Source organism: Pelobates fuscus, chromosome 5 (assembly GCF_036172605.1).
Source record: "Pelobates fuscus isolate aPelFus1 chromosome 5, aPelFus1.pri, whole genome shotgun sequence".
NCBI classification, from domain to species: domain Eukaryota; kingdom Metazoa; phylum Chordata; class Amphibia; order Anura; family Pelobatidae; genus Pelobates; species Pelobates fuscus.
Window position 1 is genome coordinate 37,654,866 of NC_086321.1, and position 144,179 is coordinate 37,799,044.

Below are 144,179 nucleotides of genomic sequence, written 5' to 3' on the forward strand. Positions count from 1 at the left end.
TAGCTTTAAACGCTACTGGATTTTAGACAAGTTATAGCTTTTTATTTCATAGGTTTTTTTTCTACAGTTTATAAGGGGAGACATAAAAAATAATGGCCAAGTGGGTATTATGAATTTTTAAAAAACAGAGACAGAAAATGGTTGGAGTAATCTTTAAATATATTAAATATAGATTTGTGTTTATATTCCTCCTCTTTTTTACTCTCTGTTATTCACTTGTTTTTTTCTCATCAATCATCTCTTTTTTTGGCCCCATGGGTGGAACTGTGAATCACGAATCAAACGAACATGTTCGTTCATTGAGCGAATAGTCTTCTTTGTGATTAGTCCATATAGTTGTTTGAAAATCAGAAATTCGGCTGATTACCCGGTCAACCCAAATCTGCACGAATTGAAGATTTTGCTAGCTTTAATGTACTAATAATCTTAATTTAAATAATAACCGGAGGCGAGTGTTTAGCTTAATCTTTGTTTACTAACTCCATATAGCAGCAAAGAAAAGTAATGAAAACTGAGAACCAATCAAACACAAGCAATTTATATAAGAGGCGTGTATAACTGAATCACTTCCTCTTTAACAGCAACATCACAAGTCCATGAATCCACTTGAAACTGTAGATGTATGATGTGCTTTTAATCCAAACGATGAACATCAGGACCAGTATTCCACTAGTGGAATTGTCGGAGATCACCTGCAGTGTCCAATTAAGCTGAAAGAAAGTATAAACAGTTTTAGTTCACTGAATGTGTTGCATGAAACATACGTCCTGACTGTCCTGCACTGGGAATTAACATTATACCCAATAGTAATCCACCCCCAAATAACATAACTAGCTGGATATAAATGAGTCCCACTACAATTAAAATCAAACTTGAATGAACAAGACAATCAAAGCATAATATCTGAACAAATTGTAAACGTACCAACATAAGAAGGTAAACAGAACATAGGTAAAGTACAGGGAGAGAGATAGAGAAGAAATGAGAGAACGTGATGGGGGGGAAGGGGGAATACTCGCCTACTGTCATTACTAAAATTAAGATTATTAGTACACTAAAGCTAGAATAATCTTTAATTTTACCACATGACAGTAGGCAAACGAGTGGGTCTTGACCCATGGGAATTCCCTGTACAGGAATGTGAGCCACTGAAATGGCTGAATGCACAAGGTTGATCAAGCGATATGACTTCCCTGACGAGAAAAGGGAACAAAGGAAATTTAGGATAGCGGAAACAGGGGCAGTAACGGGATCGAAGTCCTGTTCCATGCACCAATTGTACCAAGATCGCCAGGCCAAGAGGTAGCATCTACTTGAACCCGGTGCCCAGGAGTCCCATGAAAGGTCCTTTGCATCTTGTGATAGGTCTCCGACATGCCAGGAACCCTGGAAAGTGGCCAAGCCACCAGAGGGAGGTGGCCTTCCATGAGACGTGGATGCAGTTGGTATAACTGGTTCCTGTGGTGCTGTCCATGTCTGGTAGCCAACTGAAGAAGTCTTGAGTCTTTCGTTTGTTGCGGGAAGCGAACAGGTCGAAGTGAAACAGGCTCCTCTGATAATCCAGTGCAGCAACTATCCTCGGGTCTAGCTGCCAGTCGCTGCCGTCCCTCCAGTGGTGTGAGAACCTATCCGCCGTGAGATTCGGGTCCCCCGGCAGGTGCTCTGCCATAAAAGTGATCTTGCTGGGCAGGCAAAAGTCGAAGATCTCCTTCGTTAGTTCCACCAGCATATTTGAGCATGTGCCTCCAAGATGGTTGATATACCAAACTGCTGAGACGTTGTCCATCCGAAGCAGGATGCAGCAGTTGGAGTTCCTTTTGTTTGGCTTCCCTTTTGTGGCGACTTCGTCATCCGTAGCCCCCCAGCCTATCCAGCTGGCGTACGATTCCATAATAAAGTCTGATTAATTTCCAAATATGGCTTGACCGTTCCAGGCATGCATGCAGTTCAGCCACCACTGTAGTTCCGCCTGAACCTCGTCTGACATAGGGACAGGTTGGTCGTATGTCGGGTTTCGTGTCTTGAGGCGCTGCATAGCGCAGTAGTGAAGGGGGCCCGGGAATATTTGCTGGATGGAGGAGGATAGAAGGACTACTATCCTTGTGAGCAGGCGGAGAGGTAAGATCGGCATGTGGAGTACCTTGCGAATGGATGCCACTTTTGCAGCTGGGAAACGTAGTGTACAGGATGGGGATTTCGAATCCCAGGACTTGGACCATCTGTGAGGGGTCTAGTGCAGATTTGACGTGGTTGACCATGAATCCCAATGATTCCAGTAGTTGGACCGTGTAGGCATTGTGTCTCCGTAGCGTCCTTTTGTCTCCTTCAAAGATAAGGATATCGTCCAGGTATATGATACAGCATATGCCACGGGCTCGAAGGTGTGCCACCAATAGTTTCAGTATTTCTGTGAAGCACCAGGGTGTCGAGCTGAGTCTGAAGGGAAGACAGGTAAATTGCCATGTGGTCCCAAGCCAGAGGAAACTTAAGTAAGGGCGACTTTGATCGTGAATTGTGATCGTAAGGTTTTTCAAGTCCAGACGGGTAAACCAGTCGCCATTCCGAAGCAAATCTCAAAGGAGGTGAATGCTTTCCATCTTATAATGTCTGTATATGTCGTGGTTGTTCAGCTGTCGTAGATTTGGACCGTAGATTGCACAATTCTGAGTTGATCAGATGCCGTCCTCGTCCGCCACCTGTAGCCGGGGAGGTGGTTGTAGTTGAACCGGGGCGTCCCTGAATTTTATGCGGTAGCATCGCACCATCTGCAGGATCCAGGTGTCAATAGAAAGGTCCGCCCAGCTGTGGAATAAATTTGAAATACAGCCTCCGATTTGACCAGGATAGAGCAAGGTAGTAAAATGGGAACTTACCAGAGGTGAATCTTGCCCTGGAGTATCCCCTGCCTTCATGGCCACGGTCTGATCCTCGAGAGTAGTGGAATCAAGTAGTTGGTGGTGTCCTGTCTCTGGGTCACTTGTTTATCCAAAGGTTTTCGGAGCCAGAAATGCATGAATTTTGCAAGATGGTCCTAAGAGCAAGGGTGCCGGATGTTCCTAGAATCAAACATTTGGAGACCAGAGGCATCTAGAAAAACTTTGGAGTCATCTTGCGCAGCAGGAGTCTTGCCCGTCAAATTTGTTTTGCTCTGGGGCTCACCCAGATATGTGCCCTTGGAAAAAACAGTTCAGATTTTGATTCCGAGTCCCAAGCATCATCATCTGCTTCGGACGCTTCAGCTTGACACTCATCCAGCACCATGAGTGCATGAGGACGGTCTTGCTTCTCATCCGAGCAGGAGAGTTGTGATGGCCTGGTGAGCGTTTGTTTAGGGGGTTTCCTGCGCCTGACGGGCGGCTTGCCTTTGAACCTTTTCGCCTTAGAGCTTTCACCCTTCCAGTGGCGTTTAGGGGGCGAGAGTGTGGCCCTCTTGGAAGTGGGCCTGGTTCCATGTTCAGTAGCGAACGTTTGAGAGAATGCCTTCTCCATAGAAGCCGCAACAGTGGCGGCAATCATGGCCTGCAAGTCAGTTGAGGCTTGCGATTCTTCCATGGTCATGAATGGGCTCAGTATGGGGCAGCACAGAAAAAGAGGAGCTTACCCCAGCCAGGATAAGGGTTAAATCCACTGGATTAACTGTCCCCCAAATGCAGATCACTAACCTGATGCCTGGTCAATATGAGCAGTAAAGCAGTAGCAGCAGGAGCCCAGAAACTGGTCCACAGTAGCAGAATACAGTATGAACTGCAGAATCCCAAAATGGCCACTGTGATGCCCGCCCACAGCAAAATGCGGGAATCAGAGGACCTCCCAGACCGATCGGGAGGTGTTCGTGCAGAGAATCGCACAAACTGATACGAAGAAATAGTCGAACTAAAGCGTTTGAATGCTCGCCCGCTAATGCTTGTGTCTCAAGCATATGTGCAAGTGAAAATTTTTGGGGAGCGTACGCAGGAAACTACAGAACGCTCCACGTTCGAGCTGCATATGCGACTGTTCGCTAGAAAGAACATTGGCATTTTTCGGTGGACAAAAAACCCCAAACAAGATCCAGACGCCCGCTCGCACACAGGCTGAATCCCACCGGGCAACAGCGGTTTGAGGTAAAACAGAATGGGAAAAAAGCCTGGGGACCCCAAACAAGGAAGAATGGCCAAGTAGGCAAGGAAAACCCCAAGGAAGGTCAGAAGTATGAGCACGCAGAATAACAATCCCCAAGTAGAGAACACTAAATGAAAGTAACTGACATAAACTAAAACCACCCTAAAGTGGAACAGATAAATATTACAAAACAAATAAAGGATTAAATAGAAGTAATAGTAGAAAAAATGAATGACGAAAGGAGAGAGGAGAACTAAAATCTTTGTCCTTAACAAGGTAACAAAACAAGAATCAGGGTTAGGTAATAATACCAAATGAATATTCCCTCAACCACCAATAAGCCTACTAAAAATGGAAAGAATATGGTATAACAACAAATCTACCCATAAAAGCCCTACCACCAAAGCTCCGTGACCAGATAAGTCAGGAATGTCTAGAAGAATATGTAGCTGAGATGGAAGAAGCCATCCATTGGACAAATATAAACCAAAAGTTTGACTTCACGGATGTGTGATGACAAGATAGCGGAGTTTTCCTAGAAGCTTGTGAGAGACACAGAGATAAAGGTTCTCTGGGCTAATAAGACCAAATTTAATAACATTAGTACAATGGGGTGTTTTTAAGGGATCTTTCAGTCTTTCAGTCAACTGAGGAACTGGTGAAGCACTGGGGGCTCAAACACAAGCAATTGTAGATGAAAACCCTGTTTCAGTTAGCAAGACACCTGAGAGTGGAGTAAAGATTCAGCTTCAAAAAAGTTCTAAATAACTCTAAAAAAATAGCAAATCTACACTGGTCATTTTAACAAAAAAAATGCATCACTGAATGCTTTATAATGGCCTAGTCAAAGCACAGAACTCAATCCAACTGAGAGTCTGTGGAAAGAATTGAAAACTGCTTTTAACCAATGGTCCATATCCAGCCTGACTTTATGTGGAAAAAATCCCAGGTTCTAGGTGTGGAAGTCTGGTAAAAACTTAACTGAAACTACGCACAATTATAACTGCAGTCAAAGTAATGACTCACAGGTCTGAATACTTCTGCAACCAAAAGTTGTGTAAAACAAACCTTTAAAGTACCAGTAAAATCCATTTTCAATTTTAAATTGTAACATTATAAAATGTAGAAATGTCCAAAGACAAATAATTGCGCATGTCACCTACAATAAAAATTTAAAAATAGAGACTGAATCCAGTGCTTAAATCATACTTATACGGTTTTATTCAGCAGCTCAACAACCAAATTCATCATCTCTCTTGTCCAGTGTGGATGTAGCGCTTGGATTTTCCTTAAATGTGTATGTAACGATAAGAAGAGAAATACAGGAACTGATAGTATAGTATGTTTTTTTATGATGATGAGAAATAAAAAATTGTAACATGTAAATTTACACTTTTCTGGAGCTGTAATCCAGCTCTGACTTAAGCGCCTGGGCGATATGATCCCCACCGGAGGATATAGTGTAGCTCTTGTTTTGTAGGTACTTATTCCTTATGAGATATGGTAGTGTGTAAGCATAGAAGGAGAGCAAAATAAAATAATATTGTGTAGTAATTTAAGCATAAAATTCAAAGAGTAAGTAAGTATATAGTTGTACACTCACATGTTCTGGAGCCTAGAAGTGGCTCCTAGGGTATGGCATGGAGTGGTATGGTCCCCACTCTGGGATGTGTAGGTAGTGCAGGTCCTCTTCCTGCATAAAAAGGAGAATAAAGTAATATAGTGCACACCCTAAAATAAGAGTGTAAAAACAAAAACAAAATTACTGTCCTAGGTGCATAGGTGGTATTTATGCCCACCAAGAATATAAAGATAAGGAGGCAAGCAGGAGAATAGTAAGGTATGATAACAAAGTACTTTATTGGTAATAAAACATTAAAAGTATAATAGAAAAATATAATAAATTAAATAAAAGCAATATCTGTAATACACTAGCATGTTTCATATTGTTATAGGCTTTATCAAAGTGTTTACAGGACTTGGGGACCTTCACTGCTTACATAGCCATAGCTAAATTTAAAAATAATGATCATGTGAAGTCATAGTCACATTACCAACTGCTATTTTAAATAGAAAAAACTTTTATAATATGCATAAGAGGGAGAAAAATAGCTCTAAAATCTATATAGAGATTAAAAATGAGAATTATTATAGGTGAAGCATTTGAGGAATATTAAAGTTGAAAATCAAAGGAACTGTTAAAAACTTGATAAAAAGTATCTGAAGAGGAAGTGCCCAACTAAGGGGAAGCTCGCATGAGATAAGGGGTTTTAAAACAAAGCCACAAGAGCGGAAGCCAGGCCAAGTAGCTGAGTGGTACGCCTCCTGAAAAATGGAGGCAAAACTAATTGAATGGGAGCAGGGCCTTAGAAAATGGCGAGTGGGTGGTCCCCCAAGTCATATGACTCAAAAGATACAAGCACTAGGTAGTATAAATAAAGGGGAATTGAAATACATGTAAAAAATAACAATAACCTTGGTATTTTTACAAATGACAATGACACATAAAATAATAAATGGAAAATAGGTTTCATAGCCCCCAGCAGCTTAAAAGAGCACTATATGGTCAGGAACACAAACATGTATTCCTGACCCTATAGGGTTTAAACCACCATTTAGTCACCCTGTCCCCTCATGCCTCCCTATAAATAGTAAAATCGTACTTGTATTCAAGCCTAAACTTGTGCTGTTTGCCCCAGAAAAACAAGCTGTCTGCTGACATCATCAGAAGTGGTGGCCTGGTCCAATCACAATGCTTCTCCATAGGATTGGCTGAGACTGACAAAGAGGCAGATCAGGGGCAGGGCCAGCATGATTCAAACACAGCCCTGGCCAATCAGCATATCCTCATAGAGATGAATTGAATCAATGTATCATTATGAAGAAAGTTCAGTGTCTGCATGCAGAGGGAGGAGACACTGAATGTTTGGATGCATTTTAGGCAGCCATGACCCAGGAAGGATCTCTAACAGCCATTTAAGGAGTGGTCAGTGAAGTTATCCCTAGGCTGTAATGTAAACACTGCATTTTCTCTGAAAAGACAGTGTTTACAGCAAAAAGCCTGAAGGTAATGATTCTACTCACCAGAACAAATTCAGTAAGCTGTAGTTGTTCTGGTGACTATAGTGTCCCTTTAAGTCGGAGCTATTACTATTTTATATTTCTCATCATCATAAATAAACTTATTACACTATAGATACCTGTATTTTCTCTTCTTGTCGTTACATACACTTTTAAGGACAATCCAGGCACTACACCCACCCCTCTGTTTTATTAGACCATATATGACACTAACCAAGTAAGGCTCTTTATAAAAAATATATGTAGAACTCATTAAACATCATCAAACAGCATTATTGCTTATCTAGAATATGCCTAAACAAATGCCATATAGTGTGATGATATTGACTCATCGATGTGTGTGGGTTCACAATGCTTTAAAATAGCCTGCTCACACTTTGGTAGCAATGTTCTCAGGAGAACCAAAAGACTTTCATGTTGTGAAACAATAGTCGAACAATAGTTGCTTGTATGTGTTGAATATTAGATGTCTGCTGTCTCCTGGAGTCTATCTAATATAAACCCAGCTACACAATTTTGGATCAATATTTATAAGGATTGTACTTACAGCTGTTCTCTTGTGTTTCTTTCAAAATCAAACCAGATGGGTCTTTTAGTGAATAGAGGCAGAATGCCAAATCCCTGTTGGTCTGTTGATTAAACTTATTTTTTGTGGATTTTTTTTTTTTTTCTGCATAGGTTCTTAAATAGGTACACAGAAAATATTATACTTTTCATATCATTCAAATGCTTTTGTTAATTATTAACCTCATAAATTACATACAAGACCCATTTTAGCATCCAGCTGTTTTTTGCATTCAAGGTAATTTTAACAATTTCCAATTGTATTGTCTAATAGTGAGGAATTACCTTTTTTTGTCTCTAAAGACCTTTCCTTGTGGGCTTGTAATTTACAGGTGCATGGATAAATAAATCAAAAACTCATTATGTCTGATACAACTTTCAACAACTGGTTTTGATTTTTAATTAGATATTCAGAAACAACAGACTTTGTGGCAACATGTGCAGATGGCAAATCATGTTCCTTGAATATATAAAGGGACACCTTGTAATCCTCTTCATAAGAGGCCTTAGGGAACCCAAGCAAGCTCAAACTTTTTTGACTGCGAATGGGCAAATTGAAACAGACTGTTTTTTTCTTGGCAAGTCACATGCTCTAGAGGTTTGCAACCTTTGTGCATCTCATTTGTGAAAGGAGACTGTTCTTGACCCCTGAGTCCGTAACAGGTCAGCAGAAGGATTTGTTGCTGCCATTAGTGAAAATATTCCTGATGATTTGTTATAAAATGTAACAAGCAAAACATACAATAGAACTAGAAAGTAATGCACATTGACCAGAAAAGTGACTGTGACTGGAAACTGGTGGGACAGTGAGGTGGTGCAAAGTTCTATTCTGCAGTGAGATCATTCTATTCAATGTTCTGTGCAGAGTTCACATGGCTGACAATATGCCACTGACAGAAAGTTAATCTCTTAACTTACACTCAAACATCACAATTACCAAGTTGCAAAACTCACATTGATGAACACAGAAATGTAAACTTAATATATACCCCGTGATTCCGCTCCCTTCTGCCAGTGGTTTGCCACTAGCTGACCCTGTTCATTCAGTATCCTCCATAACTGCTGTTATGGCATCATACTTTTTCTCAGTCTGGTTTCGGATAACCTTCACTGCTTCAACACGACTCTCCCACCGTGTGGTGCTGTCACGACTAGTAATGTGGTCCAGCACGCAGAAACTATGTAAACATATACATAAGTAAGAAAAGGAAAATAACAGGATAGAGCGTAAACCGGACCTTAGAATGGCCGGACTAATACGCTAGAGACAGAGAATGGTCAAAGGGAAAGCCGAGGTCAAGGAAGCCAGAAAATACTCAATACCGATTAAACAAGCCAAGTCAGGGAAACCAGAGATCAGAATAACCAGGGAAACGCCAAGGATCAGGATACCAGGAAATCAGAAACACAGAATTAGCACTTTAAGGAAACCAGGAAACTGAAACCACGACATGGCAAAGTAATGGGGAAAGCTAGGGGTTTAAACACCCCTCTCTAGGCTATGATTGGTCAGAGGGCGACCTCTGACCCCAAAACGTGCGTGTGCGTTGACGTCGTGACGTCACGCACACGTTGGTATAATTTTCGGGGGCGGAGCTACTCTTAGGCGCGACCACGTGGTCGGCACCATGTTTGATTCGGGCGTGATGCCCGGAAGAACGGAAGGAGCGGTTCCCGGCTCGCCGACGAGCAGGTAAGCTCGTGTTGTCGGCGTGGCCGTGCCGGTCGGGCACGGCCGTGAGGCTCGGCGGGCCGGTGACCGCAACAGGTGCTGAGTAGTTTCACTGTAAAATGTGAATGTCCAAGTTGTTCTTTTAGGATTTGCCAACGGTGGGTAGATGCAGAGAAGTATGCATAGACACTTTGTATCACATTAAAGAACTCTGAGGTTTCAGAAGATGCAGAGGCAGCATCGCCGACTACCAAATTCAATGAATGGGAACTGCATGGGACACAAAAGTCACTTGTGTTTGTACACCACTGTTTTTTCCCTTCATGTTGGCTCCATTGTCATATTCCTGTCCTCTCATATCCTTAATATTAACTTCCATTTCTTCCAGCTTCTCAAGAAGTATGTTTGCCACCCCAAAACCTGTAATATATGTCGATGGACCCCACAAATGTTCCCCTGACATTTACACCTGACTCTTCTGCTGTTACAAGACTCACTATTAAAGCAATTTGTTCAGAATGGCTTATATCTGGTGTACAGTCAAGATTTACAAAGTAATAGTTAATGTACAATTTTAAAAAAATTACCGCTGTGGCACAAACAGCTTATCTGATGTCCCACGCAGTACTAGATTTTGAGTAGTAAGGAACCATTTAAGAACATTTTCCCAGTGATTAGTTTCTGATTGGATCTTCTTTTGCTGTTTTGCGTCTATGGTGGTTTTTAACTGGATTCTTCTATGGAGTTCAAGCCAGCTATGGAATGCTTTCTAGTCAGCTGGTGTTTCCAATTCTTATTCCTGTAGAACCTAAAGCATAAGCAGTGAGTTCTGGTTGGAAGATTTTAGAGCAAACACAATACTATAGTTTGTGCATTAAGAGGACAAATCACATGCTACATTATCTCCACATCACTTGCTACTTTGCCTGTATGTCCTTTGCCTTATGTGTCCAGCACTCTTCAGCCTCCTCTTCTCACTTCTGGAGGGGCTAGTTAGGGGAGATTGTCATGAACTGGCCTTATCTCCATTCAAAACACTAAATGCTCATTTTGGACTCTACATTTTCCAGAATGAACATGCCAGCAACATGTGACAAAATCACTCGTAGTCCATCAGGTTTAATCCTTCTACATAAAAAAGAAGACAAAATAGCCATCAGAGAGAATAATTGCCATCTTAAAGTGATAAAGTAGGTGTAAATGAATTGGTGGTCAGGTTGGGAGTATATGACATGGTAGGTAAGTGAGTTTGAATGAATTGGTGGTCTGCTGGGGGTATATTACATGGTAGGTAAGTGGGTGTTAATTGGTGGTCAATTGGGGTAGTTTATGAGAAGGTAGGTAAGTGTGTGTTAATGAATTGGAGGTTATATAGGGTTATATGACAAGGTAGGTAAGTGGATTGTAGCAAAGTTGTTTTGCAATAGCATATTAAAGGGACAATATAGAAACTAAAACCAATTTAGTTTAATGAAGCAGTTTTGGTGTACAGATCATGCCCCGTGCCGTCTCACAACTCCATTCTCTGTCAATTAGACATAAAAATCTATTTTGTTTCTGTTCATGCTGCCCTAGCTACAACTCCCATGGCTGTGACTGACACAGCCTGCATGGAAAAAAAATTTCATTTTCAATCAGATGTGAACTTGTTTTAGAAGTGTGTATCATCTGCTCTGTAAATTAAACTTTAATCACACACAGAAGGCTCCTAAAAGGTCTAGCAGGCTATTAGCAGTGCAAGAGACAAAACATTCTAAATTAAACAAACTGCACAATAAAGGAAGTTTAAACATTAGATCTCTCTTTACAGGAAGTGTTTAGGAAGGCTGTGCAAGTCACATACAGGGGGGAATGACTGAGGCTGCATAAACAAAGTAATTTAACCACAAATGGCAGAAAATTGAGCAGTGGCAAAGTTGTTTTGGTGACTGTAGTGTTCCTTTAGGACAGTCAAATGTCAAAAAATATTGATGAGTAGTCAATGCTAGATTACAATGTACGCCCACATTAAGTAATTATAGAATAATGTAAACGAAATCCAAAATACCTAAAGAGTAGAACACATAGGGCTAGATTTTTTGTAATTTGTAAACATAATCAACATTTTGATTAAATTAGCAACTTCATAGATTTTAACAGAAGGTTATCAAAGTTACATGTGAGTTGAAATTTAGCCCTTAATGGAACACCCAGGGCACCATAACAACTTCATCTCAGTAAAGTTATTTTGATGCTAGGAGGTCCTGGGTGCTATCTCACCTTTAAGGGTTAAGCCATTTAAAAATTGTTTAATGCCAAAGTTTTTTTAGTTTTTTTTTTTTTAATGAGGAGATAGTGATAGGCTGTGGACATCAACTGATGCTTTCAACCTATTAGCGGCACCTATACTGAGGCTTCATCATATGTTTCTGTGTATTTGGCTATTATTGCTAAAACAGGGGTGCCCAAAAGGTAGATCCCCAGATGTTATAAAACTATAACTCACATGATGCTTTGCATGCCTTTATAATGCTCTACAATGACAAAGCATAATGGAAGCTGTAATTTTAAAACCTCTGGGGATATAATTTGTGGACACCACTGATTTAAAACATGTTGTTTGCATGTAAGTAAGAGTAACAATCAAGAGACATTTCTTACCTGAGTGATGATAAACCAATCTATCTCGCTGTAATATGCTAGTTGCAATATCTGAAAATAAAAGATGATATTGCATTACTTTAATCAGCTGATCTATTCATGATGACTGAATATTGTAGGAACTGGTAATAAGTGCATTTTTTACATTGCCAGGATATTTAGAGGAACACTCTAAGCACAATAATTACTACAGCATGTTCGTGTCACCAGTCGGTAATTTGTCAAACATTTTGCAAACAGTTTCACTTTTACCTTGCTTTGTCGGGTTCTCACAGTGCTTCCAGTCTGAGTAGGTCTGATAAAGCGAAGTTCATTCTTTTGTATTCTTATATTAACTCATACCAAGCTTGGGCATTTTACACTGACTGATAGTTGCCAATGGACATTCTCAGCTAATGAATAGAGTGCAAGCTTAATAAGTGTTGGTATGATGTTGTAGAAGGATTAACTGCTACTTTATCACTTCTATTTCCAATGGAAGGACGACGAGCACCCAACACAGTAAGTGTCAACCTGTTCATATTAAATATTTCCTCAGTATAGTGCATAGCATTTGAGTCTTGGCCAGCACCAGGTCCTGGGACTCTGGGTTATTCATGGAAAGGGACATTTTGGAGCAAGGGTGGCAAAATGCACGTCTGGCTCTGGACCCACCGATATTGGGGTATTGTGGCGTTGTGGTGAGCTTAACACAATATGGTCATAAGGTGGAACTGAATCCCCACATTTGTTTTCTGATTAGGTGATTTTAAGTAGCCTTGTCACATGTGAAACTGTATTTTTATGTGTGCACTGTACCTTGTATCTGTATTTTGTATAAATTTTGGTCACCACAGCAGCACAACTATTGAGAAATGCAATTCCGGGTGTGCCCCCAACTCCCATTTTTTCTATGCATGTTTGGAGTTCAGACCAAGATTCCTTTTGGGTCGATCACCCCGCCCTGCTCCCCAGCTTCAGATGCCCCTTAGGGGGTAATCATGGGAATGTATAAAGTTGAGAAGGTTTGGATAGCAATGTCACTTTAAAGGGACACTATAGTCACCAGAATGTTGTCTGTAGTCTCTCCAAGGAGGCTGAGCACTGTAAACGCTTTCTTTTCAGAGAAAAGTCAGGGTTTACATTTTTGCGTAGTAACGCATGGAGGAGTTAAATGTTCCCCATACAGATGCATCGAATCAATGTATCTCTATGAGAAGATGCTGATTGGCATGACGTTTTGCCTTGCATGCGCAATATTGTCCCAATGCTTTCCAATGGGAAAGCACTGGATTGGCTGAGATCATCAAGACTGATGATCTTGGCCATGGAGACACTACCAGTGCAGCGTAGGAAAAAAGGTGAGTAGAAACACCTTTCCTAAGCAATCTAAGGGACTGACCTAAATGGTAAGTTAAACACTATACTTTCTAGAAAACATGTTTGTATTCCTGTCACTATAGTCTTCCTTTAATAATCATTTTTATTTGATTAAGAGCAAATACATTTTATGTATTGTGGGTATGTACGTAAAAGCACTATCACATTAATTATTCAGTTTTGACACTGCATTTCTTTTAATTGTGTTTTTTAGCACATTCATTTTTCATTATATGTATTCACAATGCTCTTGCAACAGATTAATTGAATATACTTTAGTTCATTTAGCTAGCTCTTGCTGATCACAGAGAAAGCCTAGGAATAGGGCAGGTAGATAATAATCACAATCATTGACCAACATAAAGAGGTTAAAGGTCACAGCTGCCCATTGCATTTCAGGATAATTGCTCCTAACACAGAGAGGGGATTGGCCGCTAGGGGGACCATGGCATTAAAACATTAAAAATGGTCTAATACTGAATTAAGGATGGTGCAAGGGATCTAGACATTATAACCACTTCAATGAGATGAAGTGGTTATGGTGCCTACGTGCGGACTGATCACTAACATGGCTCTCGTGCAATATGAGATCAAGGGCCCCCTATTGGTGCAAGGACTTTTGGTTCTGCTGCTCAGCTCCCCTTCTTTGTGCGGCTCCTTCAAGGATTTGTGCACGCTGCATAGCACTCAGAATGGCTGTGTAAGAGCCACACAGTCACGACTCCCACACCAGCAGGACCCCCAAACAATGGGCAGATTTACTTAACAGGGGATTAATCGCACATAAAACAGTGTTTTTGGATGGAGTAACATCTGCTGGCATGCCCCACAATTAAAATAAAGAAATAAATCAAATGTAATTACCCTGTGTTTGCTGGTGACGTCACAACAGTCCAGGAGCACTCTGCAGGAGATAAGGGAACAGGAAGTGATGTCACTTCCCTTGCCTGGGCCACACCTCTTTCCCTCAAGAGCACCGCACAGGGGGAACATGGAGTAGACCTGGCAAGAAAACCAGGACTGCTGCTCACTCAGTAGGATGAAGGGGTCACTTACAGTGATGCTGCAATCTGTGTGTAATTATTTATTTCTGGCTGGGGAGACCTCTGATCTGTTCAGCAGGGCCCCTGACAGCCTTGGGCCCTTGGGCCATGACCGATCTGCCCGAGCGGTCAGTCTGTCCCTTGCTACAGTCTCCCTTTACAGACAAAACTTTAATAGCTATTTCTAGCCATAGGTATTATGCTTTGTGTCTTATGATACTACACATTGTTAAGCCTTGTACAGAAATTATAATGGGAAAAAGATATAGGTAGGTAATCTAATTCAGTTGTTAGGACTTAAGCTGTGACTTATCCTCATAAGCAAAGAGATTATAATGAGGATATAATAAGAATGTCATTGATTTTTCAGTACTTACCATCAACAATAAACACAATTATATTATTTTTGATTCAGTATTTTCTCTCCTGATGTGTGGATTCAAGGAGCCTTGAAAGTACCATAACGACTACAGCAATCTGTTTTAGTATTAGTGTATGTACCCAACACATTTATCGTCATATCAATCCTGTAGGGTACATAGGAATGTAAAAGCAAATGTCTGCAAGTAGTTACATTAACGTCCCTGACTCTTCTAGGAAGTTAATTACTGAACTCTGACCTGACCCAGTTCTTTTTAACGTCCCATATGTACAGCTATAGCACAACAAATGCTTTCAAGCTGACTCAGATCTATATCTCCCATAATATGTCCAACCTAGTTATGTATCTGAATTATATAGTGTTTGTACATAGTTTTGCTATCACTATCACTAGCTAATATCACTCACATAAAATGTGACTTTCTTAAGAAAATAATTTAAATATGATATCAGACACAGGTGTTTATCTACTAAGGTAAGGATTATAGAAATAGATAGATAGAATTGCCTTTTTAAAATCAAACCTTCCAGATTTATTAAGTGATACTGGTACTGGTACTGGTACCACTTTAGAGTTGTGAAACAGCTAAATGCACTAAAATCCTGGGAATTGAATAATAATGAATCTAGAATTTACATAAAACAGAAAATTAATTAGAGAGAGAGGTATTGCAATCATTGGGTGAAGTACACATGGATTCAGTCTTAATAGAGGTGGTTAGACCAGATAAAGCAGGTAAGTATGCTGTAAGGTTACAATCTCAGGTAACGTCTTTGAAAGTCTGGGTAAAAATCAGACTACAGGAGGAAAAGGAGAAACACATGGAAATGCAGAGAAAGAATGGCTTTTATATGGAGTATGGGCCGATGTTCAGATTGATGTCTGATTAGTTTTAGACACCATACACAAGAAGGAATGAAGGGTTAATCCTCAAATAAGTTAGATCAGCTCAGTTGATATAGATAAAGTAAATCCTTGTTATCTTGGTAATATACGAGTTAGTGATTGGTAAAGTAGCTTAGAACCCAAGACAAAACTTAGCGGAACAGGAGTGGTTGCAACTTTTGCCAAAAATCTTGTAAAAGAATCAGGAGACAATGCTGAAGACACTACAAGCTCTTACAATTGCGATTGGACAGTCAGGAACTTGGGAAGTATAAGCAGTGGTAGAGGTTTCACAAGGCAATGGATATGCTAAAGTCAGGGCTGGCAGAGTTCCTGTACAATTCCAGGAAAATTCTGTGAAATATCAAATCGAGAGATTCATGCAAGATCAGTGGAAATGGCTGGGATTTCCACATAGTAAATCGTATAGCCCAGGATAAAGTAGATCCCCAGTCTTGAGACAAAAGATCATGGAGATTCTAATTCTACTAAAATTTGGGATCTACCTTTTGACCACCCCTGGTATAGTCAATTACAGATGAGCATTGCCTGTGCATGCGTCTCTAGGTGACTCTAATGATTCGATTAATGGGCACTAAGTGGCGCAGAAAGTAAAGCAAGCGGTTTGGGAGTCTGGATACCAGATTTCAATAGGTTTCTTTTAACTTGGGGAGTAAGTTATTTATAGATACAAAACAAAATACTTCAATTAAAAAATAACAAACAATATTCCGTAATTATTCTGTGCAATATTTTTTTGTGAACTGATGGCCAGTTCAGTTATTATGTTTTACCGCTTTTCATGTATCATAAACATCTTTTATCATCCATTTGTGATCGCTATACAAGCATGGAAGTACCTTAAAATATAAAGAAAACACACTACCAATCTGCATCCTTTCTGAATCAAGCCGTATCTGCTACAAATTCTACTGTTTTTCAAAACAACCTAAAGGAAAAAATTAGTTATACACAAGAATCATATAGCATACCCACATGTGTGCTCATATGAAACAAATAGCAGTTTTTTAAATCTGTATTCTGAGTATCAAAATGAAGTCACTTGAAGAATCCAAAACACTGATAGATACAGTAACTCAGACCCAGATTTACTGAATATTCCCAGTGAAACAGTTTATGTTTGGAAACCGACCATCCCATATCTTTTTTCAGAAGCACGTGAGGACACTGAAAGAAGTGAATTAAAAGGTGAAGAAATGCCCCGAAAGTAATTCAATGCAATGGGAGTTAGGTCTGGGAACTGGGAGGGATGGTGCGATCTCTCAGAGGTGGTGACAGATAACCGCAGTTACTACAGATGGAGGCATTGTGAACCTGTACAATTCAGTAAAAAGAGCAATCGCTGGAATCACATGCTCTACTCCTGGGTTGTATTAAAAGTATACCTTTATTTTAAGGGTTTCTCACATGTTAAAATGGCAACAGAATACTCCTACATATGAATGGTATAATTTTTCTTTAAAAGACCATTCCAGACCTCCTATGCTATTTTTGTTCCTTACACTATAGTTACCTTCCCAAACCCCCCACCCCCCAGCTTGTAAAGAATAAGAAAAAAAAATCTATTTCTACTCACCCGATTCCAGTGCCGATCAGCACTTGGTCGGCACTCCACCTTCTCCAACGTCATCTGACAGGGGAGGGGCTTATGTGCACGCGCGGCAAGTGCATTAGGCCCTCCTCATAGGAAAGCATTGCTACAAAGCTTTCCTACAGGATTTTCTCTGAAGCTGGATGTCCTCATGCAGAGTATGAAGACGCCCAGCATCAATTAGGCAACAAAAAAGTCGGTTAGCCACCAGGAAGTGCCTCTAGTGGCTTTCTGATTGACAGTCACTAGAGGCAGTCTTAGTCCTGCAATGTAATCATTTTTATATTGTTTTACATTGCAGGACAGAGGGGGACAGTGACATTGCAAACAGACCACTTCAATGCGAGGGTAGTTAAAGTAAAGGGTTTATTTCAGGTTTAAGCTTTGGCTACTGTATTTTGAAGGGTTTATTTGCAAAGTGCTCATCCTCTTATGTCTTCTGTACTCAAGTCAGGCTGCTATGATTGATGATATTACAGACATTCCAAGTCTCCCGGGCAGGTCCGGGAGACTCCCGCATATTTAAAATGGCTCCCTGATATCCGCACGCCATGTGTAATATCCCAGATATTACTCACAACCTAACATACAATATGTATCAGAATATGTGTGTTTAACTTCCAGGATATTACATATGGTAAAATACCCTCAAAACTGTCCCCGCGTTCCCCGTATTGATGGATGTTATTTCTGAGCAGGGGTCCGGTCAGGTGCCGGTCCCTTTAAGAGCTTGACAGGGCCCCTGCGGTTTCTGCCAGCTGGGAGGAAGGGGAAGGTCTCTTCCTCCCAGCTAAGAGACAGTTGCTGGGGAAGAAGGAGGTTGAAGAGGACCCTGCTCAAACGAGCTTACAGTCTATAAGAGGTGGGATGTAAAAAACAATAGGACAGGAATTTGCAATCAAATAAGGTGGGAGTGAAGCAGAGCTGGAGGAGAGAGTAAAGTGCTGTCTTTTAGGAGAGAGCAAGAGACAGGTATGTGAGGTAGAGGTTACTCTGGCAGGCCATACGCTTTCCTAAAGAGATGGGTTTTAAGGCACTTTTTAAATGATTGATCACTAGGGGAGAGTCTGATGGCAGTAGGTAGGCTATTCCATAGGAAGGGAGCCATACTCGAGAAGTCTTGCAAGCGTGAGTTGGCCGTATGGGTGCGAGCAGCAGACAGGAGAAGGTCACGGGCAGAGCAGAGAGACCGGGAAGGGGCATACCTATGGATCTGTGAAGAGATATAAGAGGGGCTACAATTGGTCAGTGCTTTATAGGTATGGGTTAGCACTATGAATTGACTCCTATAGGATACAGGAAGCCAATGTAAGGGTGTCAGATTGTGTGTGTATGTGTCAATGTGTATATGTGTGACCTAAAGGATCTGCTGCTAATATCTTGGAGCCAGATACTACAGGACATGTTCAGAGCTCTTGTGGAGTCCATGTCTTAACGCATCAGAGCTGTTTTGGCTGTTGGAAGCGGACCTACACGATATTAGGCAAGTGGTTTTAATGTTTTGGCTGATCAGTGTATACGGACTTAACCAGCAACAAACAATAGAGTTTAATGTTAGCTTTACAATACTTACATAATACAATACAACACAATACAGCTAATATTAAAGCCCCAAATATATAATTTCATATTATTAATTAAAAGATTTAGTATCCTCAGTGTTCCTACAGCAAAAAAATATTTTACCATAATATTTCATCTACATAAAAATGTATATTTATTAAACAAGTATATCTCTTTATTAATACATTTCAACTTCAAACCGATAAAAAAAACTTTACTAAACCCAAATTACTCGACAGGAAACATTGTTGAATGCTTAACAAAAGATAAAATATTAAAGAAAATAAAAGGAAAAAAATAAATAAAAATAAAAGGAAATAGGATGTAGTTCCCACAAAGAAAATAAACGAAATAATTACAAACCAACCAACATATAAGAGATAAACAAATAAAGGAGAAGCCTTCAATTAATAATACAATAAAATCAATGGCCATCTTTAAAAGGGAATAGATTGTTCTGACCTCTGTTCCAAACAGAATGTATCTCCAGGGTCATTTACAGAATCTAATTCAAGTGTATCTGCCATATGAGTAGCAGCCTAATCACCAGTTGCCTGCTGTGCAAAAAAATAAAAGCTATCATTAATCTCGCATTGTATACAAGAAGATAAAACAAGTAGACACAGATGATGGGGACAAACCGAAACCAGATGAGTAAAAGAGGCATTCACCTCTGGTATAAAATTAAAGAAAGTCAATATGAAAGAGAACAAGCGATGGTTCTGAAAACAAATTAGAGAAACCAGTTCAAGTTCAAACCAATTCTTCATTAATGCTCCTGAACAACAGTATCTCAAGATTATTATTTTAATAGCTGTTTATTAACTAAAGATTGAATTCTACCTAAACAGAACTCTGGCATTAACCAGGACAGTTCAGACACATTTCAAAGCAACAATGTGGACATCATTCAAAACATTTGTCAATCTCCTAATTTAACAAGGCAGCCCCCAAGTGAACATGAATGTGCACTCCATTTTAGATTCTAGAGATAGCCTTGGATGCACTCATTGGAAAGCAAATACTAGAACCTAGTTTTGAATTTGTATGTGGCTAATCAGTAACTTAAAGGGATACTATAGTGTTAGGAATAGAAACCTGTATTCCTAACACTATAGCTCCCTCTGCCTCCCCCTTTATTTACTTACCCAATACTAGCACCAATGTTCCTCGCTGTGTCGATGCTCTGCCTCCTCCAACATCATCTGACAGGGGGACCTAATGTACATTTGGCCCTCACCATAGTAAACCGTTGAAACAATGCTTTCCTATAGGGATTTAACTTACGCTGGATGTCCTCATGCAGAGCGTGAGGATGTCCAGCTTCAGTTACATTGCAAAAGTGATGGTAGAAGCCGCACTCAATCCCAGCAGCCACCCGGTGCTCTGGAGCAGGACCAGCAATCCCAGAATGATAAGTCAACAAAGAAATTTTCCAGGCACTCAAGGTGTTGAAGCCACAGGCAGTTTTAATGAAACAAAAAGAACAGCAACGTTTTGACCTCCTAAGAGGTGTTTTTCAAGCTTCTGTTCATTAAAACTGCCCGTGGCTTCAACACCTCGAGTCCCTGTGGAATTTCTTTGTTGCAGCTTCAGTTACATGACCAAAAGTCACCTAGCAAGCAGGAGGCACCACTAGTGGCTGTCTTCAGTTACATTGCAGGACTATGGGCAATAGGGACACTGTACGCAGACAACTTCAATGAGCTGAAGTGGTATGGGTGCCTATAGTGTCCCTTTAAAATGTTTGGCATCTGGCAACAGTCAACATACATAAGCTTTTTGGCTTACAGAGCGGGCAAAAAACAGAGAAATAAAAAAAATTATTGGATACCTGTCGACCCACTCTATTATTAACCTTCATTATCTGTCTATGGTGAGAGAAAGTAAAAGGAACTAGATCTAATCTATATATCTACATATTCATCATTTCTTCTTTTTAAAACTATTTGTCCATTTGCAGTTTTGGTGGCCAGTTGGAAAATATTGTCGATTTCCATACTTTTGTCTGCAATAAGCAGGTGAATTTGTTCTCTGAATGTCCCTCCTAGTATAACAGATTGGAGTGAATCCAGTGATGTTTCAGTTACATTGTATAGGATTCCCTCCTTGGAAGGATTGTTTTTTTTTTTTCTACCTGTTACTTGATTGCACTGAGGAGTGAGATGTGAATATTTGGTAAAAAAAAAAAACAACAACACTAATGTCTTTGGACGATCCTGTGAGACCAATAAATTCTCCTTAGATATTATCTTGGAGCAGTAGTAACATCACTGCCTTAGAACTCAGAAACCCGGGTTTGCATCCTTGTCACGCTCAAGGGAAGAATGTTTTAAATGAGAGCAGACTCGAGAATGTGAGTTTGTATACGCATCTCTCATGCGCTCATTAAGTTGTTTCTTTACGTTATTGCTATGCATCATGGTAATTGATTTGTTAAAATAATATATACTCATATCACTGTAGCATTGCATTTACCTGGCTTTCATAAACATTTAAAATATTGACAGTAAATAAGCCATTCTGTAGGAACAGAATCCACATATCTCACTATTTAATCTCATGTACATATCAAGCTGTTTTAATATACACCCACAGCTTGCAATTTAATTAAAATATAAACTAGTACATTTATGTTTTACGGGTTTGTTAAAAAACAATGTATTTTATATCTATTGGTGGACGAGAAAAGAAAATGTGAAGAAAAAAGCAGACAGACGATAGTGGAAGAGAGGCAAATACTTAGTTGAGCTTTTTATGCTTTGATTTCACATTGGGACCCTAAAAGTTGTGTTCCTTATTGTTACAAGTGACATTGTTATGGCTGTCTCAATGTTTAAAGGCCTAATAGTGGAAGGGGAATGGACATAAATAACACAAATAATTTAGTGACGGGAAGAAACGCTTACTTTGTCAAGGAATGCACGTCTGTTAGAAACAGCTGTGTGCATTCCTAGGACCACGGAGTTCACGTACTTGTACTTTAAATTGCACAATACATTGTGCTTCTTAATAACACGTATAGAAATACAATAACCTGGAGTGGTACAGATGCCATTATTTCTTATGAAACATTAATGTGATATTTGCCTTATGTCACGTGTTTATAGAATATATAATCTTCATACTCGAGGAAGATGAACACAAGATATTATGTGGCCTTATGCTTATTTTAAACCATTGTTTGATGTACAGTTTTTTATATTTTCAAAGCAAATTAATGATTATTTCGGTCAGCATACATCCCTCTGGCACTGAATGATTAACAAGAGAGGAAAAAAAACAAATATTCTTCCTATTTTTGTAGATAGAACCATAAAGATATATGGAAATTAGGTTGATGCACATAATTCCTGTAATATTTTATTTAATTCAGTTTCTGTGCTTAATGGAGTTTTATGTTATAGCAAAAGAGATATGTAAAAAATAAAAAAAAAATAAAAAAAAAAATATATATATATATAAATATAGGTATATTTTATTTATCAAAGAAACATGAGAATCTTCAGAAGGATAATAAATAGATGACGAGAGATGAAAAGAAAAGTAAAAATAATATAAAAAAAGAAGTGAAGCCCACATTAGCAGTAAATGAGGGCTGTCGGCCCATTCAGTTCTTACCAATTATTTTATGTCATCAGCTGAACCAAAACAGAACAAACATATCTCAATCCCAAGATGAAACTCATTCAGAGATACTCTAAACACTAGTGGTGTCTTTGTATGGTCTCTGTTGTTCAAAAAAATAATATCTTGCCTATACGTTATTTCAGGAAAAGGCAACTGTTGGTACTCCAGATGTTGTGGACTATCTCTTCCCTGATGCTTTGCCAGGATTATAGCTGTAAGAGCATTATGGAAGATGTAGTCCACAAATGTGGAGTGCCTAAACTTGCCAACTCCTGCACTATTCTATAGTGTAAAGTTTTCGAAATGTTTACATAGTTACATAGTTACATATCTGAAAAGAGACTTGCGTCCATCAAGTTCAGCCTTCCTCACATATGTTTTTTGCTGTTGATCCAAAAGAAGGCAAAAAAACCAGTCTGAATCGCTTCCAATTTTGCAACAAACTAGGAAATAAATTCTCCCTGACCCCAAAATGGCAGTCAGATGACTCCTTTGATCGAGCAGCTATTACCCCATATTACCCAATAAATATAAATATACATAGCACCATTGTACTGCCTTCCACCACTAAATTACTATTCATTTCACTCAAACAAAGGTAAAAATCTCTAATTATGACCGAAAATAAGGTTTAAATAACTAGTAAAACCGATAAGTCCTTTGCTTATTTTTACTCACTGGGGAGACTATACTATTAAAGAGACTCTGTGAGCAGTATAACCAATTCATCTCACTGTATTGGTCACAGTGCTTGGAGTTCTCTGGTACTGTCCCTCCATCCATTGTTAAACTATTTTTTAGCAGTTTAACACTAAATAGGAGCCACCCACAGCCCTGCCCCTATTGGAGATATGATTAGGCAGATACTCTTCCGTCTAACCCTATTAGAAATGTTTGAAAGCAGTCAGCTGTAACTGTCAGACAATCACAACTGGCCACTGCTGCTCAGACTAATACTGCCTCAATCCAAGCAGTGCAGAGGGGAAGAACTGCTGGCGACTCTCGTTTAGTAGTAAGACTTTATAAGACTTTATAACCACTTCAATGAGACAAAGTAGTTACAGTGCTTACAGTGTCCATTGCAACATTATTAGAAGTTACTCATATCCATTTAGTTTTTTTTTGTCATTCTGTGCTAGCAGAATATAAGCTCATCTGAAGACAATGAAACCCACTGGAATCATTTGGAATCATTAAAATATTGGCTTGGCTTGTAATCAGCCCAAGGCAAGAATCTATAATGAGAATCAAAACTGAGGATTATAGTAGACTTGTGCATGGGGAAAATGTTGTAATGAATTCAGTTTGGATTTTCAAACGTTCTCAGTTCGGAAGAATTTCGATCTAAACATTTTTGGTTTGGTTTGAAAATTTTTGTTCGGATTGAAAAAATTCACCTTGATCCGAATATTGTCAGGGAAGCCCTAAACTGAATGAAGAAAAGTGTCTATAGGTGTCAAAAAAACACAACTGTCAAAAAGTGTAAATTAGTGATTCAAAATGGGTGTTAAATGGCAGTGATTACGAGCAGAAAACACAACAAAACAAATTCCAAATTTGGAGTGAACTGAAACAGCTTGGCTTCCGTGCTATTTGGTTGATTCTCAAATTCAGATTCTTCTGAAATCTCGTGAAGTTTGGTTCAAAATTAGAAAATTCAACTCAAATTCAGCCGACTTTCAATTGGGATAAAACCAAATCTCCAAGTCTAGTATATAACACTGGTAAATAACCCCTTAATCAGATATATCTATTTTTCTTTCCAGTGCAACAGTGGGAGTACAGGGAATAAAGGAATTACGATTCTGGAAGGTTGGTTTTATGAAGTCACATTATTTATCTTTTGAAATATATTGTAAACTAGTGCCATTTTGCTTTCCATTTTATTGGTCAGTAAAGAACCTTGGTATTATTTTGGAATATCACTAGATAATGGTAGAGAATTGCTTAAAAACCCACTTTGAGAGTGGTGGCAAGTTCAGAGATGGTATGAGCAGGAATGGATGGGGTGTATGTTCGATTGGAAACTAAGAATGTGAAAGATAGAAATTCATATAGCTATGCCATGGAGCCCATTCATATAATGAAAGACTATGGGAAAGACTTTAGCTCCATGGCAATTGAACTGTGTGAATAGGATCTGAGCGCTATTCGGTAGTTTTGTGCGCTCAGATCCCAGCTATCTGGGGATATGTGAAATGTCTGTGTGTTATGTGTAAAAGGTGACTTTATGTATTTTAAAGTGTTTTATGTCTTTTTGCAACCATGTGCTCAATGGAGTCTGCCTCTATCCCTGGATAATTGGATTACTTTCCCCATTGTCTCCAGGATAGAGGCCTCTGTAAAACCGGTCTGAGCCGGAAAGCCATGCTGGCAGGGTTTTTTTAAAAGATACTTTACTAACTTTTGAACCCCTGGTCTGATTCATGCCATTTTTAATATGTTGTTCCCCTGAATGGATTGATTGTGGATATGTATTTGTATGTGAATGTGATGTATGGTTTTAGAGTTATGAAAGTTGGGTAGAAAGTATGTTTAACTGTATGTATAATTGAGTTTCCTCTCAGGATAAGGGGAGGGAATCTGTGGGATGTAACTGTGAAGTGATTGGTTGTTTTATCCCTTACTGTGGGCAGTCCTGTATTTGCAACAACTGTAATAAAAACCAGGCTGGGTGTGCCAGCACCTCAGACCACTGCTTGACCCACAACACGGAGCCTTGTCTCGTTCTTGGGGGGATTCACTGTATGCTGTTGGAGACTGATTGCTAGGAGTGTAAGCTGATGTATGCGTTTCCTGTTCGTCTGCTAGCAGATATTCATGAGGTTCCATTTTGGAGTGCTATTTTGTATCCAGTTCGGGAGTTTGGTGTTCTGCAGTAGCTGTGCCTGTCTCTCAGAAAGGGGCATATCGCCTGTCTGCTGAAAGGGTAGATTTGCATATCGCTAATTCTGCATGCAGGAGAGACATTTTGTGTTAATTATGGTCTTCCCCACCCATTTATAAATATATAATTATGTTATAATAAGTCACTGTATGTTGCCTGCTATGATTTAACTGTTATTTTATTGAGTTTTCACAGCAATGTTAATGTAATGACCATATGGGCTAGTACCAAGTAAAATAAAGTTTTAGTCAGTTCTACTTCACCCTCAATTTGGAGTCCTGTCTCTTATTGGGGGAATCTGCTACAAGGAATTGCTATGCTCTGCATATTCCCTTGCTAGAATCGATCCTAAGCTCTTTTAAGAGCTTGTTCCTGCTTTGCTCTGAAGGAAGAGAGGTTCGTCCTGTGGTGGTTGTGGTGTCAGCTAGAGTGCTTGGAATCCTCAAGAAGCGCTAGGAGCATCCATCAACGGAGGTACCCAGTCAGGGTGCCAGGTGATCCGTTACATTGGTGTTAGCGGTTGGAATGGCTTCCTAGCCTTGGGAAAACCAGCACTACTTCAGAGATGGAAGGCCGTGCTGTATCTCCCTTTGACGCCAGGCTCCAGCAGCGACTACAGAATGTGATGCGCAGGTTGGAGTATCCTATCCCAGAGGAAAGAGAGACAGAGTGGAGGGTGGCGCTTCGTACCGATCTCTGGAAGGAGGGCATCGACAAAATTCGAACCTTCCGGTGCGAGGAAATCCTGACCACTAACCAGCGCCAAGCAGAACAACTAGAGCTGCGGATGCCGTTATTGGGAAACCAGCCTTCAGAGGAATGGGTAAGCGAACTGGAGACGCTAGTTGAGGTATGGCTGGATGATTCTTTTCGGGCCCTGCGGTGGCATGCTTACTACCTCTACCCATGGCTGATCGAGTACAAGTGTATTGAGGGGGAAGACTGCGATGTCCCTGGTTTGTTGTGGGATACTATTGAAACTAGTCTCTGGTTCGCAGACACTGACATTTCTCGCTTCTGGTCCATCCGAGCTGAGCGGGCAGACAACTGGGACCTTACGGAGATCGATGCCATTCAGCCAGATCTATCTTTTCTTGCCAACCGGGAGTGGGACATAGAACAGGATTATGTTTGCCTATTCCAACGTATAATGCCGCCTGTCTCTGACATGATGGGGTTATTGACTGTATACCACCGGAAGCATTGAGTTTAGTTCCTCCTCCCCAGCAACCAAGCCTGTTATCAGGGGACCTTGGTATTGTACCACATACGTCCCAACCAGCCCCAGAGATGGAAGACCTTATTGACTTATCCTGGGATGACACCCAGCTGGCAGGTGGAGATGGGACCGAGGTCTCTCTACCGGCCCTACAGGGATGCTGGGCAGTAATATGCACTACCTTAATAGCAAGACTGGTAATTTGCATATCCGGGTAGATTTGCATATTGCTAATTCTGCATGCAGGAGAGACATTTTGTGTTAATTATGGTGTTCCCCACCCATTTATAAATATACAATTATGTTATAATAAGTCAATGTATGTTGCCTGCTATGATTTGACTGTTTTTTGTTTATGATCGAGTTTTCACAGCAATGTTAATGTAATGACCATAAGGGCTAGTCTCAAGTAAAATAAAGTTTTAGTCATTTCTGTTTCACCCTCAATTTGGAGTCCTGTCTCTTATTGGGGGAATCTGCTACAAGGGATTGCTATGATCTGCATATTCCCTTGCTATAATCACTCCTAAGCTCTTTTAAGAGCTCGTTCCTGCTTCGCTCTGAAGGAAGAGAGGTTCGTCCTGCGGTGATTGTGGTGTCGGCTAAAGTGCTTGGAATCCTCAAGAAGTGCTAGGAGCATCCATCAACGGAGGTACCCAGTTGTTACAGATCTTATCCCAATATAATGACAATTTGAATATTGTTGTTCTTTACAGATGAGACAAAGAGTAATCAAGGATTTCCATAAAGCTATTAGCACAGTATGATATGAGGAATTAAAAAAAAAACTATGGTCCACTGCTCAGACTTCACAATTTTACAGCCGTTCTCATGGGTTTTCAATTGTAACACAATCTGACTGATTGTTTTATCGTATTGTTATTGTATTTTACCATGTTAAGACTTATGTTTTGAGATGGTGGGAGTTATTTGTTTTTCCCTGCAGGTCATTTCCTATATGTGAAATTTTAGTGAGAATTTTTCCCCCGAGCTAAAGAAACGACTTGATATATGATTTTTATACAATTTATTTATTTATTTTGATTGTGGGAACTCTAATTTCAACTTTGTAGGATTCCTACAGGAGGTAACATGAGCTAAGCTTTTTAAAAAATATAATAATAATGAGACATTCATCAGGATTTTAGGTCTCTATCTAAGGTGCGAACAAGGCCCATTTTCAGTATTTATGAATTATCTGGTCGGCATTGGGCGATATGTGCCACTGACGGATTTTTACATGGTCACACACTCGATATCTTCATTTACATTAGATAACATATTTAAAATTGTCCTACCCTCACATCCTGTAATTTTTGTGTTAAACAAAATTAAATAACACACTTTATTAAAAAATGGAGACTAAACAAGAATTCCTCTGTTTACATTTATATGACTCCAATATTAAAATACACCAGAGGAATACACTTAAGGGATATCTAGTTTATGCGTTCAATATGCTCTGCTGAAACATCTGCACTTCTACAATTATTTATAATACTTTGTTTCTCTCATAACTTCCTATTATTTTCCATAACATAGAAAACTATGGAATTATGCTTGCATTTAATGATCATTGTTTGGATCCGCTGACATGCCTTTAGTCTTTTGCTATATTGATGTTAAAGTTTAGGCTATATAAAATGAATACGTTTTGTGGCATGGTATAAAATAATTAGATGAAAACTCCAGAAGGTTTTTTTTGCCAAGGGTTTAAAAATATTTTATAATATATAATCTCAAACTTGACTCCTAGTGATAGTCAGTCTGAAGGATTCAATATCTCACATATTCACGTTCAATTAAACTATAATCTGTGCATGTTCTTGCACAATGTACAATGTCACCCTAACACCTTGTGTGTCTATCACATTTGAGAATTGCTGACCATCTTCTTCTGTATCAAGGTTTATGTGATGTAGAATTATTAAAAAATCTTATTGTATTTATATTGAATTGCTGCTCTAACTCTGTATTAACCTGATACTGTGACAAATCCTCCATTTTGTCCTCATAACCTGACTTCTTCATATGAAAACTACATTACATGACAGTATTTCTCAGCACATCTAATACAATAGACAAGGACTGTATTCTCCATAAGGATATGACTAACCCAGGAACTGTTGAATTTCCCCTAACTCGCAACATAGTATAATTTAAAGGCCATGAGAACACAGTAGTAATGAAATGTTCTATTCATAAGAGACCTTGCACCTAACCACGAGATTTGACATCACCGACCGAGTAAAATGACGCTCAAGACCCCTTGTCCCCCACCCGTGTCCGAAAAAGTACCACCTCTTGGTGGGTGGACACGGAACTAACCACTTAGCTTTTGATCCAATTAATTATATTGATAGGTGGACACTAACCCAGACACTTAACAATTAATCCAATTAATGATGTTTATTCACTGATATCTTGATAATCAATGATGACGAAAATGTCTCTTAAAAGGGCCTGCGCGCCCGCTGATTCTGCACTTGCCAATAAATTTCCTCGAAGTTATTTTAACCTGAACTCCGTGTGTCAGACTGAATTACTTCAGCGTATATACGCAATTCAATTCTCTTTAATTTGGACAGGAACAGATAGACACTTAAACATTTTGGTTTACTGAAAAAGTACCATAACAACTTTGGCGCCCGAACAGGGACTCCGGGCTATGTCTGGCCGGTGAGCCGTCCTAAGGAAGACAAGGGTGGACGGAGGAATCCAGGGGGAAGGAAGGGAGACTGATCACCTCCAGGTACACGGTAGAGACTTCTGCAGAGCCACCGGTATGTTCCGGCCCCTTTGATTGACCCGTCCACGTGTCTGTGACTGCTTCCCGGGAGGACATCAAAGACAGGTAATATCTTGCCCGGAGTCTTATTACCCATTTGTTACCTGCATTTAGTCTATCTGTTGCCTGGGTGTGTCTAGTTTGGTTGCCCGGGCTGAATGTTTATTTGTTTCCCCTTTTTGGGATAAAGGGGGGGGGGGTGGACCAGTGGTAGTTTGCTTGAGGGTCCTGTGTTTGTCTGTTTTCCCCTTTTTGGGATAAAGGGGGGGGGGTGGACCCGGGGGATTTGCCTGGAGTCCTGTTGCCTGTTTTACTCCTTTTAGGAGCCACGTGTTTGTGGCTGTAGGGAAAAAGGGGGGTTGACCTGTGGATGTGTTCCTGGGGGTCTTCTTTGCCTGTTTACTTCTTTTAGGAGCCTCGTGGCTGTGGCTGTAAGGAAAAAGAAGTTTGTGGAATTGTGGGATCTGTGTAGAATCATAGTTTCCTGTGATCCAATTTTGTGTCACTTTGATAGCCTAGCTAGCTTCACTGTGCGCTTTCGGACCATCCAGCTCTAGTTGAGTTGGGGACGTCCTGACCCGGACCATCCAGCTCTAGTTGAGTTGGGGACGTCCTGACCCGGACCCTTCGGCTCTAGTTGAGTTGAAGGTCCACTGATTATTTTAACTGTGGTAGGAGACTTAGCCTTGTGGCAGGGGACTCAGTTTCCTGGGGGGATTCAGGCAGGCATTGCTTGTTTTCCGCATCACGTGGTAGTGAGACTTATAGAGTGGGTTTTATAAGGGCACTACGGGAGTGAGGGTGGCGTGGCCACTTTAAGTGGACTGCTGTAACGAGGGAGGCTAGAAAGGATTTCGGACCGGTGTTAGCTGTTATCCTTGGCCGCTGGTAGTGAGACTTGAGGAAGTCATTCTCCGAGCGGGGACACTACGAGGTTGAGAAAGGTGACTTTGGAGTAAGCACATGTAGAAGGAAAGGGATTACTGTTGATTTCATTTGAACTGTGATGCATGCACTGTATTTCAACTGTACTGTTGTCTTGTTTGTTTAATGTGGAGTCATTTAAACTCCTGTATCTGTCTCTAAGGATTTTTCTTCCCTTACTCTTTACCTTTTCTACACTTCCTGTACTATTGTACTATCCACTCCCATTCCTCTTAATAGAGAAGTGATTGGTCACACACTTCTCACCTCGCTCCAATCCGTGTCTACCACCCCGGGTAGGCGGATTCAGTGACTAGTCTACGTTTTGGGAAGACGCACTTGAGAAAGACCCACGATTCTCAGGTGGCAGTCGAGCATTGTAGACGTTCCGGTTCAATTTTCCTTATCTTTCCCTATATCTGGGACGCTGGTGTAGGGGAGAAGGGATCATGGGGCAGGATTTAAGTAAGCCCAGTAAGGGCTGGTTAGCATGTGATTTAGTTGATGACAGAGAGGGTGAGGAGATGGTTAAAGGTGTTGAAAAGATTGCAAAAGTTTGTAAAATAGCTGTGCCGACATGTGGTAGATTACAACCAGAAAGTTGGCGTAGATTGTTGATGGAAAAGAAAGGCAAGCTTGCAAATTATGATTTATTAAAAACAGCTGAAGCATGGTACAGAGTAGCAAAGGCTATTCAGCAAGAAGGTTGGGTTGAAGAAGAAATAATTCACAAGGGTGTGAAAATGTTTGTGTACCATAATAATTGTGTTGCTGGGGCTCTTCCTCAGCCAGCGCCCCAAAATGGCGCCCGGGGGATGTCTATCCCAAAGATCCAGTCAGTAATGGGAGATTGCCAGCTGATTAATCCTCCCAATCCCCATCCCGTCACCTCTCCCGTTTGCCCGGTCCTAAATTCTGATGGATCCTACTTTTCCCCTTCTCCCTCCCTAACATTCCCATCATCCTCATCCATCCCCAAGCCACCTTCTGAGTCTAATGCTAACATCTCATCTGCCATTCCTTCCTCACACTTTGTCTCCGTAGATAATCCTACCCTCCCATCTGCATCTGCCCAGTTCACTAACCCCTCCTCTCCTGCCACTGTCAATCTTGCTGATCCCACTCCGGCTCCTCCTCCTTCAGGCACCTTTACTGACTCTTCCCCACCCTCTCCCTCGCCCGCCCCGACCACAGCCCAGTTTCCCACCCCCTCTGCTAATCCCTCCCCAACCTCACTGCCCACTCCAGGTTCCGCCCCAACTCCCACCCAAATGGCCTGGCCATACCCCTTCCCATACCCCTATCCTCACTGGCCATACCCCTTTCCCCAAGTCGCTCCCCAGGTTCCGGTCATGCCCAGTCCGGTTCAGTCTGCCCCGGATGTGCCCACATCCAACATGGCCGCCACGTCTTCCCTTAACCCCAATGCAACTTCCTTCCCCGTCTCCAATATGGCGGCCCCCAGCCATTCAGCACCCCTGATGCCGGTGCTTCCCGGTGATTACCGGTCCCAAGGTTATGACCCAATGGCAACTCCCGCCTCCGGAGCTCCCTCCTATCCCCCGGCCCTGTCTCCTCAGGTGTTCCCCTCACGCAGAAGGTCCCAGATAATAGAGCTAGATGAGGAAGAGGAAGACAGGCTGTCCCAGGGTTCAATGGAGGCTGCGAGAGCCCACCGTTCTATTGAAGATCCCTTCGGCCATCAGGGTCGGGGAGAACAGGCCCCTCCTAAATATGTCGCTTTTAACCCCACACAAGCTAGTGCTTTAATGAAATCTCTCCCTGACCCAGAGAAACAGCCTATGCCTTTTTACCGAGGGATAGTTCAGATACAAAAGACTTATTCCGCCGCCTGGCGTGACCTACTGAGCATTTGTGCTATTAAAGCAGGGGATGCATATTGGCCCAGCATGGCCCGCCACCTCAGTACAGATCTGCTTACAAGTGATGTTGATTATCCCTCCGGAGTAACCTTTTGCAATCAATTGAGAGATTGGGCTAAGGATAAACTTGCAGATCAAGCTGCTGGCCTTACTGATGTTGTGCAAGACAAAGGAGAATCAGTGGAAAGGTTTCATGCAAGATTATATCAAATGTTTACAGATTTGGGATTTGATCTCACTGACAAAATTCATTCACAAATGCTATCAGGTGCGTTTGTCCAAGGTGTTAAAGATTCCATACGCAAGGGAATCATTGCTGCACGCCCTGAATACAAGGTTGTTCCCCTAGATACGTTACTCCTAGTTGCTAGAGGTTTGGAATCTGCCCAAACCCCCAGAAGACCCAATTCAGCTCCTCTCATGGTGGCCCGTGCCACCCCCATCACCCCTGGCACCAAGGGTGTCAAGTTAGAGGACGTAACATGTTTTAATTGTGGGGCTAAGGGACACTACAGAAGTGACTGTCCAGAACCCAAAAGGGAACCGGGGGAGCCCAAAAAGTTTCCTACAGGGGAGCCCAAAAAGTTTCCCAAGCCTGCCCCGGCCCCTAAGACCATGAAAACGGTTCCAATTGTTGAGGAACCAGATGATGATTAGGAAATTGGCAAACCTGTGTCATTAACCCCTGTCATGGCAGTGTTTACAGGGGATAAGGGGGGGGGGCCACTTGCCACAGTGACTTTACCCATTGAAGGCCAACCTACCACATTTCTTATCGACACAGGCGCAGCCCGAAGTGTTCTCAGAGAACAAGACCTGCCAGACCCATCTTTCTTGTCAAGTATTGATGTCTCCTGTGTTGGAGTGGATGGCCAACCGAGACACAGTCCTCTAACAACCCCTCTGCGGGTTGGCACAAGCTTACTTGCTCGTTTTGTAGTTTCCTCCACATGCCCAATTAACCTGTTAGGCGCTGATGTCCTTTCACGCCTGCAGGCGTCTATAACCTTCACTCCAGATGGACAGGTAGAAATGTCTACACCTCTATCTGTTTCTGACACTTCAGCCCTGTGCTCCTTACCTTTGATGCTGCAATTAGATATATCCAATGAGCTAGCAGCAGAACCTAGGTCCAATTTCCCAGATGAGTTAAAAACTCAGGTGCCTGCTAAGTTATGGTCCTCAGGCCCAGAGGATATAGGTCATCTAAATGTCCCACCTGTGGTGGTTAAGCTTATCCCAGGAGCTAAGTTACCAAGGAAACCACAATATCCTCTAAAACCAGCACAGGCAGCAGCCATTTCTATTCACATCAAAGCGCTCCTGGAAAAGGGTGCTTTAGTGGAGTGTAAATCAGAATGTAATACTCCATTATTTCCTGTGAAGAAGAAGACTCTAAAAGGTGAGCCAGTAAAGTACAGGATGGTTCAGGATCTCCGTGCGGTCAATGAAGCCACTGTCCTGGACACCCCTCTTGTACCAAACCCCCATACCCTGCTCTCTGGCGTCCCACCTTCTGCAAAGTATTTCACAGTCATTGATCTAGCTAATGCCTTTTTCAGTGTTCCACTAGATCCATCCTGTCAATACCTGTTCGCTTTCACCCATGAAATGCAACAATATACATGGACTGTCATGCCCCAAGGGGCACAAAATTCTCCAAGTCAATTTGCCAAAGCCATGTGTACTATTCTTGACCCATGGCAAGCTGAACACCCAGAAGTTGTTTTACTCCAGTATGTGGATGATTTGTTGCTCTGTGGAGATGATATACCCACTACTGAAAAATGTTCAATTAGTCTGCTTTGCTATTTGGCAGAACAAGGATGTAAAGCTTCGCTTCTCAAGCTGCAATTCTGTCAACCCTCTGTGATTTTCCTTGGACATTGCCTATCTCAAGGTACCAGACATCTCACTCGGGACCGAGTCAGAACAATTCTGGACATTCAACCCCCAAGGACTTCAAAATCTCTTCATGCCTTCTTAGGCCTCATTTCCTACTGCAGAGCATGGATCCCAGAGGCCTCTCTGCTTATGCAACCTCTCTACGATGCACTCAAGTCAGATCCATTCGGCCTGACCAACGAAGCTCTGGACAATTTCAAATCTCTTAAACGTGCCATTGTCTCTGCTCCTGCCTTGGGCCTACCAGACTATACCAAGCCTTTCAAATTATTTGTCTCTGAAAGACTAGGTCATGCTACAGGAGTTCTTACCCAAACTAATGACTTAAAAGGCCGCCAGAGGCCTATTGGATACTTTTCATGCCAACTGGACATTGTGGCTAGAGGGACCCCTTCCTGCCTTAGGGCTGTTTTTGCTGCAAGAGAACTTATTGAAAGAACTTCAGACCTGGTCCTTGGCCACCCGTTGGTTGTTTTGGCCCCTCATGACATCTCTGCCATTATCAACCAAGTCCAGCTCAAGCACGTGTCTCCTGCTAGACACCTACGTCTGCAATGTCATCTTCTTCTGCCTGACAACATTTCTATACAAAGGTGTCAAGTTCTTAACCCATCCACTCTTCTTCCACTCCCTGAGGGGGGTATCTACTATGGGTTTGTCACAGATGAAACCTACATTTACCTTCTCTGTGGATGTATCAAGAAAATGCATCCACATTTAACTTTTCACGAGGACAAGACACCTCTCTGTGAAGGTCCAGATTACGCCTTCTGTACCATGTGGTACAAGCCAGACATTACTCCTGAACCTTGCTATGAAGATGAGCTCTATCACTGGTTTGAAGTAAAGCTCACTGCCCAAGATTTCTATTGTGACTCGGAAGGCAACAGCATGGTCCTGATCCAACTGCCCCCAGAACTCAATTACCTATACCATCATTGGGATACTGCTATTCCACATATTCCTGTTACCAAGTTAAAGACAAGATCATGGAATGACCTTGGGCCCATGGCAAAATTATGGGCCACCATGGATGAATCACAACTACAGGAAAATGGCATTGCCAAATACCCAGCAACTGACCTTCTTGAAGCATGGCCACGACATTTCCTGGAAAAAGAATTTAAAGACCTAGTTATAACAAATGACTATGACCCAGAAACTCCTCATGACTGTTTCGAACAGATGAAAATGGAAACAGTACACTTACCAACTGTGCATGAGAATCCATTACCGGATCCGGATTTTACTCTGTTTGTGGACGGTTCAAGGTATGCTGATGAAGAAGGAAAATACCATACAGGATATGCCGTAACCACAACAGGGGAAGTTCTCAAGTCATCACCTCTACCGCCAGCAATGTCTGCGCAAGAAGCTGAATTGCAAGCCCTGACTTCAGCATGCAAGATTTCCAAGGGAAAGCGTGCCAACATCTATACAGATTCAAGATATGCTCTGGGTGTGGCACATGACTTCGGCCTCATTTGGAAGACAAGAGGATTTCTTACCACTGCCGGTACACCAGTCAAACACAGCTCTGCAATCAAGGAACTAATGGATGCCCTCCTACTCCCTGAAGAAGTGGCCGTTTTGAAAGTAAAGGCACATGGGAAATTGGATTCAGATGAAGCAAAGGGCAACCATTTGGCCGATCAGGCTGCTAAGCAAGCAGCCAGAGATTTGCAGGAAGTGGATGAAGAAGTGTCCGGTCAAGAAGAAGAAGTTCCTATCTTTGCCTTACAAACTCTTCCTACTGACCTAAGAATTCTACGAGAACAACAAGCTATAATTACCCCTGAAGAAATCCAGAAATGGAAGAAGAAAGGAGCTGTCCTAAAGGACGGAATTTACTACAACAATTCTAAATTTTGCCTTCCAAGAAGCTTATACCCAGCAGTTGTCCAATGGGCCCATGGGCCTGCACATCTGTCAAAAGACCTAATGAAAAAGTACCATAACATATGTATTGAAAATAATTGTATGTATCTCTCTTTCTCTCTCTCTCTCTCTCTATATATATATATATTTATATATATATATATATATATATATATATATATATATATATATATACAATAAATACACAAGACCAACCATCCCCCCATGTTTTATATATATATATATACACACTGCCTGACCCCAAAAAAGTCGCCACCTGGATATCACTAAGCAAATATTAAAAACTGGAAGGATAGTGGAGAACCACCAGTGATGGGGCCATCAGTGTAAGAAGAGAGGCAGATGAAGTGATGCCTAGTGCCTACTGTACAAGTCTGTGGGGGCAGTGCTATGATATGGGGTTGCTGCAGTTGGTCAGGTCTAGGTTCAACAACATGATGTGCCCAAAGAATGAGGTCAGCTGACTACCTGAATATACTGAATGACCAGGTTATTCCATCAACGGATTTTTTCTTCCCCGATGGCACGGGCATATATCAGGATGACAATGCCAGGATTCATTGGGCTCAAATTGTGAAAGAGTGGTTGAGGGAGCATGAGATATCATTTTCACACATGGATTGGTCACCACAGAGTCCAGACCTTAACTCCATTGAGAATCTTTGGGATGTGCTGGAGAAGGCTTTGTGCAGTGGCCCGACTTTCCTACCATCAATACAAGATCTTAAAAATGAATGAAACACTGGACAGAAATAAATCTTTTGACATTGCAGAAGCTTATTGAAGCTTATTGAAGCAATGCCACAGCGACTGCATGCCGTAATCAAAGCTAAAGGTGGACCAACAAAATATTCGAGTTTGTGACCTTTGTTTTTTGGTGGCGATTTTTTTTTTGGCCAGGCAGTGTGTGTGTGTGTGTGTGTGTGTGTGTATATATATATATATATATATATAGTAAAAAACAAAACATAGCTATCCTTTAATATTATTATTATTATTATTATTGCCATTTATATAGCGCCAACAGATTCCGTAGCGCTTTACAATATTTTGAGAGGGGGGGATGTAACAATAAATAAGACAATTACAAGAAAACTTACAGGAATGATAGGTTGAAGAGGACCCTGCTCAAATGAGCTTACAGTCTATAGGAGGTGGGGTATTAGAAACATTAGGATAGGAAATATCAAGTAGGAGTGAAGCAGAGCTGGAGGAGAGAGCAAAGCACTATCCCATAGGAGAGCAAGCGACAGGTATGTAAGGGAGAGATTACTCTGGGAGGCCATACACTTTCCTGAAGAGATGGGTTTTAAGGCCCTTCTTAAATGATTGAAGACTAGGAGAGAGTCTGATGGCAGTAGGCAAGTTATTCCATAGGAGAGGAGCCGCCCGTGAGAGGTCCTGCAAGCGTGAGTTGGCCGTACGGGTGCGAGCAGCGGTCAGGAGGTGGTCGCGGGCAGAGCGGAGGGTACGAGGAGGGGCATACCTCTGGATCAGTGAAGAGATATAAGAGGGGCTGGAATTGTTCAGTGCTTTAAATGTATGGGTTAGCACTTTGAATTGACTCCTATAGGATACAGGGAGCCAATGTAAGGACTGGCAGAGGGGCGAGGTGTGAGAGGACCGACTGGATAGGAAAATCAGTCTAGCTGCAGCATTCATTACAGACTGTAGCGGGGCAGTACGGCTTTTGGGGAGACCAATCAGGAGAGGGTTACAGTAATCCATGCGGGAAATTACTAGAGCATGGACAAGCTCCTTGGTAGCATCTTGCGTAAGAAAGGGGCGGATGCGGGCTATGTTTTTGAGTTGGAACCTACAGGACTTGGCAACAAACTGGATGTGAGACTCAAAGGTGAGACCAGAGTCAAGTATGACGCCAAGACAGCGCGCTTGTAGGGATGGACTTATGTGGATATCACTGACTTGAAGGGAGAGTGAGAGAGGAGGATCAGTATTAGGAGGAGGAAAGACAAGGAGTTCAGTTTTTGAGAGGTTAAGTTTGAGAAAGCGTGACGACATCCAGTCAGAGATGGAAGAGAGGCAAGCAGTGACACGTTGCAGGACGGCCGGGGAGAGGTCCGGTGAGGAGAGGTATATCTGAGTGTCATCAGCGTACAGGTGGTAGTTGAATCCAAAAGAGGCAATAAGTTTTCCAAGAGAGGCAGTTTAAAGAGAAAATAGAAGGGGACCAAGGACAGAGCCTTGGGGAACTCCAACCGAGACAGGGCGAGGGGAGGAGGTATCCTTGGAAAAGGAGACACTAAATGAGCGTTGGGAGAGATAGGAGGAAAACCAAGAGAGGACAGAGTCACAGAGACCGAGTGATTGAAGAGTTTGAAGGAGGAGAGCATGATCAACTGTGTCAAAGGCAGCAGAGAGGTCAAGGAGAATTAATATGGAGTAGTGACCTTTGGATTTAGCGGAGATTAGGTCATTAGTCACTTTGATAAGAGCGGTCTCAGTAGAGTGGAGAGGGCGGAAGCCAGACTGAAGAGGGTCAAGGAGAGAGTTGGAATTAAGGAAGTGAGACACACGGGTAAAGACAAGTCTTTCCAAAAGCTTTGATGAGTAAGGGAGCAGGGATATGGGACGATAGTTAGAGGGGGAGGACGGGTCAAGAGATGTTTTTTTCAGGATAGGTATTACAGTGGCATGTTTAAGGTCAGCAGGAACAGTGCCAGAAGAGAGAGAGCAGTTAAAGATGTGTGTTAGGATAGGCACAAGACAAGGGGAGAGAGATCTGATGAGGTGAGATGGGACAGGATCAAGTGGGCAAGTGGTGGGGCGAGAGGAATGGAGAAGTGCAGCCACCTCTTGTTCAGTAGCTGGGGAGAAAGTCTATATATATATGTGTGGTGTGTGTGTGTGTGTATGTATATATATATATATGTGTATATATACACACACATATATATATATATATATATATATATATATATATATATATATATATATATATTAAAGGATAGCTATGTTTTGTTTTGTTTTTTACTTTTTCTGAGTCTTATAGTAGTAAAGACTACAAATGACATGTATTTTACAGGCCACTGGGCCAGGCATTCTAGCGTGTACCCAAATGCTAGGATATGTCATATTGTCATAGGCTACAAGACTGATTTATGGGAAGTAGTAGTGAAGCTGCCCTGTCCATTCTTAGCAGTCCCATTACCAAAGATTGACATTGGCAAATACAATTATTGATATCGCAGCACTGTACAATAGGCAAACATATAAAGAAAACATGTTTGTCAAACAGGAACAGTAGGTAAAGTGTATTCTGCTGAAACCAACTTACAATCTAGAGAGCTTTTAGACCAATCTAGCAGTGTTAGTGATTACATTTTGAGCCCTGTATAAATATATATGCGTGTGTGTGTTTTTGTGTGTTTGTGTTTGTTTTGTTAAGACTACAGCAGGCATTACCATCCACTCATCATTAGAGCGAATATACACATAGGAGGTATCAAAAGCCATGTTCTGGAAATTCATTACACTTTAGTGGTTTCATGTTCTGTGTCCCTCGGAGCTCAACGAGATGCTGGAATGGAAGCAGATGGAAGAGGAAATGGCAGAAAATGATGAACATATGACTGTTTTCATCTTGATTGTTTTTGATTGATGATCTAAAACGACTTAGTACAGTACTGGTTAAACTTAATGAAAGGGTAGTTAGTGAATGATTTCCTTACACATAAATCAGATCCAAATGTTGAGCAGTTTCTGCAACAAGCTATACGAAAGGGAAATGAACAAAGGCTTAAGTTCTTCTGTTCTGGTTCTACGAATAATAATGTCAGACAATTATTTAGAGCATACGATCAATTAAATCAATCTTTTTTTTTTCTTTGGTAACACAGGAGGAAGTTACTATTTGTTTTTCCAGGTTTCTTTCCTTACTTTTACTGTTGAAATATTAGAAGGGTGACCTCTCCATGGACTAGTGAGGATACACACAGGGAAGTTAGCAATAAACAATTGAAAATAGGTTTATTCAATATCCTCAGCACATCCTTTCTTCATTGAAGGAGTTCCCCGGCATTAGTGCTTAAAGAATTTCTTGCATATATTCACATTCTAGGGAACTTATGATGTCATAAAGAAAAAATATCCCTCAGTGCCTCTCCAGTAATTATTACTATTTTAGATAAACAATAAGAAAACATCTTCTTGGTAGAGAGCAGAATGATGCCATAACAATAATAACATTCAAAGTTTGGTAAACAGCAATGTCCATATTAAAAGTAATAATCAATAGTTCTATTAGTTAATTAACATTTTAAGTCAGACAGAACGCACACAACTTCAGTGCCATTGTATCTGGAAGAAGGAACAATGAGTAGCATAGCATGGCGAGCCTGCATACTTTGTGCAACCATAGAGACTTCCACCCACCCAGTCGTCTACACGTTCATCTATCTGTCCATCTGAACATCAACCTGCCCTCCATTTAGCTGTCTAAAATTAAGATAGTAAAATAATACAATAGAGAAAATAAATGAGAAACACTGTCGTTACATTGACCTTGATATAATATTCTTGAATAAGCTTTTCAAATGATTTAATCATTTTTTTTAAAAAAATCACATTTTAAAATTATTTTATACATATATAAAATTGTTTTCAAAGTATAGATAGTTAGATAGATAGATAGATAGACCAACAGACAAAGACAGACAGACAAACAGATGGACATATGGACAGATGGATAAATAGACAGACAGACAGATAGATAGATTTTTTTTATATTTAGAAAAAGAAAATTAAAAAAATGTAGCCAAAAATATTAAATAATATAAAATAAAAAAAAAACTTGAATAAAAAAATAAATAATAATATTGACTCATTTGAAAAGCTTAATAAAAAAACGTTAAAATGGAGCCTGGATCAGTATACCAACAATGTCATAGGGAGCTTGTCATCAATAAAGCCTCCCATGAAGCATAATTTCTGAATCCATTATATCTCAAAATCAATACTTGAATTAGTATGGTGTTTAATTACACAACTGGTGGAGTCACTAAAAGGTTCAAAAAGTAAATTATGGTGAACTGAAAACAAATTAAAAACATTTGGGCCAAGATGACAACGTTGGAAAAATGGAGGAATTTAAAATCTTTTTTACACTAGATGTTTTGACCTAACCTTTTAAATTCTGGTTTAAATAAACAACAATTCACAGTCTAATGAGTAATTCCTATCTGGAAGGGTTCTGAATTTCCTCAATGTTTTCTCTCTCTGATCAAATAGTGGTCATAACAGGCTGTTGGGTTTTTGTCTTTTAACAGTGGCAGAAGACCACTTATAATAAATAGACATGCCTGCGAGCACTCAAAGGTCTAGAAATGGTTTAGAAAATAGCTTTTTAGGTAGCTGGAAATTCTGTCAAGGAAATAGCAATTTAAATTTCATACTGGATCTATTTATTAATATTTTTTAACATGGTGATAATTCCTTTTAACAGTTACTGATCTGTATTTTTTTTTGTACTTTTTTTTCCCCTCGTTGTTTTGAAACAGTTACATGAACTTGAAAGCTGTGCAGTTGTTTTTAAATCAGCAACCATATTACCAAGACAATTATACCTTAAGCATCACATACAGCGGCATGACAACTGTATCCAGCTGTTAAAAGTTTTTAATCTTAAAAATCTGTGTGATCCTGGTGGAACAGTCACAGATGGGCAATGAAGTCATATCCGTAGAATCCTCAAACTATCTAACAGCTGGCGTTACTCTTTCATTTAAATGTTTTTCTTACAAAACTAAGATTTTTTTTATAAAGTTCAGTTTTTTTTTTAAAATAGGGGAAAGCAAATCACCTGGACAATTTATACATGCATAGTAATGAAAAAAAAAAAAGATATCTTACCTTGTTTGATAGGCCGAATGTGAGTTTGTGAGTTGTCTAGATTTGGAATAAGAATTAAGATAATAAATTCTGCAGAAAAAAAATATTTTTACAGTTTCTCCTTAAGTCATCAGCGTCAGTTTCCGGCAGGAATTAAAATGCTGAATTTAGGTAAACATAACATGGTATCTGAGTAGTGATATGAACACATGCATTAAATGAAAACTGAAATTTCCATTTGTAACAACCTCCTACCATGTTGCCTGGGAACCTCTACCGTTTGTTTTCCTGCCATCATCCACATTGCCCTGTACCTAAGAACAAAGACTGTGTCTGGCCCTTTAACTGTGTTGTGCAAAGAATGGGTACCTTTGATATGGCACTTCGGATACAGCCGAAGTGCCAAAGTAGTCAAAGTGGCCGCCATTAGACAATCGAACACGTGGCAGCGGCCATTTTAATTCAGTCGAACACGGTCAGCGGTGTGTGCCGTCAAATCCCTGGAACGGAAATTGGCCACACATTTGAACGAAAACCACTAACCTCTACCTTCCCCTACACTTCGACACCGCGGCTGGAGACTAAGTCCCGTTCGAACATTCGAACGCACATTTGAATGGGACTTTGTCATCTTTTTAGTGTAAAATAGACCTCCACTTAACTAACGAACACCGCTGAAACTTAACCCCATTTTCACTTCGACAGTTCGACAGAAATCGAAGTGCGTTCAACTATTCAAACGCCGCCTTCAGGTGGGAATATGAATATGTCTGTCCCCAAGTTGTGTTGTTCATAAAAATATATTTATTCATTAATATAGTTTTATTCCTGTATGATGAAAAATCAGAAAGTTATAAAAATGCATAAAAAGTATAAGTTTTAGCTTGGAGATAATTGAGTAGATACAAAAAGAAACTCAATTATCTCCCAAGCAGAGGGGAGGGAATCTGTGGGTTGTAACCATTGTCGGATTGGTTAATGTCTAATTGTTTGTGGGTGTCTCCCTTGCATGGGAGCACCACATAAAAGGAGAGTACCTGTCATTAAACCTCAGTTCTACTTTACCCTTCAAAACGTAGCTTTGTCTCGTTCTTGAAAGGGAACCTGCTCAGCTAATCATCACTAGCTCTTTTAAGAGCTCTACCTCTCCCTCTCTACTTGGATCCAGCTGATAGAAAGAAGGCTACTCCATTACTGCACAGCATCTTGCCGGGAAGAAGGACATCTCCAACGGCTGATACCCCCTCTCCACTGGGGTAGCCGTTACACCATTTTTATATCATAAGCCTGGCTGTCAGGTCAGCCTCTGTCACTGGGTGCAACTCACCTTGCATTCAGTGAAAATCCCTCCAAAGCGCAAGGTTAATTATGTGGCAGCTGGCCAGCACTTGTTAACCAGCTGCAGCATAAGGCAAGTAAAAAAAAAAGTAATAAATAAAAATCAATAAGACCACCATATTACTATAATGGAGGTCTCTGCTAAACATTAAAACTAGTCATTGCTACCCAGTCACTAGAAAAGGCACCATCCCATGGGGATATGTCCTGTGACATAATGAGGGCACATAGTCCCCCATGCACCCACCCGTGGGCATTAGGTAGGGCTACTTTTAATTTTAAAGGGGGGGCTGTTGTCCTCTCCCCTGGCACCCACCCATGCTTGGGGACCCTAACATTTGTAACAAGGGGGAGAACTTGTGTCACTCCTCCAAGCCCCCACCCATGCTGGTGGGTCCCTAGTATTTATAAAATAAGGAGGCACCTATAGTCCCCTGCCCTCATCCATTCCAGTATGTCAGGGACATTTTTATTATAGAAAAGAGGGGGTTGACATTCCATGCCATTATCCACTCCCATAAATAATAGTAACCCCTCCCAGGTGGCTTGGTGTCCCAATCCTCTAACGAGCCCATTTAAATAAAGTTTCTACCTACCCACACTCACGCTATAAATAGGAGCGGGACAAAAAAAATCTATTCCTAAAAAAAATATATACTTACAATCAGAAGATTGTCTTCTATTTCTTCTGTTCTGCAGCCCCAAAAAAGGCCACATTTTTTCCCCATAATTTCAGATGCCACTATTCAAAGTTAAAAAGGCCAAATTGTAAAGAAAAAATGCCAGAAAAACCAAATGAGCACTACTAGTGGGGAAAGCCCTTTATATGTCATCAACAACTTTTCATCCTCCGTAATCTCAGTCTATGAAATATTGCTCTCCTGATGCTCCTCCTACCTCACCCAGCACTCTTTTAGCATTTCTTTCTCTGGCTCTGCCTCTTCCTCACAACCTCTTTCTGTTGGTGTCCCCCAAGGTTCAGTTCTTTGTCACCTACTGTTCTTAATCTATACTGCCTCCCTTGGTAAACTCATCAGGTCCTTTGGCTTCCAATATCACTTCTATGCAGATGACACGCAAATCAACCTGTTCTCCCCTGTTCTCACCTGATCCCCGCCACTCTTGACTAGTGTATTTTACTGCCTCTCTGCTATTTCTATGTGGATGGCTGCCCACTTCCTTAAACTCAACTTGTCCAAAACAGAACTTCTGGTCTTTCCTCCCTCAAGTGTTGCTACTCCCATTTCTGTCTCCCTCCACATTAATGGTGCTACCATCAGCTCCACCAGGCAGGCTCATTGCCTAATTGTTCTCTTTGACTCCGACCTCTCCTTTACCCCTCATATCCAGTCTATCGCCAAATCCTCCCACTTCCATCTCAAAAACATTGCGCGCATCCACCCCTACTTAACGCCAAATGCGGCTAAGGTGCTGGTCCATACCACTCTCCTCTCTCGCCTTGACTACTGCAATCCACTTCTCACTGGTCTTATGTGCTCCCAACTTGCCCCATTTCAGTCTGTAATGAATGCGGCAGCAAGGCTCATCTTCCTGTCCACTCGCATCTCCCACGCCTCACCCATCTGTCAGTCCCTGCGTTGGCTTTCAGTAAGATATAGGACTTAATATAAAATTCTGGTTCTTGCTTTCAAATCTCTACATAATGCTACTCACACCTATATCCTCCCTAATACACAAGTATGTCCCGTCTAGGCTCCTATGCTCTGCCAAAGACCTGCGTCTATCCTCTGTTCGTACTCCCACATCTGATGCTCGTATCCAAGACTTCTCTAGGACTGCACCGTTCCTGTGGAATTCCCTTCTCTTTTTCATTAGACGCTCACCCAGTCTCCACTCCTTCAAAAAATCATTAAAAACTACCTTTTTCACAAAAGCATATAAATTAAACTATTAATGGCTCCAAAAAAAAACAATTAAGTCTTCATTGAATACTATTCTACCAATCTATTAAGTGTCGTTACAATTACATGTTTGTTAGTCCACCCATTGTAAAGCGCTGCAGAATTTGTTTCGTGCTATATAAATATAATAATAATAATAGGCATTCCCACACTATGAGAGCTTTCGTAAGGCGTTGGATTATTTCCCACACTTTGCATTATTACCAAGAGCTCTCTGATTACACCAGCTAATCAGAGCACTCTCACAGTCAAGTCTCGAGAAGTGAGACTTGGCTGTCAGAGGGCTCTGATTGGATGGTATACTAACCAACCAACCAGAGCATTTTGGGTAATATTGCGAAGCATGGAAATTCCCCCCCTCCCACTCTCCTCCCCCTCACACTTTGTGAGAGCTGTAGTGAGGGGCGGTAGGTAAGGACTTTATTTTAGAGAATTGGGGATCCCTAGCTAGCCTGAGGGGCTACTTTTTTTATAAGAAACTGTGGGCTCCCATCCACTGGTTAGGAGAGGGGACAATAGGTCCCACCCTTTATTATGTACAATAGGGCCCCTACCCACTAGCATTAGGGGGGGAGGCAAGATATGACAATAGGTCCACCTCTTTAAATCGGTCTACCCCATGTAAGCTTTTAAATCTCGGTCTGCAAGATGACAATTTAATTTAAAAAAACATGAAAAATATTGTTATATTAAATGAATATTTTTTTTCTCATTGCAGTAGTAAGATATAGTGTTCACAGCACATCTGCCTCAGCGTGATTCAAGAAAACAACTCTAAAGAGAGATAACGACATGTTGTGAATGTTTGTAAGCAGTGGATCTAAAAGCCTTCGAGATTTCCATACAAAATTATTTATTATCCACATGACTTTTGGATGTGTGCCTATTTTTTTTTTTTTTTTTTTATATATTTGAGTATTAAACAATGTTAATTTGGAAAACAGTGTATTTTCTGATACACTGTTTACATTGAATGTATTCATCGATTTTTCCAGTCCATTAATCTCAATACAGTGATGTAAAGATAGGATACCGAAAAGCATGATTACAACAGGCAGTGTCTAAGTCCCAGGGTAGGCAAACTTTGGTAGCACTGTGCCAAAGAAAAACTTTGAATTTCCCTTGGGTGTCAGCCCTATATGTTTAAAGTAACATTTGTATATGTTAAGGAATTCAGGATTCAGCTGTATATAATGAATGTTACGTATATGTATGTGATGTTTTTGGTAGTATGTGAGAGTAAATATGGGCTTTGTGTAGAGTTGTTTGTGGTATTGCCTGTGTGGAATGGTTAGCTCGTAGGACTTTTTGTGTGAATTTAAGCTGTTTGTGGAGATGTGCATGTGTCTGTAGTGCTGTGTGTATGTGTTTCTCCTCTTTTTTTGTTTAGTAAAAATATATAAACCGAAATTAATGAAAATATTTAATTTTTTCTTACGCTGTATGTACAGTTGTAGCTGTTTGATCTAAATTTATATTATTGAATTTGGATTGTTGTTGTCTTCCATCCTATATGGGATAATTGGTAAATCCGTACACAGTGGAGATATTTTGCAAGGTAGTTTCGGCTCAACAGTTCAGGCTATCCAACGTCTGAACTGTGATTCACTGCCGTGAAACTGATACATTCATCTTCCTCCTCCACATCCTCTCTAATTAGTAGAAAATCAACATCTGTGAGAGAAAATAAAAGTGATACACAGTTAGTTACACTGTAACTCTTGGTTCTCTGTAGTTTGATTCAAACGTGGGTTAAGTACATCTTATTATTTTTATTTTTACACATTAATTCACATTAAAACAATGTGATTGCAGTACAGTTGATACATTTTTCCTACTTATCTAGGTACCTGAAACCTAAACAGTAGTCTAGGCAGGGTAAGAATGGTTTCGCAAAAATGTTTTTGGACACGTGTCACTTTTTCAGTTGCAGATCATGATCTGTCATTTATAGAAATTACATGATGGTTGTGCCAATCCTAAGTGGCAGTGGGTAACAATGTGTGTATTTATTTAGAGCAATGCAGACATTTTGTATGTATGTGTTGAAGTGAATGAAATGATTACCAGTAGCAAAACATCAGTGGACAAGGGTTGGTGGGAACATACATTTTTAAAAAAATCCTTTTAAAATAATACTTAGATGATCTAAGAGAAATACTGATAAAAACATGTTGTTTTTGGGCTTAACAAATAATAAAGGAGAAAGATATCACATAATGTCCTGTACATGTAAGAGTGGACAGATGCTGCTTGTGGACATAGTCCTTTGCCAGACTAGATGACAAAATTACTTCTTCTTCATTTAAGGATTGAAGAGATATTGTTGGAACAGCTGCAAAAATAAAAAGGACATCGACAGTGTACAACCAACAGGGGTGGACTGACCATTTGCCAAGAAGGAGGCGCCACTGGGTTTGGGGCCCATTTGCGAGAGGCCAGCAGCCGTGCTCGTTTCTTTAATCCTGGTTTCCTCTAGACACACACAATCCCAAAACCAGCCTCCAAACACATACATCACCACAGACAGTCCCTTCACAGACACCAACAATCTTTACAAGACCACCCACAAATGAAGTGCAAGCGTGTTATTAAATTTGTTTTATTTTTTTATTTTAAAAGAGAGAGGGATCATGATAGCAAGGGTTAATCCATTCAAAAAACTGTATTTTCATTAAAACTCTGTTTTTGATTGGAGTACCTCCTTAAAAGTAAATCTGGTCCTGAATGGGGACTCTGTGCCTGGGGTCATGTGATTTGTCAATCCGCCTCTGACTTCCAGTGATGCAGAACTAATCACTATATACTTTGTATCTGGTGCAAACTGCATTCCATCCCTGTTACATCACTTCTCAGTAAAATATCTGGCCCCATAAATGTCTGGTAGTCATACAAATGGGGTAGCACGCCCATTACCTATTACCACCAGCAGTCAATCTGTATGTATCCTTATCTTTGATAGTTTCTGTTTTAGCTCAGATTTGATATTCAAATATCTCTGAGTGGAGAAGCATGTTTTATATTAGTGATATTAGTTTTATATTTTAATGAATAAGGCAGAACAGAGAAAATCCAAATGAGATATAGTAACAGTTCAGTTAAGGAATGTAACCCACTAACTGAATCTGAAATAGACTTTCCCCGTGGTCAGATTTGCCATATGGGGACTAAGCACCTTCTTAGATCTCTAGTTTTCTAGAGAATAAAAAGGAGAGTCACTCTGTTTATGCTCCTCCCAATTTTAGGCCAGACCAACCAGTACATATCAGCAGGGGCTCTGCCAGCGTTGAGAAAAACTCTAAATAGTTTTGCTTACCCTACCTACTTGACCCTCACATCCTGACGACAAGAACTTTTAATTGCAGTATTCTACTTTTTGTTAGAAGTCAAAGGGAATTGTTTATATATTACCTCCGATGGATGTCTCAGGTTTACCTCCAGACATGACCTTTGTAGACACAAACCACTTGGCCTTCATTTAAGAATATCAATTAGCCTAAATTTCTCAGAGGTTCATGAGTAATCAGAGTAAAATCCACAGCGGATATTATATGATAGCTAGAAATAAACTATCCACCACTATTTTTCAAGTAACAAATAAAAGATTCTAATTAACTGCATATTATATTTACCTGTATTTACCCTATTGGACAGGAAACACGTGGGACATTTTTATTATAAGGGAAGAAAAAGCCCAAACTGCAATTTCATTGGCTATTTTCTGTAGAGTGGATAAAGAGACATATTCACATTACCTTTTTGAAAACAATATCACTTTTAATATATTATAATTATTTTATTATTTTTTGTGTCCAAACAAACAGTTGAAGAAATAGTTCATATATGTCTTCTCTACAGAGCAAGACACTATAGAACAACATCCTAGACAAGCTATTGAGAAGATTTCTGGTCTATGTCTGAACCAGAAAGTGCTATGTTTTATGTAAAGTTGTTTATGATGAATGGAAGCCAACAAATCTCTTCATTTACATTTTGGAAATGACTTCAGAATACAGGTGCGTCGATGATATTACAAAATGAAGTGGAACAATATTCCTAAAGAAACTTTATTTTTGTAGAAATTTGAGTCAATGGAATCTTACCAGGTTCTGAAAGCCAAAAATGCTATCCAGTACATTTGCTTCTTTGCCTGGTACTTATACGATATGTATCTGAGATGATCCTTTGCAGGCCATAAAAATGTAGTAAAAGGATAACTTTAATCTTTTTACCTATTATGTGTAATAAAACTTGAAGGAACACTCTACCATGTAAATACAGTTATTTTATATGAAATCCTTAATAGGAAGTCATTTTACAATAAGTATTGTTTATAGAAAAAGCAATATAGTGTATATAAGATTGACAGATAGGTAGCTACATCATTGGTTATTGAGTTAAAGAGGGATTGCCTATGCAATAGATCTCAAGCAAGGCATATATCAGCCTATATGAGAACAGCAATACGGTGTGTGTGTGTGTAGTTTTAAAGATAAAAGTATTATATAGCTTGCATATTAAACTGATATGATTGTCTATATAGTAAGTTAAATATGAGAAAAGACAACTTTAAAGTGAAATGCTTCACATAATACATAATAAAGAAATAAAAGTTCAGAGTATATAAAAAAAATAGAAGGGACTTAAAAGGTAGAGTCTTCGTGAAGACCCAACCGAGTAGCCCGGCAGTCAGAAATGTGACCGATCGCAAAGCTAGATAAATAAAAGAACAACATATAAATATAAATATACATTTGTACAGAAATAATCTGGTTTCATGAATGGCTAATAACTTCCAAACCTCTCTCCCCCCCTCCCCCCCCCCCCCCACACACTTTATGCAAGGGTGAAAAAAAGGATAGATACTGCTTAAATTGGTCAGAGGGCCAACAATAGAGTTCAATAGACAGGCCCCTGATGGGATGCATCCACTGCTCCCTTTCCAGAGCTGATTGGTGCATCACCACTGAGAGATTTGCAGCACAGTAGGCACTAGAAGGCCCAGGCAAAACATATTGCCCCCCTCCATAGAGCCCGTAGGCCAACAGTCTCCGCCCCTCCGCTGTGGCATAAAAGTCCTGGCAGATCACAACAGGAGCCTCCATATGCCTCTCCCATCACTGGCCGCTTATCTGAGACAGGGAACGCAAAGACAGCTACCAGTCTGCCACAGGTCCCAACACCCCTGATCATCAGGGTTCATAGCTCCTGACTCTTCACAAGGGGCGGCAGCCCCAACCACTTCTGGCTGAAGGGGGGAACTGTGACTGCAATATAAGCCTCTATGGACCTCAATACAGCTAGAGACCCTGGATGGTGTTTAACAGGATATTTCAGCAGGATCAGGCAGAAAAAATACAGCCATTGCTTGAAGACCACTGTGAGTCAGACATATGATACAGAGTAGTCCAGAAACGCTGTCAGCATCATTTCTCGTGAGGCTAACAGCACCACAATGACACCACATAAAACTGGGGTATTCTCATTGCCAAATCATATCAGTAAGTCAAATAGGTAATTGGAGAGCAACAATTTGGTAAATTTAAGGCTCAACACCAGAGCTGTAATTTAATATTGCTGCATAAGCTTTGCAACTTATTTAGTATGTTTGAATAAACTTCTAAAATATATCTAAACATGTCAAAAATATCAAAATATTACAAAATGAAAATATTTTTCGTAATATTAAATCATTTTAAAAGTTTACCAAAAATATGAAATCATTTGAAAAGCTTATCCAGCAATATTAAATATTAAAAACGTATCAAATTATTTATCCTCAGAAGTCACAATTAAGGTCTGCAGGGATTTTTATAGATACATTATTTTGAATTGGCTGAGCTTAGTAAATAAACCAAAAACCCAATAATGACACATGGACTATGGGCTAATGATAGTGATTTACCGCCATCTTAAGATAATTGAATTTTGGTCTTTTTGAGAACCTTATCAAGATTTTAAGGCTTTATAAATGTCTCACAGAGAATGGTCTGTAGTCATTATGTGCTGAATTAGTAAGTCAAAATACCACAAACCATTGTTACTTTAATTTAAAACGCTCATCAGGCTTTACAACAGAAGAGCAGGGTCAATGCGATGGCGAATCCACGAATGCTTTTAACAGCTTACGAGTTTCTTTCCGCTCACATATTCAAGAATTGTCCCATAAATCAGAATTTATACATAGTTTTATTAATACTTTAGAGAGTGTGTATAAGGCAATGTGTGCTGTCCCAATATCCTTAAATAAACCGCAATCAATGTGGCAGTGTCTAGCAATAGCTGGAAGTGGAAGCCACACATCAAAGACAAATGGATCAAGTTACAAATTTTGAGTCTAGTTAAGATAAATTAAATAAATGCCTCTCAGCTCTTAAATAAGCTTTTGAAAGGCATAGTAACAATTTTGAAGGGAATCTTTAGATCTCTTTATAAACGTGTGCAACTCATATGGATCAAGGTCTACAATGTGTCTAAAATGTAAATGAACTGATGTGTCCGATATCTAACATTTAAAACTAAATCCATGGTTTCATATTGTAAATATATTTGTAAATATATTTGGCAAAGTATAGACTATTTATAAGGAGGACTACCAAATATATGTTTAGGAAATCTCCAGTATTCTTCAGATCCATTTTTTTTCTATACAATGCACATTTTTGCATTCAAAACTACAGTCCTAAAAATGCCAGGTGCTCTTTTTATGTAGATATAAGCAAGCATTGAGGATATGTCTGAAAGCTACATTCCCAAAAATGCCTGCAGATCCTTCTATGTAGACATAAGCAGAATATGTCTAATTTTTTATGCATTAATTGCAAACCTGCAAGTGACAAAACATTCAGACCAGCCTGCCAGTCGTATACCCAAAATTACCAGAAACTCCATACATTTTTGCTTATTTTTATTTTTACTTATTTCTGTCACATCTCCTGAATGTGGCAAAGAATTCAGGAACTGTCAGGCCTGGAAAATTCTTATTGTGAGAATGGAAATTCGTTTATTTTTTAATTATCTAATTTAATCTCCATGTGAATGTTACTTCCTTCGGTTTACACTAGTTAAATCCAAGGCGTTTCTGTTTATAGAGGAGCACACCAGCAGCAATGTGAGCGAAGCAAATGTTCCAAACATTTGCTTCGCTCACATTGCTGCTGGTGTGCTCCTCTATAAACAGAAATGCCTTGGAATTAACTAGTGTAAACAGAAGAAGTAACATTCGCTTGCACTGCCCTCTGTAGGGACGTTTCTATAGTGTGTCCTGCTTTGGGGAAACAACCTGGAATGGTTGGGTACAGCAATTACCCAGACAATTTAAGGAGCAACAAGAAGAAGGATGGGGACATCCTACTAAGAGTCCTGCTACGCTTCCCATGAGAGCCATATGTTAATTTGGCTCTGGGCTTGTGAGTACTATTGCTCTATTTTTTTTATAATAAATTTTACCATACAGTATTATACTATTTCACTCTGCTTTATTTTCTAGAACCATCAGATGTGTGTTCCACCTCTTTATGAGTTGGCTAAACACAGCTGAAGTTTTTTAATGGTTTTCTAAAGTTTAAATAATTTTTCATTATTCCCTACGTTACAAGCGTGCTAGCAAGATAGGTGGAAAGAGAAGTATATACCTCTTTGCTTTTGTTTATCAAACATCGCATTTAGTTCACTGAGCTTTCTTTGTGTGTGAACTTATAATTTGTATCTGGAAAAAAGAGATCTGCAAAAACAAGAGCAAAAAGGGCCCGGAATAGTGTAATATGTATTGTTATTATAAGAATAATTAAAAGGCCAAATAGGTACTCATGATTATGATGCTAATAAGTACAGGAAACTGGAAAACGTGCTGGCACCCAAGGAAGTACAATAGGTATTTGCATGTGGTCAGATGTATGACCCGTCTGTACATTTGACATTTTCAAGCGGAACACAAAAGGAGGAGCAGAGGGGTAGAAGAGACTGTACTGTTCCCACTTTGATGACACCTCCCATCTCACATTTTGCCACTTTAGACACAGATCCCTATCCCTTGTGGTACACCTGGCACAAAGACTTTCTTCATACATTGAATTGTCCTTATTCCTATGTTCCAGAGTGTCATGTCCTAACTGCCGGTATTACATTGTCTCTTCCGGGTTGACGGAGCTTAGCCACACCCCCTTCTTTGACGTGGTCTCCCCACGCTACATAATGAGACCGCTCCAGATTCAAGACGCTGGATTATTGAAAAGCGTTACCGCGAAATCAACCCGGCTAGCAAGAGTCCTCTAAACCTTCTGTGCACCGAACCCGGACTGGAAAACTATCGACCCACCTTCTCCTCACCTCGACCGCAGCTTCTAACTGGATCTTCTTCTTCCTGCTTAACATCTTCCCTCCCCGGAGGAGAACTTAGGGAAACCAGGACTACCACCATTGAAAGCTAAGTCATATTGGAATCCGTAATAGGAGACTACCTGCTCTCACGCCTGCTAATCATTCCTGCTGCAGCCTGCTCTCAAGCCTGCTTACCTCTAACTCCAAAACTAATCATTCCTGCTGCAACTTTCAATTCCTATTTTGCTCCGTTTCCATGGACTTGCAAACTCCTATCTGCTATACTGCATGCATACCAGAAGCTGCTTACTCCGTTTAACAAACATCTACTTACTTAAAGATACAGAACCTGTGTTAAACATCTACTTACTTAAAGATACAGTACCTGTGTTATACATCTACTTAAATAAAGATACAGTACCTGTGTTATTCTCTAGTATCCTAGTCATCAATCTAAATCCTAAGAGATCTGCAGTTGTTTTCCATTTAAATTCATGTAAGCATTACACAGAGACACCTAACAAGACCTGTCTGCAACTTAGAATAACTGACTTTTCCAATTCCCCCAAATGGCTTAAACTATGCTGGTCATGTTTGGGCTTTTTTTTTTTACAGGGAATACCAGTATCAGCGTTCTGAATACATATAACATAAGGCACAATTATTCATCTCTAGATTATTAGTAGTATTTATTTGGATATGACTCTTTGAAAAGAGTCTTTTCCTGACCTACTTTTTATTTTTTTATTTTATTTTACAATCTTTAGTTTCCTAACTTCTAAGCGTCGATTTGCATATTAAAAGGCCATAGGTCTGTTGGAAAGGTCTATCTCTCCAATTGTCATTGGGCGCAAGGTTTCACATCTAGCTGGAGTACCACGAACGGGTGCTGGCTTAAGAGGAAAAGGACATAATTTATATCCCTTTTCCTGCAATGGCAACAGATGGCTTATCCCTCTAGTTACAAATAGCCAAATTAACCCTTGCAATACTGTAATCAGTGATACCACCTCTAATGGGTAACCATTAATTGTATCCACTACACACATCACATTAATGAAACAATGAATTGTGCTTGCTAGGCGAAACAGATCCTGCTCATGGCTTATCTTAAAACTATAACAAAAAAGTATCACCCTAGTGTTTCATATCATAGAAGCAGAAATATTCTCATGACTGCTCTGGATAGGAGAATTCATAGACGATTTATATATTTTTTCCGACTAGCAGTCCTCTACATTAGATGATTATTTGAACTATAATACATACTGTATAATGAAATATATATTTTTACTAGAAGTGGATGAGATGAAATATTTACAACAGCTGTGCTAACGGTTGCTTTTGCTATTGTGGAAATAGACTTCATAACATTATTCCCCCAAGATGAACTAGAAACTACTGTGCATTCATGTTCTACTTTTTTCAGGTTTCCTTGCTCATCATGAACGATAATTTTTTCAATTATTTTTTATAAAATATAGTTCATCTCCTTACTGTTTCCATGGAAATTTGTTGATTTAAGAAACATTTACAGGATTGTTTACCAAGGGCATTTGGGAGTTGTACAACATTTCTGAATATATCTATTGGCGCTGGAGAGGCGCCCCAGAAAATTCCATAAACCACAGCCTGCTCTGTGCTAGGTCCGCCACTGGATAACATTAATTTTTAAATCATCACATTTCTATTGGTGATTTATTAATGTTACACAATGTTTGTAATTTCTGTTTCCACTGAAAGTTGGATTGTCCAAATGATAAACATTTGTTATGAGCAATTCACTTTCCACACTACACTGAGTGTTATATATGGCATACTTCCCAAACAGTTCATTTTCCTAGTCCATGTCATTAAAACTTGCTAATCTCAAGTGTGTACGACAAATTAATTTTACTTCAACTTTCTTAAAGACCAGGCTGTACCCTGATATCTGAAATGACATAATCAGTTACCATAAATATCAGAATAACTTAATGACAATGAATTACTAACTAACTAGAATTGTTCTGTGCAAAGTACCATTTTGTACATCCCTTCCTTGGTTACTGTAATGTAAGGAGCCACGTCTAACTCTCCTGACCAAGTCTCCTGATGGGTTCTACATCATACACAATAATACTAATGTATGCATTCTGTGCCATTCTGGATCAACAGCAACAACAGATGTGAGAATGTCTGAAGTTGACCCGTTTCCCTTTTCAGATTATGTAATCGTGTTACTATGTACTATATTAAATTCCCATTAACCTGTGCTAATTTCATAATTTGTGTGTATCCTTTGTCTAACTAAAGAATTAGTGTGTCCTATTTTAATATTTAAATTAATAACACTGTCAAAACATTTCATACTTGTAAATATCATTGTTTGGTACCAACACACATATGACCATTTCATAGTAAATCACTGTCTCTTCTTCCTAATATTATTTTAGACTATATTTGACCGAATATAATCATCAGGTTTACTGGTAATAACTGTCGATCTTGGTTCCACATGAAGTTATCACTTTTATCATCCAGGTTAGCAGTGTCTCCTTTTTCCTGAACTATAAAGTAAGTTAACTCTTGATTTACTTATTTATTATTACATTTAGTTTTTCATTTAGTAGAACAAGCCAGGTAATATTTATCAGTGCCTTATAACCCCTCCATAAACTGTGTTGAGCATAGGCAGATGTGCATCTTCACTATAGGTAAAATGATAAAGCAGGGAAGAGTATATTATACATGAGTTTGGCTTCAGGTTCGTAAAGAACAAGGTCCTACATGTCCTGGGGGGAGCTCAAGTTCAGTTGAGTACAAGTTTCAGCCATTAAATTAATGATCTTTCAAAGAGAGAAAAGCATTCGGATGCTTACGAACGTCCGAAGTGCCGAGGTTCCGAAGCGCCGAAGTTCCAAAGTGACGAAGTTCAGTAGTTCAGAAGTGCCGAAGCTCCAAAGTAATTTGGATTTCGAAGAAGTGGCAAAACAAGAGAGAGGGAGGGAAAATTATGTGAATAATGACAGGAATCTTGACCAATAAGCTAATTCCTTTTGTGCAATGTAATGCTTGCTTGACCGGTTTCACTATTCCCTGTTGTAGCGGAGAGCCGATCTTGCACAGCTATTCTCCACTAGAGATTCCAGTGAGGCTCAGGAACAAGGTGATGTTACGTCCATAGGCAAGGTTTCCAGCAGGTAAAGTAATACAGCAGTATCCCCATCGCAATCCCAATAACTGGACGACACACAGTTTCAGGAGTAGACTGACAAGCTTTATTCCACAGTTCCTTATAAAGCCCTCTCCCATGCAAGGGAGGAGGTTCTATCACTTAAGACATTATCCAATCTCTAAGTAGTAACCTCCCACAGATCTCCTCCCCTCCTCTAGCATCATAATCCCCTTATTGTGTACACAGTTTTCCCCGAGTTTTGGATGTACCCTAAATACTTGGGGTACATCCACAAATCCAACATCCCCAGATAGCTCTATTCTGGGGGACCAACATACTTAAAAATTAGCCCATTCGGATGAATGGTTCGTGAGATATGGGGTTCCAAAGATTTGACCGACCGCATGGGTAAAGTATCCGAAAACAGTTCCATGCATTTTGGCCCTGCGGTCGGTCACAAACAAGGGAATGAAAACAGGCGAATTGCCTGTGTTATAGAGCCTGGAGAGGGTTTGAATGAATTCCCTTGTTTATGGGGCTCTTTCTACCGAACGGCGGGTCATTCGGTAGTTTCCATACGAATTTCTGGAAGTATGGTACCAATCCGCTACAGCCCGGTACCAATCCGCTACACTGCTCCCCCTTGCCCACAAGCCGGCATACACAGTCTGATCCAACACGGATCGGCTTGGGGATGTCCGGGGGCTCACGGATCATTTCTCTAAGTCAGTTTGTCTTGACAACCCGTCAGCATTTCCATTCTGCTTACCCGGCCGGTACTGGATATTAAAGTCAAAAGGCTGTAGCGCCAAACTCCAGCGCAGCAGCCTGGCGTTGTCTCCAGCCACCCGGTTCAGCCAGACTAACGGGTTGTGATCCGTGAGCAAGGAAAAGGGCTGTCCATATAAATAGGGTTGTAGCTTCTTTAGGGCCCACACCACAGCCAGGCATTCCTTTTCGATGGCGGCGTAGCTTACTTCTCGAGGTAACAGTTTGCGACTGATGTAAGCCACTGGATGTTCCCCGCCATCGGCCCCGACTTGACTCAGTACTGCCCCCAATCCAAACATAGAAGCGTCTGTGTGAACGAGAAAACGTTTAGTTGGATTGGGAGCTGCCAAGACAGGGGCATTTATCAGTGCATTTTTCAATTGTTGGAATGCCTGCTCACACTCCGGGGTCCAGTTTACTTGGCGGGGAAGGTTCTTACGGGTCAGGTCAGTGAGGGGTTTGGCCAGGGCGCTATAATTGGGAACAAACTTCCGGTAATACCCTGCTGTCCCTAGAAACGCTAAAACCTGGGTCTTAGTCCTAGGGGTGGGCCACTGGGCTACAGCCTCTACTTTGGCGGGTTCGGGTTTTTGTTTACCGCACCCTACTCTATGTCCCAGGTATTGTACCTCAGCCATGCCGATACTACACTTGGCCGGCTTCAAGGTCAGACCTGCTTCCCTTATCCTATCTAGTACAGCTCCGATGTGAGCTAAGTGTTCCTGCCACGTATTGCTAAAAATAGCAATATCGTCCAGGTAGGCACATGTATAGTCCTGGAATCCATCTAGGAGTCGATCCACCATCCTTTGGAAGGTGGCTGGGGCGTTTTTCATCCCAAATGGCATGACCTTAAACTGGTACAAGCCAAATGGGGTGACAAAGGCCGACTTCGGGATGGCGTCTGGGGCCAGGGGGATTTGCCAATACCCTTTACACAAGTCAATAGTGGTGAGGTATTGGCCCCTGGCCATTCTGTCCAGTAACTCGTCTATCCGGGGCATCGGATAGGCGTCAGATACAGTCTTCTCGTTCAATCTCCTATAGTCCACGCAGAAGCGGGTCGTACCGTCTCGCTTTGGTACGAGGACTACAGGAGATGCCCAAGGACTGTCTGAGGGTTCAATCACCCCCAGTTGGAGCATTTCGTCGATCTCCTTACGCATGTTTGCCCGTACCGCTTCTGGAATGCGGTATGGCGTCTGGCGCATGGGTAGTTGCCCTGGGGTCTCGACCCGGTGAGTTGCCAGAGGCGTGTATCCAGGTACATTAGAGAACGTGTCGCGTTTCTCTTCCAATAGTTGCTGTACCTCGATCCGCTCCTGTGGGCTCAGCCGATCTCCCAGCGTAACCTCCCCTAAATCTCCGGACAGCTGCCCATCCCCCAGCAAATCGGGGAGGGGTAAGCTGTCAAACTCTTCCGTGTTAGGGGCACAGATGGCGGTTACCTCCTCAGTACGCTCGTGGTAGGGCTTCAGCATGTTCACATGGAGCATGCGTCGCCCCCCAGTCCCTGTGCAGGGGCCGATAATATAGGTGGTATCGCATCTTTGCTCCACCACCTTATATGGGCCCTGCCAGGCGGCCTGTAACTTATCATGTCGGACAGGTTTTAAAATTAGTACCTTCTGCCCGACCTGAAAGCTACGGTCCCTGGCTCCCCGATCATACCATGTACGCTGGCGGGTCTGGGCCTCCTGAAGGTTTTCCCGTACCGTCTTGGTCAACGCTTCTAGGCGGTCCCGAAAGGCCAACACATATGGTAGGATGGGAGTGCCATCTGTGCTCCGGTCTCCCTCCCAATGCTCTCTAATAAGATCCAATGGGCCTCGGACCCTCCTTCCAAACAATAATTCAAACGGGGAGAACCCTGTGGATTCCTGCGGCACCTCCCGGTATGCAAATAGGAGGTGCGGCAGGAATCGTTCCCAGTCCTTGTGGGTCTCTGCGAAGGTTCGGAGCATCTGCTTCAAGGTACCATTGAATCGTTCGCAGAGCCCGTTCGTCTGGGGGTGGTAAGGGGCGCTGATAATAGGCTTAATGCCACAGATCCTCCAGAGGTGTTGGGTGAATTCTGCGGTAAACTGGGTACCCTGATCCGAGATAATCTCCCTGGGTAATCCCATCCGGGAGAATATCCGCATGAGGGCATCCGCGACCGTCTCAGCGTGGATGTTGGTCAGAGCCACTGCTTCTGGATACCTGGTGGCATAATCTACGACCGTTAAAATATACCGTTTTCCTGACGGGCTAACTTTATTGAGGGGGCCTATCAGATCCACCGCTATTCGGCTAAAAGGTTCCTCTATTATGGGTAAGGGGTGAAGTTTAGCCTTCCTGCGATCCCCCCTTTTTCCCACTCTCTGGCAGGTATCGCAAGTCGTGCAATATCTGCGTACTTCCTGGCTAATCCCTGGCCAGAAGAAACTCTGGGTTAGTCTGTACCTGGTGCGACTAACCCCTAGATGTCCGGATAGCGGAATATCATGCGCTATCCGGAGTAATTCAGCCCGGTACCGCTGTGGTACCACTAATTGTCTCCTCGCTATCGGGTCTAACCCCGTAATCTGTTTGGTTGTTTCCCTGTATAAAAGTTGTTTATCCCAGATAAACTTCTCTCCCTCCGCCCCGGGGGAACCCGTGCCAACCTTGTCCCTATACACCTGAAGCGTGGGGTCTGTTGCGACTTCAGCTACAAATTCATTAGGTGGAGCCCAGGGGACACATTCTAGAGGGGGGGTAGGGTTGCTTACCTGGACCTCCGGCAGTGTGTTGTGGTCCTGGGTGCGGGCCTGTTGTCGGGTGACTACAGGGTTGACCTCTCCTGTGGTGGGTGACTGGGGCTCAAAAGCAGAAGTGAGCCTCCCCAGATCGTTCCCCAATAAAACCTCCGCCGGTAAATGTGGCATCAACCCCACCTCCACTTCCCCTGCCCCCGCTCCCCAATGTAAATGTACCCTTGCTGTAGGTAGCCGGTACACTGCTCCCCCAGCTACCCGGACGGCAACAGTTTTGTTCAGTTTTGCCTGATCTGAAATCAGGTGGCTCTGTACCAAAGTGATGGTGGCTCCCGAATCTCGTAATCCCCGGACTGCTGTACCATTCAGATATACCGTCTGTCGATGGTGCCGTAGATTATCCACATTGGCCTGGACCGGATCTGCCTCGTGCAGTACCTCCCATTGTTCCACAGTAGTAATGGGGACTGCGGAACCATATGGGGTGGTGACTAGGTCCTGGTAGTGGTGGGCTGCGGCCGCCCTGGGTGGAGGTGGGCCTGGACGAATCCAGGTGGAACGGTCCCGTAGCTGTGGGCATTCCCTTTTATAATGTCCCCACTTCTGGCAGTGATGACAGGGGCCAGCGGTGGGTTGTCGGAACCGGGGCTGTGCAGCGGGTGGTGGAGGTGGTGGTAGCGGTCTCGGTGGAGCTGGGGTGTAGTTGTTTCCCCCGAATGTTTTAAAGGTTGCTTTTGGAGCTGCAGGTTTTTGTGACCTGCGTGCATCCAGGTAGTCATCCGCTTTCCTAGCCGCCTCGGTAAGGGAAGTAGGGTTTCTGTCCCTTACCCATTCCTGGACCTCATTGGTTACTCCCTCATAGAACTGCTCCATCAGCAACATTTGTATTACATCCTCCATAGAACGTGCCTTGCTAGCTTGCACCCACCCGAGCGCTGCCCCCTGTAATCGGCATGCCCACTCTGCGTGCGAGTCCTTCTCTGTTTTCTTTAGATCCCGGAACCTCCGCCGGTATGCCTCGGGTGTTATAGCATACCTGGCGAGTATAATTTCTTTCACTTTACTGTAATTCCTTATTTCGTCATTAGGTACAGTCCGATATGCCTCTGCTGCCCTCCCGGTTAACCTTCCGGCCAAAATAGGTACCCAGTCCTCTGCGTTAATTTTATGCAGTGCACACAGTCTTTCAAAGTCTTGCAGGAAAGCGTCTATATCTTCCTCTGCCTCCACATATGTTTTGAAAGCCTGGTATGGTATTTTAGGCTTACCTTCCTGTGGCACATTAATTGCAGAGCTTTGTTCTGGTGCCTGTGTCCTTAGGATGAATTCTTGTACCTCGGCCATTGTCCTGGTAACAATTTCTGTTGGGGGGTTTTCCCCATAAAAGGATAGCCTGAACTGAACCTGCCTCTGGAATTCCGATCCTTGTGGTGTTCCTCCCGGCTCCCTCTGTGCCGGAACTGAATCGCCCTCCATTCTGTACTCTGCCTTGAGTTCTGTAACAAGTACTGCTTTCTTCTTATTGCTGGCTTGTATACCCCTTGCCTCTAGGAGGTCCTTTAGCGTGGAGCGTTTTAGCGCAGAAAAATCAATCTCCATCCGTACTCCATTTACGCTTGTTCCTCTGTGAGTTTGGATCCCACCGCTGCCAACCAATGTAGCGGAGAGCCGATCTTGCACAGCTATTCTCCACTAGAGATTCCAGTGAGGCTCAGGAACAAGGTGATGTTACGTCCATAGGCAAGGTTTCCAGCAGGTAAAGTAATACAGCAGTATCCCCATCGCAATCCCAATAACTGGACGACACACAGTTTCAGGAGTAGACTGACAAGCTTTATTCCACAGTTCCTTATAAAGCCCTCTCCCATGCAAGGGAGGAGGTTCTATCACTTAAGACATTATCCAATCTCTAAGTAGTAACCTCCCACAGATCTCCTCCCCTCCTCTAGCATCATAATCCCCTTATTGTGTACACAGTTTTCCCCGAGTTTTGGATGTACCCTAAATACTTGGGGTACATCCACAAATCCAACATCCCCAGATAGCTCTATTCTGGGGGACCAACATACTTAAAAATTAGCCCATTCGGATGAATGGTTCGTGAGATATGGGGTTCCAAAGATTTGACCGACCGCATGGGTAAAGTATCCGAAAACAGTTCCATGCATTTTGGCCCTGCGGTCGGTCACAAACAAGGGAATGAAAACAGGCGAATTGCCTGTGTTATAGAGCCTGGAGAGGGTTTGAATGAATTCCCTTGTTTATGGGGCTCTTTCTACCGAACGGCGGGTCATTCGGTAGTTTCCATACGAATTTCTGGAAGTATGGAGGTCTCAGCGGTGTTTGCCTAGTCAAGTGTCCGATTTTAGTTCCAGACACTCGACGGCAAAACACCGCTGTTCGGTAGTTTAAGATGGCCGCCGCCACGTGTTTGTTTCCCGAATGGCGGCCACCCAGAGGACAAAGACCACACTGCACTGATTGCCAATTACCTGTTTGCAACATTGTTGCAAACGGTAATTGGAGGCACACTCATTTCTGGGTGGTCTGGTTGTTCGGTAGTTTCATTCCCTTGTTTTATTTGAATGATTCTACCGAACAACTAGAGGAATACAATTCTTTACATACATTTAACTGTCATTATACCCGGATACCATGCTTTCTATACATGTACATACACATTAAACCAGCCATATGACCAAATACACTTATTCTCATACATGTCGTGGGACAGCCCGGTACCAATCCGCTACACCTGTCCAACGAAATTAGCAATTTTTTTTAATTGATGTTAGAGGACAGCCAATTAATGGTTATTTTGTCACTGACCCTTGGCCTATGAAGACACACAGAGTCAATGAGGTGTTATAGTATAGAAATCAGGCTGTCAGGGTGTTGACTAGTTGTGATAGCACAAGAGACTCAGAGAGATAAATTACATTACAATTATTGTACTTTACATGTTGCAAACTTGGGGAGCCACATTGCTTTTAAATGTGTGATCCGGGGGGGGGGGGGGGGGGAGAGAGAGAGAGAGAGAGAGAGAGAGAGAGAATTTTGCATTTTTTCCTCTGCATTTTGTTTCTTTTTTTGAAGGGGGGGGGGGGGGGAGGTGAGAGAGATTGTGGCTGTGCAAGCCAGGTAGTCTGATTGCCAGGGTGTCTCTCTGCTGCACTGTGACTTTGCTACAGTGATTAATTTTGTGTTTTTTAGTTTTTTGTGATTTAATTTAAATAAAAATGTAATAAAACAAAAGAAACCATAATGGATCGTCCATGTCCTCCTTACAATATCCCCTCTCTCACACTCTCACTTGGTTGTTCACACACAAATTGCTTACTCTCTGCTCATGCTCTCTGCTCACGCTCTCTGCTCACGCTCTCTGCTCACGCTCTCTGCTCACACTCGCTGCTCACACTCTCTGCTCACACTCTCTGCTCACACTCGCTGCTCACACTCTCTGCTCACACTCTCTGCTCACACTCTCTGCTCACACTCTCTGCTCACATTCTGCTCTCACATTCTGCTCTCACACTCTGCTCTCACACTCTGCTCTCACACTCTGCTAACTCTCTGCTCCTAAACTCTCCACAAAGATGGTGTCACAGGGATGGGATTATATAGTGTGCAGAAATGTTGCATGCTCGTAGTGCTCCCTGATTGGCTGCACTATCTGTAAATATAATTTTGTAAATTGCATATATACTAAACTAAAACTACTAATTATTAACTAAACCCAGACCACTTCTTTAAGATTAAGTGGTTTGGGTGTTGCTCTGGTCCACTATGCAATGTAAAACATTGCTGTTTAAGAAAAAAACACTCAAATGTTTATTTTTCAAAATGAACAACATTCCAAAACTGCTGAATGCCTGAAAGGAATTACATGCAGAATGGCAGAAATGAATGCCCGAATGCGGTGTTCCCGAATGTCAAGTGTTCGACCCGAATGCCACTGGGCCGAATTGCCGAAACAGACAAATATTTTTACTTACACGAATTTCCAAACCAAATTGTTTTGCCCATGCACATCCCTAGTTGCCATAAAAATCTGTTTCCTCCTACTGATTTGACTAATCCTTCCATTCTATATGCAGAAACAGATCTAGACATGTAATTATTTATCATCTATCCTGCCAAAACATGTAAGCAAATTACATTGATTTCTAAAAATAAAAAAGCCCATTATATTCAAATACTTTAAAGACTTTAGTTGCATATGATTGCTCATTTACATTGTTTTGTGTAATTAATCCAAAACTTTAGTGACACAGGTAAAATCTGTCTCATCTATAACTGGCTTACATCTTCTATTTGTGTCTGCGGTTACTTTGTGTAGTGGGTTCCTTTGTAAATACGGTCACTTAGAAGAGTCACTATTTGTCAAATGATTAAAAATGGAAGATCCCCATTCTCCAATGGTATATAGAGGCTCAGACTCTTCTTAGGTGACATGTACGGAAAGAGATGATGATCCTAAAGGGACACACTATAGTCACCCAGACCACTTCAGCTCTTTAAAGTGGTCTGGATGCACAGTCCCTGTCTCCCTTAGTCCTGCAATGTAATCACTGCAGTTTTTGAGAAACTGCAATGATTACATTGCTTGTCTAAAACTGCCTCTAGTGACTGTCAATCAGACTAACCAACTTGTAGTCACCTAACTGACACTGGACGTCCTCACGCTCTGCATGAGGAGATCCGGCATCAGTAAAGTTGCAGCTAGCAGTGCATTATCCCCCCCATCAGATGATGCCAGATGAAGCAAAGCTCTGACCCAGGGCTCAGGAAATCTACTCTGGAATTGGGTAATTGTTAAAAGTATTTTTAACCCTTTCCATGCTGGGGAAAGGGCGCGAGGGATGGGGGCAAGAGGGAACTATACAGCTTTGCATTCCTTATACTATAGAATCCCTTCAACTTTGGGCCACCAATAATCAGTAAAAAAAATGTTTATATGTCCTGCTTTTATGTAGAAATATACTTTTCAATCATTTAATGTATATGTATGTGTAATCTATAATGTTTTCTTTGTTTTCTTCATTCTTTGAACAGCATTGTATACAATTCTATGTCTACTAGATAGATATGTATTTCATTAATTTATCAGGAGCAATGGAGATTTGAAGTGTGATTATATTTAACTACGTTTTAGCTTACTTTAATCTTGCTATTTGTGATTATATAATCCACATCGTTTAACATAGTCAGTGTACATCTAATATTTGTTCATAAAATAGTACATTACCGTAATTTAAAAAAATATATTTAAATAGAAATTTTGAAAATTAGAATACATTTTAGTAAAGGTCTTATCAATATGCTTTTTCATAATAGAATGCTAATCATTATATGTAATTTATATATTTAATTTGACAGAAACTAATTAGAATTAAGGGAATAAAATAGAATGCTACATTTTTCTAACAGCTCCAACCAGAGGGCAGCTAGAATGCTACACTGATATTAAACTGGGGCAAAAAGAGCCTCAGAGCTTGCAAAGCACAATAAAATTAATCACAAGAAAAAGTTTACTTTCTTTTCAATCCATTTATCTATTTTAGGCCAGCTGATGAGTAATGTATGTTGATGTTATCTGTCATCAGTGGATCATAGATCAGTAATTGGTTTTCCAAATAATTGAGGCAAACTTTTTAATTTAAGTTTTAACTAAGGAATATTCTTAGTAAATTAAAAGAAGCATTTTTTTTTTCTTTTTACAACACACTCATTAACTTCGGCTCCTAAACGAATGTGGTATTTTTAATACACATTAAAGGAACAATATAATGTTAATATATTTATATATTAAAAAAAGCCATTAATTACAGGTTCAAGGCTTCCTATTTTAAATATGCAAAATAAAACTATAATAATAAAATAAATGTGAAAAAAAAATCAATTACACTTATCTGTAATCCAGCACTGGCACATATTCTTCTAGGTAGCCACACATTGGAGCTCAATGGTGCTGATCCAGGCAGTTTGGACTTATGATACTTATCATACTAAAGCATTGAATAAGCACTTGACATCGTCATGCTGTTGCCTAACAGCCACTAGAGGCATGTTATTGGTCAAATGTCTAAACAAAGGGTCTATAACATTAAGTTTCTGTGGTTTTGATGCTTAGAGTCTCCCTTTAAAAGACCACATACATAACCATTAAGGATTATAATCTGGTCAGTAAACACCCTGTAGTAGTGAGGAATGTCCTGCTTATTTAGCATTTAAAGCTCAATGCAGCACTGTAATCATTAAAGGGACACTATCATTACCAAAACAGCTTTAGCTGTATAGATCATGCCTCTGAAGTCCCATTGCTCAATTCTCTGCCCATGAGGAGTTAAGTCACTTTTGTATCTGTTCATGCAGCCCTAGCCACACCTCCACTGGCTGTGGTTCACACAGCCTGCATGAAAAAAACAAAGCTTTAAATTTCAATTTGATGTTAACTTACTTTAGAAATGTTTATCTCATCTTTAAATTTAACTTTAATAACAGAGAGGAGGCTACATCAAGATCTAGCAAGCTATATACAGCAAAAGAGATAAAAAAAAATACTAAATTAAACAGTCTGTGCAATAAAGGAAGTGTAAACATTAGATCTCACTTTACAGGAAGTTTTTAGGAAGGCTGTGCACATTATATGCAGGAAGGTGCGACTAGGAATGCATAAAAAATGTGATTTAACTCCTAATGGTAGATAATTAAACAGTGAGACTGTAGGGGCATGCTCTGTACAGCAAAACTACTTCATTACGCTAAAGATGGTTTGGCAACTGTAGTGTCTCTTTAAATTAGTGGGATCTTCCATTTCAATATAGGATCTCTCAAGGGCACTATAATGTCCTAAAACAAAGCAATTTAAAAATCACAACTTAGTAGATATGCCACCAATGAAAAATGCATGCATTTAATTACGCATTTTTATTGGAGGTATGTCTATAAACATCTTATAAATGCTGCAGGTATCTTGTGTTTTTTTTTTTATTTTATTTTTTTTAGCTAAACTAACAGAAAGTAAAAGGACCTGTTGTCTGATTGACAGTCAGGTGGGTGTAACAAGGTTAATTTACAAAAGTGTCAGTTTCTATTGAAATCGGCAATTATTCTAAAATGAACTAATAGAATATCCTCTTCATGCATAAGGCACTTCAGCAAATTATTCAACCCTGAAAGGAACACTACAGGCACCCTGACCACTTCACGTGTGACACAGTGTCACGTTTTGCCAAACATGCACACTTGCCTATTAATGCTTTCCTATGAGCAAGCATTGGATTGGCTAAGATCATTAATCTTGATGATCTCAGCCAAAGAGGCGGTGCAACAAGACAGAGACCAATGCCGTGAGGAAGAAACGTTAAGTAAAACAAAATGAATCAAATAATAATGAGATTAACCCTTCATTACATGAAAATGATGAAAAGAACAATTGAGAAGAAAGAAGAGGTAAGTGTGATTTTTAAAAAAAATATTTACAGGTATTAGATTTATTGTAAAAGAATATCTATTATTACAGGCACTTAATTGTATTTATTAGAGTGGGGCTAATATCAAAGACCCTTCAAAGAAATAGCCCCAAATACAATATACAAAACATCTATCATGGTAACACACTCACAAAACAGAAAACAAAAAAACTATTTTGGAAAAACTGCTGATCACTCAAAATTCGGATGCCTCTCCCTTATACTTATGTGGGGGTCATATTGACCAAAGTTTTTTTGTTTGTTTTTTAAAAAAAAAACATTTTCAGTTTGTCCCAAAAGTTTCACAACAAAGAATTTGTCTGAGCAAAATGTTTTTTTTTTTTCCTGGATAAATCGATGCGGATAAAATTAAGGTTTTGCCATGCACAAGTCTGTAAACTAGAGCCTTGTAACTTAAAAAAAATACATTAAAGGAACAGTTTAGGCACTATAAACAGTAGCTCCACATTCATTAAAAGGTACTTTTTTTTTATTAACGGTAAGCTATTGATTGGCTTCGAGCGCCAGTTGACCACTCTAGCCAATCAGTCGCAACCCTGCATTGCAGTAGACGGTCTTCCTGTAACTCAGTTTCAGAAGATGGATGCCACCTGGGGGAATTGGAGTTCGGCGCTGGAGGCAACGGTTTAACCCCTTAAGGTTAGAGCTGCCTCTTGGCACCATAACAACTTAATTTAGATTAAGTTTCTATGTGACCGGAGTGCTCCTATACATTTTAAAATAATATTAAGTTATTGGGTGACCTTAATTCTTGGATTTCTAATAAGGTAAAATAGCTATAAATTATCAGTCTTGGAAATTATAAATCAGTTCAGATGTTTAAGAGAAATGTTTCCTGTTTTGATGTTTAGAACATTTTCCCACTCTGATTTAATTCTTACATATATTTAATGTTTCTTTACTAAATTCACAATAAAAGAAAAACCAGTGGTACAGTCATTGCATTCTTTACTGTTTATTTCAATATGAACATTAGGTTTTCTTGGAAAGGTAATTGTTAGTTTATGCATCCGTAGCACAATCCAGGTGTACGTCTCACTGGAAGCTGATGGACCATTCTTTTCCTTTCTACTGGATTAACAGTTGTAGAACGTCAAAAAAAAAGTAATTACACATCACATCTGCATGCACGCTGATGAAAGCTGTCATTAAATAATTACAAAAGTCTAATTTCTAACTAATGACCACCTGCTTACGTGTAAAATATTTGTATTTGTGCCTGGGGTGAAAAATATTTAAAGAATGTATGGCATAAATCAGAACAAGAGAGTCTGAACCTAGACTCAGATACAAGCAATCTACATACATGCCCTGGAGCTACTGAAGAAGACAGGTGTGGTGATAGGATGAAAAGACCCAGTTTATTGAGATGGAACGGGAAAAAGGGACTTGGGACAAATGATTTATCAGGTTATTCCTTAAAGTGAGTATTGCCGGGAAGTAAATTTCAAATTCCAAATTTAGGGCCACAGTAGGGAAAATGGGAAAACTTTCAAAGTCTATATATAAAAGGAGGGACCACTAAAAGAGAGGGAGGGGAGAAGAGCACTATGAGGAATGGGGGGGGGGGGGCACTAAGAGACAGGTAAGGGGGTGGAAGAATACTAAGGGACAGGGGAGGGAGGGGAGAGAAACACTAAGGGACAGGGGGCAGAGGGTACTGGAACACTAAGGAACAGGGGAGGCAGAGGAGAGGAACACTAAGGGACTGAAGGGCAGGGGCGTATTAGCCGCGAGGCAAACAAGGCATTTGCCTTGGGCGGCATTTGCCTTGGGCGGCATTTTCCAGGGGGCGGCAAAAAAAGCCGCCCCCAAATGCCCAAGGCAAATGTCTTTTTAGCCTTGCGGCTAACAGACATGCTGGGCTGCCGGCGGTCTGCTGGGCGGTCGGGCGGCGCTGGTGGGTGGGTGGCTGGCGAGGGAGCACTTCCTCTGAGCTGTCTGCTCAGCTCCCTTGCGCGCCTCAGAGTGAAGCTGGGAGCCGGAATATGACGTCATATTCCGGTTCCCAGCCTCACTCTGAGGCGTGCGAGGGAGCTGAGCAGACAGCTCAGAGGAAGTGCTCCCTCGCCAGCCGCCCGCCCGCCAGCCAGTGCCACTCGCCCAGCAGCCACTGGACCACCAGGGAGGAAGAGACACCCCCACAGCATTCCCAAAGGTAAGGAGGCTGGGGGGGGGTGTTTAAATAAAATTTTAAAATGTGTTAATGTGGGTGGGTGAGTGTCTGTTAGTGTGTGTCTGTTAGTGTGTGTGTCTGTTAGTGTGTGTGTCTGTTAGTGTGTGTGTGTGTCTGTTAGTGTGTGTGTCTGTTAGTGTTTTTCTGTTAGTGTGTTTGCCTGTGAGTGTGTGTGTCTGTTAGTGAGTGTGTGTGTGTGTGTGTCTGTTAGTGTGTGTGTCTGACTGTGTGTGTCTGTTAGTGTGTGTGTTTTCCTGTGAGTGTGTGTGTATGTTAGTGAGTGTGTGTGTCTGCTAGTTTGTGTCTGCTAGTGAGTGAGTGTGTGTCTGTTAGTGAGTGTGTTTGTCTGTTACTGAGTGTGAGTGTGTCTGTTAGTGTGTGTGTTTTTCTGTTAGCGAGTGTGTGTTTCTGTTAGCTAGTGTATGCGTATCTGTCAGTGAATGTGTGTATTTAGAAAGCGGGGCGGGGGGAAAGGTTGGTTGGGGGTGGTGCGGGGGGTGGGGGGGCACCTGAGTTTTGTCCTGCCTAGGGCAGCACAAAACCAGGATACACCACTGCTGAAGGGGAATGGAGGGCACTAACAGACAGGTAAGAGGGGGAGAGGAACACTAAGGCACGAGGAGGGGAGAGGAACACTAAGGGACAGGGAGGGGACCCCTAAGGGACAGGAATGGGAGAGGACTACTAAGGGACATGAAGGGGAGATTGGCACACAAGGAGGCCTGAGTGAGGAGAAAGACACACAGAGAGACATCAGGGAGGAGAAAGGCACACAGATGGGCCTGGGGGTGAGAAAGATGCACAGAGAGGCTGGGGATATAAGAGAAACACAGAAGGGCCTGGGGTGGAAATACAAAGGGGTTAGTAGTGGAATGTGGGCCAGAAGGGCCTGGAGTGAAAATACAAAGGGGATGGGGGTGAAAGAGACATAGAGGGGCTGGAGAAGAGGAAAAGAGACACAGAGGGGCTGGGGGGAGTTAGACACACAAAGGGGGGTTGAAAGAGATACACAAGGGAGATGTAAGACACACAATGGGAAAAATAGGGGATAAGATACACTAAAAGGGGTAAGACATTTAAAAAGGGGGATAAAAAAAAGGCGGGTTAAGAGGCAAACAGGTGAAGATGTTTTTTTTTTGCAGGGGGGGAGGGAACTACGTAAGTAAGAATTGGCAGGAATTCAAAGAAAATTCAGTATTTTTCCAATTTAAGGCCAAAGTAGCTGATCTAGAAAAAATCCCTACGTTATCTATGCTCCTGCTTGGCTACTTGGACTTTTAGTGTGAAATTCACTTTGAATTTAAAATTTAAGGTCAAAGTAGCTGAACCTGAAACATTCTCCCTGTCAGCTGTGTTGTCAGTTTGATTATTTTGGCCTTTACATTGAAATTTACTTTGAATTCACTATGGATTCCCTGCAATCCTCACGTTAGTGAATTACCCAGTCAATTTAGTTTTGAAAAACTAAAAGATTTCTCTCTCATCTGCTCTTTAACTCATCTTTAGACAAGTTGGTAATCATACAGTTTATCCCAAGTTGGGCGTTTGTGGCTAGGCCCCATTCATCCTTGCTTTCCCATAAAACAATTCTTCAATATCTCTATAATACTGGTGCTTTCAGTGTGTTTATACAATATATCAGAGAGACTAAACAAATGGACAATTTTCACTGCAAATGTTCTTTGCCTGGCAATTGTGTTTAGCATGCAGTAAAAATTAAATGACTTGTTTCTGTCTAGAAAAAGTGCAGAACATGCCCCGGTTTTAGAATTACGATTGTTTTGAATAAACATTTTTTTTTTTTTTGTAATTCTTTATTTTTGGTTGTGCGTGAAAATACATTGCAACCTGCGATGCCACAACAGCCATCGCAGGAGTTAGTCATATACACAATGAAACAGTGAGCAGAACAACAGAAACAACTAGTGGTTTGATAACGTTTCAATTCGATTAAATAGCACAATATTTTAGATTTAGTATACAGTTGTTAACCATGCTTTTTTCCATAGGTTTAGTATGTCGATAGTGTTAATAAACTGTTCGCAAACCTTGTGGTGGCCCTGTGAGAGGTAGAACAGTTTAAGTGTTAGTAGATATTGGACAGGTTAATAAGAAAGTTGTTAAACATGCTTAGTATTTGCTTAGCCTGGTATGTGCGGTTAGTGAGCAGTAGGGAACAGGTTATAGCAATCGACTGGCCTACCACGCTTGGGGATAGAGCTGGTTATGTAGTAACAGGCTGATCTACAGGTAGGACAATTAGTAGGGAACATAAAGTTCTTCATTTTGGTGATTCACTGAATATGAGGCTGCATTGTGGCCTGGGCAGTGTCCCTTATGGCAGAGGTTATGAGTATGAGCCTCTGTGAGTCCTGGCATGTGTGTGCCCAGTCAGCCTATGCCCAGTACAGGGAATAAAGTTAGGGGTGCTTGGCAGCTCTGCTGCAACATACTTTGGTGCAGTTTCGCTGATTGCGATGGTTGGCTCGACCCCCTGTTGCTGTGAGGGCTTCTTCGGGAGATGCAGGTGAGTGCAGTCCCCATCGGATATTCTGGTGCTTTCTGTGGCATCAGGCGTGTTCGGAGCCGTGTGTAGGGCTTGCTTGTGGTTGATCGCGTCGTGAGTCTCGGCTTTGTGCTTTGTCTATGGGAAGCTGGTGGGCCGCATCCGGTTTTCATTGTTGCCCAGCGTGTCCTTGCCTGTTTATGTGCCGGCGGGAAAGGTCTCCTTCTCGGGCGCCATTTTGTGGGTCTCATCAGGCGGGGGCCTGTGCGGCTGTGGCTAGCAGGTGTAGGTTCTCCGGAGGGTGAGTGTACCTGTTCTGTGGGCTGCCGCTCCCTGTCTGCAAGCTTCTCCCAGAAGGCTTCGAATAGGGCGTCAAGTTTGCTGTGGATGCTTTGCCTTTCCGTAGGGCTGTTGTGGTCCCGTGTGGCGTTCGCCATTATGTGGGCCTGTGTCGTGATGGGCTGCTTGTGGGGTGCCGATATTGGCACTCGTTGTTGCCCTGCCGCCTGGTGGGGTTGGACCGCATTCACCCCTGCTGGTCCTGAGGGGGGGGAGCGGGTAGTCAGTTGCTCGGTAACTCCGGCGCAGAGGCGAGGAGAGCGGCCGTCTCCCCCCACCTCCATGCACCGTAGGCCGCAGCCTACTGCCTCTGTTGTTCGATTATGGGAGACCCTCAAGTTTGATATCGGGTGAGTTGCCAGGGGGCCCCGTACATGGGTAGCGTACCCCGGTTTCATTGCAGGCTTGATAACCCCGAGTATCTCCCTTAGGTTCAGCTAGTTTGGCGGGAGCTCCTCCGCCATGCGACTGTTCTTCTTGCAGGTCAGGCCCCGCCCCCCAAACATTTTTAATAATGTCAATGCTGTTTGCTTGTTTTTTTTTAATCAAGATACATCTCCATATATATATATATATATATATATATATATATATATATATATATATATATATATATTCTTTAAATTAATTGATGTTCTCTTTTCAACAATTAGCAGTGTTCATGATGGTCACATTGTCATTTTTGGTTTTGCATTACTTAAACGATGAATCCTTTGCATTTTTATTATGCTGAATATTTGTGATATATTATCATGCGTTATAACAGTATGCTGTATGTTTCCTTTGATTGATACAATTTTCTCCAACGCCAATGTCTCTATAATGATTTAACCACCTCTTCCTTGCATTTTGTTTTGTAGAGCACGGCTTAAAGGGATACTCCAGGCACCCAGACGACTTCTGCCCATTGGAGTGGTCTGGGTGCCAACTCCCACTACCCTTAACCATGCAAGTGTAATTATTGCAGTTTTCATAAACTGCAATAATTACCTTGCAGGGTTAAGTCCTGTGCATTAGGTCTCCCCCGCCGACTGACGTCAGCGAGGGTTGAGAGTAGTCGGAGACTGACCCAGCGCCGAGGGACATCGGCGCTGGACTCCGGTAAGTCACTGAAGGGATTTTAACCCCTTCAGCAACATGGGATGGGGGGTGGGAGGTAGAGGGACATTCCAGGGTCCTGCAGTGCCAGGAAAACGGATATATTTTCCTGGCACTGGAGAATCACTTTAAATAAGGTTTTTTTTTTACCTACTGTATATCTAACTTAAGAAAATGCAAAAAAAAAATTGTTTTTTAGGCAAACTTCGCAAGTATTAGATTTGTATTAACCATCTATAAAAATATGCTATTTTGAAATGACAAAGAAATTACATGTTAACTAGCTGAATTGCAAAAATTGTACAATTCAGCTTATTGTACAGCACGGCTATTTTGGCTTGAACTTTTTAACGCCTTGTCAATTTCCCTTTATTTGTTGCTAAACAACTGCAGGGTTTATTCACTAAACAGTTAACATAGTGAATTGAAAAGTAACTCAATCATAAAATCCAAGCTAAAATAGCTATTGGCTGTATTGGATTTTTGTATAGTTCGCTTTTGGCCTATATTTGGCAATTCAGGTTTCAGTTGAGTACATTGAACAGTTTAGGGAATAAACCCACAGGCCTACGTTTGCCTATAGTCCGCACATCTGTCAGTATGTCCCTGTCTGAGTCTACTTTTGAGCAATATTCTCTTTTAACTAGAACTATCTGTGCATGATGGGGGTTGAAATACAATTTGCTCGGTCTGCTAAATGCTCAATATCTTCATTTCGAGAGGTCCACCAAAAAGCTATATTAAGCAAGATGCTTCGCAAACTGAACTGCGTCCACAGGACTTCTCAGATATGTGGACCTCTTCTGTAGGGTGAGGAATGAATTGTCTTCCTTCTGAAACACAACTAGGTGGAAAACCAAATAAATGCTTTTTAATGGTCCCTCCTAAAACACTACCCACACATTTAGAATGTATCTCTCTGCACTACAAGTTGGCAGAGTATCTATTCCCTGATTGGCAGATTGGTAGTATTAGCCAATCTCTTAGCAAAAGCCCAGGCAAATAATAATGAGTTTCGAATTGGCTCGTATTGGCATATCAGATACACTATGAGTGTTAAGAATTGTTACAATAGGACAGATTGTCTTGTGTTATCTGTTTACATCTGTGTTACCAATTCTATTTCAATCTTATGTCTGTTATTGAATTTACAAAAGTCATTGTTAAGTATAGGCTTAATCTTTGTCTATGATAGTTTTTGTTTTTTTCTCCTTTTTATGATAAATGTATGTGCTTAAAAAAAAGCAGGCAAAAAAAAAAGCAGACAAAGTAAAAGAAAGTGAATTAAGCATGACATAAACAAGAAACATTTTTGCAGATTTTAAGTTTTATATACTCCAGACCTAGAATCATATTGTTTTATTGTTAGTCACCATAGATTTGATTATAAAAGTCTGGTATATATATATATATGTATTTTATCCTCTAGACTATAATGAACATGCAACAAAAGTCAGAGAATACACTGTCACGGACATGCAAAAATGTTATGTACAATTAGGAAAATAAGCATGTTTTCTGTACCGTTTACAGCAGGATTATGATATAATTTGCATGTTCTGATAAAATAATGTACCATGGCTGATTACTTGATTGTTCAGACTATTGCCCACCAAGAAGGCTGGGTCAGTGATTGTAACTCGCTTTACAAAATAGCCTGTTACAATGTATTTTAGGTTTACTTTTTCAGTAGAATAAAGAATAGTGTATTTGTTCTCAAGTTCTTTCAATGATTGCTTGTCGTTAAGGCAAAGCCAGGCTGCATTTCTTTTTCGGTAGATAAATGAAAGTTACAATTCAAAGGGTTGCATAATAAACTTAGCAAGAAACTGCTTTTAATATTATACTAATTATTACTTTAAAATAATCTACAACATTCTATTCAATATATAAAACAATTTTAGGATAATTACGTAACTGGATTTCTTGATAATAGGTTAGAATTAACTTGGATATGTGTTTCATGCCAAACTGCAATTTGTCTGAATTTTTGCAGATCAGGTGAATTCCAAGCCAAAATGTACCCGCATGACCATAGCTAATCCTGGATGGGTGCACAGCGCCAAGGCACCCAGTAGATAGAGGTGCTTTGAGCATCGGCAGGTATTCCTCAAACAACATGTCAGCTTGTAACTTTTGTCTTCTAGCTCTGCCTCCCGGCGCTGACCACAAGGTGGGCAGACCCTAATGTGAAAGGTGGAAACTAATGTGAGAGGGCGGGGCCTAGCGCTCCACATCGCACCAATGCGCCTCTATCTACTTTACAAACCACACGAACCATGTAATGGTCCAACATGTTCGTTTTGATACTTGATTCTGCATTCTATCATCGGTGGCACCAAAAAAAAAAAAGTGCTGATTGATGGTATAAAACAGGATTGATGACTAGCGGACAGTAACTACATGTTAATTTTTGTTTTCCACAGATCAAGTGAGAAGTGAGTAATGGAGGGGGAACAAAGAAGATAAAATCCAAATTTCTACATTATATATATTTAACAAATATATAATATATACATTTATACATTTTTTTTTTTACTGCTGCTCCTTTTTTCCCTGTATTAGTTACTTTTTCTGATGTGTTTAAATAGTTTTTTATTGATTTATCTTTAATAGCGTATTACAGGTCATGTGTTTACCAGCATGAAAGAACATAGCCTTTTCAGGGAAATATGGCTAACCAGCAGTAATACGGAACATATGCATAGACATAGATTGAAAGCATGGCTCTGCATGTATACTCATCATAGTAAGGCTTAGTTTAGGTATGTGTAGAAAGGGGTACTATGGGCTTCTCAGCGCTATTCTGGTAATCTGTGTTAAACATAGCCCTTGTAGGCAGAGATAGGATGCAAGCAGTATCACTGAACATATGCATAAATTGTAAACGAGGCACCGTATGTCATGGTACCCGTGTCGCAAGTGCTTCGTATAATTCTAGAGCATATCATCTCTATGCATGAGTGGTTTAGCATGGGAAGATATCAAAACTGTATAGCCTAAACAGGGCTAAAAATTTAATTATGCAATACAAAAATTCATTCTGCAACACTGGTTATAAACACACATTAGCAATATCATACGTTAGGTAATGGGAGCCAAAAGAGGCCGACAACTTGGGCTGAACATTTGTGTAGGTTGAGCACTTAGGTTGGAAGAAAAATGTAAAAATAAAATAAAGAAATAAAAATTTGCATCAATAAGTTGTTGAGTTTTCTAAATTAATCCTATATCAAGGGTTTAATCTGAAATAATGTTGGGGAGTTATCTTAATCTTAATGTGTGTCCTGTATCGGACATGGCAAAAGAAACAAAAAAAAAAACACAAAAAAAATAATAATTTTATTTTCCTATCCTCTGTGGAGCTGGGATAGAAAGACCTAATGCCTGTTACATGTTATAGGTGGGTATATGTTTAATTTATTGAAAAAGAGAAAACCCAGAAGGGTATCTTACAAGAAGACAACCAAAAGGTTGTATCTGATGACGGCGTACGGTTACGCCGAAAGGCGCGTCGGGATTAGCTTTTTTTAACCTTCTTGAGCACTTTGCACTCTTCACTTATGTCTGTTTAGTGTGTAGAACCTGAGTCTTTAGATGTGTGGACTGAGTCTAGATTAGAACACCCACGAAGGTGTTATCTAGGAGAGTAAGGGCTAGCACAGTGAGCAAGGGATTTGTTTGGGAGTGTGTATCTTCCCTTCCTCCCTCCTTCCCTTTTCTCTCCCCTACTGCTTTTGTACCCTGATTTATGCATGGTTAGTATTTCTCCCTCTCGTTTTTTTGTGAGGGTTTTTCGTTTTTTGGCTTATTGCAAGCCGTCTTTCCATGCCATTATCTCTCTCCTTGTGTGACTCTGTCCATCACTTAGCTGTCCCAGTTTTTTCAATAGACTTCAATAAAGTTTTTTTGTTTTTTGCTACTATATTAACATTAAGATTGGACTGGGTCCCTACCCTTTTGGTTGTCTTCTTGTAAGATACCCTTCTGAGTTTTCTCTTTTTCATGTTATTTAACTCTTGGGTTACCCCCTATTACCCAGTCTAGGTGACCTTGCTTCTCTTGAGGCACGGGAGTTGGGTACGATTTTTTCTTCCCAGTCTTCCGGCCCCTTGAGGTTTCTATTTTTCTATGTTTAATTTATTTATCTCTAATCTCCACTTCTTTGTTGTTCTAATTTTTCTTACAACCTGTGAGTGTATATTTAGTTGTTATGAACACTTTCCTTCCTGGCTACCCCACTTCCTCTCCTAGCACTTCTTGTTCTCCTATCTTTGGGGACTTTGATATCCCAATCAACAACCCTAAGAGCTTTGTTGCCTCTTGACTGCTTTCTGTAACCTCTGTGTTCGGTCTTACGCATTGGTCTAACTCAGCAACTCATACAGCAGGAAACATTGTTGATCTCATCTTCACCAATCTCTGAACTGCCTTTAATATCTCCAATATTCCATTACCACTGACCAGCAGCTTCTGACCTTTAACATTGGCATACCCCATAACCCATATCACACCAACCTTGGTACATCAATCTCGTGGCAAGATCTACTGTCTTGACCTACAACAATTCTCCACCAAAACTGACATTATGCATTATGTACCTATAAGTTGTTTCTGAATTCATTTTCTCTTCTATATACACTACTGTATTACTGCCGTTTTCTGTATATATAATTATGTCACTTTCCACATTATAAGTTACTGCTCATATGTATGCACTTTAAGAACCATGCAAGATGCCCATATACAATATGGAGTTTTCAGCTTCAATTGGGCAAATGTATTGAACAGAATGAAGCTGGAAAATGAGCGCCGAAATACCGGAAGTGACGTCAGACGCCGGTCAGCTGAACTTCCGCCCACGTGACCGGCAATCAGAAAAGCTGCAAATTTAAAACGGAACAGCAGCTGGATGTTTTATGCACTGATGAAAACTCGGACTGAGTTGAAACGCGTCTGCATGACTGTGATTTTGTGTGTCACCATATGGGACCTGCACAGTTATTATTTTTAAACTTTTATTTACAATAAATTTATTATTTTTATATCATCATTTGCTGCTTTTTCCTGTTTCTGGGGGACATCATCAGATTCTCCACAAAGCCTTTTGAGGCACTATGGGCACTATATACAGAGCCTGGCATGGCTCTGAAATTCGTGAGTGTATTCAATCACTTTCACATATTTCTTTCTGTATATACAGTCTATACTATGTATTATTTTTTTTTTGTCTTCATAGGAATTTACTACATGGAACATCTCCTATATATACCTGTACATATATAAGTATTATTATTTCTTATTGATACACAGGGAGTGGTGTGTGTATTTGGCACTTGTTGTTCTCAAGTACCCTTTTTTTACCCAGGGCTTTACATCTCAATGAAAAGGCCGGGATGCAGTGGTTATTTCGTTTTAAACCTGCAGTGTAAAACATTGTAGTATTTTTTTAAAACGTGCAGTGTTTACATTGCATGGTTAAAGGGCTACTCTAACTCTTTTTGGGGGAAGAGAGGTGGGGGACTTTCCTGTGTAAAATGCCCTATTGGGAACTACCTGCAATCCAGCTATAGGTGAAGCTCCTGGCGCTGATCTTCCGTGCCCCCTCTGACGTCACAGGGGCTTCATGTAGTCCACTCTCATGCTTCTCAATTAAGGGATAGAGATCTTGCCCTTGGTGACTCTCTTCCTCCAAGGAGAAGATTAGCACTTCGGTTGGCAGTATGGTGCACGCTGATGACAGACATATTGTATTGTATGTACTGGGATACCAATGTCACACGTGCCGGGGGTGCAATTAGCTAGCTAAATATCTCAGTATGTGCTGTGTTTCAAGCTGAAAATATGCAAAGTCCTCGGATGGTGACAGGTTTCCTTTAACGATTGAAAGATCAAGGCAAACATTGCTAATGAAGAGGACAAAATTCACTATGCTGAGTACCAATTTAAAAAAACACACAGAGCTTATTGCAATGATTGACAAGGAGTCGAGGTAGAAGCACCCAGTTGCAGGATAAAGAGGTGTGGATTTTTACAATCAGTTTTATTTTCAGACCTAGCAAACACATATTTGCTACATATAGGAGATAAGTAAACATAACATTGAAAATCCTGGAAAGTGACAGTTTTATTTTTCCTAGTAAAACGATGAATGCAAGCTGTGATCAAAGTTAGATGTTTATACAGGCTGTATACAGGCTGTAAAAGCAAAGTCCATTGGAAAAAAAAGAATGCCCATACTCTGTCCATTCATTAAAAGGCACTCCAGACCCCTAAGCAACGTTAGTTTGCTGAAAAGCTTTATGTGATTCCAGGGTCGTCTTAAACGTGGGGCAAAAGGGGCAGCTGCCCCGGGTCTAGTTGCTCCTGGGGGGCCCAAGGCAGCTGCCTCTTGAGCCCTGCGGCCGCTGGCCACAACAATTTGCAAAATATTTTGCCTCCCAATCTGATCTTTCACTATGCGAGCAGCATCGCCGCATAGTGTAGGATGGACTTGCTCCTCCACCCGACCTCCCCTGCCCTGTAGCATACGCGTGTCCCATGATGTCATGCAGAGGCGGAGTCACTGCAATGCTAGGACATAGTGTAGCGCCATTAGTCTCCTCCCAGAATGGCAGAGCAGCGTCTCACACCCTTTCCGCCCTGATCCCTGAGCCTGCTAATGTCTTACCAACTGTAAGTATTTCATTCATATTAACTGCAATAAGGGGAGCTCTTACTTGTTTGAGAGGGCTAGGGGGGGGTGGGTGGGTGGTTGGAAAGGGGGGATGGAGGGGTGGGGGTTATTACAGTACAATCTACTCATTTAAAATAAAAAGTAATCTGAAAAATACAAAATATCTGTGTCAGAAGTGCTAAAAATCAAGCTAGGAATCTGCTTATTTTTTTAATATTTTTTTTTTACTAATAATACAGCTATTTTTGCAATACATTTGTGCTAATTTCTATGGTGGATGAAGGGGTGTGGGGGGTTAGTACAGTACAATCTGTGCATTTATAAAAAAATATATATATAAAAAGTAATCTGCAGTATACAATTTTTTGTGTCAAGCTAGGAGTGTGCCTTTTTTAAAAAAAAAATTATTTCTAGAATATTGCTACAGCTATTGTATTTCATACATTTGTGCTGTTTTTTTTTATCTCTAAGCACCATAATTTTAAGGATTTTCTCGCAAGTGACATTTGTTTAGCAGCTTTTTTTAATTAACTTAAGAAGTGAGCCATGTAGATTTAAAAATATTGATCCCTTCTAATAAAATCTCCTGTTTAACTTATGTAACTGCTGACAGATACCAAGATACTGGAACTATTTTGTATTTTAAACAAATATAGGGAGTTCTGGGATCCTCAGATCATCATCTTAATGGTAAATGCAACATCTGGACATGATCTAAGGTGATTCGAAAGTATCTTTATTAGCAAAATCATACAGTGAAACCTCTTAGCGACACTGATACAAGACAAGACAATAGTCTAGAGCTGTCCCCAGCAATTGCTTGATGGCAAAACGAACAGGAAAAATTGTATATTTAGACTCTTCAAAAAAATAAAAAAAATAAACCTGTTTGCCATCATCTCATTACCTTTCACATCTCAGAAGAATGTTATAATAATGTATACAAATGACAGATCTATACAGATGATATCAGTAACAAAGTGATCTGTTAACATGGTCCTGGGCCAAAAACTACACAATTAATGTCAACTAACAGCAACATTTTAGAAAGAAATCAATCCAAATTAAAAAAAAGATAATGGAAATATAGAATAATAATTAAAAAAAACTATAGAAGAAATACTCAAATATACAAATTGCAACGTTACAATGAAAATTAGGGCATATGACCCACGAGGTCATGAAATGAGAATTTGAAGTAGAGATCAATGCTTCAAAAGATAATGATATACATATGTGAGATCCCTTTGAATCACATAAAACAAGGTGAAATATGTTCTCAATATGACCTACCCATTTAAGTGTAATCCCTAATACCGATAATTCAATCAGGTAAATGTGACATATGATGCCCTTGTTACTCATATTGTTTTAATAAACAACAATTTTACTTTCCCTTTCCAGAAATTGCATGTATAAATCCTGCATCATGTGGTATTAATAGCAGAAACAACTGCTACTTGGCACCAAATATCTAATTGACCCCAAATTTAGTTACCATCAAAGGACAAACCGTAGCCTCAGGCACCAGAAGAAGAAAGAGGAAAGGATTGTTAAGATACAATGTATATGTGACACAGGAGCCATATACTAATTCTTTAACACGATAATCAGTTTTCCTGCAGATGAGGTATATGAATAATATACTATAATCAAACCATGTGCCTAGCAATTTGGTATACTTATATACTTATATACTTATTTACTTATATACTTATACTATAACTCCATAATCAGCGAGTGTGTCTATAATTCGGGTTTACTTATACTATTTCTTCATAATCAGTCAGTGTGCCTGGCGATGTCATATAAACCCTAAAACTTCTATAGTGAAAACATTGTGCTGTAAGATCTGTAACCATTTTTTTCCTCTTGGGTGTGTGTGTGAGTCAGAAGTAGGGTAGGTGCTGCCTAATGTCAATTCGGTGCAGATTGGAAGCCTGTTTTCAGCTCACACAGCATGCTGGCAATAGCCAGCCAGTGGTGGGATGGCCCATTTCTCTGTACTTTCAAATTCCTCCTTTCAGCCCATCCTCCCTGACATCATCTTCCTCCATTGAGGAGGAGTGATATCACCGAAGGGGGATTAGGCTACTGGGAAAACTTGGCTTCGGAGCAGAAATGCAGGCAATTTTTAGTGTTTTTTTGTTTTTGCAGCTATGGGGCAGGCATGCCAGTAAGGGATATTCTGATCAAATATATTGTTTTATTAGAACACTGTTTATTGATTGGAGTAACCTTTAAACCATTGACTACTGCCATTCATTGTGTACTCTATCTCGGCAAGTTTTTGGTTAAGCACAGTCTTACATATTAGCATGTATGTAAATTAGGACGTTTCAGTATCTCCCAATAATTAAACATATTGGGGACTGAATGAGTATGTTGACTGACATATATCATAATTAATTTGGATAGTCGATTCCTGCCTAGTTCCTCAAAATGTTCCATTCCCTCCTGGCTCTCACGTGTCCACCCATTAATTCCGATTCTCATTACATACCTCCCCCTAGCTCTTTTCATCTTTCTGTCCTTTCTCATGAGACATCACATTACCATAACATCCATTTAATTCCATCCCACCCCTGGCTGGTAAGTAATAAAAACAATGTATTGATTAGAATCCCACAAAGTGTAAAGTATAGAAAATGCTGAATGAAGAAACAGACAATCTGTTACAAATGATCATTTCCAATAACTTGTATTCTTCATTTAAACTTTTCCTAAAGACAACTGTCAGTATTTAAAAGGCTGCTCTTAAATTATATAAAATATTACTAACTAGAGACTTATATGTGCATACTTTCTCATACATCTACCCTTAGAATTCTTCTGGTTTCATTTCCAGAAAACATAATTATAGGCATATTTGGTGGTCTTGTCCCAAAATAATATCTTTCTGAGAGACAATTAAATATTGGTGGAAGAAATAATGGGTCAAGACCTTCCATTACACCCTGGTATTTTCTCATGAATAAAGATATTTTTAGCTTAACCACTACATTCTTTAAATTTGTCTTTGTCCACGGCTTTAACTATGGCATATACCCAATGTGGTTAAGGAAGTATACAATCTTTAACTAAGAGTCACATGGAGACTCTATCCATGCATATTTTCGCTGTATAAATCGTTTAGGAACATTTTTGTTAACAACATATTACATATGGATGCTCGTGTAACTATAATCACTGTACATGAGCATTAAACTCATTCAACAGGGGTCCTATAAATGCCAGAAATGGGATATATGACAGTTTGTGTTTATTTGTGTTTCAGATACTTTGTGTGACAACATTTTCGTTTCTCTTGTGTGCTAAGAGATTTTCAAACTCTGAATTAGTATTAAAGAATAACAAATTGCAAATATAGAAGCCCTGGAGTCCCAAACATGGCGTATTCTGAGCCACATTTTTTCACTAATTTCTGTCACAATTTGTGATATCAAAGGGTTACTCCTCTGATCATAACTACTAAATCATGCTGCAGTTGTTATGATGGCAGTAGTACCCTTGCACCATTTCCAAATAATTGGAAATTAATTTTACAACTGTTGACCCTTTTTCTTGGTTCCCTGATGGTGACTGTCGCACTGCAACAGGCTTATGACATTCAGAGTCTGGAGAGCTGTAGAAGCTTTAAGCTGATCCTGCCACTCACTTTGTCACGGCTCCCAGCATTTCTGACCGCGTGGCTGCACTCAAACAGAGAAGCCACGCCGCCAGAGATACTTTAAACTTACCTTGGGCTCAGCGGACAGATGTCCAGTCTCCCTCCTTTCCAGTCCCCAGCAGATGCGACGTTCGTAGTTGCGCCGGCCACTGCGGACCAGGCTTTTATAACAAACCTACCTTCGCCCACGTCAAAGATGGCGCTGAGGTGCATGCCGCGTCACGTCATAGACGCGCACGCAAGTCAGAAACAGCCAATTACAGCCTAAAGAGGGTTATTTGAACTCAAAATAGCATTTGGTCAGTGATCTGTCGAGGTTTCCCTTAGATGGTTATCCGAAAGTGTGTTCCTGATCGTGTATTTCTATTATTTGACTTTGGCTTAGTTTTGACTTCCCTGACTTCTGGTATCCTTGACTATTGACTTTTCCGTATCGCTATGTCTCGTTCTGTGTCCCTGACCTCAGCTAGTATTTTGACTATTCTTGGAGACGTTAAGTCCGGCCATTCTAAGGTCCGATTAGACGTTACCCTTAGTCCTAGGTGTGATACTATTCTGCGTGCTGAATCATCTGTAATCCTGACACACTGACTGATCACTCTCAGCCAATGGATGTCTTTCTGGATTCCTTTCTTGTACTAGGCAGCTAATGATGCCGAAATGATGTAGCTAAAGATGTAAATCCAGCAGTAAACAGGTTAAACTCTGCATGTGTAGTGCTTCATTACTGCACATTCAATCTCCAAGCACCACATGTAATTTTTAAGTTTTAAGTTTTAAGTTTTTTTACATGGTTATTGTGCTATGATGTTCATTTTGTAACTATAATATGTGCTACTGTAGTAAATAAAGAAAACTGAATTGTGCTCAGCTACATGTCCTGACCATTTCAAATTTTATAGTTTTGAAACTAATAATTCCAAATCACTCCATAAATGTATTACACATGTAAAAGTAGACGCCCTCTGATATTTCACATATTGAACATAATGTGTGTGTTCTCTTGTACTCGCATTGTGCTGCTGGTGTAGATAAGATAACTGTTACTAGTCTAATACAATCCTTACCTTTTGTGTCACTATACCCCACTCCCTCTAGCATGTAAGCTCATTGAGCAGGGCCCTCAACACCTCTGTTCCTGTGTGTCCAACTTGTCTGGTTACAACTACATGTGTGTTCGTCCACCTACTGTAAAGCCCTGCGGAATTTGTTGGCGCTATATAAATAATAACATAATAAGTGATGAAGAGATAATTAGCGTGTAAATGAATGAAGGCAATGGACTGTGTGGAAGCAAAAAATGGACAATGGAGTCAATAAGACAATGTAGCATCAAATGGGAGCAACGCAGACAGAGTGGCAATGTAACAGAAAATGGGTGCAATGGAGTCAAGTTGGCAATGCGGCAACTAAATGGATATTACAGTATTTCTGGGTAACATGACAACTTGGAATGATGTACCCGTTCTAGGCAGTAAAATGAGGGAACAAACTTTATTTGCATCAGATAGCATAAAAAATGGAATCTCCCAAAGTTATTGCACTACTTTGGGAGATTCCATTTTTTATGCTATCTGATGCAAATAAAGTTTGTTCTAGTATTTCCTGACTTGGCTTCCATTATTTGGCACAAGGGGATTTCTACAGCGATCAACTTAACCTGCTTTTTCAGCATTGTGGTCTCCATCAATTTTCTAAAAGGCGCATACAGTCTGAGCCACTATTTACGGCTCAGCACCACGTGAGTGGGCAATTTTATATTTTATGTCATTTTGTTTATCTCATACAGGCTATACTATGTTCTTTATTTTATATTTTTAGGACATTCAAGATATATGGTAATATTGCCTGTTTTATACATCTTATACATCTTATCTGTTTTATAGTGTTTAAGACTTTTGCTCTCACTATACCATTTACACTATTTTATTGTACATTTTCTGTGTGATTTGGAGTGACTCACACTTGGTGATTTGAGCACTTTATCAATACTCCTCCTTTCTACCACTGGGTCAAGCCTGTATTGGCTTATTGGGAAATAACAGGAAGTGGGAATAAAAGTAAAATGTATACAAATCAGTGTTTTACTTTTATTAAGTATGATGAATAAAACAGTGCACTGTTCGGAAAATTTTAAGTGGATTTACTAGAATCATTTAAGATTGCAGTTAAAGAATGTTGGATGGACAATTTCACAAGAATTAGCTCTTGCTGCAATTTAAAAAAATAATGTTTTCTTTGAGTTTGTGATAGGAAAAACATGGTTTTAATTATCAGGGTATCTTGGGAGTTGTGATGGGACATGGAATGTCAAATATTAGCATTAAGGGACACTCTAGGCAGTTAAGACTACTTATGATAGAACACATTTCATGGAATATGCAAAAACCACAAAATAAAATGTTGAGTAAATAGAAAGGGAAAAACAGCTGAATTTTTTTCCGATATGCTCCTGTCATGGTGTTTGTAAGGAACAAGGTATTCTGTGAAACATTGTACACCAAATTGTGAATTAACTATTATATATTCTTGACTTCAATTATTTTGTGAAAAAGTGAATAGACATGACTGATGGTCCTTATCCCATAAACATCGGCTATAAACATCGGCTATAAAGAGGGTGTGTGCAAAATCAATAGGATTCGAGATTTCAGGTAAATATTGGATACTGAGAATTCTTTGCTGAAATGCTACTTCTCACACAGTATTCCAATAGCCCATGTGAGTTGAGATATAGTTAAGGGGTAGGGATTCTAAGTCCACTCAGATCAGCATGGTCAAAGGCTATTTAAAGCTGTGAGGCAATTGTTACCTGATGTCGCCTATCCCAGGCCTTAAAACTAATTCATCTGAGGAGGTTCAATATCATTTTTCCATACTTTCCTTACAGACGAGATTCCCACAAAGTTTAAATATGGAATGGGATACAAATTACATCTTTAGACATTAGATTAAAATATATAGGGTTTATGGTTTTTACCCCTTTATTCATTAATGAACTTCTATCCTACTAATTATATTCTATGACACTGGATTACATTATTTAATGTCTAATAGGGTTTAGAATGTTTGCCCCCTTTCCTTTAAATGGCCTAATGTTTTATCCACCTACCACCAGCAATAAGAATCTTTATGTTTGTTGGATGTCCCCTTCCTACTCACATGTTTCTGCTATACCTGATTATTAGGCAAGTAAATACCGGTAGTTATTATATATAACCACTGTATATGTTTAACTATATAAATTGTTAGATTGTCCATATGATAACATCCTTTGTTCCAAATCTCTTACTCTTTACTAAAATCAATATATGACTTGTCTTCTTACATTGGGTATCACATTTATCTTAGAATTATATTTAGATGGATACCTCTATCTCTCTCTCGGTACATTTCACACTTTTTCTCATTTCTTACCTGTTATCTTATCTTTAACACGTTTCTCTAATTTTTTTGTTTTTTATCTTGAATTATATTCACTATGTGGTCATTTTTTTTTATTTCTTGGGCCTTCTCATTTTTTTCATTACGGGTAATGGCACTCCTTTAACAATTCTATGGATATAATAAGATTAAGAAGTTGTGATGCTCTTTTTGAGATAGTAGAATTATACTCCTAGTAGCAGTTTTGGAGATTTGGGAGCGGATTACTATTGAATCCTGGGTTTCCTTATTTTCTATGCCTGTGTGAAGATTTTGGTAATGCCGGTATGTCATTCTGAGGCAAATCACTTATTTTCTTTAATACTTTGACTCCTGGATACAGCCTTATTAATCCCAAACCATAAAACTTTCTTAGGAACATTAAAATATTCTCTATACCCTCATAATATAGGGTAGATGTATTCAATAAGTGCAGATGTTATTTATAGTTAGAAGTCACGATCATTTACTTGATATTCCCACAATGTGTAGGGAGTATATGTAATTAGTTTAGTTAAATTATAGTAATGGATTGATGCCTGTATAGATTTGTTTGACTGATTAATACTGTGGTTATCCATTCCGTAGTTTCCCTATCTCCTTTCTGGCCATTTCCAACCATTCTCTGGCCATTTTTGGTCTTTTCTCCTAAGGGGCATTTTATCTATCTATCTATATATATATATATATATATATATATATATATATATATATATGTATATATATATATATATATATATTTGGCTAGTAGTGATTCTTTAGTTCCCAGCGATATTTGAAAGAGGAAGCAAGCCGCTGATAAAGCTCTATAACATGAGAATGATTGAGACTTCTTATGGTGGAGTACGATCAAAATTTGGCAAGAAAGATTGTTAAATTCCTCACTTTTAAAAGGGATTGCACCAGTAATGAACATCCCGACATACTAAGGGTTCCTAGTTTACACAACATTATCAAACGCAGGTGCGGGCAATCTTAATCTTAATTTTGAGGAGCCTCACTTTGAGTGGACCCCTCCTATATATTCTCAGAATTTCCCATGACAAGGCAATAAAGATACCCCAACCACTAAAAAACAAAGACAGCAAACCTACCAAAAAGTGTGCCCTCTTACAACACCAAAAACAATAATGTAACAAATAAAGAAGTAGGGATGCAAAACCAGAGATACACTTCTAAGGTGCAGATATAAAAATATATACAACCTTTCAATAACGAAGTAGGCAATATCTATAAAAATAAATCGCACATAGTGTATTACAGAATAAACATGGAGGACACGCAGGATGATAATGTGAAACTCACAAGATTGCAGTGATAATCAAGCCCATCATCCTCAGTCAGAAAATATCTTCAGAATATATGAAACAAAATTTTCTATTTTTCCTTGTAAGGTAAAAGAGACCAAATAATAGTGCAGATGTAGATAAAACTTTACAGAATTTATTATTCAATGCACTTACAACAGGGTCCAAATAAAAACGCATAAAATCCACTCCGAAGGTGGTAGTGACAGCATACAAAGTAAGTCCCCCAAATAGTATAATCCAACAGCAGGATTATACTATTTGGGGGACTTACTTTGTATGCTGTCACTACCACCTTCGGAGTGGATTTTATGCGTTTTTATTTGGACCCTGTTGTAAGTGCATTGAATAATAAATTCTGTAAAGTTTTATCTACATCTGCACTATTATTTGGTCTCTTTTACCTTACAAGGAAAAATAGAAGATTTTGTTTCATATATTCTGAAGATATTTTCTGACTGAGGATGATGGGCTTGATTATCACTGCAATCTTGTGAGTTTCACATTATCATCCTGCGTGTCCTCCATGTTTATTCTGTAATACACTATGTGCGATTTATTTTTATAGATATCGCCTACTTCGTTATTGAAAGGTTGTATATATTTTTATATCTGCACCTTAGAAGTGTATCTCTGGTTTTGCATCCCTACTTCTTTATTTGTTACATTATTGTTTTCCCATGACAGTTTATGTTGAGAAAGCACCAGGTAGGTGCGAAATGCATCCAGGGTACTCGCATCACTTGTTTTTCGGGTAATGGTGTGGGTGGTCTCTCCCTTGTCTAGCAGTAGCAGGTATTGCGACAATTTGTTATTATTCTCATTCATCTGTCCTATTTTTGCAAAACTTGTTTATTTTGCCTGGATATCGATGCTATTTTTGGAGACAACATGTCATATGTATAATATATTATGCCTGCTTGAACCCCCAAGTACCTATGAGGGCTGCCATGACAATCTAATCCCATGTGTTTATGGGTTTTTTTTTTATATCAATAAATGTGCACTTTTTTCATACTTTTCATATGCTCCATTTACTTTTTTCTATGGACTATAGGGGCTTAACCCTGTGTGCGGACTATTGTACTCATATTGTGAGACAATTTTTCCATGTATTTAGATGGAATTCAGATCTTACAATGAAGACCACTACCAGTTTTGGAATAGCAATGTGTCTGAGAAAGTTGAACCAGCTTGTAGCCACATTTCTCATAAGCAGTTGTTGGTTTGTGCTACTCTTAGATTTTATGCCAGATCAGATGTCATCCAGATTAACAAGGTCCATGCTAGATGTTAGGGAACCAGGGTAACCTGAACACAAGTGGACTATTGGAACAATACATTTTGTGGACACAAAGTGAGAACCTAGACCTGCTTGACTGCTATTACAACAGCAGCAGATGTATGGCCTACACTGATGCCAAACAGCTAGTTATATAATGTTTGTCAAGAAGAAACGAGTGTCAAAACTGGAATTCGATGGACTGCATGAAAGAACATGCAGGAGCTATGAGGAAGAGGAAACTTCCATACCCACTCACACCTATACCTACAGAGGTTTGGCAAGCAAATACTAAGGACTGAAAGAGGAACTACAAAGTATCTGTAATGTAAAGACAGTAGTGACAGGAATACTCAGGACTGTAACCCTCCAAGTTGGGAATGTGGCTTCAGCAAATTCCACGTGGGACATCTCTATCCAGAAGAGTGCAGTTCTAGTAACAGCTAATAAACTGCGCAGAACCATTAGACTCCCAGTCCTATGGTAGAAAACCACAGAGTAAGAAATACAAAAATTATCAAACAGAGGCTGAGAAAATCAATTTAAATTTGTATGATATATATCAGTTTACAGAGCAGTTTTACTTATCATAACTGATGAGAGGAACTGCTCTTAAAGGAATAAAATAAGTCTCAGATCCCACAGACCAGAATTATTATTATTTTTTATTGGAGATGTTGATCTGGTTAAGGAGAGGTCTGACCGTATGGAGACCCATTGAACAATGTGTGCAGGGAACTAAAATGTATATATTATTTTACTTTTGTATTTAATGTTTTTAGCATGATTTATTAAGTATTATAGATTTAATGCATTAAAAATATTAGTAGTCATCTTCCCATATAGGTTCTCTTTAAACTAATGTTGCTTACCCAAACATGTTGCTGCAGTTGATGGTATTTCTTGTGTAATTTTTCAGATGTCTTATATCAGTTTCATATTCTTGATTCTGTATCACATTGTTCAATGGGTCTCCATACGGTCCTTAACCAGATCGACATCTCCAATAAAAAATAATAATTATGCTGGTCTGTGGGATCTGAGACTTATTTTATTCCTTTAAGAGCAGTTCCTCTCATCAGTTATGATAAGTAAAACTGCTCTGTAAACTGATAGCAGCCATGCCGAGACTGCTCACAATGGAAACACAGCCCAGTTAACCGTTTCAATAAATCCAGTGTGAAGTCACCCATGGAAGTTTGATTGACAGCTTGTACTTATCTCCACGGATCAGAAAGCACAGCAGAGCCCAAGATGCACATGTGAATGGTGTCACGATTCGGGAACCTAACACGCTAACAGGTCACAGAAAGTAAAGGGTGCAATACCGGTCCTTAGAATGGCCAGGTTAAGCACACTAAGAATAGTCAGGAGACAAGCCAAGTAAAGGGAGCCAGAAAACAGGAGAACGAGAAACAAGCCGAGGTCAAAGGAATGGAGAATACAGGAAAATCAGAATAACAAGCCAAATAATCGGTAACCAGAGAGAAACACGAGCAGACTGCAATACAGTCACTGAGAGACAGGAAAGGTAAGTATATAAATCCTGTGGTTAATTCTGATTGGATAACTTCCAATCAGAATTAACAATCACACGTGGGAGATATTTACACCTCCCACTGTGATTATGGTACTGTGGCTTTAACGCCGGGTCACGTGACTGACCCCGGCGTTTGCATAAATGTGCGGGCTCCCAGTGTGCAGCATTATCCATGCTGCCGCTGGGAGGCGAGGAGGAGGATGCGAATGGCGTATAGAGCTGTGAGGACGCCGCTCGCCGACAGGTAGGGGAAGGGGAGACCATGGGTGGCGAAGGACTGAGGGTGAGTGCTGCAAGTGGATTGCAGCCTCCCCTTACAGCCGCCCACGATGCCCTGACAAATGGGGCATCGGATGTCTGGACCACTATGAGGAGCTTTGGATTGCATTAACTCTAGAACTGGTCATACCTCCACTGTGATGCTGCCGTGGGCAGAGAGGTAACCTCGGCGCTGGAAAAAGGTTAGTAAAAAACTTTATTTTTTTTTTTTATTTTTACCTCAAATGAGTTAGGGAGGACACCTATAGTTTACTCGGGACAGGGACACCAAAACATTAGGAATACACATTTGTATTTCTAACACTTTAGTGTTCCTTTAATATAACTAGAGCATATTCTTCACTTGTAAGATACACTATTGGAGATTTGTGCTATCTTCAGCAAATTCTTTATAATACACTTTTCTCCAGGGAGTTCAAAAAAAGGTTTCTTTTTGGTAATATCAACTCTTCTATTTGAACCAAGAAAAAAAAAAATGAATACAATTTAAATGGCTGGCATAAAAAGTGTTTGGATCAAGCAGATGGATTGCACAGTGAACTGGCATTGTTAACGCCGCCCTGAGGACTAATCCGAAGCTGCTGGCAGGCTGGAGGTATTTTTGATGACACAGGCAGTGAAAAATGGACCCCCAGCTGTTCGTGGACCAAAAACTTCGGCCAACCATTTACTCTGTTTTGTCTGAAAAAAAATAACAATCCTCTTTGGTGTTCTTTAACCACCAACCTTTCTGCAAACAGCAAAGTATTATAGCCAATAGTAAATTCCTTTATTATTGTGACCATACACATTGAAAAAATGGAAAATAGTGCAAAACAAAAAAAGAAAATATTTATTTAAAAAAAAAAAAATTTTTGTCCAGAATATGACAAGTATACTCGTATTGCATTAAAAAGACATTGCATGTTGAATTACATGGAGACAGGCACAAATCTCATGGATTGTATTAAAGTCCCATATAGGGGACCCAAACCTTCTTTGGACCAAACAGTTGGATGGAGTCCACAGGAAGGATACAAAATATACTATTTATTACAAATAAACAAACCAAGTAATCAATAAAGCAAAATATAAAAGAATTATATTAATCAAATGATAAATCCTTCAGAAATAAAAACGTTGAATCATTTTCCCCTCCCTAGGAGATAAGAAATTCTAACTTAAACAGACTGTGTAATAATGGAAGTTTAAACATTAGATGACTGTTTACAGGCAGGGTTTAGGAAGGCTGTGTCATTCAGAGCCAGGAGATGTGTGGCTGGGGCTGCATAAACAGGAACAAAATGTGATTTAACTCCTAAATGGCAGAGGGTCATGAACTGTACACCCAAATTTCTTCATTAAGCTAAAGTTGTGGTGCATATAGTATTTCTTTAATTTAAAAGAAAATACTTAATGTGTAGGCACTTGTGTCTGTATAGGGGACACAAACCCTTCTTTGGAAATAGGATCACATTGTTGGAAGGAGTCCACAGGAAGGATATAAAGCATACTATTTATTACAAATAAACAAGCCAACTAATCAATACAGAAAAATATATAATAATTATATAAATCAGTGATACATCCTTCAGAAATAAAAACATTGTGTCATGTTTTCCCCACTCCAGGAGATAAGAAATTCTAAGTTAAACAGACCGTGCAAGAAGTGTAAACATTAGATAACTTTTTACAGGAAGGGTTTAGGAAGGTTGTGTCAGTCAGAACCAGGAGAGGTGTGGCTAGAGATGCATAAACAGAAACAGAAGTGATCTAACTCTTAGAACTGAGCAAGGACATTACCTGTACACCCAAACTACTCCATTAAGCTAAAGTTGTGGTGCATAAAGTATTTCTATAATTTAAAATGTAAGGTCAATGTAACTAAAATTCAAAAATTCTCAGTTTCCAATGCTTCCAACTCAGCTACTTTGACCTTAAATTTGACTGTGGGAGACATACATTTTCAAGATTAAGAGGTTTGGGTTTCTACATTTAGTGTTATTTTAATTAATAGATAATGAGTCCTACAATTTTATTTTTTTATATTACACAAATTGAGATATCAAATATATGGGATAAGTAAACAATATTAAAAACACTGGGAAGTGTCTGTCCTCCTTGACAGTAAAACTCATTATGATTCTGAAGCTGTGTTCCCAGAAAAGAAAACGTCAATAATTGTATGTATTCCCAGGAATAGCAATTTATTTTAATTGATGCAAAATTAGTAAATGTAAATCTAGTGTAACAAACAAATGTATTTTTATCTGCTGACCTCCCAGATGCTACAATGTTCGATAGACATTTTGCTATGAGCTAATGCATTTTAAAATAATGACAATTTTGTTTTCTAACTTATTTAATTTTAAATTTTTCTGGTGAACTTATGTATCAGAAAGTTTAATGGAACAATTCCAAATAATAAACACTATATTAGAAGGGAATATGTGGCAGAGTTTATTGATTTGAGTCCAGTTGGAGAATGGTGCACATACATAATATATGGTAAGATAAATGTTCCTCAATGTAGTGTCCGGAGCAGGATTATCCATAAGGCGACCCTAGACGGTTGCCTAGAGCTCAGTGCTTAAACAGAGGCCCCCGAAACCATGAATCTGGTTGACCCAATAAACCATCCCTATGAAAAGAATGAAGGGGGCCCCAACCTGGTAATTTGCCAAGAGCCCCTTGGGATATTAAAGAGACACTATAGATACCAAACCAGTTTTAGCTTAATTAAGCAGTTTTGGTGTTTCAAGTATGTCTCTTCAGTCTCATTGCTCAATTATTTGCTATTTAGGAGTTAAATCACTTTGTTTATACAGCCCTGGGCACACCTCACTGCATGTGACTCACACAGCCTTCCTAAACACTTCCTGTAAAAAGTCACCTAATATTTACACTTCCTTTATTGCAAATTCTGTTTAGTTTAGTACTTTTTATCTGCTACTCTGTTAATAGCTTGATAGACCATGCAGGAGTCTCTTATATGTAATTGAAGTTCAATTTACAGATCAGAAGACAAAAATATTTAAAGTAAGTTACATCTGATTGAAAATTAAACTATTTTTTTTTTCATGCAGGCTTTGTAACTCACAGCCAGGGGAGGTGTGCTTGGGCAGCCTGAACAGAAACAAAAGTGATTTCACTTTTGAATGGCAGATAATTGAACAGTGAAACTTCAAAGGCATGATCTATATACAATAATTGCTTCATTAAGCTAAAGTTGTTTTGGTGGTTATAGTGACCCTTTAGTCCTTCTCTAGTAGTTTAAGGGGTTAATTTACAATGTGGATAGTATTGCAAGCACGATTTAGCATAACACGTTATGTTTTGATCTAGGTAACTGTTAACGTGTGGCATCGTTCATCTATATTGCTCTGTCAATTGTTAACGCTATTCAATAAACGAATAATCCTTTTTTTACTGCATCGTTTTAATGTATGCCATATTCTAGCAGTCTTTTCTAAAAAGTAATATAAACGGAGATATAATTACTCGCTGTAAAATACATTTTCCATAAAAAAAAAAAAAAAGAAGAAGATTTCTGTCCATAATAATACAACTGTTATTCTTTATAAACTCCATCACTTCCAAACCGGCCAGAAAAGGATTGTGAGGCTCCCCAGAGAGTCACAACACTGGATCAGCCAAAGAATAGAAAAAGTGGCAGAAAATGATTGCGACTATTATGTGTATGGCAGTTGTATTTCAATAAATCTTAGGATCTTTTGGACCACAAGAGCATTTATTCTAGTGTCTTCAAAAACAACATCGCGCATAACAGATTTATACAGATGTACAAGAGAACATGCTGGTAAATATGTATCAAGATGTGTAGCTTCAGATTTCTCAAGCCAAATGTAAACTGAATTATTGTATTTAATTCAGCTTGAAAGATTATATGACATATCATGTTTCTGTATAGGGTGCAAAATTCCAGCTAGTAAAATGCAAGAGATATATAGGGTGTGCTGTGTCTTGCCAGGTTATCTGATATGGTGTTCGCTAAATACATATAATGTTCATTATTAATCAGTCGTAATGGCGTATACATCTATTATTCTAATCACAGGTATAATATGTTACACAGATGTGTCATTAAAGGGGAAAAAAACACATTTTCCGTTAGTATTCTTTGCAAAGAAATGTCTTCATTATAATGTGCTATTACAGGCATATATTTTAAACCAGGGGTGCCCAAAAAGTAGATACACAGATGTTGTAGACCTACAACTTCCATGATGCTTTGCATGCCTTCAAAATGCATTTAGAATGTCTTTACAAGGACAAAGCATCATGGAAGGTGTAGTTTTAAAACATCCGGGGATCTACCTTTTAGGCACCCCTTTTTGAAACAAACAGAAAGGCAAAAACTGGCACCTAAACTCACACATCTGAAGAAAGTAACTTGGGAGCTAACTAGATTTTGTGACAGAGATTGACTCCACTTACCTTTAGGTTACCCCAATATACATCATGGAAGCTTTATAAAGGGGCATAACCGTAAAGGAACACTTTAAGCAGCAAAACAACTTTAAATTAATGAAGCAGTGTTGACGTATAGATCATGTCCTTGCAGTCTCGCAGCACAATTCTCTGCCATTTAGGAGTTAAATCCCTTTTGTTTGCATTTTAAAGCAGGTCTTACAGCACATTGTGTTTACTCTGTTTATCTTCTGCTTTGTTAATGGAGTAGGAGAGTAGGAGATGATAAATTCTAAATTAAACAGAATGTGCAATAAAGGAATTTTAACATAAGATCTCTTTTTACAGGAAATGTGATTAGAGCTGCATAAACAAAGTGAATTAACTCCTAAATGGCAGTTAGATTATAGAGTCATAATTGATACACAAAAACCACTCAATTAAGCCAAAGTTGTTTTGTCATGCTTATAGTATCCCTTTAAAAAAAACAAAAACTTTTTTGATATACCATAACCGAGACGTGCACCCTTATGCCAGCACCATAACAGAACTAAGACATACACCTGACAACATATTTTTATACATTGAAAACTCTATTGGGACCTCTCTTTCCTCCTTCAAATAAAAAAAATTAAAAAAAAAGAGAAACATGTATTATATTTGATGGGTGATAAGAGTATTAATGGCAACAACTTGAGAATTCCGGTAGACACTTCAGTGTACCAAATGAGTCAGACATAGTGGAGAATTATCAATTGGGGCACTTAGGGCAGCACACACCTTATAAATGATACAATAATAAAATACATTTATAATATTCATTAAAATTGGAAACATGCACCTCTAAGAAATAATTGTTTTATAAAAAAAATAAATGATTGCACTTTGCAATTGCCCCCCATCAGATTGGCAGCAGCATGGAGAATTCATTAAGAGTTACTAGGCATGATAAAATTATAGGATGTTTGTAAATATTATTCTGCTTCAGCAGATATTGCACTTGAGCACTCTCCTTTAAAGGGGCACTATGGGCATCAAAAGAACTTCAGCTTAGTGGAGTAGTATTAATGTACAGATCGTGCCACTGCAATCTCACTGCTCAATAATCTGCCATTTAGAAGTTAAATGACTATTATTATGCAGCCATGTGACCGACAAAGCCTGCATTATTTATTTATTTTTGTTTTTTTTTGTTAACTTACTTTAGATGTTTTTATCTCCTGCTCTGTAATTTGAACTTTAATCTTACGGAGTAGGCTGCTGCAGTGTCTATTAGGCTATTGACAAAGCATGATATGAGAAATTATAAATTAAACAGTATGTTCAATAAATGATGTATGAAACTTAGATCTTACTTCACAGGAAGTGTTAACTCCTTAAGGATTGAAGCAATTGTACACATTCTGATCAAAACAAAATCAAAACAAATCCTAGAATTTGACTACATATCTGTCAAACCATAATTTACCTCTTTCATATTAAGTGCACCCACACTTATTATATATCATTTTGTTCAGAAGACATGGGGCTTTCATTTCACATCAAATTTTTATAGATGAAACATACTTTTATATGTATGTATTTATATTTCTAGCGCTGTTCACCTATCTTTTGTTTTATTCTTACTATTTCTTAACCTCTTATAAAAACCATGCCCAGTGCACATGCAATGCTTTTTGAGAATATGGGAGCTCCGAACACCAAGAAGTGCATTGGTAGTAAGTACATCTTTACTTACCTCTCACGGGCACTTAAATGTTTCTACTAGAACGGTTAAGGTTCCTGTTCAATGTTGCCACTTAAGAAGCCCCACGCATGGACCAAAGCAGGCCCGGGGTGTGCAGGCCCGGGGTACCGTAAGGCGCACAGGTGGTGACTGACATGAGGAGAGCACACTGCACATCACTCCCCTCCTGCCGGTCTCAGCATGTAGCAAGGCTGAGGAGCTTGTTTTCCTCTCCCCGGTCTGACAAGAAGAGCTCACTGAGTGCGCCAAACTCTCCCGCGGTCCGCACTCACAATGCTACACAGGAGGAGGGAGGTGAGCTGGCACATGGGGTGGGATAAGTGGGCAACACAAATGGGGGAGTGAGGAGAGGACATTATAAATATGGGGGGCTGGGAGAATGAGACACATGAGGGGACTGGGGGCAGAGGCATAACTAGAAATCACTGGGCCTTGGTGCGAATATTGACCTGGGACTTCCCTATGTGTCTCCTCCTCAGCACCTCCACGCATCTCATTCCCTCCCCCATAGCTCCTCCATGCATTTTATTCCTCCCTGCCTCTTCCATGCATTTCATTTCCCCCTCCCCTCCTTGCATGTCATTCCCTCCCCCATCCCATCCGTTTGTGTCATTCCTCAGCCCTTCAATGTCTTATTTTTTTATATGTTGCTAAGTCAATTTAACTGTAAGGTGATGGAACAGAAATTAGCGGAAATACAACTGATGCAAATTAATTGCAAATTACTGATCAAAAGTCTATCTGGACAAACAGGCAGTCCTGCAACTGGGGTTGGACTCATCAGGGTGAATTTTCTTGTGTGTTACTTTGAATTGGGTTAAGATTTAAAAGTTTGACTTTGAAACAATCAAATATGTTTGAAGGATGGTTCAACATCCAGTTACATGTTTCTCTCTTCTAAAGAACACATATTAGTGCAACAAAGTCCTAAGTTATATAACGTACTTAGAGCACATATTATTAACAATTATCATGATTTGCCAACAATGTTCATTTTACAAAGCACTTTATAGCAAGATCATGGGATACATTTATATTGTTGGTTTCGATTTTATGTTCCGTTGAGGTTACATTTTAAGTGGAATTAGATGCAACAGTGCCTCCTCTCTCGTATGCTATAAACTGTAAGCAAATGTTTGTTACTTTTTAGTAGCCAGATGTTAGCATTCATAGTAGACTGCATAGCATCATGAATGGAAGGAGAAGAGGTTAGCCATGTTTAAGAAGTGAAAATTAGAATTAACAGCTGTTCTACTTATGTATCAAACAACAGGGGAAAAATTGGGAAACTGCCTCGAGCGTTCAGGGGCCATTTCCAGAATTGTATATTGAAATAAACTCTACATTTTAATATTGGTATAAACAACTGGATTTCCAGATTTTGCTGTGGGTTAGAATAATTATTTTTTATGAGAAAACAAAGGAGGCATATTTTAACTGCCTACATTGTGCATCTTGGCAGAAATTGTATTTGCTTTCTTTCCTCAGCTTTTGGACCCTTAGAATTAGGGTTACCAGATCCACCATGTATACAGGGACACAAATTATTTTGTAATATTTATGAAAAAAAAGCACGTAAAGGGTTGGCCTTCAGTATGTATAATGCATAATCTGCATGAATCTCCATTGCCTAATTACTTAAAGGAGCACTATAGTGTCAGTATTACAAACATATAGTCCTAACACTAAAGTGCTGGAATGCAGCATTAGGTCCTTGGTCCTTTTCTCTCTGGAGATTAAAAGTGATTTTACTCATTTTTTTCTGCCACGCTGTACTGTATACGCCCTGCTGGTCTTACCTCCGTGGTTGAGGTAATCAATTTTGATAATCTCAGTCAATCCAATGCTTTCCATAGGAAAACCCCGGGTGGCTATTGCACATGCGCAACAAAATGCCTCACTGCGCCAGTTAGCGTCCTCAAAAAGATGCATTGAAACAATGTATCTCTATGGGAAATGTTCAGCTCCTCCATGGAGAGCATGGAGACTGTGAATGCGGGAGCTGCACACTGTGCAGCACTGACACAGGAAGCACCTCTATTGGCCGTGTGAGTGGCTGCCACTAGAGGTGTAACTAGCCAGCAATGTAAACACTGCCTTTCACATTTGGTATGAGCCCGAGAATGGCTCCTTTTGGACTGCGTGGAGTAGTATAACCCCCATTCAAGGATTTCTTGATGAAAGTTGTCCTCCATGGGATATGTAAAAGAACAGAGAAAAAAATAAATATAGTGTTGTATGTATTAGGAAATTGAGCTTGAAATTAGTAGATTACTAAATGTACATTCACATTCATTTGAGCCTAAGAGAGGTTCCCTTTAAATTGTGTGGAGTGGCACAATCCCCAAACTTTACATATCTCTACCATTGAGAATATTCTGTTACTCCCACTTCCTCCTCAAGACTCTTACCATTTACCAGAGAAGATAGATTTCTGGTTGGGTTGTCTTGTGGCCTATTTCACCCAGTGTACACTGTAGCGCTTGATCAGTGTACATACTTGATTAACCTTGTTACACCCACCCCCTCGTGTATTAGACAACTGGTCCTGTTAATTTATGGTTTGGTTAGCTCAGTGGATCTAGACACAAGAGGTAGCAATTGTCCAGAGCAATAGACTTCTCATTGAGCTGCATTAGGAAGTCTGTGGTTGGACAGCCACAGAAAGTCTAGGCTGGGTTAGAAGGGTAGGGCATGAAAATGCTGCAGACAATAGATCTACAGCTTTTGCAAGCTGTCTTTTTTTTAGATATGCCGCAAATGAAAAACATGCATGTTTTTCGTTAGGACGTATATCTACAAAATAATAATTCCACATGCTTTGGAAAGACAGTAAGAGTGCTCTAAATGGTTGGCTTTTTAAGCCAACCAATCAGAGTGCTCTGACAGCCAAGTCTCACCTCTGTTGCGATTTGGCTATCTGAACACTCTTGCTGTTATTGCATAGTATGGGAAACTTTCCCACACAATATAATAGCTGACATAGTGTGGGGAAGCTAAAAAGGCTTTCCATGCTGGGAGATAGTGATGTCGCGAACATACATTTTCCGTTTGCGAATGGCGAACACGAATTTCCGCAAATGTTGGCGAACGGGCGAACCCGGCGGACCGCCATAGACTTCAATAGGCAGGCAAATTTTAAAACCCACAGGGACTCTTTCTGGCCACAATAGTGATGGAAAAGTTGTTTCAAGGGACTAACACCTGGACTGTGGCATGCAGGAGGGGGATCCATGGCAAAACTCCCATGGAAAATTACATAGTTGATGCAGAGTCTGGTTTTAATCCATAAAGGGCATAAATCACCTAACATACCTAAATTGTTTGGAATAACGTGCTTTAAAACATCAGGTATGATGTTGTATCGATCAGGTAGTGTAAGGGTTACGCCCGCTTCACAGTGACAGACCAAACTCCCCGTTTAACGCACCACAAACAACTGCAAACAGTCCATTTGCACAACCGCAAACTCCCCATTTGCACAAGGTTGGATACCAAGCTAGCCATGTCCCGTTCCTTATCCTCACTGATGTCATTGAAGGTCTCTTCCTCCACCCAGCCACGTACAACACCAAGGGTCCCCGAAAGGTGACAACAAGCCCCCTGTATTTTTTTTTTAAATGTACACTACTGTTACACCAGATATGAGTTGCACTGGTGTGACACTGTGCCCTTGCAGGCCCTGAAACGCACACGTGTGAAGGAAACTGACTGATATTATATTACAGTCAAAAAAGGTTTGTTTTTTTTAAAATGCAAGTTATTGTGACACCAGATATGAGTGGTGGCACTGGGACCACCTTAAAAATATTGGATATCGCAAAAAATCATGATCACTATATACTTTCTCTACAAACCTCTAAAACGAGCCAAACTACTCATCCATCCGCTATACCACTTTATCCCACCTAGAACTAGTGCCCAGTTAAAATACTAGACTCTTACTTACCCACACTCAGTCATGCCACACACAATTCTCCACTACTCTCACTGAATCCCTCTGACTAAGGCTAAATTAATCTTCTACATCAGAACACTACTCCTAAGATTGGGTTGTATCCATGCCTCAGGTCTTTCATTTAGAATAGGGGCTGCTTCGGTCTCCTTCAACACTGACACTCCAGTGTATATTATTAAAAGATTGGGCAGATGGAAATCCTCAGTCTACAACCGATATATTCCTCATCCCGGGAAAGAAATGAGGAAAGCTTTTAAAAGTTTGGCTTTGTAAATTTGATGCAATAAGTGTGTTTTTCTTTAATACCTTTTCACCCTCTTTGCATGAACCCGATTTACATATATTACTAATATGTTTCTGAACATATGTATTATATTATTCACTCACTCACTCACTCTCTGGGCCGGCCTAAGACATCATGCTGCCTAGGTCTAACCAGGGCTGGTGCTTGGATTTTTAGGTACATAGGCGAAGATGCATTTTTCCGCCCCCCCCCCCAAAAAAAAATCTTCGCCTATGTGCCTCTTAACCAGCCCCTCTCCCCTCCCCGACCATTAGTGGTCACTTCCCTGTCCCTTAGTGTTCTTTCCCCCCCCCCCTCTTTTCCCTGTCTCTTGGTGTTTCTCTCCCATTTCCTCCCTGTCCCTTGGTGCACCCCACACCCCTTTAGTGGTCACACTCCCCTTCCTGGTGTGCCTCCTACCTCTATTGTTGCATTGCCGAGCGGAGCAGATCCCCTAAAGGAGCTTCAGTTTTCTGTACCCGGCTGGACTGACAGGGAGTGCTCTCTCTGTGAGCACCCCCTGTCAGTCTGGCCAGGTACAGGAAACAGAAGCTCCTGTACTGCGCTCCGCTCCGCTACACTCTGTACACACTGACAGTCACACACTCAATGTCAAACACACAGACGTCACTGACAGACACAGACTCATTGATCTGACACACACTCATTCATTGACACTGACAGACCCACACTGATTGACACTCATTGACAGACACACTGATAGTCACACACAGACTCAATGACAAACATACTCTCACTGATTTGACAGACACACACTCATCATACACTGACAGACACACTCATACACTCACATGCACACACACTCATACAATCACTCACAGACACACACAGACGCACTCACTCACACACACAGTCACTCACAAACAGACGCTGTCACTCACAGACAGACGCTGTCACTCACAGACAGACTCGGCCACCATCTGGACTCCGGCGCGGCAGTGCTGTGATGTGATAAGGTGCGGCGAGTGAGCTCTAATCTCACCGCTCTACTCCCTCGCGGGCTGTCTGCTGATACCGCGGGAGCCGGAATATGACATCATATTCCGGCTCCCGTGGCATCAGCAGACAGCACGCGAGGGAGCAGAGCGGTGAGATTAGAGCTCCCTCGCCGCGCCTTATCACATCACAGCACTGCCGCGCCGGGGTCCAGATGGTGGCCGGCAGGAGGGAGAGCTTCCCTCCTGCCGGCCACTGAAATATTGCGCCCCCAGAGCCCGTGCGCCCTAAGGCGGCCTGTGCCGCCTTTTGGACGCGCCGGCCCTGGGTCCAACGATAAATGACTATGGGGGATAATGTATAATAAACACAGGTTACTGGCTATTGGGAGGATAATGTATAATAAACACATGTTACTGGCTATGGGAGGATAATGTATAATAAACACAGGTTACTGGCTATGGGAGGGATAATGTATAATAAGCACAGGTTAATGGCTATGGGAGGGATAATGTATAATAAACACAGGTTACTGGCTATGGGAGGGATAATGTATAATAAACACAGGTTGCTGGCTATTGGGAGGATAATGTATAATAAACACAGGTTACTGGCTATGGGAGGATAATGTATAATAAACACAGGTTACTGGCTATGGGGGGGATAATGTATAATAAACACAGGTTACTGGCTATGGGAGGGATAATGTATAATAAGCGCAGGTTACTGGCTATGGGAGGGATAATGTATAATAAGCACAGGTTACTGGCTATGGGGGGGATAATGTATAATAAACACAGGTTACTGGCTATGGGAGGGATAATGTATAATAAGCACAGGTTACTGGCTATGGGAGGGATAATGTATAATAAATACAGGTTACTGGCTATGGGAGGGATAATGTATAATAAATACAGGTTACTGGCTATGGGAGGGATAATGTATAATAAACACAGGTTGCTGGCTATTGGGAGGATAATGTATAATAAACACAGGTTACTGGCTATGGGATGATAATGTATAATAAACACAGGTTACTGGTTGTGGGGGGATAATGTTTAATAAGCACAGGTTACTGGCTATGGGAGGGATAATGTATAATAAACACAGGTTACTGGCTATGGGAGGGATAATGTATAATAAACACTGGTTACTGGCTATGGGAGGGATAATGTATAATAAACACAGGTTACTGGCTATGGGAGGGATAATGTATAATAAGCACAGGTTACTGGCTATGGGAGGGATAATGTATAATAAGCACAGGTTACTGGCTATGGGAGGGATAATGTATAATAAACACAGGTTGCTGGCTATTGGGAGGATAATGTATAATAAACACAGGTTACTGGCTATGGGGAGGATAATGTATAATAAACACAGGTTACTGGCTATGGGGAGGATAATGTATAATAAACACAGGTTACTGGCTATGGGGAGGATAATGTATAATAAACACAGGTTACTGGCTATGGGGAGGATAATGTATAATAAACACAGGTTACTGGCTATGGGAGGATAATGTATAATAAACACAGGTTACTGGCTATGGGAGGGATAATGTATAATAAACACAGGTTACTGGCTATGGGGGGATAATGTATAATAAACACAGGTTACTGGCTATGGGAGGATAATGTATAATAAACACAGGTTATTAGCTATTGGGGGATAATGTATAATAAACACAGGTTACTGGCTATGGAGGGATAATGGGTAATAAACACAGGTTACTGGCTATGGGAGGATAATGTATAATAAACACAGGTTACTGGCTATGCGGGGATAATGTATAATAAACACAGGTTACTGGCTATGGAGGGATAATGTATAATAAACACAGGTTACTGGCTATCAGAGGATAATGTATAATAAACACAGGTTACTGGCTATGGGGGGATAATGTATAATAAACACAGGTTACTGGCTATGGGGAGGATAATGTATAATAAACACAGGTTACTGGCTATGGCGGGATAATGTATAATAAACACAGTTTACTGGCTATGGGAGGATAATGTATAATAAACACAGGTTACTGGCTATGGGGGGATAATGTATAATAAGCACAGGTTACTGGCTATGGGAGGATAATGTATAATAAACACAGGTTACTGGCTATGGGGGAGATAATGTATAATAACCACAGGTTACTGGCTATGGGGGGATAATGTATAATAAACACAGGTTACTGGCTATGGGAGGATAATGTATAATAAACACAGGTTACTGGCTATGGGGGATAATGTATAATAAACACAAACACAAAAAAAAACAATAAAAAAAAACGAATGCAGCTTCAGAATTAATCTAAATTGTGTCTGCTGACTGTGAGGTACAGGATCAAAGTTTACTCAATGCGAACATCGCATATGTTCGCCAACCGTGGCGAACGCGAACACGCTATGTTCGCCAGGAACTATTCGCCAGCGAACCGTTTGGGACATCACTACTAGGAGATCTTAATCTGAGGTGAGTCCTCGTGGGGCGAGGATTGATTTCACTGCATTGCTTTTTACATTTTTCCTTTTTTTGGGAATCTTTTTTTTTTTTTTTTGAAATTTGAAGTTTATTGAGTTTTGGTAACATAGAATGAGGGTTGGATGGGGGAAGGGGTACAGAAGAAAAAGGATTGGGATAGGGAGGAGGGGGGGGGGTTCAAGGCAAGCAATTACCATACAGATTTTTATACATTTTACGTACATTCATCAAGCATTGCAGTGGGATATGTGATGTTGTGGCCCTATCCAACTAATAGTGCTGTGGTGCGTCTCTGGTATTGGCCTGTTGTTATTATCCACCGTAAGTGAGTGGTGTAATTCGATTGTTTTCCTGGGGGTGATCCCTTCTACGGCCTATCCTGGGTCTTGTGCCCTTGGTTGGTCTGTTTTGCTACTTCGCCAGGTGGTCCACAGATCCCACGTTTCCCTGTGTTTTTGTGAGTTTGGATGCAGTGAGCTGTATTGCGTTTCGTAAATTAGTTGTCTATCTACATCTTGGACAAGGTGGTGTATGGGCGGGATAGTTGTGGACTTCCAGGATTTCGCTACTAACTTTTGTGCTGTCAGCAGGATATGGTACATTAGTTTCCTCACAGCAGATGGAATACTATTGGGTATGTCTAATAATAGAAATATCCGGGGGTCGAGGTCTACTGTGGATTTGGTGGTATGTGCTATTATTCGTTGTATGTTTTCCCAGAACCTCTTCAGTTCTGGGCATCTCCACCAAATGTGTAGCACAGACCCAATGTCTTTTGTGCATCTCCAGCATATCGGGGGTGTTTGGGGGAATATCTTATGTAATCGGGTAGGTACCATATACCACCTGTACACTGTTTTTTGGTATTGGTCTATAAGTTGTGCTGATTTAACCAATTTTTTTACTGAGGCCAACATACGCTTCCATTGATCTTCAGTGATGGTAGTGTGAAGGTCTGAGGCCCAATGTTGTGCTTGTGTGGAACTGTGGAACGGTTGATGTGGGTGTATGGTTTTGTAGCAATCAGATAGAGGTTTAAAATTGGGTGGGATCTTTCCCGAGATCCCTATTTTTTCCCATGTTGACAATCCACTTGTTGAATCAGGTTTGTTTGTCTGTTCTTTGTTATATCTATTAAGTAGGGATTGGAGTTGTATGTGTGAGTACTGCATCTTATGTGGAACGTCATAGAGAGAGCAAAGTTTCGGGAAGGACATTAGTGTGCCTGCTGCATGTATGTGAGCTAGGTGGGTGACGCCTATAGTTTTCCAGGGTGTTGCATGGAATGTGTGGATGCTGTGAACGATAGCGTCTATAGGAGTTGCCATGGATAGTGGGTGATTAGTTTCAAAGTGCGTTCTATGAATTTCCCATGTTTGGAGTGCCAGACCAATCTGTGCGGGTATATTTGGGATTGTTGGTCTAGCGTGTTTTGGTAGCCACATCAGGTTTTGAACCCGGAAGGGGGTTATAGCTAAATTCTCCATATCTAGCCATTGGGGTCTGTTCACCGAAAGGTGCGTTAGCAAGGAGGATAGTACTGTGGCTTGATAGTAAGATTTGACGTGGGGGAACGCCATCCCTCCGCTCCTCGCAGGGGCCATCAGTACCTTTTGTGAGATCCTCGCTTTTCCCATACCCCAAGTGAATTGCAGCAATTTCGTTTGAATGCTTTTGAAGTACGAATTTGGTGTTCTCAGGGGGAGGTTTCTAAAGAGATACTGGAGTTTCGGCAGGATGGACATTTTTATCGCTATTATGCGTTCTGTCCAGGACAAATATAGTTGACCCCAGCCCTTCAGGATTTCCGTACACTCATTCCATACTCTATTGTAGTTGGAGGGGAACATATCGTTTGGGTTTTTAGTAAATGTTAGGCCTAAGTACTTTAAGTTCCCAGTGCGCCATTCAAAAGAATATTTTTGTTGCAATCGCGTTAGTACCTGTGGCTCTAATCGGAGTCCTAGTGCTTGTGTCTTCGTTGTGTTAAGAGAGTAGTAGGACAACGTCCCATATTCTGTGATAAGGTTCATAATGTTAGGTAGGGATTTTTCGGGGTTTGTTATATATAATAGTATATCATCTGCAAATGCGCTAATTTTTATTTGTCTCCCGTGCCATTTGATCCCATCTATGTCTTGGTGGTCTCTAATCGCTACAAGTAGTGGTTCTAAGGCCAACACATATAGCAGAGGAGATAAGGGGCACCCCTGTCTCGTGCCATTTGTTATCTTGAAAGTTTGTGACAGGAACCCCGCTTGTAGTACTTGAGCTGTGGGTTGGGCATATAAGGCAAATATCTGATCGACGAGTTTCTGTGGGAACCCAAATTTTCCCAGCACCTGGTTGAGGAAAGGCCAGCCCAGGCGGTCGAAGGCTTTCTCAGCATCTAGTGCTAGTAGAAGACCGCCTGGGCCTGATACTCTCATCTTCTCTATTACTAGGGATAGCTTGCGGGCATTGTCCATCCCCTGCCTCCCCAGGACAAACCCCGTCTGGTCGTCGTGAATTAGAGTCGGAAGGATTTTACTTATTCTGGTCGCTAAAATTTTAGCATATATCTTGGCATCTGAATTTAGTAGCGATATGGGTCTGAAGTTTTTGCATTGGTCTGGGGTTTTGCCCGGTTTGGGTAAGGTCACAATTGTGGCTAGGAGCATTTCTGGAGGGAGTTTTCCTGAGTCTGTCGCTGTGTGAAACACCTGTACCAGCTTTGGGCCGAGTATATCAGCAAATTTTTTATAATACAGGTTAGATAGCCCGTCTGCTCCTGGGGATTTCCCTGCTGGTAGTCGTTTTATGGTGAGTAGGACCTCATCCAAGGTGATCGGTTCTAGGAGTTCAGTAATTTGGGACTTTTGAATTTGTGGGAGGGGAATTTTTTCTAAGTATTCGCGAATTAAGGTTTCGTTTAGTGGTTTGGCATTGGGTTGATCTTGTAGATTGTATAGCTTTGAGTAGTATTTCGCGAATTCCTGAGAGATTTCTAGGGGGTTTTGTATTTTTTTGCCATCTGTGGTATGTAGGTGTGCTATTCTAGCTGATGCTAGTCTCGCTCTTAAGCGGTTTGCTAGGTATTTTGTGGCCTTCCCACTATGGTGGTATGCTGTTGCTTTGAGCCTGTGTAAGTAGTAGGCAGTTTTGGTGGCGTTAATTTCCGTTAGTCGATTTGTCAGAGTCTGAACCTGATGGGCCAAGGTTGGTGAGGGGTTCAGTTTGTTTTGTGTAGTCGCTATAGCCAGTTGTTTCTGGCATTCTAACTGTGTCATTTGTCTATTCTTATTTAGGTAGGAGGCCCGTTTAATAAAGAGGCCTCGAACAACTGCTTTGTGCGCTGACCACACAGTTTGTTCAGATACGTCTCCATTGGAGTTGTTTTGGAAATAGTCGGCCAGTTCCTTTTTTATCTGGAGTAGGAAAGTCTGATCGTGTAAGAGCGATTCATTTAACCTCCATGTCCCTCTCCCTTTAAATTGAAATGAGTCAAATAGTTCTAAGTACACCGGGCTGTGATCCGACCAGGTTATATCCCCTATGGTGCAGGTCGAGACTTGTGCCAGTGTTGGTTGGTCTACGTAAAATGTATCTATGCGGGTGTAGGTATTATGTACTTTGGAGTGGAAGGAATAGTCCCGCTCCCCCGGGTGTAGGGTTCTCCAGCCGTCATATAGGTTGTGGAGCATAAGTCTTTTTGTTAATGTTTTACATGCAGATACCATCTGTTTTTTTCTTGCCCCCCTGTGTTGTGCTGTTGTGTCTTCTTCGGGAGATGCGATGAAATTAAAGTCTCCGCAGAGAATCAGGCCACCTAGTTTGTGTTGCTCAATCTTTTGTAATAAGCGTCTGAGAAATGTTTCTGCGCCTGTGTTAGGAAAATATGCGGAGACCAAAGTGTATTGGGCATTGTTAAAAAGGCCTATCAGGATGATATATCTGCCCTGAGGATCTATAAATTTATCCTGTTCTACAAATGCCACATTCTTGTGGATTAGGATAGATGACCCTTTGGTCTTATTCGTCGATATCGCGTGGTATTGGTTTGGGAATAATTTCGTATATAGTTCAGGGGTTTTTGCATCACTAAAATGTGTCTCCTGTATACAGGCTATGTCTGTCCCTTTGTTTTTAAGTTCCTGCAGTAGTAGCCTTCTCTTATCCGGGGTATTCAGCCCCTTAACATTATAAGTCACTATTTTCATGTTATATATGCGGTTTATTACAATGTGCTATGGTCGTTTGCTCAATGGCCAGTTGTGTTAGTAATTTATGGCTATCTCCACTATCCATAAACAAATCGCTGTGTATCTGGTTAGTAAGCTGAGTTTGCGGGCAGTTCTTTGCTTGCCTGAAGGAGGATGGGGTGGGGATGAGGAGGGGGAACAAAACTAACTGTGGGTGGTGTGCCCAATTCGGCGCCCAAAACTGGAGCCTTTTCCCGCGGCCTATCAGGTAGGCGCGGTTGATGGGGGGGGTGCAGGTGAATATGCCTAACATGTCGGTCATTCACCTGGAAACCTTAGAGCAATTACAGTTTTAAATACATAAACCTATAAAACATAAGTCTGCAAAACATAAATCTCGTCTATGCAACACACAACTTTAAGAGTTATAAACATTTTAAACCCCAATGGCTGAAAAGATTGTCGCCATCTACACCAATTTTCAGGGTCGTGTTCCAATTGATATTGGGCAGAGTCAGAGTCTAACCAGCATGGTTTGCTGCTATATTTCCAGTCCACAATAATTGGTGCCAAGTAGGATCTAGGCATATATGGCGTCGTCTTGCGGTATAAAGTGTGTTAGCTTTCAGTCATGTGTATAACCCTTGGTACTAAATTTGTAGTGTGGATGGTACATAGTTACGTATATCCAAGCTGGCTCACTGGGTCGACCACTCCGGCGACATTCTCGGAACCTTGGTGGATGGAACGGATGACGTGGTAGGTAGCGGTATTCCCCATTCTTTCAGCTTTTGTAATCCTTGCGCCGTCTCTGTGATTGAGTGTATTGAGTCTTGGTGTGAGATCAGGAGTTTGGCTGGGTATCCCCATCTGTAGTTTATGTTCTGTTCTCTTAGGGCGGTGGTGATGGGTGTTAGCGATTTCCTAAAATGGAGCGTTTCCGCCGACAGGTCCGCAAAGATTTTAATTGTTTTATATTCTTCAGGCATGCCTGCGTTTTTGCTAGCATCATGATTCTTTCCTTGGCGTGAAAGAAGTGTATCCTGGCTATTACATCTCTTGCTGCTGTTGGTGGCAGATGCTTTGGTCTGCGTAATCTGTGTGCTCTGTCGATGATCAATTGGTCCGGGTGTATTTCAGGCGTGAGGGTTTGGAACATTTCGGAAAGGTATTTGTGAAGGTCTGTATTCTGTATTGATTCTGGAACTCCCCGGAATCTGAGGTTGTTTCTCCTAGACCTGTCCTCAATATCTGCCAACTTTAGTCTCTGCGCCCCCAGGATATCATCCATTTCCTGGATCTTGTCTGCCAGACTATTATGTGCCACGGCGTATTCATCCATTTTGTTCTCGATCTGTGCTGTGCGGGTACCTATCTCCTGTACCTCTTTACGAAGTTCAGATGCCAGTTCTTGAAGCTGTTTTTTCATGATTTGCTGTATGTTGTCTGTGACTTCTGCCATTATTGCGCGGATTCCTCCTAGTGTCAGCGGTAAGTCCTCTGCCGTGTGAGGAGATGTTGTCCGCGGTGAGAGGGAGTTTTCCCGCTTCCTCTGGTCGCCGCCATCTTGCGCTGGCTCCAGGCTCTCTCTTAGTTTGGAGGCCGCGGTTTTCGTTAGGAAGAAAGAAGCACGTTCAGACTTCCCAGCTTTGTTTTTTTGTCTCTGGGACATGGTTGCCTCTTTTCTCGTTTTGCGTGTAGGTTTTTGCTCAGTATTCCGATTATTTTAAGCTCTTTTGGCTTCGTCTTGGCGGAGCTGCTCTTACATGCGTCCGACCAGCTCCAGCGTCAGGCCACGCCCCCATCATTTTTTATTTTAAAGAGTAATGCATTGTATTTTTATTTAGCCTTTTCTAGGTGCAGAAGATAACGGCAAACCAGCTTTCTAGGGTTCTCTCCTAGATGCCAAGTTCACCCACCAGTGTCGCTTCATTCCTGGAGCAACTTTATACTCACCCTTCAGGAGACACTGTTTCTGCTGACTCTACCTGCACAATGGCGGTTCAAAAAAATTGCTGCCGACCCCATCTCGAAGCACCCATATTCAAGGGATATGCTGAGCCCTCAAAGGATGAACTTCCACCCGGTCTTTGTGGCCATATGTACTAGATTCTGGGCTATGTTAAAATAGCGGGCTCAGAGGAGAAGCCATCACCGACTCTCTGTAGAGTATTGCAGTTAAGTGAATATAGCTGGTTGGAATACAAAGATAATTGCGGGCACATTGTCCGATGGTCCCATGGCCTTTACCAGTTCCTCAGTGATTGCATACCACTGGGTATCTTCTTTGCATCACAATTTCCCTTCACATTTCCCACAGTAGTAGTAAAACACGTTTTACAGGTTTTATGAGAGGATACAAGAGTAATGCATTATAGGGCATTGTAAATGGAAAAAGTATAGGTTTGCATAAGGGTTGAAGTAACCCTTTAAAGTTCAATTAACAGAACAGGAGATAAAAACTTCTAAAGTAAGTAATATCTGAACTATATTGTGACTATGGCTCCATAAATAGAAACAAACGTGATTTAACTGCTAAATGGCAGATAATTTGGACAACAGGGACATAATATACACATTAAAACTGCCTAATTAAGGATAAGTTGTTTTGGTGTCTATCATATCCCTTTAACTGGGCAAAATCCAACAGATTACAATGAATGTTTTTGGAGAGTGGTGGGAATAAATAACAAAGGTCGAGACTGTAATTTTAATTGTAATATCGCCAGTTTTCTGACTATTTTTCTGATTAGTAAACTATTTTAAATTCACCTTAGTAATAATTGTAGGTATCATTGAACAGGTATCTGTTTTTTCCATTGAGTTGCTAAACATAATATATTTTTATTAAAAACATTTAGTGGTGAAGGGATTATCAGGGATTATTATTATTAGTTTATTTACACTGTTTGCATTGTATTTGTCAATTGACACACACCAGATAGAGCAAACTACAAATTTTATTTTTATTGTTTTTACATTAAAGCAGCCATTAGATTTGGTTTCATTTTATATGAGTGTGTTGAGAAATAAAATCATGTTCCCATTGCGCAAATATAACATGCCATGGTTTTTAATTTGTACACTAAATCCGTTGATTGCAAGTTGTTTGTTCCAATTGGGTTTTAAAATATAAGTGCAGTCCAAAGATTTTTGCTAAATTAAATTAGATGTGCATCATATTTTGGCTTTCAAACATATTGCTTGTTTTTTTTTTCTCCCTAAGAAGCAGCCAGAAAAACAAGTAAATATATGACAGAGTTAGCAATGTGAAGAATGAAATAAAACAGTGATAATGACTTATAAAAGTAAAACCAGAAATATATAGTCATAAAATTGTATGCACTAGTTATCTTTATAAGTTTTGACACTTTAAAAATGAGTTGGTTTCGTCATGTAAGTTTAAATAAATTGTAAGTTTGACTAAATGTTGATTTAAATATAAAAAAAAAAAAACTTTGAAGAGATGTATCATCATAAAACAGGTGCGGGACTTGGGCAAAGTGCTCAATGATTACATACTTTCTGTCGGTTTTCATGGTGATTGCCCCAACTATGCTCCCGTTAACCTGCCCTCTAGTGTCCTAAAATATGTAATTGCTAGTGGCAGAATAAACATTGTCGCAGGATGCATTTCTGAGAGATTAATTATGTTCATTCATGGAAAGGATAATTTAACCTTTCAGTTGAAAAATTTGGAAAACAAAAATTAAAAAAATTCAAATCATTTTTTTTTACAAAATTCATTAAAAGTTAGTGCTTAAAGTGACACTATGGGCACAATAGGCAACCATACCACTTCAGCCCATTGAAGTGGTCTGTGGGCACATATTCCCAGGTCCTTTAAGCCTGCAAAGCTAATTATTGTAGTTTTTAAATTTAATTTGAGTGTTAGCTCCACCTCTAGTGGCTGGCTGCCAGACAGCCACTAGATGGACTTCCGAGCCGTTAGGCGACTTTTGGTTGCCCAACTGACGCAGGACATCCTCACGCTATGCATGAGGACATCCAAGGTCATGTAAAACATAGAAAAGCATTATACATGCTTTCCTATGGGGGAAGTACTTATGTGAGCGCGGCCTTTGCCGCACATGTGCATTCGGTCTCATTTGCCTGCTGATATCAGCAAGGGGAGAAGCGGAGGTGAAGCCTGAGCCAGCGCTAAGGGATATCGGAGCTGGAATCAGGTAAGTCACAGAAAGTTTTTTTTCAAACCCTTCTGCGCTATGAGGAGGCAGGGAGGGGGCTTTCCCTGGCACTATAGTAGTTTCCCTTTAAAGCAAAGCAGTGTCGGATAAAAAAGAAAATGCCTGCATTCCACAAAAAGTATATGATCTCCAACAGTTATCAAAATTAATTGCCTTCAAATTGACACAAAATCTGTTTTTGCAGACAAATCTTTCTGCTATCTGCAGAGAAAATGGCCCTTTAATGGTTTCTTAGGTCTCGTAATGCCAGAGACTAACAGGGGAAGCCATTATATCTTCCCTTCCTTTATGTTTGAGAAAGGTTATGTTATGTTATGTTAAAAACCTCTGCAATAGCTGGAAATTGTTGTGTAAACCTCCCCACCTACTGTGCAGCGGGTCAAGTATTGAGAAAAAACAAACATAGCTTCCTTTGACCCCAATATAACTAGTATGCCCGGAAGAATCGACCCCTTAATCACATTTTTTTTAGGTTGAAATGTGACTGGTAATGGTTCATAGGGAGGTTGTAATACTATACTTAATTAAATTTGTTATGGGAACCCCAGGATTCTTGCTTGCATCTCCTGTTTAGTTAATTGGGGCCTTTTAATAATATGGGAGTCAACAGGAGACCAAATTAAAGAGACACTACAGACTGACCATGACTCTAGTTTTAATGCATAGGTAGGTAATTAATAACATGCAGAAAAATACATAAAAAAAATGTAAAATAAAAAAATGATGACATTTTAAAACTCTGCCTCAAATGGGCATTTTTCAAATTATTTTGCAGCTACAGAGAATAATACAATCAAGACTGCTACAATTCAGAGTACCACAATCAGTAAATGACTCCTGATGCAAATATTAAATCAAATATGACAATTTATAAATAAAAGTACAGAGTCACAGCGTGTTACCCAAATATATACCAACAACACTCAAAACACCCGTGTGGTAACCTCTCTATCCACACTAAAAATCACAGCAAATCATATACATACAGTGGGTGGAATGTTGTGGTTCAGGATAAGATACAGTAATGTTAAGGTCGATGAAGTAACTGTGGAGATATGAATATACAAATACCTAGTGCAATATTGTACTGTAAAATAAAACTTCAACATACAGTGTATAGCTCAGTACTCACAAGGAGGGAGCCAATCGGAAATGGCTCAATCCTGACGCCTGTGGGATAGTTAGAAGGGATCCCACTCCCTTCCAAAGTGCAGGTGCTTTTTTGTATCTTTCAAAAAGGAATGTCCACGCCAATATGAGCTTGGGGACTAAGTCCTTTTATTGGTAAAATAAAAATGGATATACAGCACAGCAAAGTGCAATGAAATAAAAACAAAAACAAAACAAACTTGATAAAATCACTGAAATAGTGCTATAGTAAAAAAGTCCACTATGGGGTAAAAGAAATTACTTGCAAAACGCGTTTCGCCCAAGTCCTGGGCTTCCTCAGTTGCTACAGGTGTCTTTCAGATATTTTGTTTATATACCCACTTCGGAGGGTGTTCATTTCCGGGTTCGCGCCGGTATCTCCACTTCCGGTCGCATATCAGTGACGTACTTCCGGTCCGCGGTCCTGTTGTTGGAACGCATGTGCGTTCCAAATCGTCAATAACTTTATTGTTCTTTAACAAAGTCCCATATACATGTTAAATCCGATGTCCACTTAATGGAGTGGATAAAAGAGCAAAAAGTGATAACAGATCTTCATATTTAGACCATCCAAATGGCTAGAAGTATATAAGTTAAGTTAGTATTGGGAAAATGTAATAATGGGGGAAACAGTAAGCTTGTTGAGAAGGTGATTCATAAGTGGAACGTGCTTCATTTAAAAGTGCATAAAATAAATACTGTGGTAAGAGATTTGTGGTTAGAGCATCAATAGGAGTATATAATTTCTAAACAGAATTTAAGGCATAAATAATTATAAAACGGAATAAAGAGAAATACAGAAAATGAAAATTGATATTTAAAAAGTTATAAACAGAATTAAAAACTGTGTAAAATCACTTTTCCATACATGTTATAAGAAATGGCATATTTCAAAGTCTGCATTGAGGCCGTTAGGTATGAGGGTGTTGAAATTAAAAATGAATTTCATCTCTTCTTTGCCTAGTTTATTAATATAATTGCCTCCCCTCCAATCCTTTTTAACTAATTTAATTGCACAAAAGAATAGTCCTGTAGGGTCCTGGTTATGTCGAGTCTTAAAGTGTTGGGAGACAGAGTGCGTTTCCAGACCTTTTTTTATGTTGCGGACATGTTCTGCAATCCGTACGTTTAGGGGTCGTATGGTTCTTCCTATATACAGGAGATTGCATGGGCATTTGAGTACATAGACAATTCCCTTCGAATGGCATGTGAGGTGGTCTTTAATTTTATATGGGCGACCTATTATTGTACTTATGTCTATAAAGTGTCTTTTACTGTTTTTGGTGCCTCTACATGGTAGGCACTCTCCACACCCGTAAAATCCTATCAGGTCATTCATAAAGTGCTTAGGTGCTGTGGTTTCTAAATTGCTTCTAACCAGCGTATTTCTTAAGTTGCTGGTGCCTCTAAAAATCATTTTTGGTTTGGGAGGTAAAATATCCTTAAGTATGGGGTCGTCCTTCAGGATGTGCCAATGTTTATTGATAGCTTTCTGTACTTTTCTAGCATTTCCATTATATTTACTAATAAAAGGGACTCCTTCGTAATTGCGTGTCATTGTTTTAGGTTTGTATTTTAAAAGTTGATTTCTTTCCAGGAGTCTAACTTCTTCCATGTCTTTCTTTAGGGTGTCCTCATTATACCCTTTCTCTATGAACTGTTGTTTTATGTACTCGGCCTGTTTGGTATACTCCGTTTCCTCTCTACAGTTCCTCCGAATTCTTTTGAACTGCCCTTTGGGGGCATTGGTTAGCCAGGGCTTATGATGGCAACTATCTCTGTTGATGTAACTGTTAGAGTCCACCGGTTTGAAGTAGTTCCTGGTAAAAATACGTGATTCTTTAATATAAATATTCAAATCTAGAAAGTTAATGTTGCTGTTACTCACATCACTAGATAGTTTGACGCCCCAATCATTGGTGTTAAGGAATTCTAAAAACTTGGTTAATTCGCAACCACTGCCTGTCCAGATAAAAAATATGTCATCTATATACCTGCGGTAGGACACCAAGTTCGCCCTCCATTCATGGCCACTAGAAATAAAGGATTCTTCCCAGTATGCCATGAACAAGTTTGCGTAGCTGGGGGCGAACTTGGTGCCCATCGCTGTACCGCAGATCTGTAAGTAAAAACAATCTTGAAACCAGAAAAAGTTGTTGGTTAAAATTAGTAAAATCCCTTCTAAAATGAACTCTATTTGTTCCTTTTTAAAAGATGACTTCTCTAAAAAGTATTTGGCTGCTTCTATTCCTTTATTATGGGGGATGGCACTATACAATGAGCTGACGTCACACGTGACTAGGAAATTCCCTTCTTGCCACTCCGTCTGTTCTAATATTTGCAGCATGTTAATAGTGTCCTTCAGGTAATATGGCGTTTTCACTACTAAAGGTTGCAACATGATATCGATATATTCAGATACCCGTGTGGATACCGAGTCAATACCCGATATGATCGGCCTGCCTGGTGGATTGTGTTGGTCTTTATGCACCTTCGGTAGGTGATAGAATACCGGAACTTTGGGATAATTTATGGACAAGTAATCAGCTTCTTTTTCATTGATAATCTCCAGTTCTTTTCCTTTGAGGATATATTTCTCGAACTTTTTTTGTATTTCACTCATAGGGTTTGATGGGAGCTGACGGTACGTCAGTGGGTCCAACAGAATTCTGTCCGCTTCTTTGATGTAATGTTCTTTGTTGAAGATGACAATCCCTCCCCCCTTGTCCGCCGGTTTTATTACAATGTCCTTATTTTTGCTCATCTCTTTGATAGTTTTTTGTTCTTTCCGGGATATGTTTTGTTGATAAGGGGTGGTTTTCTTGATCTTATTAATATCTTTCATGACCATGATCTCAAAGGCCTTCATTTGGTCCGAGATCATATGTCTCGGAAAAAATGTGGACTTGTTTTTGAGGTCAGAGTGTATGAAGGTGTCGTCTTGTATAGTGGTTGGCACTTCCCTTTTATCGTAGAAGAACTTTTTCAAGGATAACTTCCTAATAAAATGGTTAAGATCAATAAAAAAATCAAAAGAATTAAAATCTGCTGTGGGTGCAAACTTCAAGCCTTTTTTTAAAACCAGTGTTTGTTCCACTGTAAGATCCTTCTGTGTCAAATTAAAAATGCCTTTTATATCCGTTTCCTGTTTCTTTTCTCCCTGTAATGTTGTTCTTGCTCTTCTTCTTCTTCTTCTATGCTCCTTTGTCTCTTCCCAGGGGATTCTTGGGGAAGAGTCTTCTGGGACCACTGCAGTCTGTTGTTGGTTGGGTCCTTCCGAAAAAACAGGGAGGACGAAGATGCTGTTCTCATGGTTGTTGCGTCTTGCCTTAATTGTGTGTGTGGTTCAACAGTGTTTGTTATTCCTGAGTCCCTGTTCCTCCTATTTTCTATTGGTTTCTTAAATGCTCCATTTTCAGTGGATTTCCTTGGTGTTCCATTTTTGACCACTGAACTATAACTTCTTCTGTCTTCATTCGAAGTGTGCCTTCTTGGTCCTTGGATATTTTGTTCCCGGTATGTGTAGCGACGTTGTTCTTGTATATCAGGTTCCCACCGAGTGCTTTGATGTTTTGGTTGGGATCTCTCTCTATGGTTTCCTGGTCTCTTTGATGGGGATCTTCCTCTGTAATTGCCTAGTCTTTTGTGATTGTCATACCCCGAATATCCTCTCTTTCTGTCGTTCCTATTCTTGTAAGGACTTACTTCCCTTGGTTTACCATTTCCATTTTGTTTTCTTACATTTCCTGTTTTATAATCGTTAACATCCCTGAGATATTTTCTTTTTTTGGTTTCTATCACCATGTTTTCCACTTTATCTACTTTCATTCTGATGTCCTTAATTATATTATTAAAGACTTCGGGGCTGGTGTTTTCAATGAGGCTCTCTTTCCACTTGATAACGTCCTCATTGAGTTTGGGCAGGTTTTCCTCCCTTCTGGCTACAATGTAGCCCATAAGGCTGAAGGAAAAACCGTCCAACATTTGGTTCCAACCTGTCATAAAGTGAGGGTCATCTCTATCTGAGGTAGGTTCTTTCGTGAATCTGAGCCCTCTCGGGGTTATTCTTTCGTTAACGTATTTGTTTAATGTTGCAATCTCCCATTTGGTTTTCATCTCCTTTATTAATGTTTTTTCTAGATTATATTTACTCTTATCAACATTATTATAATCTTGTGCCGGGGTACTGTCTTTCCCCCCTATGAAACACATGTCTATATTTTCAATACGGTAGTTCCTGTTTTCCAAAAATGTCATTTTGAAATGAACTAAGGGACGCTTAACTCTGTGAGAGGATATCAATACAATATATAAATAAAAGTACAGAGTCACAGCGTGTTACCCAAATATATACCAACAACACTCAAAACACCCGTGTGGTAACCTCTCTATCCACACTAAAAATCACAGCAAATCATATACATACAGTGGGTGGAATGTTGTGGTTCAGGATAAGATACAGTAATGTTAAGGTCGATGAAGTAACTGTGGAGATATGAATATACAAATACCTAGTGCAATATTGTACTGTAAAATAAAACTTCAACATACAGTGTATAGCTCAGTACTCACAAGGAGGGAGCCAATCGGAAATGGCTCAATCCTGACGCCTGTGGGATAGTTAGAAGGGATCCCACTCGCTTCCAAAGTGCAGGTGCTTTTCTGTATCTTTCAAAAAGGAATGTCCACGCCAATATGAGCTTGGGGACTAAGTCCTTTTATTGGTAAAATAAAAATGGATATACAGCACAGCAAAGTGCAATGAAATAAAAACAAAAACAAAACAAACTTGATAAAATCACTGAAATAGTGCTATGGTAAAAAAGTCCACTATGGGGTAAAAGAAATTACTTGCAAAACGCGTTTCGCCCAAGTCCTGGGCTTCCTCAGTTGCTACAGGTGTCTTTCAGATATTTTGTTTATATACCCACTTCGGAGGGTGTTCATTTCCGGGTTCGCGCCGGTATCTCCACTTCCGGTCGCATATCAGTGACGTACTTCCGGTCCGCGGTCCTGTTGTTGGAACGCATGTGCGTTCCAAATCGTCAATAACTTTATTGTTCTTTAACAAAGTCCCATATACATGTTAAATCCGATGTCCACTTAATGGAGTGGATAAAAGAGCAAAAAGTGATAACAGATCTTCATATTTAGACCATCCAAATGGCTAGAAGTATATAAGTTAAGTTAGTATTGGGAAAATGTAATAATGGGGGAAACAGTAAGCTTGTTGAGAAGGTGATTCATAAGTGGAACGTGCTTCATTTAAAAGTGCATAAAATAAATACTGTGGTAAGAGATTTGTGGTTAGAGCATCAATAGGAGTATATAATTTCTAAACAGAATTTAAGGCATAAATAATTATAAAACGGAATAAAGAGAAATACAGAAAATGAAAATTGATATTTAAAAAGTTATAAACAGAATTAAAAACTGTGTAAAATCACTTTTCCATACATGTTATAAGAAATGGCATATTTCAAAGTCTGCATTGAGGCCGTTAGGTATGAGGGTGTTGAAATTAAAAATGAATTTCATCTCTTCTTTGCCTAGTTTATTAATATAATTGCCTCCCCTCCAATCCTTTTTAACTAATTTAATTGCACAAAAGAATAGTCCTGTAGGGTCCTGGTTATGTCGAGTCTTAAAGTGTTGGGAGACAGAGTGCGTTTCCAGACCTTTTTTTATGTTGCGGACATGTTCTGCAATCCGTACGTTTAGGGGTCGTATGGTTCTTCCTATATACAGGAGATTGCATGGGCATTTGAGTACATAGACAATTCCCTTCGAATGGCATGTGAGGTGGTCTTTAATTTTATATGGGCGACCTATTATTGTACTTATGTCTATAAAGTGTCTTTTACTGTTTTTGGTGCCTCTACATGGTAGGCACTCTCCACACCCGTAAAATCCTATCAGGTCATTCATAAAGTGCTTAGGTGCTGTGGTTTCTAAATTGCTTCTAACCAGCGTATTTCTTAAGTTGCTGGTGCCTCTAAAAATCATTTTTGGTTTGGGAGGTAAAATATCCTTAAGTATGGGGTCGTCCTTCAGGATGTGCCAATGTTTATTGATAGCTTTCTGTACTTTTCTAGCATTTCCATTATATTTACTAATAAAAGGGACTCCTTCGTAATTGCGTGTCATTGTTTTAGGTTTGTATTTTAAAAGTTGATTTCTTTCCAGGAGTCTAACTTCTTCCATGTCTTTCTTTAGGGTGTCCTCATTATACCCTTTCTCTATGAACTGTTGTTTTATGTACTCGGCCTGTTTGGTATACTCCGTTTCCTCTCTACAGTTCCTCCGAATTCTTTTGAACTGCCCTTTGGGGGCATTGGTTAGCCAGGGCTTATGATGGCAACTATCTCTGTTGATGTAACTGTTAGAGTCCACCGGTTTGAAGTAGTTCCTGGTAAAAATACGTGATTCTTTAATATAAATATTCAAATCTAGAAAGTTAATGTTGCTGTTACTCACATCACTAGATAGTTTGACGCCCCAATCATTGGTGTTAAGGAATTCTAAAAACTTGGTTAATTCGCAACCACTGCCTGTCCAGATAAAAAATATGTCATCTATATACCTGCGGTAGGACACCAAGTTCGCCCTCCATTCATGGCCACTAGAAATAAAGGATTCTTCCCAGTATGCCATGAACAAGTTTGCGTAGCTGGGGGCGAACTTGGTGCCCATCGCTGTACCGCAGATCTGTAAGTAAAAACAATCTTGAAACCAGAAAAAGTTGTTGGTTAAAATTAGTAAAATCCCTTCTAAAATGAACTCTATTTGTTCCTTTTTAAAAGATGACTTCTCTAAAAAGTATTTGGCTGCTTCTATTCCTTTATTATGGGGGATGGCACTATACAATGAGCTGACGTCACACGTGACTAGGAAATTCCCTTCTTGCCACTCCGTCTGTTCTAATATTTGCAGCATGTTAATAGTGTCCTTCAGGTAATATGGCGTTTTCACTACTAAAGGTTGCAACATGATATCGATATATTCAGATACCCGTGTGGATACCGAGTCAATACCCGATATGATCGGCCTGCCTGGTGGATTGTGTTGGTCTTTATGCACCTTCGGTAGGTGATAGAATACCGGAACTTTGGGATAATTTATGGACAAGTAATCAGCTTCTTTTTCATTGATAATCTCCAGTTCTTTTCCTTTGAGGATATATTTCTCGAACTTTTTTTGTATTTCACTCATAGGGTTTGATGGGAGCTGACGGTACGTCAGTGGGTCCAACAGAATTCTGTCCGCTTCTTTGATGTAATGTTCTTTGTTGAAGATGACAATCCCTCCCCCCTTGTCCGCCGGTTTTATTACAATGTCCTTATTTTTGCTCATCTCTTTGATAGTTTTTTGTTCTTTCCGGGATATGTTTTGTTGATAAGGGGTGGTTTTCTTGATCTTATTAATATCTTTCATGACCATGATCTCAAAGGCCTTCATTTGGTCCGAGATCATATGTCTCGGAAAAAATGTGGACTTGTTTTTGAGGTCAGAGTGTATGAAGGTGTCGTCTTGTATAGTGGTTGGCACTTCCCTTTTATCGTAGAAGAACTTTTTCAAGGATAACTTCCTAATAAAATGGTTAAGATCAATAAAAAAAATCAAAAGAATTAAAATCTGCTGTGGGTGCAAACTTCAAGCCTTTTTTTAAAACCAGTGTTTGTTCCACTGTAAGATCCTTCTGTGTCAAATTAAAAATGCCTTTTATATCCGTTTCCTGTTTCTTTTCTCCCTGTAATGTTGTTCTTGCTCTTCTTCTTCTATGCTCCTTTGTCTCTTCCCAGGGGATTCTTGGGGAAGAGTCTTCTGGGACCACTGCAGTCTGTTGTTGGTTGGGTCCTTCCGAAAAAACAGGGAGGACGAAGATGCTGTTCTCATGGTTGTTGCGTCTTGCCTTAATTGTGTGTGTGGTTCAACAGTGTTTGTTATTCCTGAGTCCCTGTTCCTCCTATTTTCTATTGGTTTCTTAAATGCTCCATTTTCAGTGGATTTCCTTGGTGTTCCATTTTTGACCACTGAACTATAACTTCTTCTGTCTTCATTCGAAGTGTGCCTTCTTGGTCCTTGGATATTTTGTTCCCGGTATGTGTAGCGACGTTGTTCTTGTATATCAGGTTCCCACCGAGTGCTTTGATGTTTTGGTTGGGATCTCTCTCTATGGTTTCCTGGTCTCTTTGATGGGGATCTTCCTCTGTAATTGCCTAGTCTTTTGTGATTGTCATACCCCGAATATCCTCTCTTTCTGTCGTTCCTATTCTTGTAAGGACTTACTTCCCTTGGTTTACCATTTCCATTTTGTTTTCTTACATTTCCTGTTTTATAATCGTTAACATCCCTGAGATATTTTCTTTTTTTGGTTTCTATCACCATGTTTTCCACTTTATCTACTTTCGTTCTGATGTCCTTAATTATATTATTAAAGACTTCGGGGCTGGTGTTTTCAATGAGGCTCTCTTTCCACTTGATAACGTCCTCATTGAGTTTGGGCAGGTTTTCCTCCCTTCTGGCTACAATGTAGCCCATAAGGCTGAAGGAAAAACCGTCCAACATTTGGTTCCAACCTGTCATAAAGTGAGGGTCATCTCTATCTGAGGTAGGTTCTTTCGTGAATCTGAGCCCTCTCGGGGTTATTCTTTCGTTAACGTATTTGTTTAATGTTGCAATCTCCCATTTGGTTTTCATCTCCTTTATTAATGTTTTTTCTAGATTATATTTACTCTTATCAACATTATTATAATCTTGTGCCGGGGTACTGTCTTTCCCCCCTATGAAACACATGTCTATATTTTCAAGCAGATTTTAATTCTTTTGATTTTTTTATTGATCTTAACCATTTTATTAGGAAGTTACCCTTGAAAAAGTTCTTCTACGATAAAAGGGAAGTGCCAACCACTATACAAGACGACACCTTCATACACTCTGACCTCAAAAACAAGTCCACATTTTTTCCGAGACATATGATCTCGGACCAAATGAAGGCCTTTGAGATCATGGTCATGAAAGATATTAATAAGATCAAGAAAACCACCCCTTATCAACAAAACATATCCCGGAAAGAACAAAAAACTATCAAAGAGATGAGCAAAAATAAGGACATTGTAATAAAACCGGCGGACAAGGGGGGAGGGATTGTCATCTTCAACAAAGAACATTACATCAAAGAAGCGGACAGAATTCTGTTGGACCCACTGACGTACCGTCAGCTCCCATCAAACCCTATGAGTGAAATACAAAAAAAGTTCGAGAAATATATCCTCAAAGGAAAAGAACTGGAGATTATCAATGAAAAAGAAGCTGATTACTTGTCCATAAATTATCCCAAAGTTCCGGTATTCTATCACCTACCGAAGGTGCATAAAGACCAACACAATCCACCAGGCAGGCCGATCATATCGGGTATTGACTCGGTATCCACACGGGTATCTGAATATATCGATATCATGTTGCAACCTTTAGTAGTGAAAACGCCATATTACCTGAAGGACACTATTAACATGCTGCAAATATTAGAACAGACGGAGTGGCAAGAAGGGAATTTCCTAGTCACGTGTGACGTCAGCTCATTGTATAGTGCCATCCCCCATAATAAAGGAATAGAAGCAGCCAAATACTTTTTAGAGAAGTCATCTTTTAAAAAGGAACAAATAGAGTTCATTTTAGAAGGGATTTTACTAATTTTAACCAACAACTTTTTCTGGTTTCAAGATTGTTTTTACTTACAGATCTGCGGTACAGCGATGGGCACCAAGTTCGCCCCCAGCTACGCAAACTTGTTCATGGCATACTGGGAAGAATCCTTTATTTCTAGTGGCCATGAATGGAGGGCGAACTTGGTGTCCTACCGCAGGTATATAGATGACATATTTTTTATCTGGACAGGCAGTGGTTGCGAATTAACCAAGTTTTTAGAATTCCTTAACACCAATGATTGGGGCGTCAAACTATCTAGTGATGTGAGTAACAGCAACATTAACTTTCTAGATTTGAATATTTATATTAAAGAATCACGTATTTTTACCAGGAACTACTTCAAACCGGTGGACTCTAACAGTTACATCAACAGAGATAGTTGCCATCATAAGCCCTGGCTAACCAATGCCCCCAAAGGGCAGTTCAAAAGAATTCGGAGGAACTGTAGAGAGGAAACGGAGTATACCAAACAGGCCGAGTACATAAAACAACAGTTCATAGAGAAAGGGTATAATGAGGACACCCTAAAGAAAGACATGGAAGAAGTTAGACTCCTGGAAAGAAATCAACTTTTAAAATACAAACCTAAAACAATGACACGCAATTACGAAGGAGTCCCTTTTATTAGTAAATATAATGGAAATGCTAGAAAAGTACAGAAAGCTATCAATAAACATTGGCACATCCTGAAGGACGACCCCATACTTAAGGATATTTTACCTCCCAAACCAAAAATGATTTTTAGAGGCACCAGCAACTTAAGAAATACGCTGGTTAGAAGCAATTTAGAAACCACAGCACCTAAGCACTTTATGAATGACCTGATAGGATTTTACGGGTGTGGAGAGTGCCTACCATGTAGAGGCACCAAAAACAGTAAAAGACACTTTATAGACATAAGTACAATAATAGGTCGCCCATATAAAATTAAAGACCACCTCACATGCCATTCGAAGGGAATTGTCTATGTACTCAAATGCCCATGCAATCTCCTGTATATAGAAAGAACCATACGACCCCTAAACGTACGGATTGCAGAACATGTCCGCAACATAAAAAAAGGTCTGGAAACGCACTCTGTCTCCCAACACTTTAAGACTCGACATAACCAGGACCCTACAGGACTATTCTTTTGTGCAATTAAATTAGTTAAAAAGGATTGGAGGGGAGGCAATTATATTAATAAACTAGGCAAAGAAGAGATGAAATTCATTTTTAATTTCAACACCCTCATACCTAACGGCCTCAATGCAGACTTTGAAATATGCCATTTCTTATAACATGTATGGAAAAGTGATTTTACACAGTTTTTAATTCTGTTTATAACTTTTTAAATATCAATTTTCATTTTCTGTATTTCTCTTTATTCCGTTTTATAATTATTTATGCCTTAAATTCTGTTTAGAAATTATATACTCCTATTGATGCTCTAACCACAAATCTCTTACCACAGTATTTATTTTATGCACTTTTAAATGAAGCACGTTCCACTTATGAATCACCTTCTCAACAAGCTTACTGTTTCCCCCATTATTACATTTTCCCAATACTAACTTAACTTATATACTTCTAGCCATTTGGATGGTCTAAATATGAAGATCTGTTATCACTTTTTGCTCTTTTATCCACTCCATTAAGTGGACATCGGATTTAACATGTATATGGGACTTTGTTAAAGAACAATAAAGTTATTGACGATTTGGAACGCACATGCGTTCCAACAACAGGACCGCGGACCGGAAGTACGTCACTGATATGCGACCGGAAGTGGAGATACCGGCGCGAACCCGGAAATGAACACCCTCCGAAGTGGGTATATAAACAAAATATCTGAAAGACACCTGTAGCAACTGAGGAAGCCCAGGACTTGGGCGAAACGCGTTTTGCAAGTAATTTCTTTTACCCCATAGTGGACTTTTTTACCATAGCACTATTTCAGTGATTTTATCAAGTTTGTTTTGTTTTTGTTTTTATTTCATTGCACTTTGCTGTGCTGTATATCCATTTTTATTTTACCAATAAAAGGACTTAGTCCCCAAGCTCATATTGGCGTGGACATTCCTTTTTGAAAGATACAGAAAAGCACCTGCACTTTGGAAGCGAGTGGGATCCCTTCTAACTATCCCACAGGCGTCAGGATTGAGCCATTTCCGATTGGCTCCCTCCTTGTGAGTACTGAGCTATACACTGTATGTTGAAGTTTTATTTTACAGTACAATATTGCACTAGGTATTTGTATATTCATATCTCCACAGTTACTTCATCGACCTTAACATTACTGTATCTTATCCTGAACCACAACATTCCACCCACTGTATGTATATGATTTGCTGTGATTTTTAGTGTGGATAGAGAGGTTACCACACGGGTGTTTTGAGTGTTGTTGGTATATATTTGGGTAACACGCTGTGACTCTGTACTTTTATTTATATATTGTATTGATATCCTCTCACAGAGTTAAGCGTCCCTTAGTTCATTTCAAAATGACATTTTTGGAAAACAGGAACTACCGTATTGAAAATATAGACATGTGTTTCATAGGGGGGAAAGACAGTACCCCGGCACAAGATTATAATAATGTTGATAAGAGTAAATATAATCTAGAAAAAACATTAATAAAGGAGATGAAAACCAAATGGGAGATTGCAACATTAAACAAATACGTTAACGAAAGAATAACCCCGAGAGGGCTCAGATTCACGAAAGAACCTACCTCAGATAGAGATGACCCTCACTTTATGACAGGTTGGAACCAAATGTTGGACGGTTTTTCCTTCAGCCTTATGGGCTACATTGTAGCCAGAAGGGAGGAAAACCTGCCCAAACTCAATGAGGACGTTATCAAGTGGAAAGAGAGCCTCATTGAAAACACCAGCCCCGAAGTCTTTAATAATATAATTAAGGACATCAGAATGAAAGTAGATAAAGTGGAAAACATGGTGATAGAAACCAAAAAAAGAAAATATCTCAGGGATGTTAACGATTATAAAACAGGAAATGTAAGAAAACAAAATGGAAATGGTAAACCAAGGGAAGTAAGTCCTTACAAGAATAGGAACGACAGAAAGAGAGGATATTCGGGGTATGACAATCACAAAAGACTAGGCAATTACAGAGGAAGATCCCCATCAAAGAGACCAGGAAACCATAGAGAGAGATCCCAACCAAAACATCAAAGCACTCGGTGGGAACCTGATATACAAGAACAACGTCGCTACACATACCGGGAACAAAATATCCAAGGACCAAGAAGGCACACTTCGAATGAAGACAGAAGAAGTTATAGTTCAGTGGTCAAAAATGGAACACCAAGGAAATCCACTGAAAATGGAGCATTTAAGAAACCAATAGAAAATAGGAGGAACAGGGACTCAGGAATAACAAACACTGTTGAACCACACACACAATTAAGGCAAGACGCAACAACCATGAGAACAGCATCTTCGTCCTCCCTGTTTTTTCGGAAGGACCCAACCAACAACAGACTGCAGTGGTCCCAGAAGACTCTTCCCCAAGAATCCCCTGGGAAGAGACAAAGGAGCATAGAAGAAGAAGAAGAAGAGCAAGAACAACATTACAGGGAGAAAAGAAACAGGAAACGGATATAAAAGGCATTTTTAATTTGACACAGAAGGATCTTACAGTGGAACAAACACTGGTTTTAAAAAAAGGCTTGAAGTTTGCACCCACAGCAGATTTTAATTCTTTTGATTTTTTTATTGATCTTAACCATTTTATTAGGAAGTTATCCTTGAAAAAGTTCTTCTACGATAAAAGGGAAGTGCCAACCACTATACAAGACGACACCTTCATACACTCTGACCTCAAAAACAAGTCCACATTTTTTCCGAGACATATGATCTCGGACCAAATGAAGGCCTTTGAGATCATGGTCATGAAAGATATTAATAAGATCAAGAAAACCACCCCTTATCAACAAAACATATCCCGGAAAGAACAAAAAACTATCAAAGAGATGAGCAAAAATAAGGACATTGTAATAAAACCGGCGGACAAGGGGGGAGGGATTGTCATCTTCAACAAAGAACATTACATCAAAGAAGCGGACAGAATTCTGTTGGACCCACTGACGTACCGTCAGCTCCCATCAAACCCTATGAGTGAAATACAAAAAAAGTTCGAGAAATATATCCTCAAAGGAAAAGAACTGGAGATTATCAATGAAAAAGAAGCTGATTACTTGTCCATAAATTATCCCAAAGTTCCGGTATTCTATCACCTACCGAAGGTGCATAAAGACCAACACAATCCACCAGGCAGGCCGATCATATCGGGTATTGACTCGGTATCCACACGGGTATCTGAATATATCGATATCATGTTGCAACCTTTAGTAGTGAAAACGCCATATTACCTGAAGGACACTATTAACATGCTGCAAATATTAGAACAGACGGAGTGGCAAGAAGGGAATTTCCTAGTCACGTGTGACGTCAGCTCATTGTATAGTGCCATCCCCCATAATAAAGGAATAGAAGCAGCCAAATACTTTTTAGAGAAGTCATCTTTTAAAAAGGAACAAATAGAGTTCATTTTAGAAGGGATTTTACTAATTTTAACCAACAACTTTTTCTGGTTTCAAGATTGTTTTTACTTACAGATCTGCGGTACAGCGATGGGCACCAAGTTCGCCCCCAGCTACGCAAACTTGTTCATGGCATACTGGGAAGAATCCTTTATTTCTAGTGGCCATGAATGGAGGGCGAACTTGGTGTCCTACCGCAGGTATATAGATGACATATTTTTTATCTGGACAGGCAGTGGTTGCGAATTAACCAAGTTTTTAGAATTCCTTAACACCAATGATTGGGGCGTCAAACTATCTAGTGATGTGAGTAACAGCAACATTAACTTTCTAGATTTGAATATTTATATTAAAGAATCACGTATTTTTACCAGGAACTACTTCAAACCGGTGGACTCTAACAGTTACATCAACAGAGATAGTTGCCATCATAAGCCCTGGCTAACCAATGCCCCCAAAGGGCAGTTCAAAAGAATTCGGAGGAACTGTAGAGAGGAAACGGAGTATACCAAACAGGCCGAGTACATAAAACAACAGTTCATAGAGAAAGGGTATAATGAGGACACCCTAAAGAAAGACATGGAAGAAGTTAGACTCCTGGAAAGAAATCAACTTTTAAAATACAAACCTAAAACAATGACACGCAATTACGAAGGAGTCCCTTTTATTAGTAAATATAATGGAAATGCTAGAAAAGTACAGAAAGCTATCAATAAACATTGGCACATCCTGAAGGACGACCCCATACTTAAGGATATTTTACCTCCCAAACCAAAAATGATTTTTAGAGGCACCAGCAACTTAAGAAATACGCTGGTTAGAAGCAATTTAGAAACCACAGCACCTAAGCACTTTATGAATGACCTGATAGGATTTTACGGGTGTGGAGAGTGCCTACCATGTAGAGGCACCAAAAACAGTAAAAGACACTTTATAGACATAAGTACAATAATAGGTCGCCCATATAAAATTAAAGACCACCTCACATGCCATTCGAAGGGAATTGTCTATGTACTCAAATGCCCATGCAATCTCCTGTATATAGGAAGAACCATACGACCCCTAAACGTACGGATTGCAGAACATGTCCGCAACATAAAAAAAGGTCTGGAAACGCACTCTGTCTCCCAACACTTTAAGACTCGACATAACCAGGACCCTACAGGACTATTCTTTTGTGCAATTAAATTAGTTAAAAAGGATTGGAGGGGAGGCAATTATATTAATAAACTAGGCAAAGAAGAGATGAAATTCATTTTTAATTTCAACACCCTCATACCTAACGGCCTCAATGCAGACTTTGAAATATGCCATTTCTTATAACATGTATGGAAAAGTGATTTTACACAGTTTTTAATTCTGTTTATAACTTTTTAAATATCAATTTTCATTTTCTGTATTTCTCTTTATTCCGTTTTATAATTATTTATGCCTTAAATTCTGTTTAGAAATTATATACTCCTATTGATGCTCTAACCACAAATCTCTTACCACAGTATTTATTTTATGCACTTTTAAATGAAGCACGTTCCACTTATGAATCACCTTCTCAACAAGCTTACTGTTTCCCCCATTATTACATTTTCCCAATACTAACTTAACTTATATACTTCTAGCCATTTGGATGGTCTAAATATGAAGATCTGTTATCACTTTTTGCTCTTTTATCCACTCCATTAAGTGGACATCGGATTTAACATGTATATGGGACTTTGTTAAAGAACAATAAAGTTATTGACGATTTGGAACGCACATGCGTTCCAACAACAGGACCGCGGACCGGAAGTACGTCACTGATATGCGACCGGAAGTGGAGATACCGGCGCGAACCCAGAAATGAACACCCTCCGAAGTGGGTATATAAACAAAATATCTGAAAGACACCTGTAGCAACTGAGGAAGCCCAGGACTTGGGCGAAACGCGTTTTGCAAGTAATTTCTTTTACCCCATAGTGGACTTTTTTACCATAGCACTATTTCAGTGATTTTATCAAGTTTGTTTTGTTTTTGTTTTTATTTCATTGCACTTTGCTGTGCTGTATATCCATTTTTATTTTACCAATAAAAGGACTTAGTCCCCAAGCTCATATTGGCGTGGACATTCCTTTTTGAAAGATACAGAAAAGCACCTGCACTTTGGAAGCGAGTGGGATCCCTTCTAACTATCCCACAGGCGTCAGGATTGAGCCATTTCCGATTGGCTCCCTCCTTGTGAGTACTGAGCTATACACTGTATGTTGAAGTTTTATTTTACAGTACAATATTGCACTAGGTATTTGTATATTCATATCTCCACAGTTACTTCATCGACCTTAACATTACTGTATCTTATCCTGAACCACAACATCAAATATGACAATTGACTCGAGTATAAGCCGAAATAAGCCGTATAAGCCGAAAAATGTGCTGAAAAACTCGGCTTATACTCGAGTATATACGGTAACCTATTATGTGTTGGAGTGTCCTGGATTAGAGAGACAATGTGATTGTGTATTTTTCTACTGTGGTTTACTCTTAGGTCCAGGGGGGCTGCCCCTTGCATGGGGACTTGCATATAAGGCTAGTTGTGGCTACCAATAAACGAGTTCCTCTTCACCATCAACATAAAGACTCGTCTCATGTGTGGAGGTGACAGCTATATTCCCTCTGGGGATTGCTATATCACTATACTCCCCTGGGATTATAATCACTTGCTCTTTTAAGAGCATATTGTTACACTCTCTTGGAGGAGAGGTCTACCCACTGGAAGCTGGATCCTGGTCTTGGGTCCAGGGTGGGTGGAGGACAGCGAGACCCCAGCCAAGCTGTAATGCTAGAAGTGGGGACTACAGTACTGATGGTGTCTGGTGGAGTGCTTGGAGAAACATAGAAACATAGAATGTGACGGCAGATAAGAACCATTCAGCCCATCTAGTCTGCCCAATTTTCTAAATACTTTCATTAGTCCCTGGCCTTATCTTATAGTTAGGATAGCCTTATGCCTATCCCACGCATGCTTAAACTCCTTTACTGTGTTAAGGAGTACTCAGTGATTACTAGGAAGCATCGATTGGCGGAGGCATTGTTTTGCCCTTAGGTTTATTTGGAACCCCTCTCTCGAGGCTCTGTTTTTACAGCCTGACATCTCTTTCAGATGTCAGACTTAGTCCACAACGTTTTAATAGAACATTCTGACTTTTGTTTCAAAATTTTTAGTAGGCATAACAAGAGGAGTCAAAGGACATCACAACTGATTTATTTACTGATTGTGTATATTACAAAGCTATTATGGAGCACACCATGTTTAAATATATAATGAAATCAATAATAATAAGTATATAATGTACTCAATGCAACACTTTTTGTCTGAAATAAATGAATAAATGATTTCATACAGCGTTATGTCTCATGTTTTAATACCTTTGTCCCTGATAACTCACTGCCATTTCTTTCAAATTAATTTTATAATAACTGAATTATTACAAAACCACGACTTAATAAAACACAAAAAAGAGAGGAAGAGGAGAAAAAAAACAGACATGGAGAGATGAAGTTCAAGAGAAGAAACTCGGATAGATATACAGTAAGAGAAGTTAGGAAATTAGATGAGAATATTAAAAATAAGGAACTCAGAGCTAAATGAGTATAGAGATGGATAAACTAAGCCTGGAAACTACAGAAATGAGGAGAATCAGAAGAAAAAATACTACTGAAACAGAAAAATTGGGGTGAGGAATACTCAGTAAACCAGCAGTATGCTATCTAATAGATGTCATCTTCCCAGATGGGTGGTTCTCTACACAGTTCATGGATACCATGTTTGTCGATGTTTGTCAATGTTCCCTTTCAGTCTGGCAGTTATTATCAGCATTTATATAGCACCAACTTATTCCACAGTACTTTACAGTATTATAAAAAGAGAGATTTAATGAGACAATCACAAACTGTTACAGGGACAATAGGTTGATGAGGATCCTGCTCGCAAGAGCTTACAATCTAGAGGAAGTGGGTATAAAAACACAATAGAAAGGGCAACCAAGCGACAGGATGGGAACGTAGCAGAATTGGAAGGTGAGAGTGGAGAGTAGAGCCTCTTAGAGAGAGCAATAGATAGGTTTGTGAAATAAAAGTTATGTTAGGAGGCCATAAGGAATTCTGAAGAGGTGGCTTTGAAGATTTCTTAAATGATTGAAGACTATGGGAGAGTCTGATAGGAGCAGCAGGCTGTTCCAAAGGAGTTGAGCCACCCACAAGAAGTCCTGCAAGCATGAATTAGCAGTAAGGGTACGAGCAGCGGACAGGAGAAGGTCACCAGCAGAGAGATGCGACTGAGGAGGGGTATACCTACGAATTACTGAAGAAATATAACAGGGGTAAAGTTCTCTAGAACTTTTTTTAAAAAGGGTTAATATTTTGAATTTAATTATATAGGTTACAGAAAGCCAATGCAAGGATTGACAGAGGGGGGAGGCATGAGAGGAGCAACAGGAGAGAAAAATCAGCCTGGCGCCAGTATTCACTACAGTCTGTAGTGGGGCAGTACGGTTTCTGGGTAGAACAATTAGGAGAGAATTACAGCAATCAATGTGAGAAATTACAAGAGTATGAACAAGCTTTTTAGTACAATCTTGCTTAAGAAAGAGGCGAATGCTGGCAATGTTTTAAAGATGGAATTGACAGGATTCGGCAATAGACTGGATGTGAGGCTTAAAGGTGAGGACAGAATCAAAGATAACACCAAGACAGCAAGCATGCAAGGATTGGCTGATGTGACTACCATTAACTTGGAGGGAGGGTGAAAGAGGAGGAATAATATTATGAGGAGAAACATAGCTCTCACCAGTGTTCTGTACAATGGCATGAGCACTTCCCTCTTTCTACTGCTAATACCTCTCCCTATACAACCCAGCATTCTGTTAGCATTTCCTGCTGCTCTATTACATTGTCTGCCTACCTTTAAGTCATCAGCAATAATCACCCCTAAATCCCTTTCCTCAGATGTTGAGGTTAGGACTCTATCAAATATTCTGTACTCTGCCCTTGGGTTTTTACGTCCAAGATGCATTATCTTGCACTTATCCACATTAAATGTCAGTTGCCACAACTCTGACCATTTTTGCTACCTAAATCATTTGGCTTATCCCTCCTGGAACATCAACCCTGTTACATATCTTAGTATCCTCAGCAAAAAGACACACCTTACCATAAAGACCTTCTGAAATATCACTAATACAAATATTAAAGAGAATGGGTCCAAGTACAGATCCCTGAGGTACCCCACTGGTGACAAGCCCATGCTTCAAATATACTCCATTGACTACAACCCTCTGTTGCCTGTCACTCAGCCACTGCCTTACCCATTCAACAATATTGGAATCCAAACTGAAAGATTGCAATTTATTGATAAGCCTTCTATGTGCAACAGTGTCAAAAGCCTTACTGAAATCTAGGTAAGCAATGTCTACTGCACCACCCTGATCTATAATTTTAGTTACCCAATCAAAAAAATCAATAAGATTAGTTTGGCATGATCTCCCTGAAGTAATCGCATGTTGTCTCTGATATTGAAATCCATGTGATTTTAGATGTTCAACAATCCTATACTTTAACATGGTTTCTATTACTTTGCCCACTACCAAAGTAAGGCTTACTGGCCTATAGTTGCCTGACTCCTCCCTACTACCTTTCTTGTGAATGGGCACAACATTCGCTAACTTCCAATCTTCTGGGACTACTCCTGTTAACAATGATTGGTAAATCTGTTTATGGTTTTGCTAGTACACCACTAAGCTCTTTTAATAACTTTGGGTATATTCCACCAGGTCCCATTGACCTATTTGTCTTTACTTTTGACAGTTGAAATAGAACCTCTTCCTCTGTAAACTCACGTGTAATAAATGACTAATTTATCCTTTTTCTTAACTGAGGTCCCTTTCCTTCATTTTCATCTGTAAATACCGAACAAAAATATTAATTGAGGCAGTCAGCTAGACCTTTATCCTTTTCTACATACCGTCCTTCTTTTGTTTTTAATCTAACTAATCCTTGTTTTACTTTTCTTTTCTCATTTATGTATCTAAAAAATGTTTTGTCCCCTTTTTTTACTGACTGCTATTTTCTCTTCTGTGTGTGATTTTTAAGCTCTTATAACTTGCTTAGCCTCTTTCTGCCTAATCGTATAGGTCATTCTGTCTTCCTCACTCTGTTTTTTTTTATAATTACTAAATGCTAACTTTTTGTTTTTTACTATTTTGGCCACATCTGCGGAGTACCACAGTGGTTTCTTGAATTCTTTGCTTTTACTGACAAGCCTAATGCAATTTTCTGTTGCCTTTAGTAGTGCAACTTTTAAATAATCCCATTTCTCTTGGACTCCATTTAAATTGCCCCAGTCTGATAATGACTCCTTTACACATATTCTAATTTTAGAAAAGTCTGTTTTTCTAAAGTCTAAAACTTTAGATTTTGTGTGGTGTGACTCAGTCACTGTTCTTATATTAAACCACACTGACTGATCCCAGTAGGGAGTTTAGAATATGTGTGCTCCTGGCACAAGCAGCTATTTTGGTTTTCCAGTTCACATCAGGAAGATTAAAGTCACCCATGATGATAACTTCCCCCTTCATTGTCTTTGTAGCTGTTTCCTCAACTAGTAGATTATCTAACTCTTCTATTTGTCATGGGGCCTATAAATCACACTTACATGAGTTACTGTGTGATTACCAAATTCTTACGTAACCCAAACGGACTCTATGTTCGCCTCACTAACTTTTATTAGGCTAGATTTTATGCTATCCTTCACATACAGGGCCACCTCTCCCCCTTTCTTGACTTCCCTGTCTTTTCTATATTGAGAATGCCCTGGTATTGCTATATCCCAGTCATTTTTCTCATTATACCATGTCTCAGTAAAAGCGACTAAATCTACTTTATCAGTGAACAGAATAGAGACCGTATGTAAACTCTTATACACTTAATATAATAGATACCCACTGGTGGGTGGGCTGAAGCAGGCAGCAACAGCACAGAGGGAGGGGCAGCCTGTATATTCATAAGCAAGCAAACCCTTCCCACAATTCCAGGCTTCACCCACAGGCTCAGCCTTATATATATATATATATATATATATATATATATATATATATATATATATACGTATATATATAGTAAAAATAGAAATCCAGCGCACTCACTTATCAACTAAACAGCTACTTTGATGCTGACAGATTTGACTAGTTTTATTAAAAACACCTAATCTAGGCAAACAATAATGGGGGTTTAGTTACACTATATGATCATACATTGCATAAGCCTGCCACAAACGTCAATGTACCCCATCTTTGGCAGGTCCTACTCTCACTGCCAACTGTCTACTAAATGAGCTACTCACTTGGGGAAATCCTTCCATCTCGAGTTCTCTGCAGTACAAGGCTTTGTACCCACGACTTACCCTGTACCACTCACCCAAGAGGTTGAAAACTACAAGTTTGTAAGGTCATTATGACTCAAAGATTTTTTTAAAACCAACAATACTATGACAGCACCAATAAGTCACTTTAAACCTAAGAGCACCTGGGACCCACTACCTAACCAGTCCACCATTAAGACCTTCTTGAAGTCACTAAACCAAGAAACGCAATATCACCTGACACAAGGCCACAAACCAAGACCTAATATAACGAAGGAAGAACGCCAGATCATCTCTTCATTAGCCAACGACCCAAGCCTAGTGATCCGCCCGGCAGACAAAGGTGGAGGAATTGTCCTGATGAATTACAGCGACTACAGACAGGAAATCCTAACCCAATTGGGAGACGAAACCACCTACTTGAAACTTACAGCTGACCCAACACACGCAATTATGCTGAAAATCCAACAAATACTACAAAGAGGTCTAGAGGCATCGTATATTACAGAAGAACTATATCAATATCTACTACAGGAGAAGCCACGGACACCTATAATATATACTCTACCTAAAATCCATAAACACCCCACTTTGCCCCCAGGCAGACCTATTGTTTCGGCAATAGGAGGGGTACTAGAACCCATTGCTAAGTGGCTGGATTCGCTGTTTAAAGCTCCAGTCGAGGGACTGTCAACATGCATCAAAGATACGCCAAGCCTGCTAATTCAACTTAAACAATTTACCCATCTGGATGAAGAAGTGACTTTTATTACATGCAATGTTAGAAGCTTGTATACTATCATTCCGCACAACGCAGGCATCGATGCAATGAGGAAAGTTCTAACAGCATCTCCCTCTTACATGGGGCCACCGGTAGAATATACTCTGGAACTACTCCTCTTGGTGCTCAATCAAAATTACTTTAGATTTGAACACACATGGTACCAACAAATCTCTGGCACATCAATGGGAGCAGCCATGGCACCAATGTATGCAAACAGCTTTATGTATGTATTTGAGCAGGAGCACATACTCACACCATTTCGGAACAATATATTGTTCTACAGGCGTTTCATAGACGATATCATAATACTGTGGAAGAATGAAGGTACATCACCTGAAGAGATGCTCGATACCATAAATAATTTAAACACACCGGTTCGCCTAACCATGACCACCAACGACCAATCCATTGATTTCCTTGATGTACGCTTGTACAGGGAGAATGAGAAAATAGCCTTCACACTGTACAATAAACCTACGGATAGAAACACCATTTTACATGCAGACAGCCATCATCCCAGACACCTTATTAACTCTTTACCACAGTCTCAGTTCATGAGAGTTATCAGGAATAACTCGAACGATGCTAACACCAAGCTGCAGTTAAAGTCGATGTGGGATAAATTCCTGGCCCGTGGATATAGCCCATCCATTCTGCAACTTGCACTCAATAAATGCTTTGAAGACCGGCCTTTACAACTACCTAAGGAGGAGAGGTTGATATTCCCGGTGACATACACAACCATATCAGACCACATTAAAGAATCGGTTAATAGCAACTGGCGGATGATGATTAACGACAAAAGCCTACCAAGCCAATTTAAACAACGACCTATGATGTGCTACCGGAGGGGAAAAAACCTGAGAGACCTACTTGTAAAGACAGACCCAACCCATTGCTACAATCAACCCTCACTCCACCAGAATATGGGTTGCTACAGGTGTCTGGGGTGCGTCACATGTAGCCATATGCTACCAAGCAAGACTTTCACCCACCCACACACCGGGAAAACTTTCACCATTAGGCATAGACTTACATGCACTAGTGACTTTGTAGTATACAAACTGGTCTGCCCTTGTGGATTGACATATGTGGGCAAAACGGACCTACCCTTGAGGGAGAGAATGCGAAACCACCGATCAAGTATACGGGTGGCATACAGGGACGAGGGTTCGGAACAACCAGTTGCGAAACACTTCTGGGAAAAGAGCCACCCTCTACCATCAATGAAATTCATTGCAATTGACCATATCCCGCAACCAATGAGAGGAGGAGACCGTAAGAAAATTCTGCTCCAAAGGGAATTGCACTGGATTAGGACTTTGGACACGGTGCACCCTAGGGGCCTAAATGAAAAATACAGCCTGGGCATCTTTCTATAAGACCTTTCCCTACTATGTAATATGAACATTTCTCTACAGTAGTTCCATGCATGTTGGGGTGTTATGATATATGGATATTGCTCTACATTAATCTCCTGTACGTTGGGTTTCACTGGTGTGTTGTGGATTTAACATTCCGTATTAGATATACTCTACAGGCACACCAACCATAGCATTTTAGCTATTATTATCCACTAAGGCTACCTACGTACCCTGATTGTAAATTTGTAAATTTGTAAATATATAGATAGGTGTGTATATATTTTTTGACGATACTGTAATACCCACCGAGCCTCTCCACTCCAGGCTCCCACCCTCATGCATTTGAATCCTGGGACATATCACATAGATATCTTACATTGCATATTTGCCACCTATGATATCAATCAATTATCATCTCGGTTATGTTATCTCCAGTTTTGCTATTTACCGTGGGTGGTCATTCTGGACGTACTAATATGCCTGTATAATGTACAATTGATGAATTAGACATACCGTGACCTTAGTCGTTTTGTTTCAGCATGAACTTAATACACTCCATTATTAACTTATGGGGTTATGCACACAGTTGAACTAAGTGGTATCCGCTTTAACTATTATTTATTTGGGGATGATACTTTGTTGTATTTGCATTAGTTACATTATGTACTAGATACCCCCATGAATATGAATATGTATTAACTGATCCGATATATCTCTTATAAATTTCTCCGGTTTAGCATCTGTGTATATATATGCTAGCTTTGTCTAGCCCCCCTTCTTCTAACTAGGTATTACTGTATAACACTGTCAGCCCGAGTGTATTCATCATATATCTGTCCCATGTATATCTTCCTCCTAAACTGAGTGTTGTGCTGCTGCCGTGTCCATGCTGCCGATCGCACTTGCGGCTACTATCAGGAATGTAAACACGCCTCTAAGCGTCCCGGCTGGTTGCCATGACAACCTCCAACACGCAGAGGTTCACAGCAGCCCCAGCTGCTGAATATAATATGCAGAATCCGCTTTTGCCCGCGTTTTTTCGGCCGGCAGGACACTGGAGCACACACAAACTCAGGTAAGATTCAGCTGTATCCTATGTACTTTGAATAATTATGTTTGCTATATATATTGTCACATTTTGTATGCACTGTTATCCTGATGAAAGTCCTGTTGTAGGACTGAAACGTCGATCACCTTGGTTGTTGCAGAATAAAAGCTAAGTTTATTTTCACCTTATATGAAGTCCTTGGAGTGCTTTTCAAACTACTACATGTATTATTGATGCCGACAAGCACCGGGCTATAAATTTCTAACTATACTGGAGTGCAAGCTTTTGGACATTGTTATATATATACGTATATATATAGTAAAAATAGAAATCCAGCGCACTCACTTATCAACTAAACAGCTACTTTGATGCTGACAGATTTGACTAGTTTTATTAAAAACACCTAATCTAGGCAAACAATAATGGGGGTTTAGTTACACTATATGATCATACATTGCATAAGCCTGCCACAAACGTCAATGTACCCCATCTTTGGCAGGTCCTACTCTCACTGCCAACTGTCTACTAAATGAGCTACTCACTTGGGGAAATCCTTCCATCTTGAGTTCTCTGCAGTACAAGGCTTAAATAGGGTCCTGAGATGAGGCACCTGTGACAGGGGGCGGTGCAAAACCAAGGAGCTGGCTAGACTCCTAAATATATATGGGAAAACAAGGGGCTGGCTGCACTCACCTAAACATGCTTAAATGGGGTGCTGCTGGGGGCCAATAAGTACAGTAAAAATAGAAATCCAGCGCACTCACTTATCAACTAAACAGCTACTTTGATGCTGACAGATTTGACTAGTTTTATTAAAAACACCTAATCTAGGCAAAAAATAATGGGGGTTTAGTTACACTATATGATCACATATTGTGTAAGCCTGCCACAAACGTCAATGTACCCCATCTTTGGCAGGTCCTACTCTCACTGCCAACTGTCTACTAAATGAGCTACTCACTTGGGGAAATCCTTCCATCTCGAGTTCTCTGCAGTACAAGGCTTAAATAGGGTCCTGAGATGAGACATCTGTGACAGGGGGCGGTGCTAAACCCCCATTATTTTTTGCCTAGATTAGGTGTTTTTAATAAAACTAGTCAAATCTGTCAGCATCAAAGTAGCTGTTTAGTTGATAAGTGAGTGCGCTGGATTTCTATTTTTACTGTACTTATTGGCCCCCAGGAGCACCCCATTTAAGCATGTTTAGGTGAGTGCAGCCAGTCCCTTGTTTTCCCATATATATATATATATATATATATATATATATATATGTGTGTGTGTGTAATTTAATTATAAGTACATTTTTATATTAATATATATATGTATATATTGATATAAAAATACTTAGTATGACATTATATAATCTTTTACACACACACACACATATATATATATATATATTATATTTAATAATATATATTTTTTTATTTTACAGATGCAGGGAGTCTGCCTGTCAGATGAAATCCTGCAGCACCCGCAAGGTCCCCCTGCTCAAGAAAGCACATGTACAGGCCTGTCTGAAGTTTGCCAATGAACACCTGAATTATTCAGAGGAGAACTGGGTAAAAGTTTTGTAGTCAGATGAGACCAAAATCGAGCTCTTCAGCATCAGCTCAACTCGCGTGTTTGGAGGAGGAGGAATGCTGCCTATGACCCCAAGAACACCATCCCCACCATCAAACATGGAGGTGTAAACATTGTGCTTTGGGGGTGTTTTTCTGCTAAGGGGAACTGCACCACTTCAAAGGGACGATGGATTGGGCCATTTACCGTCAAATCTTGGGTGAGAACCTACTTCCCTCAGCCAGAGCATTGAAAATGGGTCGTGGATGGGTATGACAATGGCAGCCAAGGCAAGAAAGGAGTGTCTCAAGAATGAGCACATTAAAGTCCTTGAGTTGCCTAGCCAGTCTCTGGACTTTAATCCTGTAGAAAATCTGTGGAGGGAGCTAAAGGTTCGAGTTGCCAAACGTCAGCCTCGAAACCTTAATGACTTGGAGAGGATTTGCAAAGAGGAGTGGGACAACATCCCTCCTGAGATGTGTGCCAACCTGGTGGCCAACTACAAGAATGTCTGACCTCCATGATTGCCAACAAGGGTTTTGCCACCAAGTACTAAGTCAAAGGGGTCAAGTACTTATTTCACTAAAATACACCTAACATTAAAATTATAGACTAATCATTTCTTTGTCAGTGTGCAAACGTTCAAAATCAGCAGGGGATCAAATACTTTTCCCCTCACTGTCAGGGAATAGGAGAGATCAGATAGGTGAAAGTCATAAATGGGGAACATAACTTAACCAGACTACATGTGGAATAACTCTAATACTAACAAAAGTAAACAAACATTTAACAAAGCAAGAGTTGAGCATGGGAGGTACAATAGTTTACCAAAAAAACTAAAACTATAGGGGAGGGAGATAAAGAGGGATACAATTGGAAATTAAGAAATAGATGAATAAAATAAGTAAGGCATTCTTAATTCTGCCTTCCAGAACTGATACCTCTGCATATGTCTTTAGCTGCAAGACTAAAGAGTCCTGAGTGCAAAACCTATGAACACTGTTGTTTGGGGAAAATTCTCTGAATATGGCTTTAGCTGCAAGACTTGTTATCTCTGAGTCCCTGTTAATGTGCATATGTGTGTAGTGTATACACTTCCACACACATTGATAATCAATCACATACACTGACACACATGAAAATACACATACACACATATATATATCCACACAGACACACACACACAGATCCTCAAACATTGACACAGAATACACACACAGACACACGTATTGATACAAAAGGACACAGATACACACACACAAAGATGCACACATACTGACACACACAAATACATACTAAAAGACACACATACTGAAACAGACACACACATACAGGCATGCATACTGACACACACATACTGAAACAGACATACACACATATACAGACACATACTAACATGCTTACAGACACACACATGCATGAATACATACAGACACATACATACATACTGACATACATACATACACACACATACATACACATAAATACTGACATACATACACACATACTGACATACATACATACTGACATACATACATACACATAAATACTGACATACATACATACTGACACACACACATACATACATACATACATACATACATACTGACATATGGCTGCAATTTTTAAAGGGGCCCCGTCGCACTTATACATGGCCACAGCCCCAGAATACATAGGGCCTATCGGATGGCCCTAAATGCACCAGCGGCAGTTCCGCTACTACACACGGGGCCACCAGGGCTGCCAGGCCCATGACAACTGTCATGGTTGTCACCCCCTGATGACGGCCCTGTTTACTAGAAACGTAGATCCTTGCAGCTGTACAGATCTTATTACATAGTTTAAGATGGTTACTCTGAAGATATTAAGAAGTGCTAAGCCTGGTTCTTGATCAATACAGATATTTAAAAGACAAAGTTCATTAAAATATAAAAAGACCCTCCTCCAGAAAACAGCAATCAGGCCAGGGTACCTTCTTCCATTGCTCCAGGGTCCAGTTCTGACACTAATGTTCCCTTGAAGGGAATTTCAGCTATGGACATGGGTCATTATGGGCGCTCTGACTGGTCTGCAGCTATACACCCCATACACAGCAAACTGCGATGCACACTGTGTTCTGACATGTTTCTATCATGGCTAGCATAATGTTTTTTTCAAACAATAGCTCTTCTGTGTGATTGGACCAGACAGGCTAACCTTCGGTCCCCACATGCTGGTTCATTTGTTGTATTTCCTTGCGCCACTACTGACCACTGCACACCAGAAACACCCCACAAGACTTGCTGTTTTTTAGATGCTCTAATCTAATTGTCTAGCCATCACTATTTGGCCCATGTCAAAGTCACTTAGATTTTTTTGTTTGCCCATTTTTCCTGGTTCCAGCTCATGAAATGCAAGAACTGACTGTTCTTTTGTTGCCTAAAAAATCCCACTCCTTGACAGGTGCCATTGTAACAATATAATCAATGTTATTCACTTCAC